The sequence below is a fragment of the Leopardus geoffroyi genome, chromosome B3 (genome assembly GCF_018350155.1).
Source record: "Leopardus geoffroyi isolate Oge1 chromosome B3, O.geoffroyi_Oge1_pat1.0, whole genome shotgun sequence".
Classification (NCBI taxonomy): Eukaryota; Metazoa; Chordata; class Mammalia; order Carnivora; family Felidae; genus Leopardus; species Leopardus geoffroyi.
This window is the reverse complement of record NC_059337.1, coordinates 35,610,926-35,751,038: the sequence shown is the minus strand read 5'-3', so window position 1 is coordinate 35,751,038 and position 140,113 is coordinate 35,610,926. Positions and strand designations below refer to the sequence as shown.

Sequence of the window (140,113 nt, the reverse complement as noted above, 5' to 3'; positions counted from 1 at the left end):
TAGAGAAGGAGGACGCCGGGGCTCTGTGACTGACTCCGGGCATGGGAGGGGCATGACTCTGCATTCAGCTGGAGCCTGTTTTGCATCCTAAGCACAAGGGTGGTCCTCCCCTGCCACGACAGAGCCACCACGAACTGCCCCCCTTCACCCCTCTCCTAGGAGGTGTCCGTGGCCTCAGCCCCATGTGTGTCCCCGAGGAGCAGCCTCCCCCCCTCCCCTCCCCCTCCGGCCAACCCCCCCCCCCCCCCCCCAGTCTACCGCTCGAGCTTCTGACTCGCCACCGGGAAAACACGACATGAACACGCAAAGCCACAGTGAGTCAGTGGATGTGTGGTTCTGACGGCGAGGTGGCGAAGAGTCAGAGAAGGGAAAACCCCGAACGGTCCAGCTTGCAGGAGCCGTGGGGCTCTGTCTCTCGCCAAGAGCCTGGCCCCGGCGCCACAGGCCAGGGGCCGGCCTGATTTTGAGTTCCCACGTTGGGTCTTTATTTTTTTTATTTTTTTTTTTTTAACGTTTATTTATTTTTGAGACAGAGAGAGACAGAGCATGAACGGGGGAGGGGCAGAGAGAGAGGGAGACACAGAATCGGAAGCAGGTTCCAGGCTCTGAGCCATTAGCCCAGAGCCTGATGCGGGACTCGAACTCCCGGACCGCGAGATTGTGACCTGAGCTGAAGTCTGACGCTTAACCGACTGAGCCACCCAGGCGCCCCCCCGCCCACGTTGGGTCTTTAAATGAAGGCACGAAGGGCGCGGCCGCGAGGAGAGGCACAGCGGTAGGCCCGCCGAGGCTCTAGGCCGAGACAACAGAAGCTCTCGGCGCATCAAGCAAAGGTAAAGGACACGTGTATTCAGGAGGAAAAAAAAAAGAAATAGCGATTCTCTGGCACTTTCTTCTTCTAGCAAGCCTTCGCTTCTAAGTCGGGATGTGGGTCTCTGCATTTTACTTCCAGCGTCTGCAAGAGGCTTTGCTGCTTTGTTTCTGTTGGCGTGCTGCCTCCCCACCACCACCCCCCCCCCCCGGAAGGTAAGGGCTGGGAAGCTGCAGGGACCCTTCGTAGTCAAAGTGGGGGGGGGGGGGGGGTCCGGGCCAGCCGCACCGGCGTCTCCTGGGAGCTCGTTAGCAATGCAGTCTCAGACCCCACCCCAGACCCACGGCATCAGACTCGGCCTTTTTCGCTTGTTCCGCAGGTGTTTCCGGTACACGTTGGATAAGTCACGCCCCGAGGCGGGTGCGCTCCGGCCACCGGCAGGCACCGACACTGATCGCAGGTAACGCGGGGTGTGGGGGGGGGGGTGGTCACTTACGATTTTTATAGCTAACTGGAATGTCCATTTATAGCGAGTGATGCATGGCTTACCGAAATGGCCGAGTGACATCCACTGCTGTGTCTCAACAGTGAGTCGACTTCCGGGAAACGTCCATTGTACGTGGATAGTAAGGCGTGCTCGGATACGATGATGCCTCCCAGGAGGGAATGAGGTGACTGTTCCCAGGAGGGCCGATCCGGCCCGGCCCTCAAGGTGGGTGGTGGCGAGGACACAGCTGCACACAGAAAGAGGGGACTTTGCCAAGGTCACGCGGGGGAACTGTGGCGGAGGCAGGACTGGAGCCCAGGGCTGTAGCCACAGGTCACTGGGGTGCCCCTTCCCCCTTTAAGCCAACTGCCCAGCTGCAGACCTGAGCCCAAAGCGGGAGCTCTGGCCGCAGTAGCCTCGGGAACTGGGGCATTTGCAGGTGACATTAGGCAAATCAGCGGCGTAAATGGCTGTTACTGAAAATGAAGGTATCATGTGGCCTGGGGAGGCCAAGGGTGAGTCATTTCAAGATGAGCTGTCTCCCTCCACCCAGGGACCACGGGGCACCCAGTTCTTCCCTCATGAATAAACACTTTAAGCTGTTCTGCGTAGGCTGAGAAGCCCAAATGTGTTCTCAGTGTCCTCTGGTGAAGTTTTGCAAGTAGGAAACCCGAGCAAGTGGGGAAGGAGTTGGTCACTGATCTTCAGCCTGGCTTGCGGAAGTCTGCTCAGATTTCTGGGATAAGGGCATTCAGCTGTGTCACCAAATAAAAACAAAACAAAACAAAACAAAACAAAACAAAACACCCCTGCATAATATTTTAAGGTTTTCTCAGCCCTTTCTGACCGACTTGTGATTCAGGATCGTCAGTATCTGTCCAATTTTGCACTTTTCCTACAGTACGGAATAAAGTGGCAAAATTTGCCATCAAGTCTCCTGTCCCCTCTCCATTACCTTGTTCCCAGCTCCTTATCCTGACATGCAGTCGTGTCATCAATATGGCCTTAGTCTAGCTTTCTGTCCCACACCGCGTTTTAGCCCAAATATACCATGAATCACACGTGGCCCAACCACAGCCGCCTTCTGCAATTTCCCCCACCCTGCATTCTACAAAAGCCCGGCCCCTCTGTCTAGAACTTCCTCTAGCCTCATTGAAATCCTTCTTCTGCCAGTTGCAGTTTTTAAGCGCCCTTTCCTCCAGGAAGCCTCTTTGGATTGTCCCCGAGCCCTATTGGGAACTCTCGCAGCCCTCTGTTGTGACCTTGTTATGGCGTTTAGAACAAGCCTCGAATCTCCGGGGTTGTGGTTGAGTTTCCCTTACCTCTGCGTTCCTGGCTTCCTTGCCTGACTCCCAGAGATCCTTCCCGAATTAAAGGACCCGGACAAGTCCTAGGTTTGATTCCCAGCTCACTGGCAGGACTAGTTAGGGTATGACACCGGGCCAGTTACCTAACCTGATGACTCAGCTGTAAAATGGGAAAATGAATCACTTCTTCGCAGGGAAAGCATAAAAATTAGATGAGGTGGCAGGTACCGTGTGCGTAACTTACAGCTTGGCACCTGCTGGTACCGTGGGTAATAATAAAATGTAACGCTATTTGGAGCGAAAGGCAGATTCTGGGCCCCCGGCACATCCTGCCCACTTCCCACTGGCCCTTCTGCCTGGCTGTGCCTCCCTCACATTCCGGCCCCCAGGCCTGCTCCAAACCCTCCCCCTCTCCTTCACCCCTGTGTCTTCAGTAAAGACCACAGGCACGTAAGGGGTCTGCAGTCTTAGCTGCGCTAGGAGACAATGATCCGGTCCCCCCACCCCCACCCCCCTGTGAAGGAACCAAGGCCCCAAGGCTGCAGCTCTCAGACCCGGAAGGTTCTGCGGTTTCCAGAGTGTCGTTTCCTCCCCCAGATCTGGCACAGATTTGGACGCCGAAACGCCGCTGAACTTCTCCTTCTCTGTTTTCGCAAAACAATGGCCCTTTCTGAGTCTGCATCGTCCCTAATGAATGTACTCCTACGAGAGAAGTATAACTTCCGGGGCTCTCCTCTCTGAGCTGGGAGGAGACCACGGGGCAAGAAAACATTCATTCCCAGGACACACGGAGGGATCCATCCCTGGGACAGAACATGGAGCAGGCCGGCCAAGCCTGCCCGGGAGCAGCCGGGGAGGAGCTAGAGGGCAGCTCAGGGGACCGCCACAGGAATAAAATAGGAAGTAGGATTTTGCAAGGGCTCGCGACGAACGCTGAGAGCGCCCCTATGAGGGAGGCTCTCTTTTCATCCCTACATCACTGTGGGGATCAAGGCAACAGACACTGGCTCCATTTTCTCTTAAGTTATTTATTTTGAGAGAGAGAGGGAGAGAGAGAGTATGTGCATGAGCAGGGGAGAGGCAGGGAGAGGGCGAGAGAGATCCCCAAGCAGGGCTCGATCCCACGAACCACGGGATCACGACCTGAGCCGAAATCAAGGGTCAGACGCTCAACTGACTGAGCCACCCAGGTGCCCCGATACTGGCTCCATTAAAAAAAAAATTTTTTTAATGTTTCCTTATTTTGAGAGGTGGGGAGGGGCAGAGAGAGAGGGAGAGAGAGAATCCCAAGCAGGCTCAACGCTCAGCGCGGAGCCCAAAGCGGGGCTTGTGAGATCAAGACCCGTGCCGAAATCAAGAGCCAGATGCCCCACCGAATGATCCACCCAGGTGCCCCTGTTTCCATTTTAAACATCACACAGCTCCATTTGGTCTAAAAGAAAAAAAAAACCTACTCAGATGCTCAGGAGAAGGCGGGACAGGGGTGTCGGGCTTGGAGTACAGGGATGTCTGCCCAAGCCCAGCTTGCAGTGCTCACTCCTTTGAGTTAAAGCACTGAGTGAGAATTCAAGGAGTTAAGAGGAAGAGGGAGAACACGCTGTTCTAGCTCCTTCCCAGGACGGGCGATGGTCAGATACATGGCCCGCCCTTCCCTAGCAGAGCTCCGGGGCCCCCGGGTTAAGTCCAGCTGAGAAAAGGCAGGATCTGGCTCAGAGGTGTGGACACCACACAAGAAAAACCTGAGAGGCTCTCTGATGGAGAGAGGACCTGGGTGGTTTTTCTTGTAGCCCAGTCAACAAGCTGGATTTTTTAAAAAATTCCCGGGTATCCACTTTACGAGATCAGGGTTAGAAGACAGGGTGAAGGTCAGAGCTGTCAGCGCCCTCTGTCCGAGCAGGCTTTTACCACGGATTGTACTGTGTCTCTTGTGCCACACACAGGCAAGAGTCCGTAAAGATTGAACGGGCAAGCAACCTATACGTGATGATGGCAGACTTCATCTGGAGAGTTCCTGAGTTTAGTTGGGATAGTGGATTGACGGCTTTAAAGAATGGCCCCAACACACACACACACACACACACACACACACACACACACCCCACATCCACAGCCATTGCTACATGACTTTCACCGAAAAGCTGGAGATGATTTCCCTACCCTTGAGTCTAGGCTAGCTCTTTGACTTCCCTTGGCCCGTAGCATACGCCCGAAGTCACATGCTATCATTTTCAAGTCTGAGACTCGCTGGCCCGGGGAAAAGCCCAGACTGCCTGCCGGAGGCTGAGGGAGCCAGGAGCAGGGCCCGACCTCCCCAGTCACCCAGGATGAGGCCATCCTCGATCGGCCAGCCGCCAGCCGACCCCACACACACGAGAACCCAGGCAAGAACAGCGGGGTCTCCCTGTGGCTGACCCCGTACCTGAACGTAGTTATTGCGTGCCTCCGAGGTTTTCTGGTTGTTTCTAGCACAGCATTCCTGGGGCAATAGACAACCGATGTGGCGTATTCGTTCTCATCTGATACTTGGCTGAGAAGAACTAAGTGCCGTCCCCTGACAGCTCCCCCACCCCAAGTGTGGATCTCTAAGAAAGCTCAGGCGGAAAGTACTTGGAAGAAACAAGCGATTTGTTGGCTTCTCGCTTCTGAACCGAGGCTAAGACGTTTTGTCTCCGTTCAGAGACAGCACATGACCGAAATCGTCAATTCCTGCACTCGTTAAACATTCTTTTATTTTTATTTTAATGCTTATTTATTACTGAGAAACAGAGAGAGACAGAGCATAAGCACGGCAGGGGCAGAGAGAAGGGGAGACAGAATCTGAAGCAGCCTCCGGCTCCGAGCTGTCCGCATAGAGCCCGACGCGGGGCTCGAACTCATCAACGGCGAGATCATGACCCGAGCCGAAGTGGGACGCTCAACCGACCGAGCCACCCAGGCGCCCCTAAACATTCTTAAAACAAACCAGTTGGACATCCTGAGCCTCTCTGCCTCCTTTCAGAAACCTCACTAAAATGACAGACAGGGGTGTAACAGGATAAACACCGAAAAGAGGGTTGGGGTGGATGAAAGAGAAGACAGCAAATCGGGTTTCGAGACAATTTTAGAAGGTAAGAGACAGATACACCCCTGATAAAGAGCTCCAGAAAGTAGGTCTCCTTGGGAAAAATAAAATAAAACTGAACTTCTGTCTGACTTTTTACCCATATTTGGAGGAGTTTTGCAATTCTTTTGGAGAATGCAGAGGTAAATTCGTAATAGGGATATAGAACACCAAACGAACAGCCGAGAAGGAGAAATTATTACCTGCAGAAAAAGATAAAGCAAAAGAAAGGAAATGTATTCATAATTCATGATGTCCGTGGTGCAGCTGTGAGCAATATTCAAATTGTCGTAATAGTGTAAACACTGAGTATGGATACATCACCAACATTTGTGATAGAGCTATACTTGGAGGGTAGAGGGGGGAGAAATTGTGTGTGTGCGTGTGTAAGGAAGCTAAATGCTATCCCGCGAAGCCAGGAGATGATGTTTACAATGGGGAAAAAAATCAGAAAATAGATGTATAATCACAGTATTCAAAAATATGAAAACCGTGGAGAAAACGATCGTCTCAAGAATGCAGGACTGGGGTCGGGGTGAAGTAGGACAGGGGACTGCTTTCTTCGGCCAGCAGCCTTGTCATTCCCGTCAGCCTTTTGAACGCTAGACATGGGTATGGCCGCGATAAAAATTTAAATTCAGTGTTAAAAAATCACTTGAGGGGCGCCTGGGTGGCGCAGTCGGTTAAGCGTCCGACTTCGCTCAGGTCACGATCTCGCGGTCCGTGAGTTCGAGCCCCGCGTCCGGCTCTGGGCTGATGGCTCAGAGCCTGGAGCCTGTTTCCGATTCTGTGTCTCCCCCTCTCTCTGCCCCTCCCCCGTTCATGCTCTGTCTCTCTCTGTCCCAAAAATAAATAAACGTTAAGAAAAAAAATTTAAAAAAAAAAAAAAAATCACTTGAGGGCCACTTGGAGTAGAATTACAGAACGTACTAAATATTCAGTGATCACACATTTTTAGTCACCTACCAAAACAATAAACCTGGTGCATCCCCGGCCTCCCCAGCACCCTGCCTGGCTGCTGAGGAAAACAGGTCTACTAACTGTCTGTGACCTTGCAAAACACGTAGGCACAGAACGTCAAAGGGGCGCGGAGGGAGAAAGTGTGGCAGATGAGACGATGCTAACTCTGGGGTTCTTCTTTTGCTCCGCTGCTCCTTTAGCAACAGAGAACTGAAAATCTTTCTAGCTGCGTCCTTAACCTGTGTCGTACAGGCGTCACGGCTGGCTGTGACTACTGTATCAGCATCGACAGGCCAACCAGCTCTTTGTCTCAAAGAACCATTCAAAAGTGGGGCGCGAGTGTGCCCCGGGTACCGAGGCATCCAGGCTGGGCCTCCAAGCTTAGGGGATATTTAGCAAGAAGCCCAGGAAAAGATAGGTAGGCACCCTGCTTGGTGACAGGCTGGACTCACGGACCCCAGGGGCGCCCTCCCTGTGGACGGGAAGGATGCCACACAGCACACAGAGCAGCCCCAACCTCTACCATCCCCGGCAGCCTCGGCAAGACCCCCGGGGTGAGGCAGCAGCTTCTGACCATCGGCCCTGACCCGGAACCGTGGTGGGTCAGGTTCAACATCCCAAAGCAGTCCTTCAGTTCCGTTTCAAAATCAGACATCGTCCGATCGATCCCTGCTGGGGAGCTATCAGGCCGGCTGCTTCCTGATGTCAGCCAAGAGGAGGGAAGAAATTCATTGGCTGGGTCTGATTGTGGCTAACTGAAATCAAAGACAGAGGGGGCACTTTCTTCCAAGGAGAGAAACTGTTCGCTGGGGACGGCTGCCGAGGGCAGGCAGAAGGTAACCGGAAGGAGGCCGAGACGTGGAAATCCTCAAAGCTATCCTTCCGCACCGCACAGATGGGGAAACCAAGGCACAGAGGGCGGAAATGATTTGCTCAAGGTCACTTCGTAGTTGAGGGAAGGCTCTGACGTATAGTGACAACACCTAGCATTTATGGAGTGCTTATGGTCATACAAAGACTTTAATATATATATATTTATAATATATAATATATTTATATTTATAATATATAAATATATATAAATTTATATTTATTTATATTATATATATTTATATATATACATACAAAAGTCATACAAAGACTTTAATATATATATATTTATAATATATAATATATTTATATTTATAATATATAAATATATATAAATTTATATTTATTTATATTATATATATTTATATATATATTTATAGATTATATTTATATATACATATACACACATATATGTATATATATATTCCCCCAAAACTGTGAGGCAAGTATCCTTGTACATTATGCGAGGGTCTCCATTTTACAGATGAAGAAACTGAGGCTCAGAGGCTTAATTAAGTAGTGCAATATCCTAAACACCTAGACTGCGGGGCAACTGAGACTCCAACACCGTCTGCCCATTGCAATCCAATTCCTAAGCCGCGGATCTTGGCCCTGGACTTCACTACCTCTTGGAGCTAGAGTCAAGTGTCCCTTGTTTCAAAGCCACAGCCTAGCCTGTTGCCTCGCAAGGCACATTTGTGCGTGTTCGTGCCAGTGCCCTCCCTCTGGGGGCATATCTGTTTCTCCCTTCACCTCCGTCTCTCTGTCCCTGTCTGTATTTCCCTAACTCCACGAGTGTCTGTTTCCATCACTGCCTCTCCCTGTGTCTCTTTCTCACTGTTTCTCTGTGTGCCTGACACTGTCCAGCTTTGTTCTGTGTATGTGTATCTCTGGGTGGTTGTGTGTATCTGCCTGTCTCTATCTCCCTCCGAATAACTGAGAAACAGAATTCTGCTGTGGAAGGATGGGTGGAAGAATGGACAGATGGACGGATGGACGGAAGGAAGGGCGTCCCACAGACAGCAGACGTGGTAACAAGCAAGCACATCCCGGCCCAGGCATCCCGGGCAGCCAAGTCTCCCTGGGCCATTGATCTGTCTCACCCTCTAATGCCCTCCCTCCCCAAGGCCTGTGCATCCCATTTCCGTCTTAACCCGAAGCTGCTTCCCCAGGGCTTGGTGGCTTCCATCCAGTTTTATTGTTGATACAGATCTTTATCTGCCTTGGGCTTATAACTGACATTTAAATTACTCTGCAAACAATGAATCAATATTTATGGATTCTTGGACCGGCGCCTTTGCCAACCCTGGCGTCCTGCGTTTCTCCCAGGCCAAAAGGGGACGTGAGTCAAGGTCAAGGCTTTATCTCATTAGAAATGGGGGAACTGGGTCTGCCTCTAAGCAAAGGTCTCGAATGAGAGTGGAGCTGGGTGCTCCGAGACTATCTAACTAGACCAAGGCAGCTCCCCGTGGGAAATTCAATTCACTTCACAAGCGGTGGGCATTTCCCGTGTGTGCAGAGCACCGCCTTAAGCCTGCATGAGAGACAAGGATAATGAAATCAAGCCCCCACCCTTTAGGGGTTCCTACACCGGGAGGGGAACAGAGGCACACACAGGTAACGACAAACAGATCGCATCAAGGGTTGCAAGAGAGGTCCGAACCCAGTCCGTGGGGAGACAAAGAAAGGAAACCATTATTCTAGTAAGTAGGGCTTCTTGGAGGGCTCCCTGGAGGAGGCAGAGCATTCCAGGAGAGGAAAACAGCCGGGGTCAGGCAGACCCAGAGGTACAGGACAGGTTTCAGGGCTTCTGGAAGAGCTCTGTGCGAAAGTGCCATGGGAAGGTAAACTGAGGCCCGACCCTGGAGAACTCTGGACGCGAAACTGAGGCTTGAGGCTTCCCTCCTGCGGGCCAGAACCATGCGGGGGGTGGGGGGGTCTTTGAGACCCCTTTGAACCCCAAAAGGCCTGCGCTCTTTCTCTGGAAGCCCCTGAGGCACTCTATGGTGAACCCCACCAGCCCTGAGCCTCTCTCCCCAGGGCGCGGCAGGATGGCTGGGCCGAGTGTTTCTCCGTCTGTAAGCATGCGGCCCTCACCCGCCTTGAGGAAAACAGCGAACATGAGACGGACGCTTCTGGGCCCTCTTTGGCGCCCTGAGTTATGGGCCTGGCCTTAATCGCAGAGGCCAGACCGTTTATCACCCTGGCGAATTTAAGCTCTGGTTCCGGGAAAAAGGACAAGCAATCTCTTGTCCCTGCAGCAGCACAGACATACGTTCCCAGGCAACGATTTATTTGCCCAGCTGCCCTTGCCGGCTGCGCTGCAGAGACCCTCAAAGCTGAAATTTCCCCTGTGGCATCTATCCCAGCGCAGGGCATGGTCTGGGCATCTCCGGGGACGGGGGGCTGCTGAGCTCCGGGAGTCTGGGGAGGTGGCCGTGGGATCTGAAGGAGCCGCGAGGCACTTGTCGGGGTCAGCAGGGCTGCTCTCCGTTAGGCCCAGCGGGCACCGTTCCCCAGGCCCGAGAAGCATTGGGAGATCCGTGAGAATGTTGAAAATCCATTTATTTATTTACTTATTTATTTATTTATATGTTTATTTATTTTTGAGAGACAGAGCGTGAGCAGGGGAGGGACAGAGAGAGAGAGGGAGACACAGAATCCGAAGCAGGCCCCAGGCTCCGAGCTGTCAGCACGGAGCCCGACGCGGGGCTCGAACCCACGAAGTGCGGGATCGTGACCTGGGCCGAAGTCGGACGCCCAACCGACTGAGCCACCCAGGCGCCCAATTAAGTTTTTTTGATGAAGAAATGGGCCCCAGGAGGGCAAAAGGCCCGCGGCCCACGGAAGTCCTAATATGACCCCGCTGCCCACGCCTAGGCACCTAGTTTCAGTTTTCTGTCAGTGGGAATGGAAAGAGCTGGAAGGAGCTGAGCTGGCCTCAGATCCCACGTCCCTCAGTGGCTCTACTCCCCCGTCTGTGCCTCGCTCTCCTCCTCTGTGAAATGGGCTGGTGATCCGTACCTCACAGGTGGGCCGAGAAGGTTAGAGATGGGTAGAGGGTCTAGCGGGGAAACCCCCGTGCCTGCAATTCGTGCCTACTTGCTCAAGTTCGGTTTATGTCTCATCCTCTCTGGGAAGTTGTCCTGACCACGCTAAGCCTCCGTGTGGCCTCCTCCTGCATGTCTGGGGCTGTTGGTGGCCAGGAGGTGCCAGGAGCCTCAGCGAGGCTGGATCCGGGCCACAGTCAGCAGGTGCTAGGTCTGGGGAGGCTGTCCATGTCAGCAGCAGCTGTCACTGCCTTGAAGGCAGGAACCACGTCTTACACAGTCCATTTCTGCAGCGTTAGGCACAGAGCCGTACCCAGGAGGCATTCTGTGGCCATTAGTTGGTTGGGGATCTCTAAAATTGAGGGTTGAGGGTCCTTGTAGTTCTCTCTCACGCTTTAAACTCCTCATGGCTGCACCCCTGGGCTTGTCCGACTTGCTAAACCCGCCTTACCCCAGTCTCCCTCCTCCTCCTGGCTCTGGCCACATGCAAGCCTCAGGACCCTTGCACCTGCTGTCTGCTCCTCTGGAAATGCCCTTCGGCCCACAGTCTGCAAGGCACCCCGTTCTTCAGGTGTCACTGAGGCCTCACTGCCACAGAGACGCCTCCCCAGAGTGGATCTTTCCATCATTTCTTTTAGCTCTGAACCTGACCGATTTCTTCACGGTCCTCAACACAAGTTTATCGCCCCTCTGTCACTGCTGCGCCCCCAGACCCGACCACCGGAGGACTGAAGGGCAGGGGTGGGAGAGGGGAGGCGCCCAGGCAGGGGTTAGGGGCCGGTGGGAGGAGCCGCGTGCCCCACGGAAGGAGGACGGCTCTCTGCGCAGGGGTTACCACCTCAGAAGGGAGGGTCCTCCCACCTGGCCAAGTGCCCTGTGGCCATGGGTGCTTGATATCCGCGCCCCAGCGCCCCTGACCTCGGGCCCGCGTCGACCGGGCAGAGCACTGCGACAGGTGCCTTGCGGCCTCGTCTGGGCCCCTCGGCCACCCGCACCTCCCGCCCCGACGGGCTGCAGGCTGGTGTGTGTGTGTGTGTGTGTGAACGCGTGTGGGCGTGGGTGCAGGTGCATACGTCCACGTGCGAACGTGTGTGAGTAGAAGCGTGAGTGCGTGTGAATAAACGCGGATGGCTGTGTCTGCGCGCGACCGTGTGCGGATGCGTGTGCGCGTGGGCCGGCCGAGTGTGAGTGCGTGCAGCTGGGCCCCTCCCGCCCTCTCCCTCCTCTCTGGAAGGAAGCTGCAGGGAAGGGGCCAGATGGTCTCCTCTGACCTGCTATTTATCATCCCGGCAAAAGCTTATTCAGTTTAATGCTCTTCGGCAATTCATTTAAGGGCTCTGTTTGTTTCTGCTGATGAGGACTGTTAATTTGCACAGCGGTCTCATTAGGCCTAAACCACCAATTAATTCCTTTTGTTCTCATTAAATGGCTGATTCCTAAACATTTCTCGGACAACAATGGGCCTCCCGAGCAGAGCCGCCACCGCGGGGGGGGGGGGCCCGGAGCAGGTACCGACGGGGGGCTTTCCTGGTCCCCATCCCTGGCACAGCCAGGGAGCTCTGTAAACCTTTGGGGCCTGCCAGCCACGGCCAGGCCCTGGACCGCAGCCTGGGAGGGTCAGGTGCCCAGCGGGGACCGTCCCCTGGCTCCCCGGGAGCCCCTTGAGTAGGCTAGTAGGAGTTGGACAGGTCGCCCCCCCCCCGGGGAGCCATGACCGCCTGGCAGGGGCTCTGAGCCAGGAGCTTTTGTCTCTTGGAGACGCCCGGCTTATGCCCTGGAGTCTGGGGGCACAGAAGCAGGTGGGGTAGGAGGGTGGTCCTGAGGCAGCGCGGAGCCATCCGCCAGAGACCCCGCGGGCTGAGCAAGCTCACCCCCCATCCTCTCCGGGGGTCCGTTTCCCCCTCGGAGCAGAGGGCATTGCCCCACGAGCAGGATGTTTATTTCCAAACCACAGAGCCATTTTTTTGTTCAAGTGCAGGCTCGCGCAGGTGCCCAATGTATACGGTGGGTAAAAGTGGGGGTGCTCTCGTTGGAGCCCCGGCCCTTTGCAAGGCTCCCCCCCCCCCACCCCCCATCCTCTCCCTGCCAAAGACGGGCGCTCAGAGCTTCTCCCTGAATACCCTGAAGGGTTGCTAGTGTGGAAGCTTCTGGACCAGCCGCCGTTCCCTGTGAGTCCAAGGGCTGCGTTTTTTTGTTTTTTTTTTTTTAATTTTTTTTTTTTTTACATTTATTTATTTTTGGGACAGAGAGAGACACAGCATGAACGGGGGAGGGGCAGAGAGAGAGGGAGACACAGAATGGGAAACAGGCTCCAGGCTCTGAGCCATCAGCCCAGAGCCTGACGCGGGGCTCGAACTCACGGACCACGAGATCGTGACCTGGCTGAAGTCGGACGCTTAACCGACTGTGCCACCCAGGCGCCCCCCAAGGGCTGCGTTTTTAACGGGCTTCCACCGCCTGGTCCCCACTCAGTTTCTGCTCAGTGGTTGCCCACGCCGCCCTGCTAAGAGGAAGGCAGGATAATAGGAAGTGGGAGTGAATGACATCATGCACGGCCAGAGCCGTGGAAAATTCCAGGGAGGGACAGACAGCTGGATCTACAGCGGAGTCGGAATCCGCACCCCACCGCTTCCCAGCTATCGCTCGACCTCCAGGTTTGCTCATCTGTAAAATGGGGACAACAGAAGTACCTCCCTCCGAGCAACGAGTGGCGGGATGAGGATGAAATCAGTCCATAGGCAAGTGCTTGGCAGACTTCCTGGTATGTCGTCATTGGTCTAATAGATGTTAGAGAACAGATACTCCCAACTCCTATTAACTGGACGCTGACCTGCCTCGCTTCCTTTTCCAGCCTTACACCACCCCCCACCCACCCCCGACACACACACACACACACACACACACCTCCTCCCGCCCTCGGATCCGGATCCCCATCCCCTGGGCTTTTCCATGTCAGCTCGTGGGGCCTGAACCGCCCTCCCCCCCACATGCAGTTACCAGATTTAGCAGATACAGAGATGAGATAGTGAGAGTTGAACTTCAGATACACAGCGAAGGGATGTGCCAAACACAAGATGGGTTACGTTAAGCCTAAAATTATTTGTGACTTAGCCAAAATTAAAATTCAACGGGGCGGCTCTATTTTTAGGCTGGCGGCCCTACCCCCAACCCATGTCCAGTGAACTACTACTCATCCACACTCAAATCAAGCATCGCCTCCTCCGGGAAGACTTCCCTGATGGTCTGTTAGGGCAGCTATCCGTTGCTCATGCTCTGTCGGTTCTGGTTCCTTGTGCCGGGATGACCCCTACCCGGCTCGGATCACCACTTTTTACGGGGCTTTGTAATGGGTAATGCACATGCCCGTCCCTCCCACTGGGTGTTGAGCCCCTTGGGGTGGTGAGGAAGGTGGTAAGTACACCCTTGTCCAAACCTGTTCACCGCTGTCGCCCGTATTCGGCGTGCTCTGTACGTGGACAGGGCACTTCTTCCTGTCCCCACCACAAGTCCAGGGGTGGCAACCAGGGCCCGGGACAGAGATTACTAGTTGCCAGCCAACATGTTCATTCTCATTCTTCCTTAGCAGCAAAGCTCTGTCTGGGGCAGCCGTGCGCCCGCCCAGCTTAAAGACACTTCCCAGACTCCCTTGCGGCTAGGCAAGGCTCTGTGATTAAGTGACGGCCAAAATGAGTGTGGCGTGGGAATTCCAGGAGGGCTGGGGGGAGTGGGGAGGTGGCTCTGTCCTTCCCCTCCCCTCCTTCCTGCTGCTTGGAATGCAGATGTGCTGACTGGAGCTCCAGCAGCCATCTTGGGCTATGAAGTAAACTTAAAGAGGGTGGAACAAAAAGATAAAAGGCGCCTGGCCTGGATTCCTTTATGGAGTCCCCATTCCAGCCCTTTACGGTACACCATCAAGGCCTGTGAAGTTTTGCCCCCCTTGTAAGCTGACGAGGTAGCCCGTCCCAGTTTCATGGATGCCAGCAGAAGACACTAGACTCCCAGGCCGGATAAAAGGGACCGTATCACCCACGACACAGCGGGCAGCGCGAGCTGCGTGTCCAGGCCTGTTTGCGTTAGGTCCGCTCATCCCCGAGTCCCAGGGGGCCCCGTGGAGCCGTCCGCATAGACGCTGCAGATGCAGTGGGTTTGTGTCCCAGCTGCGGAACCTCAAGCTTTCAAACGGGGCTGCCGGTGGACGGGCCCAACCTTTGGCACGTTGTCTTTACTACCCCGGAGAGCAAAGAGATCTCCCCTTTGACACGCAGAAGAGTGCCGTGTCTGTCTTCCAAGCCCATTCGCTATAAAACCCGCTTGAAAACGTGGTCTGGAACCAAAGCCGCCCGCGGCCCTGCGTGTAGGAGCGTAAAGCCGCAGGAGGCCTGCGGGACAGTGTCCCGCCTATGCCCGCAAAGGTCTCTTGGGTGAGCGATGACTCCCGTGCGTTGAAGCCACCACTAGTCAGCTGCTCGGTGCAGCCAGAGCAGATTTTAAACGATGCAACGAGAAGGCTTGTTCTGTGTTCCTCGAATCTAAGTGTGCGTCCTCCGCCCAAGGGAGCCCTGAGAGGAAAAGCCCCAGCGCCAAGCCTTGGCCTCGAAACCAGAGCGTCTGTCTTGAACAAGTCGACAACAACAAAAAAGACGGCGTTCCTTACGTAAAGATTAATCTCTTCCTTTGCATTTAATCCTCAAAGACCTAGAACCACCACAGCGGATCTCAGAGCGGCAACCCAGATAGGACTGTGGTCCAGCGACGTTTCTGTCAGCGTGGATAACCTCCCCCTGGGTGAATCCGCGCCTGGCGGGGAGAAATGGTAGAAACTTGGCCTGAGCCGCCACAGCCCTTCCCAGGCGCCGCTGGATGTGAGACAAGGACGGAAAGGACGGGTGGGAGTTATGGCAGTCAGGACGCTCAGTCTTGTGCCGAGAAAACCAGTTCGGGAGAGGAACGCTGACACGGGATGGAAGAACACGAGGGTTGCGTCGGTGACCGTGGTCAGGGGTCTGGGAGCCAGTGCCCTCGGGGGCTCTCCCAAGGTCAGTCCCGTAAGTCCGCGAAGCCCCTCTGCGGCCAGACTGGTTTGGAGTGGGTTACTGCCGGGAACCGTAAGTGAGGATTCGAAGGACGACCTTCCCGGTGGGGTCTGGGGACTTCAGACTTCGGTGGGGGGGAGGCGAAGATGCACACAACCAGCCCACCTGTGTGGGTGATCTGTGCACGACTCCGTGGAGATCACAGCAATAGAGATTGTGCCTCGGGACACTCGGTCGAGAGGGGACCAGAAGGCTCCCGGCCCGTCTCCACGCCACCGTGTAGACTTGCACCCGGGAAGTGAACCGGGAAGGGAGGCCCCGGCTGACCCCTGTCACCGGCTGGCGGGGAGCCCCATCGAAGCCCGCCCCAGGAAAGCAGGTGCTGCCGGCTGTCTCCGCACGATCCGAATTCATTTCCATATGTTCCTTTCGTCTTCTCTGCAGGATAATCGTTCTTCTGGGGCTCAGGGCGTGGGAGGGCAGGAGACGTGCACTCCTGTTTATTAACTCGCTAAACGCCCGCTTTAAATGAAAACCCACCACACGCTCGCTCGCACAGGGATAATATTCAGCACGACTGTTTGCCTGCCTTCTGCCATCAATGCCAGTCTGATTTAAACCTGCTTTTCTTTCTCGTCTGGGGACGCCCGTTCTGGAAGCGTCTAGCAATAACCTAGTTCCTACAGCTCCCAATCCTTTTTTTTTTTTTTCTTTCTTCCTTCCTTTTTCCTTCCTTCCTTTCTTTCTTTCTTTCTTTCTTTCTTTTTCTTCCTTCCTTCCTTCCTTTTCTTTCTTTCTTCCTTCCTTTTCTTTTTTCTTGCTTCCTTCCTTCCTTTTTTCTTCCTTCCTTCCTTCCTTTTCTTTCTTTCTTCCTTCCTTTTCTTTTTTTCTTGCTTCCTTCCTTTCTTTTCGTTCTTTCTTCTTTCCTTCCTCTTCTTTCTTTCTTTCTTTCTTTTTCTTTCTTTCTCCTTCCTTCCTTCCTTCCTTCCTTCCTTCCTTTTCTTTCTTTCTTTCTTCCTTCCTTTCCTTCCTTCCTTCTTTCCTTCTCTTTCTTTCTTGCTTTCTTTCTTCCTTCCTTCCTTTTCTTTCTTTCTTTCTTGCCTGCTTTCTTTCTTCCTTCCTTTTCTTTCTTTCTTGCTTCCTTCCTTTCTTTTCTTTCTTTCTTCTTTCTTTCTTCCTTCCTTCCTCTTCTTTCTTTCTTTCTTTCTTTCTTTCTTTTTCTTTCTTTCTTTCTCCTTCCTTCCTTCCTTCCTTTTCTTTCTTTCTTTCTTGCTTCCTTCCTTTCCTTCCTTCCTTCCTTCCTTCTCTTTCTTTCTTTCTTGCTTTCTTTCTTCCTTCCTTCCTTCCTTTTCTTTCTTTCTTTCTTGCCTGCTTTCTTTCTTCCTTCCTTTTCTTCCTTCCTTCCTTCCTCTTCTTTCTTTCTTTCTTTCTTTCTTTCTTCCTTTCTTTCTTTCTTCCCTCTTTCTGTCTCTCTTTCAGTTTGGGAGCTCCCCCCCCCCCAGCATAAAAGGACACATAGGATGGTCCCTTTGTACCCTTTACTCTTCAACCAACGCCATCCCAACAGTGTGTCTGCTTTATCATCATCCAGCCATTATCGTGGCATCTCTGGGCCGGGCTCAGTGCTAAATCCTTCACGTACATCACCTCCTCTCATCTGACCCCATCCTCCCAATAAACCTGAGAGAGGTACGATCAGCCCTTTCCAGAGGGGAAAGTGGAGGTTCGGGCAGGGACGTAGAGTGCCCGGCTCAAGGTGGCGCAGCTGGCGTCCCTGCCTCACCGTTAATGCCACCCGCGCTTCCCAGCGGTTTGCCGTCCACCTACTTTCCATTATTCAGCTGCTCCCCCCGCTGACTGCGGCTCGTGGGGCAGGAGCACGGCTGTTCTGTATCGCAGGATCCAGCCTTCCACGAGGACCCTGCCGGTGGCCACTCCCCTCCAAGGATTCGATCCACAGGAAGACGGATTCTGTTCCTGCCCCACATCTGAGCTTCGGCTGCTCCCATGGGCGGAGATGCGTCCATCGGTCCTCCGGGCTGAGGCATACGGTCCCGAAACACCCCCTCTCGATCGTACGTACGCTCCATGTCTCAGCTATCTCTTGCTGCCAGACAAACAGCCCCAAAGCTTGGTGGAGCCAAACCACCCCCGTTCTGTGGGTCAGCGAATTTGGGCTGGGCTTTTCTGGGGGTGCTTCTGCCACTTTCCCCTGGGGTCACTCACCCTGCTGTACTCCCCTGGCGGCTGTCTGGGGCGGTATGATTTAAGATGACCTTGACGTGGGGGCTGGTTCTTATCGGTGCCTGGGGCTCCAAACCAGTGACGGTGGAAGCTGCAGGACCTCCGGGCGCCTAAGCTCAGAAACCCCACAATCTCTCTTCCATCGGGTTGGAAATTTGGTTGGTCAGAGCAAGCCCCGGGGCTGGAGAAACAGACGCCACTCCTCTGTGTGTGAAAGGGCCTACCCACCGAGATGGGAGCACTGTGTGACCATTGGTCTTTGCAGCCGGCCACCTGAGAAGATCTAGGCCCCCTAAAGGAGGTTTTCTCAGCCTCGGTACTCCCGACGTGTCGGGGAAGGTAATTCGGAGGATTCTTTGCTACGGGGACCGTCCTGTGCATCGTGCAGAATTTAGCACCATCTCTGGCCTTGCCCACTAGGTGCCAAGAGCACCCCCTCCACCCGGCACCCGGCAGCGAGAACCAAAAATGCCTTCAGGCCTTGCCTGATGTCTCCTTGGGGGCGATGTCCCTGTGCGAGGACTGCCACTCTACGCCGAAGGTGCCACAGAAGCAATTCCCTTAGCCCCTCTCAGTGGGTCCCCGTGGGTCCTGTGATGTGCGCTCCTCGGAGCTGACCAGTCAGGAGAGATGGGGCTTAATGGTGGGAAGCCACAAGGTGCAACGTGGAAACGCACCCCCTTTCTTTGTCAGTGCCGCTTGGCCGGGGCGCTCACACCCCGGTCAGGACCGGCAGGACACCGTCTCAGTCCCACCGGCCTGTGGCAAGGGAGGGAGCCCCGTGCAGGGGGTGTGCCTCTGGCTGTGTTCTTGGCCCCCCCCCCTTCCGCGTGCTCCTCAAGAGCTGTGGCCTTTCACCGGACGCCCCCTGCCCCACCAGCTCGTTTGGCAAGGCCCGGGGAGTCCAGCTGCATGGACTGGCCGTCACCGTGACCGAGCTCCTGCTGGCCCTCCCCCCAGCTGGGCTGGGCCCATCCTAAGTAGGCGGAGCCCTGGAACCAGAGACCTGCTGCCAGCCTAGCCGTGAGCGACACCGGTCCCGCAAGCTGATCACCCGGCCGATGCGGCCAACTCCGCCTTCCAAGGGTCCGCTCGCCCCCCTCCGCCTGCTACCGGCCAGCGCATGCCTCGCCTACGCGGTCCTCCCTCTGGGCCCCCCGTTCCACCCTCGCTTCTGCCGTCTGGGCTCCACTCAGCAGCTGCGTGGTCTTGCTAAAGCACAAGTGTGATCATGGCACGTTCCCGTTCCAACCTTTCGTGGGTCTTGTGTTCCCAAAGGCAACACCCAGGTGTTCACAGTGCACGGCCTGTAAGGCCTTGGAGGATCTGACCCCTGTGGCTCCTTGACCTTAACGCTTACGTCCTCCCCCTTGCTCACTCTTCTCTGGCCATATTTTCCCTCGCCGTCCTTCAGACACGCTCCTGCCCCAGGCCCTTTGCACCTGCTCCCTTGTCTACAATTCTCTTCTTCTACATATCCACAGGCTCCCTCGCCACAGCGTCAGGTCTTTTCTCAAAGTCAGCCTTTCAAAGGAGCTTTCTCTGATCATCCTTTCAAAAGAGTCAGTGACACCCCATCACTCGTAGTTCCTTCCTCTGCCCTATTTTCTCCGTAGCGCTCACCACCGTCTCGCATGTGATCCGCCCTTTATCTGGTTGTTGTCTGTCTCCCACATTAGAACGGAGCTCCACCGGGGCGGGGATTTTGTTTCTTTACTCACTGCTGTAACCCCAGTGCCTAGAACAGTGCTGAGCACACAGAAGGGGCTCAATATGAATTTGCTGAGTAAGTGATTGATTGAATGATTCAATGTATAAATAAATCCCCGTAGGACAGGAAGCCTGCAGGATCTGGAACCAGCCTGAGTTTTTCAAGCCCCCTGTGCATGCTGTTTGGGTGACCTAGAGGACCCCCTTTCAGCCTCAGCTATCTTGCCCCAGCCCCAGCCAGGTAGATTCTTCCAGAATCCAGCTTCCTTCTCCTTCCCTGCCTCCCCATGTCCCCCAGCCTCACCCCTGCCCTCTGCTAGGAGCCCAGCAGAGAAGGCTGTGAGGCTGTGTGGCTGTGAGATCTGTTCAGTTCTACCTGCCCTGAGACAGCCGGCCCCCCTGGGGTTCCGTCTTGGCCAAAGGGGAGGCTGGTCCTGACCCCAACACCCCGAGCGACGTGTTACACCTGCAAACACACGCGCGTGCACACACATCCAGCATCCGTCCCTCCTCCCTCTCCGGGGTCTCCGGCTCCTTTCGTGGCATGAGCAGCTGCTCAGGGCACCAGCCACCGGATCCTGGGCGCAAGGACGCAGCACAGGACGCCTCCCTCTCTCAGCCCTTTCTGGAGCGTGACTCTCCCCCATTTTCTAGGCCAGGAAACACCCAGAAGCCCTCTTTTGCTTTTTGACCTTAAGCTCCTCTGCCCTATTTGCAAATGTCCACACAAGCATTTATTTGCTTTTATAATTAAAAAGAAAACCAGTTAAATATTACAGATAAAACAAACGACGGTGGGATAAAAGAGGCAGCCTGGTTTTTTTTAAGTGGAAGAAGAAGAGACAGACAGACAGACAGACAGAGAAAGGAAAGAAGGGAGGGAAGGGGGGGCAGTCTCTTGAGAGAGAAGGGTGCCCCACCTTGAACACTGACCCCACGTGAATACCAGAAAGGGGTTCCTTCTGCTGAAGCCTCTCTGGTGGCCCGAACTGATGTCACAGACCCCAGAATATGTATTAAGGTCACGTGTTCTCCAAGCTCCCTCCACGCCACCAGACCCCCAAAGACAAACCCCCCAATCTCCACTCAGCTACCCCTTCTCCGTCCTCCTGGATAGGGTTGGCTTCTTGTAGGGGAGAAGGGGGGGAGGGGTTCCCTTAATGCATCAGCAAAACCCCTGAAGGGGGAGGGCCAGGTAAGAGGCGAAAAGAAGGCTGGGGGGAGAGGCAGGCTCGGGGACTCCAGGGACAGCTAAGGCTGAAGCCAAGGCAGTGGGCAGGAGAGAAGACAGGGTTTAATAAGTGTTGCTGCGGACTCTGTATTTGAATCTCTTTTAATGTCCTTCGAGATACTTGAGTAAAGAATGGCTTTCTTTTTTTTCATTACTGAGAATTGTTGAACTTCTCCTCCTAAAGGTCACACTCACCGAGGCTCCTAAGGACCACCCAGGTATTTAAATAGCACCTTCCGCTTGACGGAGGCTTGGCACGCATCCTCTCACAGCCACAACAAACCTGGGAAGCAGGCAATGTCCTCACGTCCAATTTTCAGGTCCGGAAACTCAGCCTCAGAGCAGGGCACCCAGAATCCGAAAGAGCGAGGCAAGGAGAGGTGACGCCGGGCTGTGACCCCCGGTCCTGTGTGCCTCCCGTGACCCGCACCGCCTCCCTCTCCCCGGCAGCGGTCCTTGGTCGTGGGCACAGCAGAGAGTCGGCAGAAAGGCACTTGCCCTGGTTTCTCTCCCCAGAGATTCAGATCCGGTAGGTCTGGGGCAGGGCCCCGGGCAACAGGATTTTTATCAGGCGCAAATCTGCTGTTGGGTTCAAGCAATCTCGAACAAAAAGAACCAAGTTGGAGGCATTGTGCTTCCTGATGCACAATTATACTCTGAAGTTCTGGTAGTCAAAGCAACGTGGTACCTGCATGTACACATAGAGCTCAGGGGAACTGAACAGAGAGCCCGGAAGTAAAATGACACGTACGCGATCAAGTTTTCAGCAAAGGCACCAAGAATACTCAATGAAGAAAGAAAAGTCTCTCTGGTCAGTGGCGTTGGGCACCCTGGATAGGCGTATGCAAAAGAGTGAAGTTGGCCCCTTATGTTACATCCTGCACAAAAATCAAATCAGCGTAGATTAAAGGCTTAAACGTCAGATCCGAAAGCATAACATTTCTAGAAGGAAACACAGGGAAAAGCTCCCCGACGCTGGTCCTGCTGATGATTCTTTGTTTTTTTTTGTTTTGTTTTTTAATTTTTTTTTTCAACGTTTATTTATTTTTGGGACAGAGAGAGACAGAGCATGAACGGGGGAGGGGCAGAGAGAGAGGGAGACACAGAATCAGAAACAGGCTCCAGGCTCTGAGCCATCAGCCCAGAGCCCGACGCGGGGCTCGAACTCACGGACCGCGAGATCGTGACCTGGCTGAAGTCGGACGCTTAACCGACTGCGCCACCCAGGCGCCCCAAGGGGGGGGGGCATGCAAATTGATGCAACCATACGGAAAATAGTATGGGGGTCCCTCAAACTACCAAAAAGAGAACTGTCATATGACCCAGCAATGCCGTTCCGGGGTATACATCCAGGGGAAACAAAATCACTGTCGACAAGAGGTATCTGCACCCCCTGAGTTCACTACAGCATTATTCAGTCGCCAAGAGATGGAAACGGTCTAAGTGTCCATCGACAGATGACTGGATAAAGACCAATGGGCTATCATTCAGCCTGACCCAAGAAGGAAATCTGACCATTTGTAACAACACGGATGGATCTGGGGGGGACGTTCTGCTAAGTGAAATAAACCAGACACCAGAAAGACAAATGTCAAGTGACCTCACTTCCATTTGGAATCTTTAAAAAAAAAAAAAAAAAGAACAAGAGAGAAAGAAAAGGAAAGTTGAGCTCATCCGAAGGGAGAAGAGAAAGTCAATAATAGCGTATACTCGAAATTTGCTAGGAGAGTAGATCTCAAGAGTTTTCAACACACAGATGATAACCGTGTGAGGTGAGGGCTATGTCAATTAGCTTGATTGTGGCAATAAGTTCACAACGGGCGCACATATCAAAACAGCACATCGAACACCCCAAATAGATATCATTTTTATTTGTCAGTCATACGGCAGTCAAGGTCGGGGGCGGGGCGGGGGCGGGGATTGAATGTTGGTTGGCCCCTAGACCAAACTTTAAGAACTACTGAGACAGGTGGTGAAGGTAATGCGACTCTATAGCAGGCTGGGTCGCTCCCCTGAGCAGGGGGGTGGCTTCACCCCGAGAAGGGGCAGTAAGGACCCCTCCAGAGGCAGGCAGTTGTGATCTGAGGATCTGTGCCCACCACACTGCCCATCCGTGGAGCTCAGGGTAATGGGTGGCTCCCAGGACACTTGGACCATCTGAACAAGGGGCCTGGATCTGTGGTCCGAGGGGAGATACAGACCTCCGGGGTCTCAGTCGTGTTGGGAACAAGCAGGGACCGCCTTATGGGCCTGGGGACCGGCCCCTCCTTCCCCTAAAGGAACAGCCAAGTTCTAGTGGACGTAGTGTCTGTGCTTGTGTCTCTAGAGGCCATTAGCAACCATCAGAGGGTCCGTGCATGGTCCCACCGTCCGCTTTTAGAGTCATGGCTTCCTCTCGGCTCTTGCCAAGCGTGTAACAAAATTCCTCTCGCCAATCCCCTCTGCTGCATCTTCAAAGCACTTGCCGCAAATGTGTGTAACTTGCACGCTCAGTCCCTGTGTTGAAAGTACGGATTTGCTCACTCACAGTTTATTCCCACCTCCTCCCCCGAGGGGTGCTCCTGGAGAGCTAGAGCCCGCATGCACAGACTCCTTTGCCACCAGGGTCCCACGCCGATTGAGGTCCTGCCAGTCGATGGACTCATCTGAAACTCGAATTCAGAACTGAGCCAAGAGGGGAGAGAGACGAGCCTGAGGCTTCCGTCTTGTCGTAGAGGCCCCCGTGTTCTAGAACACGCAGCCGGGGTGGCAGCTGCCATGGGAGCCAAATGGGACGTTCTCAGGGGCCTGGCTCTTGGGAGACACTCCGGAGAGCTCAGCCCAATGCCCGTTTCTGCAGACCTCCTGGAAGTCCTGAAGGCCACCCTTGAATGGAGTTTGAAACAGTGCTTGATTTCATCTCCTTCCCAGGGCGTCCTTCAGGGCCCCAGTCACCTCCCAACAAAGCAAACCCAGCCAGGGTGCCGATTAGTTCTATTGATTTGCAATTGCAGGAATCAATTAAGAAAAAATATTACCACCCTTGCTAATCCCTGCCATCAAATCATCGCTCCGCTTGCAAGGTTCTGAGTGGTCCGGCTCTTCCCTGGGCTTCAGAACTACGCTGTCTCCCTCTGCAGCCATTGGACTCCGAGACCTCCGAGGCTGGAGGGAGGAGACAGGGCTGGGGGAGGCGCGGGGGTCCTCTCCGGAGTACCCCACTGGGTCCCGGGGAGTGATGGTTCAAGCCCAACTCACTAGCTCATCCTCTCACCTGCCAAGACAAGGTCTCAGCCCTCGACGAAGTCCCCAAGTGTTTCTGGGCATCCTCAGGGGGCCCATCACATGTGCCATGAGCAAGGCACTGAGCACCATAACAACCACCCGCCACGCACACATCAGATCCACTCGGGGCCCCTGACGTAAGGTGTTCTCCCCGTGGGCAGGGCCAGGGGGCAAATAGCACACACAGCCCGGAAGTGTGGCAAGAGATGGGAGCTAAGGACTCCGGGGTGACCCCCTTCGAATGGAGGTGGGACCCAGCAGATGAACGCTCCAGCCCTCTACGTCCAGGGCAGAATATTCTGAGAGCCTCCTTGACGGTGCTCGGACCCCTCACTGAGTCCCTCCATAACCCCGCCCTGAACACGGCTCCTTCCTGTCTGTCTCCTCCCACTCTTGATTCTGGGGTCACCTCGCAAGTAAGCCACCTGCATTCAACTCTGGGTGCCGGGCTCTGCTCCCTAGGGCACCAGAACTAAGACCACCGCCCTGGCCCTGGGCCCTGGAGCAGCGCCATCGGACTGCGTATTCAGAGGGAGGAGGTCTGCTCCGACAGAGGGCTCCCCACACAGAATAGCTGGGGCACCTGGGATGCTCAGGCTTTAGCCCAAGGGGCCCCAGACTTGAGTCCACGGAAACTGGAAAACATTTGGAATACCTACTTCCTTCCAAAAACGAAGACTTGGCCGTTGACTGGGTCAGGCTCCTATGTCTTCAGGGTGAGGCTCTTCCAGGAGGCCCGACCCACCTAGAAACGCATTTCTCATTCGCCCATCACCGGCAGGGCTGGACTGTAATGGTTGACACAAGTGAGGTTTAAATTGGGCTCCTTGAAAGGATGCCACCAAAGCTTAGACCTGGTCAGACCTTTCCCGCGTTCAAAGAAGTCCTGCCCGCGGAGGGGCCACGGGGATACTTTTGGCTGCACGTAACAGAAGTCCCCACGCAGACTGACTAGAGCAGCAATGACAATGTGAGCAGGTCGGGGCAGGGCGGGGCTGAGCAGCCCCAGGTTTGGTTAACTGGGCTACTCCGTGATGCCATCCGGGACGAGGTCCCCGCGGTTCTCCTCTCCACCGTCCCCGGGGGGGGGGGGCCTCTGGTCCCCAGGCATGTCCCTTCGCGCTTTCAAGAGGACCGCCACAGCTCCGGGCTCTAAGCGGCATCGTGTGCATGGCTCAGAGGCCCCAGAGCATTCTCGGGGCGTCCAGAGAGGCAGGAAGCAAGAAGTTCCGTCTTCGTGTGGCTTCCTATGAGCTAGGGATGGCTTTTCCAGAAGCCGGAACCGCCCCACGTGGCCTCCCCTTCCCCACCGCTGGCAGGTTGGCTTGGAGAAAGTACTCTTTACTCCCCGGCCTGGAGGGGGACCACGCTGCCCTGTACGATTCGATGCCCCAGTTTGGGCTCTGCCAGGAAGGAAGGAACAGAAAGGACAGGTGACAGATAGGCAAACAGCGGGATCAGCCTCTGTCTTCAAAGTGCCCAGGGAGGCAAGATGTGTGGCCTGCTGAGCCAAAAGTTGCTCGGAGAAGCCAGGGGCAGCTCCTATCTCTGACTGGATCTCCTGCTCTCTCTCTCTCTCTCTCTCTCCCTCCTGAAGGCATCCAGCCCTTCTGTTGATATAAAGGGCAGGGGCTGGGCAGGAAGCATGGACCCCCAGGGACAAGGACCCTCAAGGACTCCACCACCCAGGGACAGGACTCCCACAGCAGGGCTGGTTATACAAGATACGAGCATGCCCCCAGACATCGCTGGCAGGCGGGAAACGATTTCTGAGGAATCCAGGAAATGACTCCTGTTTTCACCGAACTCCTCGTGCCCACCTCGCCCCCTCCCCCCTCCCCATCCCCGACCCGGGCATCCAAGGCCCTCTCACCTTGGCTCCTTGCCCTGCCTGCCTTCCCTGGGACTCCTTCTCTGCTCTGGCTGCAGTGAGCAGGGCAGGGCAAACTGTCCCCCGGTACATTAACATCCTACCAGGCAGTCATTAACAGAGTCACCATCAATTTCTCCAGAACGATTGCAGCTGTACAAGGAACTTAATGGAATCATACGGTCATTTTTCACTGCGGGGGGGGGGGGGGGGGAAGGATGGGAGGGGGATGGGTAGTAAAAGGAAAGGGAGAACGCTCTCTACCAGCACAGGGCTGCTCTGGGCACCCTCTCCCGTGGCCGTGGCCACCAGCCGGGGATGGCGGCACATGGGACAGTAGCTGGTTAATCACTCGGCAGAACGGAGACCGAAGCTTATTAGACAAATGAAGCACGATGGGCATTTCATTTCAACAGCGGCATCGGGAGGAAGGGGGAGGCAGGGAGGGTCCTGCAGCAACCACCGGGTGAGACTCTGGACTCTGGGCGAGGGCAGGGGCCCGGGGCCGCCCGCGCTAAGAAGGGGGAGTCAGGGAGGCGTATACAGCAGGAACTGCGGGCTCAGCCCACGGCCCTTTGAATGATACCTGTGCTACCTCGGATGTGTCCCGATGATCTAAAGCAGACTGAGGACAGCACACGCCATCCCCCAGACGACCCCCCTCGAGGAGCTATTTTCCTCCCAGGAGGGAGCCCTGCCTTGCTGGGGTGCCCTTCCCTTCGGGAGACAGGCAGCTGGGGCCGCAGCCCCTCTCTGGGGCCAGCCGGGGTCCTCTACTTGCCGTCTGGTGGAAAGATCTACAGAGAGGAGCCCTCAGTGGGGGCTGAGAAGGCCTGTCCTGGGCACCGGGGGCTCCTCGTAGATGCCTGGAGGAACCCGCTTCCCAAGGGCTCAGGAGAGGCTGGCAGGAAGTCCCCCCCGGGGAGCAAAGCTGGTCAGTTCCAGCTGTCCTTGAGACCCAGAAAGGGGCCCAACCCGCTGCCAAGTTCAGTGGCTGCCTGAGGTAGAGTTATTCCCCTCATCGCGCAGATGATGAGACCAAGGCTAGACAAGTCACGGCACTTGCTTGGGGTCCCTCCGTAAGTGAGGTTGGGCAGAGCCCCAAATGCGCCCAAGTCGGCCCAACTCTACGTTGAGGACAAGATGGCAGGCCACCCTAGCAGGCTCCCAGGGGGACGGTTCTCACCGGGTTCACGTTGCCTTCCGGTCTCCTTTGGGAGCTACTTGTCCCTCTGAGAGGCGACTGCCAGGTTTTCCACTCCGCGCACTCGTTCAGTCGCCAGGCGGTGACTAGCTGAGCCCTGAGAGCCTGGCTGTGAGCACTTACAGCTGAGGCAGGCCCTCAGGGGGCTCCAGCTCCTGGCAGCCTAGGAGGGGACCAGCCGCGCCCCCGAGGGGACCGGCAATCAGAGGCCAGGACCGGAGTGTCAGCTCTGCCACTTACCAACCACGGCATCCAGGACACCTCCCCAAGCCTCAGTTTCTCTATCTGTAAAATGGGAATAAAACGCACCCACTTTTCTTTTTTTTTTTTTTAATTTTTTTTTTCAACGTTTATTTATTTTTGGGACAGAGAGAGACAGAGCATGAACGGGGGAGGGGCAGAGAGAGAGGGAGACACAGAATCCGAAGCAGGCTCCAGGCTCTGAGCCATCAGCCCAGAGCCCGACGCGGGGCTCGAACTCACGGACCGCGAGATCGTGACCTGGCTGAAGTCGGACGCTTAACCGACTGCGCCACCCAGGCGCCCCTTGCATCCACTTTTCAAGATTACTGCAAGAATGAAAAGAGAGCTGAGGTCCACGATCGCCTAGTCAAGTTCCTTGTGTTTTAGGATTCAGAAGAATTCGGGGGGCTATTCGAAACAGAAGAAGCCGAAAAGCCCATTTATTTTGTATCTAGCTCTCCAGCACGATCTGGGACAGGGCCCTGTAATCAAACGCATTAACATTTCTGCGGGAAAACTAATGAATATTCACCGTCCATAGGGTAAATAAAGACTAAAAATAGTAGCCAAATGAATTTTTAAAAAGCTTTTGATGCTCAGAGTGTTTGGGGGGTCTCAGGATTGTGGGTAGATGGTAATGATAGTTACTATTTACTGAGAACTTCCTGATTTACATGCATTAGCTCCTTGAACCCTCACAGCCACTCCGCGAGCACAGGGACCATCGTCATATCTGTTTTGAAGTCAACGCCGGGAGACCAGAGAGGCTGATTCATTTGCCCACAAGCACCCAATGGCTAAACGGACCTAGGCAGCCGGGCTTCAGCATCTGTGTCTCTGGGGAAGTTAGAAACGAGCACGGCGGTGGGGCCGCTGGCCCGGTCTCAGCACCTTAACCGATCTTGCTGATGTGACAGGCAGGCACAGAGAGGAGAAGTGACATCCAGGGTGTCCTGCCACGTTCCCGGACTCCTGATCCGGTGTGCGTCCGACACCCACTCTGTCTCTCTGATCCCACCCCTCCGGCCTCCCCCACCGCCCTAGCCCCTGCCCCAAACGTGCTCCCCCACGTTGAGGAGTTAAGGAAACATTCACATCACTTGGCCGCCTTTCTGCCTCTTTTTCCCCCTGTGTGACCTGACCCCCGCCCCCATCTCCCAAGACCCCCATCACCCGCCTGCTCTTCCCTGAGGGAGCAAAGAGGCCTTCCGGGGGCAGTGGCCGCGAGGGAATGTCCCTGGGACCCACGGACCCATGCGGCGTAACTTTCACTTGACTCTAAGTATACAGACTGAGTTACGGGAGGCCCCAGAGCGCCGGACCTGGAGTAAGACAGGTCTGGATTTCAACTCCAGCTCCTTCTCTCCAAGCCCAGCAGTGATCTCAGCCCCCTGAGGCCTAGACAGCATAGCGGGGAACTCAATTGGGGGTTGGGGTGCATTTGCAAGTTAAGGAGGTTAGCTGGAGCCCTTCTGACCAGCTTTTAGCCCCGGGAGACTTCTTGCCAGCCTCTCTCCGGAGCCCTTGGGAAGCAGGCTCCTCCGGCCACCCACGAGGACCCCCTGGTGCCCAGAACAGACCTTCTTAGCCACTGAGGGCTCCTCTCTATGGATCTTTCCACCAGACTGCGGGTAGAGGACCCCGGCTGGCCCCAGAGCAGGGCCGCGGCCCCAGCTGCCTGTCTCCCGAAGGGAAGGGCACCCCAGCAAGGCAGGGCTCCCTCCTGGGAGGAAATGGCTCCCCGAGAAGGTTTCCCTGGGGGACGGTATGTGTCACTCGGCACGCGCTGTCCCCTCTGCTTTCATTCTTACCACCCGGGACACGCACTCACCGCACAGCAGCCCTGAGAGCTGTTACCCCAAGGCCTCTTGGGCAAATCTCCAACTTCTGCTGCTCAGAAAGCTGTGAGGCTGGGCCTGGGGACCTCCCGGCACCCTCTCCAATGGGACTGGGGGAGGGGGGCTCAGGCTGCCAGCGGGACCCCTGGTCCCGGCGTTCCGTCTGAGGGGAGGGAAATAGTTCTCTCCGGCAGGACGACTTACGGCGCACAGTACCGTTGTGTGAGTCGGGAACCCGAGTGTGAATCCGGTTCCACCTCCTACGAGCCCCGCCTCATAAGCTCGCTCACCTCGCTGAACCTCTGTTTCCCGCTCTGTGAAATGGGGATGAGAATTTCTCTTGGGGCCAAGGGCTGTCGTTAAACAAGATCATCGATTCTACAGCAGAGGTTTCCTGAGCCCCTGCTCGTGTCAGTCGCGTCGCTGAGTACTTTGGGGGGAGCCCTGAGCGGACAGACTGGGGCTGGCCGCACAGAGCTTGTGGTACCGCGGGTGAGTGGACAGGCAGGGCGACTGTAAAAGAAAATCCGATTAAGAGGTTTTGGCTTAGCAAGCAATAGCTCTCAAGATCTACCTTTGGAGGTGGCTGTGCTTAGCTAACGTGAATTTGTGATAGCATTGCCATTCACCCGCGTTTCTTATTCTCCGATGGGTTAATAAGAGACTTAAGTGAGATTTTATAAATAAGTAATATAGTCATATATAGATAAATATATTTTAATTTTTTCTTAATTTATTTTTGAGAGCGCGCGCACGAGTGGGGGAGGAACAGAGGGAGAGGGAGAGAGGAAATCCCAAGAAGGCTCCGAGCTGTCAGCACAGAGCCTGATGCGGGGCTCGAACCCACGAACCGTGAGACCATGACCTGAGCCGAAGTTGGGCACTTCACCAACTGCGCCACCTCGGCGCTCCATAAATATATATGTATATTTATAGTTATATTTATATATGTATATTTATAATATGCATATATATGTATATTTATAATATGTATATATAAATATGTATGTATATTTATAATATGTATATATAAATATATATTTATAATATGTATATATAAATATACATATTATAAATATACATGTATATTTATAATACGTATATATATAAATATACACGTATATTTATAACACGTATATATATAAATATACACGTATATTTATAATACGTATAATAAATATACATGTATCTTTATAATATGTATTATAAATATAAGTATAAATATATATTTACACATATATTTATATATTTACACATATAAATATATATTTAGATAAATATATAAATATATTCATATAAATATTAAATATGAGTATTTATATAAATGTATAATATATATAATATTATAATAATATGATATATGATATATAATATATAAATTTATATTTATATATACACATCATTTCAATCAACCCTCAGAAAGATCATAGGTAGTAGGTATTTTCTCCATTTCTCAGGTAAGGTAACATGACTTGCCCAAGATCACACAGCACCGAAAGGGTGAAATGGAGACTCCAGCCGAAGTCAGTGCTCCCGAGAGCCTGTGTTCTTATCTGAAAGGACACGGCCTCCTCTTAGCTCGGAGGCCATGCGTGGTGTATGTTAAAGAGCTCTCTACAAATTACAATGCTCTGGACACATGTAAGGGGTCATTGCAGCTCTGTTTCCTGCTTTGCACCTGGTCCCTTGAACACCAGGCTCTTGAGTCGAGGGTGGGAGCCAGAGAGACAAGCCACATGGAGGTGTCAGAGGAGGAATTAGCCTCCCTTGACAAGTGGGGGACACAAAACACGTCGAGGTGTCATCCTGGCTGATGCTTTCTTGGGGTTTCTGGGATCTGCTCAGCCCCAGAAGGGAACCATCCCTGGAGAGCTCCGATGGTCCACCGCATCGCCTTTGGCTAGTCGTTGTCCCCGTCATTGGAGAGCTCGTCCCACCCCAGAGGATTCCCTAAACCCTGGATCGTCCCATCTGGGAGGAGACGTAAGCTGTAGTGACAGACACACCTGGCTCTGAATCCCCACACAGCATTTCCCTGCTGTGTGACCCCCGGCACGTCATCTAACCTCTCGGAGCCTTGGTTTCCTTGTCCGTCGAGTGGGGGCAAGCTCCTGTCTGCAAGGTTGTTGTCAGGATTAAAATAATGAAGACAATGAAGGGTGGTGCCTGATATAGAGCCCACACTCGGTAGATGGTAGGAGATGAAAAAAAAAAAAAGTGGCTCGGGTGGGTGGGTGTCACCGGATAGAAATAGCACCTGTCATTGCCTGTCTGCTGTGCATACCCGAAAGGGGCAGGGATGACACTGAATCCGGCCAATTAGGAGATCTCCTATAAAAATTTAATTCTTCCATAAAATAGCGCAAAATGAAACAGGTGAAGGATTTTTACACTGTAAATTAATGATCTATGGTTATAGCCATAATAATAATAATAATAATAGCTGCCAATTACGGACTATGGAAGGCCGAGTCTGGGCCAGGAGCTCCACGCACGTGGGGGCCAGCTTGCACCTTCTGATTAGGGACTCTATGCGTTTGCAGGCCAGGGGACCAGGGTTCGGTGAGGTCAGTGGCTCGCCCGCCCTGCCACAGACGCTGGGGAAAATGTCAAAGGGATGCGCGAAGCCACAGTTTCTCACGCCTGTGTCCTCTCTCCACGGTCTGGGCACATTCAAATGCTCCTTAGAATAAAGAATAGAGCAAAACGACCCAAGAGCGAGCGCTATCCCTCATTCCGTCTACCTATCTGGTCTTGCCCCTCTGGACCTCTGTTTCCTCACCCCGGCTCTGCTCCCGAGCCAGGAAAGCCTGGAGGGCCGAGCACTCCCTCAGGCCCCTCCCTGCAGCCCCCGGAGGTCCGTGCAAGCCCCCCCATTTCTCCTGCGTCTCTGTGTAGACAGAAACAGTTCAGTCTTCACATCTCTTCTCCTTCAGAGCTTTCCCGTCCTCAGAGAAGAGACCTGCTCTCAGGGAGCCCTGTGGAATCTTCTCCAGTCCCCTATTGTCCTCACGACTCCTCTTCAGGGTCAGAAACAGACCCGATGCTACAGTTTCGGGGGCAGCTGGAGCCAGGCTAGCAGGTTCTGTCTCTGACGTGGTACAAATTGCTGTGTGGCCTCCGGAGAGTTACTCAACCTCTCTGTGCTTCTGCTTTCTCATCTGTAGAATGAGATTGATAATAATAGCGCCTGCCCTCTAGGACATTGGCGGGATTAACAAATGCCAAGTACGTAGAACAGTGCCTGGCACCTCGTAGGTGCTCGGCCACACAACTATCTTCCGGGCCCTAACCGTTCATGGTCACCAGTAGCCGTAACGATTTCCTCCCAATAATAAAGATGAAGGGACAGAGGTCCCTGTTGCAAAGCCAGGCACGGCACTCAGCTCTTTACCCACATCAGCTCTTATATGTGCCAGGCACGGGGAACGGCCCGCTGCAAATGCTCAATAAACGTCAGGGCCTCTGTGCACCCAAGTCACTTTCTCACTCACGGCACTTTTATGACTTACGACACTTCCCCTCCCCCCCCCCCCCGCCCCAACCTTGTTTTAACCATAATTCGATTAGAAGCAAATGACACTTGGGGCGCCCGGGTGGCTCAGTCGGTTAAGCGCCTGACTCCTGATTTCCGCTCAGGTCGTGATCTCACGTTCATGAGATCGAGCCCCGAGCTGGGCTCCGCGCTGTCGGCACTGAGCCGGCTTGGGATTCTCTCACTCTCCGCCTCTCCTCTCTCTCTCTTTCTCAAAATAAATACATAAACTTATAAAAGGAAGCAAGTGACATTTTGACTGCCCACAACAATGTGTTTCTTGAAGACAACAAAACTTGCTTTTCTCCTCCATATATTTCTAACCAGACAGGATCCTTCCACAAGTCACCCAGGGATCTCCCCGGCTGGCCTCTCTCTGTGGATCCCCATTCTCCTAAACCCTGCCGCTCACAGGTCCCGTGTCCAGCCAGCCCCCGAGTCCTGTTGATTTCCCTTCCAATGTCCCTCATTCCCAGGCCTGGTTCTCGGTTCCTGCCCAGGCTTCCGCTCCCTCCCGGACTGTGCAACAAGCCCCCTAAGCCTTCCGTCTCCCAACCAACCTCACGTAAGCAGTCCCCTCTCCGGGGATCAGGTCCCTGTGCAGAAACCATGGGAGGCTTCTCTCCCTGCCCCCGTCGCCTCCCATTCTGGGCCCTCCAAAGCATTCCTTCTGACACAATCTCGCCCCGGGCGGGTTTCCTTGCTTTCCCAGCCCAGCTGAGAACTCTTGGCGGTGGGCCTGCGTTCCAGGTGCCGTGGGAACCTTCCAGCTCCCCTGACATCTACCTCAGCTCTGTTTTTAGTTTGAGAAATATTTTTGGACCTGATTTGCCAGTCTGAGTAACTAGGTGTGGTACAAAATGTCAGCAGCTAATTACTTTCAACCATTATTAATAGGTTGGCGCTAATTATCCGTTGCGCTAGGCAAGATTTTGCGAAAGACCGGCAGAGAGGGAGGAGTGAAGGGCTGTGCCCAGGCCACAGGGTGAGCAGGCTGTCGGGATGGTGCTGGGACCCCAGGAGCTGGGTACCAGCAGGGGGAACGAGGGGCAGCCTCTGGGCTGAGGGCTGGGACGGGGCCGGGGCAGGCGGGGCGGGGCGGGGTGGGGGGGGTTCCGCCTCGGTAGACGGAGCTGTTATCTGGTCTCTCTTCTCCCCCTCTCCCAGAATGCAATCTACCGAAACCTCTTATCGAAAGTATTCTGGAGGTGATAAAAGTGTCACCAAAGATTTGCTCATTTTCTAAACTGTCATTAAAAAAAATTTATGGGCAGGGGGAAATATAGGCAGGGGAGGAGGGCGGGTGGGCAGGGAGAGAGGGAGGATGATTTAAAATCAGTCCCTTCATAAATTAAAGACATTTGCTCACGAGAGGGGGCTCGGAGAGGGAAACGGCTAGAAGGTCGTCGCGTTCTCCACGCCGGGCCGCCGGTCCTCCCAGCCGGTCACACGCTCTGTGGCCTCTTCACCCCCACCTACGCTTGTTGTCAACTCCTCCTAGCTCACCTGCACAGCCAAATCCTTCGTCCACCTTCTCCAACCCCTCCTCCCCCCACACCCCTCCCCTCCGCACCCCCCGCCGGCTCCCGCAGCCCCACTGTCCGCACTTGAGCTGGAACTCAAACCTCCATGGAAGGCGAGGGGGCTGGGCTCGACCCACGGGACCGTAAGGTGCCTGAAGACAGGAGGCCTGCCTCTAACCATCGCTTGATTCTGAACCCTCATGGTGTCTCCTTGGGGTGGGGAGGGGTGGTGACACAGCACCCAAGAAGGGGAACATAACACCCGAGAAGGTCAAGCCCTCATTATACACACTGGGAGCCCGAGGCTCCGAGAGGGGAGACGACTCACCCAAGGCCACGCAGGGGAGCCACCAGAACTCACGTCTCCCGCTTCCAGCTCAGGGGTCTGGCAGACCGTTCAGGAGCTCAGACTCAGGTGATGGCCCCCCCTGCACTGGCTAGCCGCGTGATCGTGAACAAGTCGCTGAGCCCCACCCCGTGCACCAGGCACCTGAGTCCTTGTAGGTGACAAGCTGTGACAATGTCAGTGCTTTGCCCAGGGATGTCACTTATCATCGTCACTGTCGTTGTCAGCATCTTGACGGGAGGGGGCGGGGGCTGCGCAGGTCAAAGCTGCCTTTTGTGTGGGCCCCCATCACCTGCTCGGCAAGTACCCCAGCGTCCACTGCGTGCCTGACCCCGTGCGAGGAGGGGGAAGGGGGAGATACAGAGGAAAACGAGGGTAGCTCCAGTCCCTGAGATGCTTCAGCCCGGGAAGGGAGGCCACTGCCTCGAATGTGGAGCCCCCTGGGGCTGTTCACAGATGTCCCACCCCTTCCCTCGCTCCTCTGGGCGGGCGGGAGCCCTGGAAGTTAAGTGGCCACGTGTCTTGCTTTGGCCAAGCCGGACCAGCCCAGAAGGAGGCCTCTGGTGGGGGAGGGGAGGGGGAGGAAGGAAGAGGGTGTTCCTGGCAGGGGTGAGAGGGAGGGTGTGGCGTGCTCAGCAGGTGCTGACCCACTGAGAAAGAGAAGTGAGAGAGCAGGTTGGGGGCCAGGTTGCAGGCTGGGCCCTTGGGGAGGGGTTCTCAGGTCTGTGCCTAAGCCGGTTCTCACCGCGGGTCCCCGCTAACGCAGGTGCTCAGCGCTCGTCCCAAGCGAGGTTCAGGAAGAGGGGCTGGGACAGTGGCCGCCTGTGGCAAGAGGCGGGGTCCAGGTCTCAGTGCGCTGCAGATCGGCTCAGGGAGCTTGGAGAGCTGCCCGCCTCGGCCTCTGCCCCCTCTGTCCGCTTCCACGGTGGGTCACGTGTCATCAGTTGCAGGCTCTCCAGACTGAGGACCACGTGCCAGCATTCACAGGAGCGAGTCTGGCAAAAGCAGCAAGCACAACGCAGATCGAAGTAGCACAATCCAGAACCTCCTGGAACGCCTCCCTGTTCACGTGTGGGAAGCCCCCGGGTGGGGGCAGGGAGAAGAGGACCTAAATCCAGATGGAGAGGTGGGGACAGAGAATTTACGTGCCTGGCATTTAGAAGACAACTGCTGTGTCACTGAACGTGGCCCGGCATGGCAGGCAAAAGAAGTCCGGAGAAATTCTTGCGGGACCCTGGGCTCCGTGAGCTCCTTGGAGGAGGACCAGCCTGGGATGGGCTTTGAAGGCAAGGCATGCAGAGGTGGAGGGGAGAAAGGCAGGCCCAGGTGTCAGGAGGGGCAGGGAACACCGGGCCATGGCCTCTGCAGGCCTGAGCTGGCCCTGCGGTGGGGAGGGTCCTCCAGCTTCTAAGGGGACAAGGATGTGGGGGAGGTCGCTGTAGGCCTCCCAGCTCCACCAGTCCCCACCAGCCCCCTCAAGCCCCCTCCAGCCCCCTCCAGGCCCCTCCAGTCCCCTCCAGCCCTCTCTAGGCCTTCCACCCCCCACCAGCCCCCACCAGCCCCCTCCAGGCCCTTCCAGCCCCCTCCAGCCCCCTCCAGCCCTTCCAGGCCCTCCAGCCCCCTCCAGCCCCCTCCAGCCCCTTCCAGGCCCTTCCAGCCCCCTCCAGCCCTCTCCAGGCCCTCCAGCCCTCTCCAGCCCCCACCAGCCCCCTCCAGCCCCCTCCAGGCCCTTCCAGCCCCCTGCAGCCCCCTCAGCCCCCTCCAGGCCCCTCCAGGCCTTCCAGCCCCCACCAGCCCCCACCAGCCCCCTCCAGGCCCTTCCAGCCCCCTCCAGCCCCCTCAGCCCCCTAGGCCCCTCCAGGCCTTCCAGCCCCCACCAGCCCCCACCAGGCCCCTCCAGGCCCTTCCAGCCCCCACCAGCCCCCACCAGGCCCCTCCAGGCCCTTCCAGCCCCCTCCAGCCCCCTCAGCCCCCTCCAGCCCCCTCAGCCCCCTCCAGGCCCCTCCAGGCCTTCCAGCCCCCACCAGTCCCCACCAGCCCCCTCCAGCCCCCTCAAGCCCCCTCCAGCCCCCTCCAGGCCCTTCCAGCCCCCTCCAGCCCTCTCAGCCCCCTCCAGGCCCCTCCAGGCCTTCCAGCCCCCACCAGCCCCCACCAGGCCCCTCCAGGCCCTTCCAGCCCCCACCAGCCCCCACCAGGCCCCTCCAGGCCCTTCCAGCCCCCTCAGCCCCCTCCAGCCCCCTCCAGGCCCTTCCAGCCCCCTCCAGGCCCTTCCAGCCCCCTCCAGCCCCCTCAGCCCCCTCCAGCCCCCTCCAGCCCCCTCCAGGCCCTTCCAGCCCCCTCCAGCCCCCTCAGCCCCCTCCAGGCCCCTCCAGGCCTTCCAGCCCCCACCAGCCCCCACCAGGCCCTTCCAGGCCCCTCCAGCCCCCACCAGCCCCCACCAGGCCCTTCCAGCCCCCTCCAGCCCCCTCAGCCCCCTCCAGCCCCCTCCAGGTCCCTCCAGGCCTTCCAGCCCCCACCAGCCCCCACCAGGCCCTTCCAGCCCCCTCCAGCCCCCTCCAGCCCCCTCCAGGCCCTCCAGCCAGGGTTCACAGCCTCTGCAGGGGAAAGTCATTTCTGAAGACTGCATCTGCGGAAAACGGAGCAGACGGCCTGGCAGGCTCTGCCTTTCATCTAGAAAGCAGGCCAACCTCCATGTGTAGGGAAAGGAGGGCAGGCCAAGAGGCTGAGCCGCGAGGCCAAGGTGGGCCAGCTCCACAGGGGAAATTCTGCCGAGTTCCACACACCCCGCCTCAGGGTTCGCTCAGACTCTCCCCTGCCCTCACCTCTGACACCCTCTTCTTAAGCCTCACTGCCTCTTTAGGCCTGCACCTTTTTGTTTTGCTTTTGGTTGTTTTTCCTTCTCTGTTCCTCCCTGTCTCTGTCTCTCTGTCTCCCCCCACCCCTTCTCTGCCTTGCTCTCTGTGTTTTGCTTTCTCCCTCTCTCTCCATCTCCCTCCCTCTTCTCCGGCTCTCTCTTAGGTCCCCTTGTCCTGCTCTATGTATCTCTGTCCGGGTCCAGCCTGCCCTCCGTCCCATGCCAGAATTCCAGGGCAGGGAGGCCGTTGAGGGGTTAGGCAGGCCTCCCACAGACTTCAGCCTGCGGGGAGCTGGCTCCTCCTGCTTTAATCTGGGGGTGATCTGACTTTGGCTTCTTTGACCTCCTCTGCCTTTGATCTTTATCCTTCTTTGAAACCCTGGGTTGTTGGAAACCTAATGACTTCAGATGTTCTCATCCTTCCCGGACAGCCAAGGCGGCCCTGGGCCAGGGGTTCTGGCTGGGTGATCCCCGGAAGTCACAAGGGCAAAGAACCTCCAAGAGCTTGGATTGCAGCCCACACCATCACCAGGCTAAGTGGGCATCTCCTCCTGAGTCCTGCAATCAGGCACACAGGAAGGCCAAGTGGGACAAGGGGACAGCGTGGGTCCAGGAGACAGGCTTTCCTGAGCTTTAACCCCAGCTCTGCCATTGCTGCCTGAGTGCCTACGGGCTGGTTATAACTCGGAGTTTCTGTTTTCTCGTCCGGAACTTTCGTATTCTCCTCTCTTGGGGATAATAGTTTTTGAGAATTTTGTGCACTAATCTATTCTAAATGCCCAGGGGATAACTTGGTGCGCAGCAAATGCTCAGAAATGTTCAGCTTCCTCTACCTGCCTCTTCCCACACCTCCGTTTCATTAACCGCCAGGCTCACTGGGGCCACAGGACACCCCCAGAGGACACAGCACAGCGACAGAAGCCCACTCGTTACCCTGTCGAATAGATGAGCCAAAGGTGGCCCGGAGACCTTCACTGACACACAGCTGTCGTCCCCACCCCCTGCCCCCCGCACGATGACCACAGGACGGCACTCACAGCGTGTTCACGGCTCTCAAGTCTCCAGGTTTTATTCGCGGAGCCATCAGGCTGGGGCAGGACAAGCAGAATATAAAAAACAAATCCCACCCCCTCCCCCCCAGTAATAATAATGCAATCAACTCCTTCTACCGCCTTAGAGTCAGCAAAGTCTTTTCCCAGACAAAGGTTTGCGTCTCACGAACCCTGTCCCGGAGGGCAGGAGGTCACAGGTGAGAGGCCGGGCCTGCTCAGGTGACCTCCAGGTCAGGGCCAGAGCTGGGGCTAACCCTGGTCTTCCGATGCCCGGACAGCCGCTGTGTATACAGCAGGGCCTGCCGGGTCCGGCTTTTGCAATCTGGGAATCTGCATATCAGTAAGCTCTGGGGAATTCTGGTACAGGCGGTGGCCCCCAGCCTGAGAAACATCCCTCCCCAGCATCTGCACGGAAGGAGGTGAGTTTTGCTCACCTCTCCCCCGAAACGGCTGTGGGGGAGGGGGGGCTAGGTTCATGGTCACTCACCGTGCCCCTCACTCGGGGCAATTTAAGGGTGAGGGTTTTTCTCGCAAAGCTGGAGGGAGACAGCTAGGCCTGGAAATGTGGGTGCTGTATCTAATCCTGGGGTGTCCCCCCCCCCCCGAAATTCACTCTGTTGGGGTTCCTCGCTGGGTGAGGAAATGAATTGAGGGTCACGGGTTCTCAACCCTGGATGCACGTTGGAGTCACCTGGGAGGCTCTAGAAAAACACGATGCCCACGGCTGGGCCACGGAGACAGGGAAGCGATGCTTCTGGGCTGTGGCCTGGCCATCTGATGTGTTCTAAAGCTCCCCAGAGGACTCTAGTCTGAGAACTGCCGAACCAGGCCAGTTGGGGTCAGTTCCGCGATGTCCGAGTCTGTGACCCAGTGGTGTAGACACCAGATACACCCCCTGAATGCGCGTGTGAGTCTGTGTGTGTGTGTGTGTGTGTGTGTGTGTGTGTGTGCGAGTGTGTGGAGAAAGACCAGGAGGGCTTATAAGAAGGGATATACTTGCCTTCCCTTCTTCCCTTCGCCAGCAGGACCCAGAGAGAGTAAATGTCTTGTTCAGCTCACAAGGCCACAAAGCCCTCCACAGACCACACTTTTAACCCAAGACCCGAGGGAACTAGAGCCCGTTTGTCTCTCCGGGTTTTCTGGCTGAAGCAAAACTTTCGCTCTGCTTCTTCTTTTTTTTTTTTTTTTAACGTTTTTATTTATTTTTGGGACAGAGAGAGACAGAGCATGAACGGGGGAGGGGCAGAGAGAGAGGGAGACACCGAATCGGAAACAGGCTCCAGGCTCCGCGCCATCAGCCCAGAGCCCGACGCGGGGCTCGAACTCACGGACCGCGAGATCGTGACCTGGCTGAAGTCGGACGCTTAACCGACTGCGCCACCCAGGCGCCCCTGTTTTTATTTACTTTTGAGACAGAGAGAGACAATAGAGCCTGAGCAGAGGAGGGGCATAGAGAGAGGGAGACACAGAATCCAAAGCAGGCTCCAGGCTCTGAGCTGTCAGCCCAGAGCCCGACGCGGGGCTCGAACTCACGGACCGCGAGATCGTGACCTGGCTGAAGTCGGACGCTTAACCGACTGCGCCACCCAGGCGCCCCTTTCGCTCTGCTTTTTGACCTGCCGTGAGATGCTGGGTCCAACCCGAATCGGCCTGTTTTGCCAGCGCGAGAAGGCCCTCCTCCAGTCTGGGTGCTCTCTTAGCGGGAGGGCTCCAGCGCCAGGAGGGGCCACGCACAGCGCCCCCCCCCCTCACCTTGCAAGTGACCCTGCGACGGGTTGGGGGTCAAGGATTCGATCTAGAGCTTGCCTCATGGTTACCTGGAGAGGGACCCCGAGGAGCTGAAAAGTCTGGGCTGGGACCTGGGGGTCTGCCTCTTACCGGCTGCGTGATTCAGACCACGGCCAAGCCCTGGTTTCCTCGTCCGCAACTGTGCCCTACACAGGGGCTGGAGGCAAATTCCAGATGCTGGTGACAGTCCTCTGCAAACTAGGGATGGCGTCTCCACGCAGGCCCGAGGTCATTCCTGGCATGATCTCAGGAATGCCCAAACCTCCCTGTCCCCAGATGTCTTCCCCGCTTGCTTACCAAATGCCTGCTGCCCCCACCATTAGATCTAGCCTTCTGGGTTACTCGGGAGACTCTCGCTGACTTACAGCCACGGTTACCGCCAGGAGGGGACGCCGTGACGCTGATGCACCCGCAGGCCCCCTCCACACCGCTGTGACCTGCAGTCCGCTCAGTGGCGGGTGGTGGCCCAAGCCAGGAGGGAGTTGGCTCCCGCTGGGGCAGGGATCTAGAAACCTCCGGAACAAAGGCCAAGGAGGAGGCAGGTGGTTGCCCTGAGGTTTTCTGGGCGACAGGAGTTTCTGGTTTGAGTGCCCCAGGGGGGTTTGGGAGTGACCCATGGGGAAAGGGGTCTTGGGGGCCAGCAGGGACCCAGTGTGTTCCTGGCCCAGCTTGACCTACTACAGCCCTGCCCAACGGACAGGACCCAAGCCCTGGAGCCTGACAGATCAGAGCTCCGGTGAACATTTGTGTGGCACGTTTCTTATCCTCTCTGAACATCACGCTGCCATTTGTAAAATGGGGGTCAAGGGGGCGCCTGGGTGGCTCAGTCATTAAGCGTCCGACGTCGGCTCAGGTCATGATCTCACGGTTCGTGGGTTCGAGCCCCGCGTCGGGCTCTGTGCTGACCGCTCGGAGCCTGGAGCCTGTTTCGGATTCTGTGTCTCCCTCTCTCTCTGCTCCCCCGCTCCCCCCCCCCCAAACTAAACATTTAAAATTAAAATAAAATAAAATAAAATAAAATAAAATGGATATAAAGAACCATTCTCTTTTGCGTCATTTAACGATTAAAATAATATACGTAGAAGCAGATCAGCTGTTATTATTTATAGTTGGGTTGAGGCCTTCGCGTGGGCAGACTATCTACGTTTCTCCCCCCACGTTTAGGTGTTCGCTCTCCCCCTTGTCTTACTACCCCCGTCCCGACTGGAGTGAAACACAGAGGAAAGGACCCGGGATCAGAGTCTGGGACCTACATTCTAACTCTGCCTTTGCATTTACCACCCAAAGGCCCTGGGACAAGCCCCCTCACCACTCACAGCCTCACCTATAATGGTAGGCAGTGGGGGTGGGGGGGGGGCGGGTAATAATCACTAATCCGTGGAGCTACCGTGAGAATATCATTAACAGTATGCCAACGATGGCTCCCGTGTGTCCAACACTTACCGGTGCCAGCCATTGCCAAGGGCTTCACGGGCATTATTTCCAGGGATCCCCCTCTACAACCTTATAATTCTCCCTACTTCTGGCGCTGAGCGTGCTGAGGCTCAGAGAGGTTAAGCAACACGCCCAAAGGTCACTCAGCTTGCAAGCAGCGAGGCTCTCTGTTGGAACCCAGGCGGCCACCCCCTTCCCTACTTGACCGGGCGCTGGGAGAAGCCCTAAGGCACCCCTCGTCCAATCCCCAGTTTGCTGCAGAGCCATCGCCCCTTCACCTTTAGCTGTGTCAAAACTTCCCGCCACAGGGCAGCCCCAGCCCCCTGCTGCAAGCTCTTGGCGGCAAGAGCTTTGTTCTCTGTGTTCTTTGCTGTTGTCGTTGTTTATTTATCTTGAGGGAGAGAGAAAGAGCACGGGGAGGGGCAGAGAGAAGGAGAGATTGGATCCTAAGCAGGCTCCGGGCTGTCAGCGCAGAGCCCGACGCGGGGCTGGAACCCACGAACCGTGAGGTCGTGACCTGAGTCGAAATCAAGAGTCGGATGCCTAACCGCCCAGGCGCCCCTGCACCTTGGGTGCCCGGTGGGGGTTAGGGCCTTTGATGCTGGAACGGGGCGGGGTGGCTGGGTTCCTGAGATTTTCTGCTTTTCTAAAAGCATCCAGAGATGACCCTCGACACTTTGTGGTCTAGAGACCTGGCTCTGTATCCTGCCACGACTACGTTCCTGCGGTGGTCACGCCGGGGGCAGGGACAGCCTGGGTGGCACACGCTGTTGGTTCCCCGCCCCCCCCCCCCCACATTCAGGCAGATTTGTGTTCAGATACTGACAGGCCCAGCCCAAGGGATGAAATGTGATTGGTCTAAATCAGTCATGGTAACCCCTTCCTCCTCGGCCAGTGATTGGCCAGACAGTGGCCAAATGACCCGGCTCCGACCCACACGAGGGGAGGGGGCAATTTCCCTCCTCGACTAAAGAGACATGCGACAAAAGAGCCCTTTGAGGGTCCCTCCCTCTCTCCTCCACTTTCCTTCCTGTTGATGATGCTCGTGGGTGAAACTACGACGCCTGGAACCATGGCAACTGTTTTGTGTCCGTGAGACAACATCCACTGAGGATGGCACAGCGGGAGGGTAGAGAGATTCTGGGCCGTCACGGAGGCCGTTGCACCCTTGGAACCAAATATCTCATCAAGCAACACGTGTATGTGTTAGTAATGCTATTAGCTGGCATTTTGTTACGTGCAGCTGGGATCATCACAACTGATAAAACGGGTGGTAATAATAACAGGATGGACTTTGTGAAGCAGACGTTCCGACCTCTGTTTTACACGTAAGGAAGCTGAGGTTTAGGAAGGATACGGAGGGGCGCCTGGGTGGCTCAGTCGGTTAAGCGTCGACTTCGGCTCAGGTCACGATCTCGCGAGGTTCGTGGATTTGAGCCTCACGTCGGGGCTCTGTGCCCACAGCGTGGAGCGTGCCTGGATTTTTTCTCTCTCTCTCCCTTTCCCTATGCTCCTCCCTAACTCGTGCTTTCTCTCTCTCAAAATACATAAACTTTAAAAAAAAAAAAATAGAAAGGGTACTGAATCTGCACGCCGTATATACCCGCCCCTAGGAAGCAGAAGGAACAAAATTTACACCCGGGTCCACCCGGCTCCCACATCTGTGCACCAAATCATCACACAGCCCTGCCCCCAGGGAGAGCTGGGTTCTCCTGGAAGGACATCAGAGGGAAAAAAAAAAAAAAATTATTTCGACGCCCGTCTTAGCTGTGTCTCTAAATTACCCCACTTCCACATGTTCAGGGAGCACCCGTGTTGAAATGTGTCCTGTCAGACGGATGATGTGTTTTGAAACTGAAAAGACAACAGGATCGGGCCTGTGCGGGATGGAACCAGTCCTGCCTTTCACAGTCGTGTGCTGCCGTTAAGGAGCCAGGATGGTCCCCCCGGAGGCAGCACAGAACGGCACTGGGAAAGAACCCACCTTCTGCTCCCTCTGCTCTCGGTCCTTCAAGGCCAGTTCAAGTGTCCCTTCTTCCAGGAAGCCGGCTCTGATCGTCCCGAGCAAACCTGGGCCCCCAAACTATAGGCTTTCCCACTTGCTATCAGGGACGCTTTCCGTAGCTACTTACGTGCATATGTGCCCCCTCCATCCAATTGAGTGTGAGCGCCTGGAGGGCCAGACTGTGTCTTAGACGTACGTGCCCTCCACCCCCACCCCCACCCCCCGGTGCCCTGCACTGCTCTGGGGACCAAGTAGGAGCTGAGGAAACGCTTGCTAGTTCGGCACGACATCATTCAGCTGACCACACGCTATGTAAGAGGGGCTCGCCCTTGTTGGGTTCTTCCCCGACCGCCATGCACGCACGCACGCAGCGCTCAAGACAAAAGTCCTCGTCCACCAAAGGGAGTTTCTTCCACCAAAACACGGGGTAGTCGTCACGAGACGAGCGGAGACGCAGAGAAGTCAGGTGAACCACAGGAAGAACCCAGAACGTTGGTCACGCCAGGAGGAGTGGGGACTTGAGCTAGCCTGGAGGTACAGGCAGGGGTGAGTGGGGACCCCCCACCTGAGCAAAGGCACAGAGGGGGCCCCAAGAGTGAGGGCGTAAGGGACAGTAGGGGCTGGCTGCAGACAGCCACCGGGCACCACAGAAATGGCAGCTTTCTTCCCGCGCTCCAGCAGCCGGGCGACCCCGCCTCCACCCGGGCCTAAGGAATATTCTGGAAGCTAGCGATGCCCTTTCCCTCTGGCCTGGCTCTTCCCTGGAACGTAACTGGCTCGCGCTCCAAGAGCTCCCAATGGGGCTCAGAATTCGGCCTCGGAAGCCAAGGAAGCAACGGCTTCTGGGGGCTGCCCGTAAGCAGCTCCTCTCCGCGGGTATTTTCGTCACATCGAATTTGGCAGCTCGGAGCACTTTTGATTTCACATGATTCGCTAGAGCTTGTGTGTGCGCGCTGTTTTTCTTCTTCCCCGCCCGCCTGTCTCCCCCAGGGGGACTGGGTGTTGTTTTGACTTTTATGTGCTACAATAAAAACTTTCATTGTAGCAAAATGTTTGCTCGTCAAAATTAGCTTGGTTAATTCCAAAGAATTGTTTCATCTTGGCTCCACAGGCACCGGGGATCTTTTTTACAAGCCGAATTGGCCACCCGCCAGCTATCTCCGGGACAATTCCTCTGTAGCGCTCGTCCCCCTGGAATTTACCTTTAAAGCGGCAAAGACCTGCCTTCGCGTTCCAGCCGCTCCTCCTCTGAATGCGTGGCTGGGTTCGCAGAGCGGAGCCGGGACTGTGGGCTTGGTGGTGTGGGGTTTAGAATCACAGACATGAAAGGAAGCCCCACGCGGAGGCCGACACTCAGGGGCACCATCCAGGCGGGCGAGGGCACACGCAGGCACACCCGCCCACAGAGGCACACGCCTGCCCGCGCGCATGCGCACCGACACGCACGAAAGGCAAGAGCGCGCCCAGACACGAGAGACCCGGGCCTGCACCCGGAGATGCCGCCCTGCCGGGCACGCATCGGCACCTGCTCCCAGACGTACGGACACGCCAGGGGCGGACGCCGCGGTCAGGCAAGCTGAGCCAGGGGCACGCAGGAAGGTGGGAGGGCAAAGGCGCACAAGAGACCCCACGCGGCCCGGTCCCGAGGGGGCAGCCCTGCCCGCGCACCTCCTGGCGTCAGTGGGCTGGCCCGGCCGCCGAGACCCCCCCCCCGCATCAGCCAGGGAGGTGGTCAGTGCTACCTCCACACCATGTCCGTTATCCTGGGAGCCAGGTTCAAATGCCCTCCTTGCCCGGGGCAAGACCCACCCCTCCTCCCTGCTGCTCTTAAGCCCTGAATCCGGCCCTGCAACCCTCCCATGTTGGCCTCTCTCCTCCCGGAGCTGAAATCTGTTAGCCAAGGGGGCGGGGGAAGCCCACAGATGCTGGTAAGGCCAGCGGACCATCATTAGGTGGCAGTCACTCGAATGATCGGGGAGACCCAGGAGGCATTGAGAGGGGCCAGCGTGCAGCCTGAGCCAGCGTGGGGGAGGGGAGCGGGGGAGGGGGGTTGCCGGGGAAGGAGGTTGTGCAGGGCGCCGTGCAGATGCACTGTTTTGCTTTGGCCCTGGGACAGATCCTCAGAGCTGGCTTCAGACCATCTGGGCTATTCAGTGACGGACACACTGCCCCTCCTCCCCCCCCCCACACCTTTCCAAGCAACCCCTTCCCCCTTTATCCTCTGTCTACACTGAGTGGGTTCACAGCCAGACTGTTCTGGGAAAGAGCCAAACCCGATAACCCAAGGACGTGAGGTCAATATCCTTATCCCCACTTTGCAGATAGTAAAGGCAACGATCATAGCACTCAGTGTGGCCCCGAGAATAGTTGTTCTGTTTCTCCCGCATCTGATGGATGGACACGAGGACCGGAAAGGCTCAGAAACCTGCCCAAGGCCACCCAGCTGGTACCGAGGGAGCATGGCTTTAAGCTCAAGCTCGGCTCTAGTGTGTGGGCATTTAGGAACCACCGCCCTGGAAACGAGGTGGCACGATCAGGGCATCAGACGGGCGGCAGGGTGGCGCGGCAGACCCTTTGGGCTGCGGGGCGGCCCGGGCTGAGAGGCTGACCTAGGGATCCTCCAACAGTGAGCAGAGGAGGGACAGGTAGAGTGCCGTGTGGTTGGTAAGCCGGCTGATCTGTCTACACAGCTGAGTCACCAAGGGCACCCAGATGGGGCCAGCTCCCGCTGCAGAGAGAATCCCTGATAATGTTGCTCTTTGGTTCTCCGGGCCGGACTGTGTGTTTTCCCAGCCCGGTCCCCAAACTCTCCTCCGCAAATTCTCTCCTTGGAGAAAAGGCACAGCCAACATCTTAGGGGGGAATTGGCCTTCGAGCCGGGAATTCATCTGGTACGTTTTCATCAGCTGCCCACCCCGTCCCAGGCCCCGGGGACGCAGCACGGACCCGGGCAGAGTTCCTGTCCTCTGGTGCCCTCAGGGGAGCCAGAAAACACTGACCTAACAGCGGCATCCAGCAACGACAAAGGGAAGGAGGAAGAAACACAAAGCCCGTGGGGTGACGGGAGGCGGGCGGAGGGCGGCCCTCACGCAGGGAGGGCTGGAAGGGACCCCAGGCGCAGGGACAGGAGGGCCGTGCACGGTGAGCCCAGCAGTTGTCTGGGAAGGACCAGTCCAGGCCCAGCCATGGGGGCGAACGGAAGCGTGGCGCGGGGACAGGCTCGGCGGCTTTAGGAAGTGATTGTGGCAGAGTTGAGTGAGCAACGACGCCGGGTCCCCTGCATTTCGGCCTTCGTCTGTAAGCACCCCGGGCCACTGGGCAGGAGGCTGACAGCGGCCCGCAGAGAAATAGGTCGCTCTTCAGCGGCTGGTGCTTTTCACCCTAGAGTTTCCATGGCCAGAACTTTCGGTCCCCTGGCTTAGAAACTAAGCTCCCCTTCTCCACCCCCATTAGGGAAGGGGCTTGCAGAAGCTGCCAGAAAACTCTTCCTACGGGGTCCGGCCCCAGAGCAAGACCCGGGATGGAGTCCTGTGGCTTCCCCTGCCTAGCTGTGTGGCCTTGAGTGTATCGCTTGCCCTCTCTGGGCGCCAGATTCCTCCCGGGTCACATGGAGAGATGTCCCGCCACAGAGCCACGAGGGTCAAATAGGCAACAGAAGCGAGAGTGCATCGTAAGCCGTGAGAACTGTGCACGGCTGCGGGCTTTTACTTAAAATTGTTTCTCGCGTGTTGGGGGATGGCATGCGGGGAAAGGAGAAAGTGTCTCTGGAAGGGGCTGGTGCCTCCCTGCCTGCCCCTACCTCCCCATCCTCCCCAAGCTCTGGCCAGGCCTCTCTCGGGCTCCTTTGTCTGGAACCCCGAGCTTGGAGGCCCAGCCCGCTGGCTCCTTTCCTCACCCAAGATTTCTGCTCGAGCGCGTGCATCTCATTCATTCTCTCTGGGTCGGAAGCACAGCCGAAGAGCCAACCCCTGGTGCTTTCCGAGCAGCACCCGGAAGGGACCCCGGGAACCTCACCTCCTTTGGTCAGTCTCCGCCTCTGCGTTTATTAGTTACTTTTTAAAAAGCCAAATGAGGGGCGCCTGGGTGGCGCAGTCAGTTAAGCGTCCGACTTCAGCCAGGTCACGATCTCGCGGTCCGTGAGTTCGAGCCCCGCGTCGGGCTCTGGGCTGATGGCTCAGAGCCTGGAGCCTGTTTCCGATTCTGTGTCTCCCTCTCTCTCTGCCCCTCCCCCGTTCATGCTCTGTCTCTCTCTGTCCCAAAAAAAATAAAATAAACGTTGAAAAAAAAATTTTTTTTAAAAAGCCAAATGAGGGCGCCTGGGTGGCTCAGTCGGTTAAGTGTCCGACTTTGGTTCAGGTCATGATCTCACAGTCTGTGAGTTCGAGCCCCGCGTCGGGCTCTGTGCTGACAGCTCGGGGCCTGGAGCCCACTTCCGATTCTGTGTCATCCCTCTCTCTCTGCCCCTCCCCTGCTCATGCTCAGTCTCTCTCTGTCTCAAAAATAAATAAAACATTAAACAAAAAATTTTTTAAGCCGAATGATTTTTTTTTTTAACTGATGTTGCTAATTCACCTCATTTTTCAAATCCTAAATGGGGGGGGGGGTGCGTATCTACAGGTGAATGAATAAATTGCGAGAAAACCGGGCAGGAAGTGGCTGGTGGAATAACTGATCGTCAAGGAATTCCAAGGACCTAAAACAGATGACTCTCTCCAATAAGACAAAAAAGACCGCTAGGAAGTCAGGGTGCGGGGACAGTCACATCTGGGGACCCAGGGCTGGGCCGCAGAGCAGGCCTTTGCTCCAGAAGGGGGCTGGCGGCCCTGAGGGCCCCCACTTATCCCTGGCCTCCTCCTGACCCCACCTGGGCCCACCCGACCTTGGCCGGCGCCTCTCACTTCATCCTGGGTCCCCCAGCCTTGCCTGGAGGCACTGACTGCTGAGAGATGAATTGGAGGTCATGTCCATGGGCCTCGCCCACAAAGCGAGCACAAGCCAGCCAAGTCCGCGGACTGCTGAGGCCTCACCTCCCCATCCCCGCCCTGCCCGTGTCCCGCACTGGGCACTGGGGACACAAGATGGTAACATGGCCCTTGCCATGTCTGTGGCCCACATGTCTGTGGGCACAGAGCCCCGACGTGAGGCTCAAATCCACGAACCTCGCGAGATCGTGACCTGAGCCGAAGTCGGATGCTCAACCGACTGAGCCACCCAGGCGCCCCTATATGAACTCATTTAATCCTCCCCATAACTCCGTGAGGTGAGTGTTATTGTTTATTCGATGGGTGAGGAAGGTGAAGAACAGAGAGGTTAAGTAACTCGTCCAAGGTCACATGGCTCATAGCTGAGGGAACCAGACTGGACACACGTCCAGAGACGGCACTCAACCGCCATAAGAATGGCTTCCCTAACGGGTGTGATGGACGTCACCACAGGTCACCACAAAATAAGTGTTGGCCTTAGAAATCTTCCTTCCAGGCCCATTGTCTGAGCTTACATTTGCGAAATGAAGCTGCTAAGGTAATAATAAGCAACATTCCTTGATTAACCAGTAGAAACCAGGAACTGTTCCAGGTACGTTCCATATGGTAACGACTGGCCCCTCACAAAAACTCTATGAGATGGATACTCTTACGACAAAGGAAGAAACTGAGGCACAGAGAGGCTCAGCATGTTACCCAAGGTCTCCCAGGCGATCGCCGGGAAAGCTACCGTCTGGACCCAGGCCGTTGGGCCATTGAGTCCGCGTTCGTAACCACTCGACTCTGCTGCCCAGAGTGTGGCCGTGTCCGAGCCTCCGGGGGCCCCGTGGCTCTGGGGACCACATGGCCTTCCTAATGACAGAGAGAAGTCTACCCTTTCAGCTCAAAGGCCTTGCCGGTGAGGTCCAGATGGGCAAGTCCAGCATTGAGCTGTGGGCATAAAGAGGGAGGCTGCCAACCTGCAGGGAACCGTGTGGCCGTGGCCGTGCACACACTTGTTTGCACGTGTGTGTGGCTGTATTTGCAGATGTGATGCTCAGCTGGCACTAGGAGCCCTAACGTGGGTCAAGGATCTGGGCCTGTACTGTTTCTGGAAGATAAGGGCTGGGTGCGTCTGGCCCATCCCCTGGTGCCTAATCGCAGCGCACCTCGCTGTATGGCCCTGGGCAAGTTACTTAACCTCTCTGGGCTGGAGTCGTAGAAGGATCTGACGAGACCGTGAAAGAACCTCGTATGCAATCCGGCATCCCTCGGGCCCACAGAGCGTCCAGGCACTCAAAGACTGGCACCTGGGGTCGTCCTGGCTCACCAGCCACCAGGGGAGATGGGACTTGTGATCCTAGAAACCAGAACCATCATCAAAAGAGAAGGTCAAAGGCACCGGAAAACCCGAAACCTGGGGGAGGTTGTTTACCGAGAACCCCTCACGAAAGTAATCGTTGTTTTCTGAGAAGCTGTTCCCCGAAGGGCACTTGAAATACCTTCCCAAGAAACCCTCCAAGAACAATCACCGGGACTTGGCTTTGAGGGCTGTCTCAGACAAGGGGACTCACAAACCTCGCCCCATCAAGATCTGGAGACGTGAATGTGGGTCCAGGCCAAGGACGGGGCCAACTCCTCCCAGAGAGCTCAGCTTCGACACGCAGGCTTCAAGGCACTGAACCTTCTCTTTGTGAACGGATTCTAACACGTGGGGGTAGAAAAGTACCCTCCTTCGTCACCGAAGGAAAGAAACAGCACAGAAGCCTGGTGCTTAACATATACTAAATCTCAACAGATATCAGCTATAAGAATAATAGTAACTATTATTTATGTGTTTTATACTTCTTTTTTTAAAGATTTTTAAAAAGGTTATTTATTTATTTTGAGAATGGGGGGGGTGGGGCAGAGAGAGTGGGAGAGAGAGAGAATCTCAAGCAGGCTCTGTGCTGTCAGGACAGAGCCCAACGTGGGGGCTCGAACTCACAGACTGAGAGATCGTGACCTGAGCCGAAACCGAGAGTCGAACTCTTAACTGACTGAGCCACCAGGGGCCCCTATTATAAGTATTACTGATTTATAAATATATAAATACAAGTAATACTTATTTATAATACTATTACCGTGCAATAAAAATGATGCTCCCCAGAAGAATGGAAGAAACAATCGGGTGCCGCCCAAGCTGCTCATTTTGGACGTGAGAACAGGGCCTCAGAGAATGAGAAAGAATGAAAATTCCGGGGCCAGTCTGACGTTTCTCTGGGGCATGAGGGGGCCTGTGGAAAGCGTAGGACAGAGGGGTGTTGAAAATCGGTTTTATCCGGGTCCCTAGCGGGGGGCCGACAGACTCAGACAGGACTGGGGTTGGAAGCAGGGTGGCCCACGTACTGGCCGCTTGAGCTTGGGAGGTCCTGTAAGCTCTGGGAGCCTCAGTTGTCCCTCTGGACAATGGGGTGACCCACGCCGCTCCTGTAGAGGTGAGGGGAAGCTTCGACCATGCCCTTAGCACAGACTCCCAGGCACAGTGACGGCTGCCGGGTGGCAGGTGCCGCGATGCGCCTGGTGCCTATTGGCCAGACTATTGGGCACAATGTAAGCGGGCGTGGGAGGGGGGCGGTTATCGCCGAGGGGCAGGATTTCTGCCACTCGGATCTCGGTTCTTTTCCCTTTCTTTTTGCTTATCTGCCTTTTCCACAGACACCACAATGCTCCTGAACTCATTGTCCTTTGAAAATGGTGATAAAGCCGAGAAGCACCGGGGCCGCCTCGGGAGCCGCACGCCCCCCCACCCCACCCCCACCCCCCAGGAGCCCCGGGCGCGGCGGGGGGCGATGTCCCCTCCCCGGTGGCGAGGACCCCCCACCCCCGCAGGGCGGGCCCAGCTCGCTCCGCTCACGCCGGGCTCAGACAATGCGAACACACAATCATTCATTATAACTCAATTACAGTGATTAAAGCTGGTGGCATGCAGAGGCAGGAGGGAGTGTTGCCAACAAAATTTACACTCCGTGTCATCAGCGAGAGATAACAGCAGCTGACGCGGCCGCTCGCCTCCCCTGCCATCTGCTCAGCGCGTGGCCGCCCAGGGCCGAGGGCCGCGCGCGAATGGCGGTGGCGCGCCACTGAGCGGCCACGACCCACGATGCCCGGATGCCAGGCGGCACTGGGGGTGGGGCGTGGGGGAGGGGGTCGCCTGGGCCCTCCCTGCCATCGGAAACCCCACCTCTATCCGGGAGGGGCAGGGGGAGGCAACGGTGCCCGCGGTTCTGGGGTCGTGTGGGTTGTGCCCCCGTGTTCCGGATGAGAAACTGAGGCACGGATGCGGGAGGGATCCCACACAGTAAGTAAGCCTGGCAGATGGCAGGGGCCAGGCGGAGCGCTGAGACCCTGGGGGGCCCAGAGTGAGTCGAGGATGGGGCAAGGCAGGGGACACTCAGCCCCAGGGCAGAGCTGCTGGGGGCATGCGAGGGGCAGGAGCCGGTCACTGATCAGCAGATCCAGACAAGGTCAGCTCTGGGTGAGGTGACCGAGAGGGACAAGAAGGAAGAGGGAGACAGAAGCCCATGGCTGCGGTCCGTGCCACCGTGAGGCAGAGGGGTGGCGAGGACAGAGCCTTTCAAGCGACAGCGGTGGCACCAGCCATCCCAGAACACCACGCCCCCAGCCTTGTCGGCCGGACGCACCAGGACACCTGTGCGCCCGGACCGGCACGCGGGTCACGTGCGTCGGTCCCAGATCCGGAAGAGTCTCCCTTCTGAGCCTCCGTTGACTGGCGGAGGGGGGAGGGGAACGAGGAGGGTGTGGAGGTAGGTCTCTCTTCCCCTGGTTATTCCTCACGCTCTCATCCAACGTGTTTTTCTGGCGGTGCCCACCGCTGAGGCCACAGTCACCCTGGTAGCGTCCCTGCTTGCTGCCTGCCATTCCCTCCCCGACGCCCTGTCCAGGGCTGCAATTAGCGCTCATCTCCTGAGGCGCCAATCCCACCGGAAGTGTCCTTGCTAAAGTGCCAGCGGCTCCCTGGCTTCCCCAGGACACTTCTTGACCCCTCGGGGGCTCTCCCTCGGGCCTCATCTGTCACATGCACCCCAGGGCCTTTGCACCTGCTAGTCCACAGATGTACCGCCCCTCTTCCTTTGGCCTTCCTCATCCCTCTTGTCCTTCAGAGCCCAGCTGAAACATCCCCTCCTCCACGAAGCCATCCTGACCTCGAGGCCAGGCGGACACCCCTCGTCTGGGCTCCCATACCCCCACGCGCGTGCCCTTGGCGCCCTGGCCATGGAATATCGGGGTCCTCTGGGGACAGGCCAGTGCCCTACCTTCAACCCTGGCAGCCACTTGGGGGCAAGGGTTGGGCCCTCTTCCTTTCTGAAATCTTGGGGCTGCCTTGGATAGATGCCGCATGTGGATCGTGGATGCATGGCCCCGGGCGTGAGCTACTAAAATGAGCTGCTTCGTGAGGACGGGCTCAGGAGAGCACAGAGCCCAGCCACAGGTGGGCCGGAGATCAGTGTCCTCGAAGTGGACAGCAAAGGAGGGAAGATGAGGAGACACGAGCTGTACCCCCAGCCAAGGCCCTTCCTATATCCCTTGGAGGTCCCTCCCAGAGTCCAGGCCTGACAAGCCCCCTCCCCACTCCCCGGCTCCGGCTCCCAGCCCGGTCAGATGTGGCAGGGCTGATGGCCCGGGGTCGGCCTGGGAGATGCTGACCACTGAGGCCAGGGACAGGGAGGGTGGGGCTGCTGCCTTCCGTCTCCTGCACATCAGGTACCAGGACACCTCCAGGGTGGGGGTGGGGGGTCTAGCCAACCCCAGAACACGTGGCGACACAGTACAAGAGGGTGCTCTGCCCTCGAAGCACGGTCCTTAGAATTCCCCCGTGAAGAACCAAAAGGGGAAGTTGAGGCCCGGTGGGGGAGCCTGGCCCGGTGGGGCCTCTTACTCGAGGCCCAACCCTGGGTTTTAGTTTCAATCCTGACTCAGGGCTGTGGGAGGTTATTCATTCGCTCATTCAGCGAACAGAGCTAAGGACACAGGGAGCCCAAGGTTGGCGGCGGTCCTGCCTCCACGGACTTCTATCACAAGTCGCTTGTGCCGGCCAGGTCTCAGTTTCCCCATTTGCATTGGGTGTGTTACATTAGCTCTGGATTCCCAAAGATGGGGTGGGGAGGATTTTGTAAGTAAGACAAGGAGTCATTAAAAATCATTGCCTCACAGCAGGAAAGCTGTTCTGTTTCCTGTTTTCCATCAAATACGCTGATCAGACCCGGAAGCGAGTGTCACGTGGGTGCTGAGGGGCCCTCACACCTCTCAAATACTCCCTTGTGTAACAAAGGGGAGTAAGGAGGACGGGAGACACAGCCAGCAAGATTTGTTCTCGTTGCATGCACTCATATGGAGATTTTTAATTTTTTTTTTTTAACATTTATTTATTTTTGAAAGAGACGGAGACAGAGCATGAGCAGGGGAGGGGCAGAGAGAGAGAGGGAGACACAGAATCCGAAGCAGGCTCCAGGCTCTGAGCCATCACCACGGAGCCCGACGCGGGGCTCGAACTCACGGACCGCGAGATCATGACCTGAGCCGAAGCTGGACGCTTAACCGACAGAGCCACCCAGGCGCCCCCAGAGTTCCCTTTTAAAATACTTATCTTTAGGCTTAAAACGTGAATTTATTTAAACAGAAACTACGAATTAACTCAACAGGCAGGTGGGTTTTAATAAACCAAGGCAAATAGCCCTAGGTGATGACTTACAAAGAACTGAATTCCTTTGATCCTTGGGTTCAGGGACCACTGCTTTTGGAGGGTAGTGCTGTTCGCTGTTTGTGTTAGGGGACAGGACTCAGACCTGACAGCCAAGTGACTCCTGGAACTGGGCCAGCAGGCCCAGGGGAGGGTGTCCCACCCTGATGAAAAGGTGACGATGGTGAGTCAACTGGTAGACGCTTGGGGCTTCCCAGAGACATGGGAGTAGGTCTCCAAACAAGCCTGAATGCAAATGACTGTCACTGACAAGCTGATGTATGTCCTGGGCGCACAGCAGTCGACAGCAGTTTCCAAACAGAGGGGCAGCCTCTCTGTGTTCTGAAAAGTGACTCAGGCCCTGGGGCTCGACTCCTCCCTTCCTCTCTCACTGTCCCTGCCTATTATCCTGCACACCCTTCAGGGGGTTCTCCAAGAAGCAGCCTCCAGCCCCAGCATAAAGGATTTGCAAAATCTTCAGCCATCCAGGCGCAAACTAGCTCAGCACTACAGACGTCCGCTCAGGTCATGATCTCGCGGTTCCTGGGTTCAAGCCCTGCATTCGGGCTCTGTGCTGACAGCTCGGAGCCTGGAGCCTGCTTCCGATTCTGTGTCTCCCTCTCTCTCTCTGCTCCTCCCCATTCATGCTCTGTCTCTCAAAAATTAAATAAGTATTAAAAATTTTTTTTTAAACTAAAATGCCTTTCCTTTTCTCAATCTACAACTGCGATGCATCCTTAAACACCCAGGACAAACAAGATTTCTGCAAAGCCTTCATGCATACCTCTCTTTCTTTCTTTCTTTTTTTTAAGGCTTATTTATTTTTGAGAGAGAGAGATTGGAGAGAGAGAGAGAGCGCGCACAGGAGCTGGGGAGGGCCAGAGACAGGGGAACAGAGGATCCGCAGCAGGCTCTGCAACTGCCAACACAGAGCCCGATGGGAGCTCGAACTCATGAACCGTGAGATCATGCCCTGAGCCAAAGTCAGATGCTTAACGCACCGAGACAAACAGGCGCTTCAGATACCTCTCTTTCTGCCACTTGTAAAAGTTACCGGATCCTCCCTTTTCCCAACCCCCACAACACGCTCTCCAGCACACTATTTATTAATAACATTGTTTTATAGCTGTTCTACTAATTTGAGTTTGTTTTCCCTACTTGAGTGCATTGCTTGAGGGCACGGACCATTTATCTCTATATCCCTCGTCCCTAGCCTTCAACACTGGGTCTGAGCTGTCTGTTTCTATTGAATTAATGGATGGGTGAATAGCCTTGGCTCAAATTTCAGAGCTAGTTTTCAGATTCCATTCACTCTACTCTTCTCTTTAAGGATAGTTTTCATCGAAAGCATCACTTGGGCATTCAGTAGCTATTCATTAAGCACCTAACATGGGACAGTTATTCCGTCAGGAGCCAGGAGCACGGAATGAATCAAACTTGATCTCTGCCCTCAGGAAGTTCACAGTCAGGTTGGAGAATGAAGCAAACAGCAAACGGTAACAACAAGAGACGGTTTGGAACGTCATTGTCACTTAGAGATAAACCATTCAGAATTTAATCAACTTTGTGAGAAAATTCAGATAGAAGGTCAATGAGGTTAAGTCAAAACCTGGAACCCCGAATTTGAATTAGAAATACTGCAGAGCGCCTGGATGGCTCAGTCGGTTAAGCATCCGACTCTTGGTATCAGCTCAGGTCATGACCTCATGGGTTTTGAGATCAAGCCCCGCGGTGAGCTCTGCACAGACAGTGGGGAGCCTACTTGGGATTCTCTCTCCCCCTTTCTCTCTGCCCCCCCCCATATGCTCATGCGTGTGCGCACTCTCTCTCCCTCAAAATAAATAAAGTTAAAAAAAAGTATCAGTAGATTTCATGATGTAGTTCATCTTTAACAAATACGAACACACACACACACACACACACACACACACACACACACATCTTTGTTCTGCTATTGAAGGGATCTAAAAACAATGAATGACCAATCCATTAGCACCAAGCACCCCTAGCCCACAGATTATGGTCTCTAAATACCACTTCCCACTAAAAGGAACTCCTTGGAGAAATGGCTGACTCCAGATCTAGGACAGAAAATGTACAAGATGAGTCAGGAACATGATCTTATGTCAGAAAGCAACGAAGTTATCAAAACCTACCAAAGTCATGTCAAAAAAACTTAGGAGGCATCTTGAAGAGGTTTTCTAAAACAGGATGATTTAAGAAACAGTAAGGCTAACTCCACGTGACTGAAGCATATCAAACATGTTTAAATCTACAAGTTCATAATGATATTTTTTAAAAATGTCAGCTGTTGAGGATACTAGTTTAGTACTTTAAAAACTGGCAGATAAAGCAAATGAATCAAACATTTTTCCTGCATTTAAACTCTATTTCAGGATAATCACCTGGTTGATGAGGGGCAGTTTCTCCTCATACTAGCATTCAAGCAAATAGACGAAGGAGTGAGAGGATTAAAATATCACCATTTTGTAGCCCCTAGTGAATTCATGAATCTGAACAATGATCATCAGTGGCTGCTAACATATAAAAGGGGAAACATCTAGATAGGATGTGCTTCCTAATGAAGTATTCTTGAACCCCCAAAAATCAAGCCATGGGTTAATCAAGCTCCAAGATCTAACAATTTAGCAATCAGCAAAATTCAGACTGTGAGAAGCTCTAAGGACAAATAATTTTGTTTCTAAATAAATGTGTGTGTGTGTGTGTGTGCGTGTGTGTGTGTGAGAGAGAGAGAGAGAGAGAGAGAGAATGAGACATAAAAGAGAAACCTAAAAGACCTATCAATTACAGTTGCTTTGAATGGACCTTACTTGGATTCTAATTCAAATAAACAATTTTTTTTAAAAAAAAAATTATGAAACACTTGAGGAAATTTGAGTACAGATTAGGCATTTGATGAGTTGGAAATTATTGTTCACGTTTTTGGTGGGTTAGCAGAATTGGTTATGTTTTTAAAATAGATCTTAGCCGGTGGAGATACTGAAATCGTTACTAATTAAATGATGAGATCTCTGGGATTTGCTGCATTAACACCCCATGGGTGGTGGTGGCCGGGTAGAAATGGGCACTGAAAGGTGAAACAGGATAAGCCCTGAGTTGGTAAATGCTGAAGCTTGACAATGAGCCCATGGAGATTCGCCGTACTCTTCTCTCTAGTTGGTATCTGTTTGGCATATCTCATAATGAAAAGCCAAACTAATTTAACTCCTGTTGTCTCTGCATGAGATAGTTGCCCTTGCGCCCCTACAAAATCATTAGAATCACAAACATCCAGGCTGGAGAGGGGCCAAGGATTGCTTATCCCGCCTCCAAGCATCGGTCCATAGATGAGAAGACAGAGGTCTGGAGAGGCCCAATGACATGGCTAAGATGACATGGTGAGCTTGGGACTTTGCTCCCATGCCACCGGGCATGGGTACCCCGACCTGGGCCCCGGCCCCCACTGCCCTCAATGCAAGGTGGTTTCTTTTTTTTTTTTTTTAATTTTTTAAAAATGTTTTTATTTATTTTTGAAGGAGAGAGAGAGAGAGAGAGAGACAGAGCATGAGCAGGGGAGGGGCAGAGAGAGAGGGAGACACAGAATCTGAAACAGGCTCCAGGCTCTGAGCCATCAGCACAGAGCCCGATGCGGGGCTCGAACCCACAAACTGTGAGATCACGACCTGAGCCGAAGCCTGGACGCTTAACCGACTGAGCCACCCAGGCGCCCTGCCACGCAGATTTTTAAAATGGGAACATTTTAACATTTTCTTCAGATTTCTTTAAAGGTAATAAAACGCGATAGGTGGAACTGAACTCCCACCTGACCCCCATTTCCCTTCTGTCCCCACAGGTAACCACTGTGCTGGCAGGCCCGGTGTGTGCTTTCCACTCATGCTTTTTAAAATGCCTGGATTTATCTACTCAAATTTAGAATTTTATATTGATAGTTGCCATGAGTAGTATCATATATATTTCCTCCTGCGACTTGCTCTTTTCACACGACTTTGTGTTTCTGAGATCTAGCCAAGTTGATACATAAAGATCTAGCTCATGTATTTTAATGCCCACATACAATTTCATCATAGGGAAATGCATAGATTTTTTTTTTCTTTATGCATTCCGCCCCCCCCCCCCCCACCACCCAATACAGGACAGGTTAATTTCAGCTACTCCTGCTACCTCAAATAACGGGGCAATGAAAATTTCCATGTACGTCTCTTTACGTACTTGCGTAAGAGTTTCCCTAGGGTATATACCTGGAAGTCGAATCACCAGGTCGTAGGGGCGAGTTGCTCCCATTTAACTATCGTCAAAGGCTCGGCAAAGTGGGTGACCCGACGGTGCCCCCACAAGCGGTGTTTGACGTTGCCAGTCATTCCTCATGAGTGTTATCAGACTCAAAGACTTGCTGATCCCTTGGGAATGAATTCGTCTGTGTCACTTTGCGTTTTGCATTTGCGTCGGTTGATAGCTAGAGAAGTTTTCACAGGTTTCCCGGCCATCCATTTTCTTTCTTTCCCGCAAGTTGCCTGTTGCTGTGTTTAAAGCTTTAATGTGATCAAGTTGATATTTATTTATTTATTTATTTATTTAGAGATGGAGCATATGAGGGGAGGCGGGGGGGGGGGGGAGAGAGAATCTCAAGCAGGCTCCATGCTGTCAATGTAGAGCCCAATGTGGGGCTCGAACCCACGAACCGTGAAATCACAACCTGAGCCAGAGTCAAGAGTCGGACGCTCAACAGACCGAGCCACCCAGGCGCCCCTTGTTGACCTTTCTTTTTCTTCATCATAGCCTTTACTTTCTGCGTCCTGTTCAATCATCCTTTCCCTCCTCGCCCTCCTCCCCTCTACTATTTTATCCTACAAGTTTAAAGACTTTAACCCCCCTAGAATTTAGTTTTGGGTAGTGTGTGAGGTAGACAGACATCTTCCCTCCATGAAGAAAGCCCATTCCTAGCACTACCTGCTGAATACTTTTCTCCACTGATACATAATGCCACATGGGTCATAGTTGGATCATTATTTATAGGAGGGTCTGTGTATGGACTTTATTCTGCTCCATTGGTGTGTCTATTCACGCACCGACTGCTGACTGTAGCTTTTACTTAAGTCTTGATATCTGGAGGGCAAGGTCTCCTTTCTTATTCCTTTCCAAATTTATACTTGTTACTTTTGGTCCTTAACCCTTCAGATAAATTTTAGTGTTGGTGTCTCAAACTATATAGAAAATACCCTAGTTGGATTTTGCTTAACACTGTATTACAGGTTTCTGGGAAAGACAGCATTTGAAATACAATTGGATTTTCTCACCAATGAATGTGGTATCACTTATGATCCATATAGGTCTTTTTCAAAAACATTTCCTCCAATGAAACTTTATATTTTTCTCCATAAAGGTCTCGTGTGGCTTCACTCAGATCTAGTCGTGGGTAGTCTTTGTTGTTATGGTAAGTGCATTTTTTTTTCTTCATATTACATTTTCCTGATTGGTCGCGGCTTATGAATAGGAATGCTATTGATTAATGAATGTCGATCGTGGATCCAGCCACTTGACTGAACTCTCATATTTGCTTTGTTTGTACATTTTCTAATGTATGTAGCCATGTTATCTGCACATAATTACAACTTTGCTTTTTCTCACTGCAATCATTGTACCTTGTTGATTTTTTATTTTGTCTTATTGCATTGGCCAGAGCCTCCAGGACGATGTTGAAAAGCAGCCATAATAATGATTATTCTTGGGGGTTTTGTTGGCTGACTTTAAACCAGTACTCCTAAACCTTTAAAGTTTTTAAATTTATGACATTAAAGTATTTCCCTTCCTTCCTTCTTTCCTTAAGCTTATAAAATTGTTTTAGTTTCACCTTGTCCAAGACGTCTCTGTGTCCACATGATTAAAGGGAATCAAACCCTTGCACAGGACCGCTATAATACCAAGGAGAGACAAGGTCCCAGCCCCATCTGACTTTCTTCTGGCCTCTGCAGTCCAGGAGGTCCCAGGAGCCCACTTCTGAGCCATCACCCTGCCGTGTCTCATCTGCCTGGGAGAGAGCGGAGTCAGGGTCAGGGTCAGGGTCAGGGTGAGCACACTGGAGATTTTTCTGGGCACTGACTGAGGTGCCCTAATGGACGTGAGGAAGGCCTGAGCTGGGCGGGGGAGGAGTTGGGGGGGGGGGGCTTCTTTTCCTTTCCTTTCTCTCCTGGGCTCTTCCCTTTGAGATCACGGATCTCCTCCTCTGCCCGTGGGATCCATTCCTTCCCACCTCTGGCTGGGAAAGTTCTAGGAGGACAAGCACTGTCTTATTGGTTTGAGCTTGGCACTCCGGCACTTAGAACTATGCCTGGCATATTAGATTTGCACTCCGTAAATGTTGGTTGGATGGATGGCTTGACAGATGGGTGGATTGGTGAGTTCTAGGTTCTCAAGGCAGGAGGCTGGTTTCCATGACTTTTCTTGGCCATCTCTTTCCATAAGCAATTTTTTTTTTTTCACCAGTACTGTTGAAGGGGCAGGAGCCCTCATCCTCTGGATTCGAAACGTCGTTCAGTCCTGCCCTCCTCGACAGCATGCTAGTGATTTAAGGGGGAGGGAGATGGGATTTGTAATCCGGTTCAGGCTGTGTGACTTACTTGCCCTTTCTGGGCCTTAATGGTCCCATTTAATCAAGGGCTCAGGATAGATAGCTCTTCAAATACAAAGGGTCCAATTTTTGTGTAATGTTTAAAAATGCTTCATGGGTACTGGAACAGAGCACATTTTATATTAGCATAAGAAAAATAAAGTGGCGCATAACTGTGCAAGTTTTTAAAGGGTTCATCAGGTTTGTTTGCTATACTTCACGTTAAAAATAATGTTCCTTTCCGGGGCGCCTGGGTGGCACAGTCGGTTAAGCGTCCGACTTCAGCCAGGTCACGATCTCGCGGTCCGTGAGTTCGAGCCCCGCGTCGGGCTCTGGGCTGATGGCTCAGAGCCTGGAGCCTGTTTCCGATTCTGTGTCTCCCTCTCTCTCTGACCCTCCCCTGTTCATGCTCTGTCTCTCTCTGTCCCAAAAATAAATAAACATTGAAAAAAAAAATTTAAAAATAATGTTCCTTTTCAAGTACCGTGTTCTTGGAAAAAAAAAAAAATACGCTTTGTCATCATGAAACAGTTGATGGCCAGTTTCTAATATTTAACAGTCTTGCTAAGGATCTTTCCAGCTGCAGTATCCAGAGGTCCGTATCTCTGTGCCTTCTCATGGACGCTCAAATTCAGAGACTCACTGCCCGTGCTGGGGTTGAGCGCCTTGGGGGTGAGGAACCGGGATGGGCAGTGGCTCAGAGGGACACCAGAAGGGCTGGCCTGGTCAGCTGTGGCTTGGAATGGCCTGGGCCCACGGACTAAAACCATGAAAGTGGCCTTCTGACAACCATACTCTCCCCGCTTTTAAATACGGCTCTCCTTGGGGGCGCCTGGGGGGCTTAGTCGGTTAAGCGTCCAACTTCGGCTCAGGTCATGATCTCGTGGTTCATGAGTTCGAGCCCCGCGTCGGCCTCTGTGCTGACAGCGAAGAGCCTGCAACCTGCTTCGGATTCCGTGTCTCCCTCTCTCTCTGCCCCTCCCCTACTCACACTCTCTCAAAAATAACTAAACATTAAAAAAAAAAAAAAAAATTAAATGCAGCTCCCTTGCTTCAAGCAACAGCAGAGCTTAAACAACTCCAGAAGTCAGTTCACGTCTTGGCTTCAGTTCCGAGCATCTAGATGCCCAGCTCACAGAGAACTAGGGTCCCCTCCAGCAGGTTAAGAGCTCCCCAGGGGCGCCTGGGTGGCGCAGTCGGTTAAGCGTCCGACTTCAGCCAGGTCACGATCTCGCGGTCCGTGAGTTCGAGCCCCGCGTCGGGCTCTGGGCTGATGGCTCAGAGCCTGGAGCCTGTTTCCGATTCTGTGTCTCCCTCTCTCTCTGCCCCTCCCCCGTTCATGCTCTGTCTCTCTCTCTCCCAAAAATAAATAAACGTTGAAAAAAAAAAATTAAAAAAAAAAAAAAAAAAGAGCTCCCCGTTTACTCACCGGGGATGCCCTGGGCCCCTGAGGCCCTGAGTGCTGCCCTCCAGGGAAGCTGGTCAAGCCGGACAGGTGTGGTGAGGTGTGGCCAACGCTAAGACTGCACGGGCCTGCGTCTTTGCAGGAAAAGAACAGTTCGGGTGACTTGGAAAAGGCCAGGAAAATGGCATGGAGACCTTCTGCCGCCCTGTTGGAGAGGGGGCAGGGGCAACCTGGGGGTATTGAGGAAGGGAGGTGGATTATTTGCTGCAAGCAGGCCCCTCTGCACAGACTAGAATCTGAGCACCTCACAAAGGTGCCAGACGCAGAGGGGCCCTCAAAATGCAGTTTCACGGGCCCCTGGGCGGCTCAGTCGGTCAAGCGGACTCTGGCTCAGGTCATGATCTCACGGTCCGTGAGTTCGAGCCCACAGAGCGTCGGGCTCTATGCCAACAGCCTGGAGTCTGCTTCCGACCCCGTGTCTCCCTCTCTCTGCGCCCCTCCCCCACTCGCACTCCGTCTCTTTCTCTCAAAAATAAAAATAAAAATAAAAAAATGCAGATTCAGCTGCTGCTGGCCTGAGATGCTGGGTTTCCAACAAGCTGGGTGGAAAGCAGAGGGGAGCGGCCGGTGAGGCAGCACGCAGTGTGACAGTCGTCAGGGAAAAGCTTGGAGAGCTGGTAGAAGGGACAGCGGCGGGGACCACAGGCAGGTAACAAGGCGCCAGCGGCTGGTGCCCAGGGATGTGTCGCCAGCCGGGCTCACACAAATGAAGGGCTGTGCTGTCCCCCGACCTCAACTGTGAGCGTCCGTGGCTGAGACTAAATCTTGGTCGGCTGTCCATTCTTGACTGTGCCCAGGACGTCTGGGTAGGGCAGTCTTTCAGTCTTGTTCCCCTTTTCAGAAAGGGTAGTAACCACCTCTGCCAGGGCAAGACGGGAGGCGAGGATTCTCCGACAGGCGTTGTCTCATGGGGCCTGCAGTCCCCAGGCGGGTCCGGGGCACACGCAGAATGTTCTGGCCAGATAGCCCTTGGCTTCAATGCACAGACCTGGACGAACAAGGTGGGTGAGCTTTTACTAAAGTCCATGCAGCTCCGATGAACATTCCTCCTACCTGCTGGAAGTTTCTCCTCTAGAAGCCCGAGGGCATCCCTCTCCAGCTGGCCCACCCCTCTGTGCCTGCGGTCCGGCTGTCCTTCCTAGGCTAATAAAGACTGTGCTGTATTCTAATTGTAAACTCCTTTTAAAAACCGTTAAGTTATTCCTCCTTTTTTTGTGTGCAGTGACAGCGGGCCGTTGTGATTTATTTGGGACAACAGTGATGGGACGATTGTGACCAAGTACGGGGTTGGAAACCATGCTAGTCCCCCCCAGCTTGAGGAGGAAATCCCAGAGCCCAGGAAGCACCCTCGCCCAGCCCCGCCTCCCTGGGGGCACTGGCCTGCATTTCCTACCCCGGCCCTTCTGCAAACCCTTCCTCTCGAGCCTTCAAACACCGCTGTGAACCAGACTTCAAGTTCACCGCCCGTAACATCTAACTTGAAGCTTAAGAAGGACGGTGGAGGCTTTCGGCGTCCAGATGGTCCTAGAACCTTGCACGTGAAGTTCGCGTTGCATTTTTTGCCCCAAACTTTTGCACTCACCGCTAAGACTTTGGTACAGATCTGTAGTCCTCCCCTAAGGAACTCCGTCCCGCCCCTGTGTGCAGAGGAAATCCCAGCTCCCACCCACCACTCCCTGGTGCCGAGACCCGGGAGGTATGGAGCGCACGCCCCTTCACTGTCCTGCAAGATGGGACTTTCAGGGGTTGGGGACAGCATGTGAAGCGCTCAAAAATGAGAAGAGCCTATGTTCAGGGAGGACAAAGGGCATCACCCGGAACCCAGGGCATGAGGAGGGACAGTGGCCCCCAGTGGCTCTTCTTGGGGAGGACTGACAAACGGGTGGGTAGGGGGTGGGGGGAGGAGGCAATTAAAACACAACAATCAAGCCAACCTTTAAATAGCAACTTTTAAAAATATAAAAACAGCTCATTACAATGACTTTTCATTTTCTTTTTTTTTCTTCAGGAAATCAGCTTTTTCTACCCTCGCCCTCCCTTGCGGCTGGAGCCTTCACAAGACGGCAGATGAACCAGAGAAAGAGAGAGAAATTCTGTAGACGGCCCCCTCCCCCACCCTCAGAAAGGTACAGGGGGGGCCTCACCAGTCTCCATGGCCCCTGGGCCCCCCCCCCGTCAGGGGAGCTGCTCACCCAGAGCAAGATCACTGAAGACCAGAAGTTTCCACTGGAGCCCCTCCTTCCTTCTCACCAGACAGAATCACACATTATAAAATAATCCATAAAAATGCAATATCAAAATTATCTTCCATATGCTACATCCATGGAGAGCCCACCATCAGGGCTCACATCGGCCTTTACCTTTTCCTTAAGAGACGACGACGCAAAAAAAAAAAAGACCAAGGGAGGGAGGAAAAAAATCCAAACCAAAACAAACCGACAAACCCAAATCCTAATACCTCAGAACATTCGGGTACCAACATGTGGTACCTGCAGGAGACCACTTGCTACCTGTCATCTGTTGGGGCTCAAAAGAGGGAGAGACTGCAACCGCGAGAAGTCGCCACAGTGTCGGGATCAGGGTCCCCACCCGAGCCCTGGTCCCCCAGCCCTGCTGTGCTGCCCAGGGTGGGGCTGGGGGAGACGATCCCTTCGGACTCCCAACCCTGCCGGTGGATTACACTTTGCCCCTCTAGGGAGAGAGGAAGGGGTCAGAGGCAGGAAAAGGGGGAGAAGGCGTTTTATAAAGGACGTCAATTCTAATTCTTTTTATTCAAAAAAAAAAAAAAAAAAAAAAAAAAAAGCACCCACATCAGTCGCTATTTTTCTCTGGTAGCTCCCTGAGCTGAGTTGCCATATGCTTTCCGCTTTTTGTCCTTTTTAGGTCGTGTCCGAAGATCAAGGACCAGGGATGGGGCTCCTTTTGAACCTCCATTTCTCCTCACCGTAACCAAGTGTGCATCAAAGGGAGAGAGCGAGGCAAGAGGGAAAGACAGAGCAAGAGTCGGACCCCTGAGAGAGAGGGAGGCGAGCGCAGGAGGCCACAGAGAATCAGACCTTTGTCGGCCCAGGCGGCCGCCAAGCGCACGCGGCCCGGCCACCGCCGGTGGGTCCTGCCGGCCTCGGGCAGCTCCCAAGTCCACGGGGAGGCGCACTTGGCCCGGGGGTGGGGGGGGGGGGCCCCTTCCGGTCAGTCTGGTCACCGGCTGCGGCTCCCTTCCTCTACCCCCTCCACTCCCTCTCCGTTTGGCTCCCCCTCCCGGCCTCCCCTTCCCAAATGGGGATGTCCCTTTAAAAAAAAAAAAAAAAAAAAAAAAAAAAAAAAAAAAAGCCACCACCACGAGTGGGTTACAAATACAGCAGGCGAAGTACACGGCTAGCGTTTTCGGTGGGAAGGGGCCCCCTCCCCCAGGGGCCCCCTCCCCCACTGACCAGTCCAAGATAGAGGAGTCTGTTATTTACATTTTTCACAAAGGTTGTGCGCTGCACAATCGGGAACAGGAGATTCCCTCCCTCCCCCAGCATAAACACGTGGTCCGCTCCAGTGTCCCCGACCCAGGGCAGGGGGACCGAGCAAAAGAAAGGGAAAGGAAAGATGGAGATTCACGAGGGTGTCCGCGGGGGTGGGGTGGGGGGGGTGGGGCGCTGGGGCCCCGAGCCTCCAAATCAATCTACTTGTAGCGTCTGCCAGGGTCGCGGAGGGGGAGGAGGAGGGACATCCATCGGAGTCCGTGAGACACGGGAGCCCGTGCCCAGGAGTCCAGACCGTGGCGGGCGCGCCCTCTCGGCCTGCCGGAGCGCAGCCCTGAACCGCTCGGCTGCCCGCCGCCAGCCTCCGCCAGCCTCGGGGCCCCTCGCGGGGTCGCCCTGTCACCGCCGAGTCCGTTTCTCCCAGAGTCTGACAGCCCTGTTAGAGTCCTTGTTTAGTAGATGACCTCATAAACCGTGGCCTTCTTGTCACCAGAGCCCGTTACAATATATTTGTCATCCGCCGAAATGTCACAACTCAAGACAGACGAGGATTCCTTGGACTGGAGGAGGAAGGCAAGGACAGGCGGGAGGGAGGAAAAAAAAGGCAGAAATTCACTTTCTTGGTACTCAGCACGACCGCAGGGCTATCTGCGCGGCACCCCCTCTCCACGGCCCTGGAGCTCCAACCTTGGCGCACCCGCGGGCCCTCCCAGCGTAGCCTGGAGAGGCACTTCCGGGGACAGATACCCCTCCCCCCCTGCCGCCCCCCAGAAAAAGCTCATTAACAGGGTCCAGCACGATCTCGAAGTGGAATGGCTCGAAAGAGAACGCTGGAGCGTGAGCTTCTCCTCTTAGGTTACAGACAAGAAGGAGCACTTCTGAGCAGGGTGTGAGCATTCTGAGAAGTGCTCAGAAGGAGCGCTTCTGAGCGGGCCAGAGCCTCAGCCTGCTGAGCTGGGGAGGGGGTCTACACCCAACCTGAAGCGTCCACCGTGACTGGGGAGACTCTGAACGTTATGCCGGACACCAGACCTTCCCCAGCACGGATCCTGGAGGCGGCTTGACAGCTGGGAGCACGGGAGCACATTGTATGTGTGTGCTGTGTGTGTGTGTATAAGAGTGCGCATGCTGTGCGTGTGAAAGTGTGAGTGAAATGTGTGCTACGTATGAGTGTGCGTGTGTGTGTGCTGTGTGTGGGGGCAAGAGTGTGTATAATTGAGAGGGCAGTGCATTGGAACCCAGATCTTCAGAAACCAGGAAAAGTCCCTTCCCCCGCTCGTGTCTTTGCAGACCCTTCTTCCTGCCGCACCTCTCTCCTTACACCGAGGTGTCGACATAAAGGACAAAGTCACCTGAACGCCGGCTAACGCTGCTCTGGAAAGAGCTGTCCAGTTTTCTCCATTGCCCGGTGCACATCCTGTGACCGCCCAGCGCAAAGGCCAGAGCCAAGAGCGTGACGGGGCTCCCCCTGGCTCTAGAGATCCTACGAGAACCCCTGCCTAAAAGCCCTCGCCCTGCAGGGTATGTCCCGCTGCCGTGTCCAAGGCCTTGCCTCCGGGGAACCCATCCTGGACCCCCATCCGGTGGGGGCTGGAAGGGGCCAGGGCAAGTCCTGCCTTGCCTCCCACCAGCCCCATCCCCGTGGGTGGGCCCCAACTCTGGGCAGAATTCCGGGCGCTCGGATGGCGGGCAGTACCTGGAATATGCTGGCTCCGTACGGGGTCCTCCAGGCGTTGAGGAGGTTGTCCTTCCCAGTGCTCACGAACCACTTGCCTACGGGAAGGAGGCAAAGGGGGCGTCAGCTTGTGGCTTGCTGCCCCGGATGGAAGGCAGGACCCACCCCAGAGAAGGCTGGCTGCCATGGGAACGCGGCGTGAGCGGCCAACCAGCGCGTGGTTAGACCCTCGGCCGGTGGGGGGCATTCGGTCAGCGAGACCCGTCACCGGCTCACACACCCACAGAACACCTTTCTCCGCGGTCAAGGGTGGGCGGGGGAAGCAGCTGGATGGACAAAGGTAGGATTCGCAGTTAACTCCAGACATCACACTTCCCCCAAAAGATTCTTTTTAAAGCCAGTAGTCGGCTGACCCTTCTCATTTTTACTACGGGAAGGCGGCAGGAAGTACCAGAAATGGCGAGGCCCTGAGGTCTGGAGACCCAGCTGAAGCCAGTGGTCAGCGGGCACTCTTCCTCTGCAGGCCGCCCTGCCAGGGCCCTGCCCGTGCTAATGCCAAAGCCACGCAGGGGCCCCAGAGAAAGACCCACTGGGGTTCAGAGAGGATGAGAGGTGTCCAAGGCAGCAAAGCTAGTCGGGCGAGGGACAGTGGTGGCGATCAGGAGGTCCGATTCCAGGACGTGGCTCACTCCAGGGCTCTGACTTTCTATAAGCTTTAGGGGCCCTCCTCTGCGCCGGGCTCCCGGCTCCCCGAGGCTCACCGCAGTAGGCGAACTTGAGGGAGAGCACGCAGCTCTCGTGCAGGTGCAGCTGGTACTTGTCGGGCTTGGTGTGGTGCAGCACCTCTACGTTGCTACTCTCCATGCCCACGGCCAGCCACTCCCCGGTGGGGCAGTAGCCCAGCGAGAAGATCTGCGGGGGGGAGAGGCCAGACTAGGTTCAGCTCCTCTGCCCCCGGGGCCCCAGGGGGCTCCCCAGAGGCCTGCTCGGGGACCCTGAGGGCAGGAGCCCAGCACTCCTGCTCCCATCGCCTCCCCACTTGCGAGGCGGAGCCCCTCTCCCTCGGCCCTGGAGTCCCTTTATAGGTGAGGAAGTTGAGGCTCAGAGAGGCTGCTGACTCCACAAAGTGGTACAGCCAGCATTCTGGCTCTGAATTTCACTTTCAAAGTGACTCTGTCTCTGGGACTCCCGCCTTGCCTTGAGAAAAAAAGTGAATACACAGGGGCGCCTGGGTGGCGCAGTTGGTCTGGGCGTCTGACTCTTGATTTCGGCTCAGGTCATGATCCCAGGGTCATAGGATCAAGCCCCACGTGGGGCTCCACGCCCAGCTTGCGATTCTCTCTCCCCCTCTCCCTGCCCCTCCCCTGCTCGGGCGCTCTCTCTCAAAAAAAATAAAAATAAAAAAATAAACAAGCATCAACAAGTAAAATTTAAAAAGTGCAATAAAACACTAAAATAGTAAATATATATGGTTGAAATATTAAAATAAGTAATACGAGTAACAATGGGAAATTAGGATACCTGACATTTATAGAGAATTTTCTAGGAGCCAGGCTGTGGCTAGGCTTTCAGAGGGACCACTTTTGCTGCCCACATCAGACCTATGAGGTTGCTACTGCTGTGCTCATCCCGTAAGGGACAAGACCAAGGCCAAGGTGCTCAACAAAGTGTTAAGTGAGAACCAGATCTGAGCAGCTGGGTCAAGTACGTCCAACTCCGAGGCTCTGTCGATTCTATTTTATTGTTGCTTCCTCCAGGAAGCCTTCCAAGGCGGCTCAGGTTGGTCTCAGGTCCATTTGCAACGGTTGCCTGTGAGGGCTCCCTTGTCCCCTGACCCAACCATTAGGAGCCCGGGAGGGAAGGGAGCGTGCTGTCCTGGGCGAGGGGGAGGAGAGCACACACCTGGGAGGTGAAGTCGTGCTGCTGCAGCTGGCGGCCCTCCCGGAGGTCCCAGGAGCGCACAGTGTTGTCCAGGCCTCCGGTCCACAGCTTGGTGCCATCGTGGGAGATGTCTATGCAGCTGGCCCCGTCCGTGTGGCCCTGGAACTGCCTATGAAAGCCAAGCGGGGAGAAGGGGAGAGCCACTGAGTGCCAAGCGGGCAGCTATCCGAGGAGGCAGGCCGGCCCTGTCTGTGCAGAAGGGGAAACTGAGGCCCAGAAGGGGGTCTACCACGCACGCATGGTCCTTCGCTGAGCCGCCGGGCTGGGCTTCCGCCTACCCAAGAGTCTCCCCTACAGGTGGGTCCTGGAGACAGGTGCATAACGGCGGGGGGGGGGGGGGGGGGAGGGGGGGGTGGGGGGGCAGGGGGAGAGGCTCCTGCTTCGTTCTTGATCCACATCCTCCTCCCCCTGCCTGAGCGATGGGGCTGAGGCCATCAACAAGCTGCAAGCTATCAGGACCAACAGACACAGCCAGTCCTGCACTGCACTCTTATCTCCGAGGACGGGCTTCACCATGCCCGCTTCACACAGGGGAAACTGAGGCACGGGGCTGAGTGGCTTGCACAAGGTCATAGCGGGGGCAGGATTCACACCCGGCAGCGGCTCCCGAGGCCCCATAAGAACCACCAAATGACACTGCTCCGACCTTCTGGTCCCGAGGCCTCCTCCTTCCTCAGTTCTCGCCCTCTGCTCACCTCTGCCGCTCTGAATCCCACGTTCCCTGACCTGCTCCAGCTCCCCGCTCCCCGGAGCCTTCTGTGGGGGGTGGGGGGGATCCTCTATCCGCTAGCACAAGGCTGTCCCCTCACCCGCTCTGCCGTGGCCACCCCACGGAGCCTCACAGCACCTCCGACGAGCTCGGTTACGACCGGCGCAAAGCTTCCCGAGGACGAGGCTCCCCTGGTCCGTCCCGCGGCCTCACCTGACCAGGGTCTGGTTGTGCAGGTCCCACACGGCAATGTTCCCGTCGCTGCAGCAGGAGAAGCAGACTTTGGCATCGGGGCTGATGGCCAGGGCGTAGCAGGCGGGAGCCGAGGAGGTCAGCTCGGCCTTGATGCGGGGTGTGGGGGAGGCCAGGTCCCAGATGGTGAGCGTGCTGGCCTCCCCGCCCACGATGAGCGTGCGCCCGTCGGGAAGCAGCTTACAGGAGCGGATGTAGTTGTCCCTGTTCTGGGCAGAGAAGGGACAGTGTTGAGCTCCGTCCACCTCCCCTCGCCAGGGACCAGAGGGGTCCCGTTCAGCGACGCTGAGCGCCCTTCGCCACCCCTGCTCACGTCCCGCCCTCACTCATTCACCACCCTTCCATCTTTCATGCACCTCCTCACGAACCCCAGGAAGCCCGGGATCATCGGCATGTCGGGACGTTAAAACCGGGGCTCGGGGACGTCAGCCAGCTCGCTCAGTGGCCCGGCCAGTAGAGGGCCGCGCCAGGCTGCCCCTCCACCCGCTGGCGGAGAGGCCTACAGCCCAGGGTCCTCACCAGGCAGTCCAGCTGGGAGATGGGGCTCTTGCTGCCTGGCTGGCTGATGTCCCAGATCTTCACGCAGCCCTTGCCGCCTGTGTAGACGTGCCGCGTGGGGTTGCTGATGGTCACAGCGCACACCACCTCCCCGTGGCTCAGCGTGTTGATCTGCCGGGCGTGCCGTGGGATGCCGGGGCCCGCCAGGGCGTCGTGGGGGAAGGGCACAGGCTGCATCTGCCCATCGGCGCTCACATGGAACGAGTAGGCTCTGAAAGGGAGACGCGGCCCTTCCGTCAACTCCCCACCCCCCCATCCTCTCTCTGTTCCCACGAGTCCTGCCTGGGCCGGACGGCACCAGCGCACACACGCTCCCCAGCTCTCAGGGAACCCAGTAACACCCCCCAACCTCCTTGGTTTGGCTCTACCAGGGTAGGGGATTTACTCAGTATCCCAACCTTGGCTTCTGCTCCTGGTCACATACCCTCAGCTCCAAGCCAGGTCACCAGAACCCCACCCCCCCACCCCAGCCCTCCCTGTGCCTCAGAATGCCCTCTCCTACCATTTACCAGCTTGGATGTTACCTCCTCCTTTAGAAGCCCCGGGGTGATGGGGGGGGGGGTGGGGAATAGGTCTGCCCCCCTGCTGATGCAGCTACCCTCATTTGGTTATGGAGGCCCCCTGGGCTCAAGGGCTCCCGATTCAGCGGGAGCCCCAGGCTGAGCAGGAGGTGTCTCCCGGGCTGCAACCTGGTCTATGAGTGCCTCTAGAGGGGAGACCCTTCCCAAGGGGACATCTGCCAGGGCAGGAGAGAGGGGCGGGGGACGGCGTGCTTTCCCCAAGAAGCATGCGACACACATAGCCAGAGCGTACGGTTTTCCACCAGGAATGGAGGCCAGGCTTGAGGGCAGGCCCGTGGCCCGCATGGGAGGGTGAGGGTCAAAGCCAACCTGAAAGGCAAGACGAGGCCAGCTCTTAGTGAGGGGCGCCGCCACCCATCCCCCTGGCCTCTTCCTTCACCACTTCCGAGGTCCTGCCCACACAGCACCGCCCCTTCCCAACCCGGAAGCCAGCCGCGCAGAGCCTGCTCTTTCAGAGGAAACACGGGCCCAGCAGGGCCAAGTGTCTTGTCCAGGACAGTGGCAGGGACAGGGTGACAGTTCAGGCCCACCAACCCTGAGCCAGTGTTCTGGACTACCCCCCCACCCCCCCCCCCCCCCCCCGCCGCTCTCCCGGCTCCACGAGGCACAGTCCCACTCCATTCCCTCCCCTGGCGTCCGACGGGCCCGTCATGAGGACAGGAGGCCATCCCAGAGACGCACTGTCCCCTGAAAAAGCACCCCTCTCTGCTGACCCCAATCTGAACCCAGCCTCGGTACAGCAAACAGCCACATTTACCAAACCCATGCCACGCGGAAGCCACTGGCCTCCTTTGGGGATTCCCATCCCCCCAGGGCCCAGACAAAGAGGTCCTCGCCCCACTTTCCAGATGGAAAAACACGGCCCTCGGAGGCTGAGCTGCACAAGGTCACGTGATGACTAATGGGCAAAAGGAGGTGGGAACCACGTCTGCTGACCCCAAAGCGTATGTTCCTTCCTCTTTCTAAGACACAACCCCACCAGCTCCCCACTCCTGGCCCACTTCCACCCCCCAAAAGGAGCCAAAAGGTCTACGTACAGCTCCAAAGCTCACCATTGGCGATCGGCCATAGGCGGCGGCGGCCGCGGCCGCGGCCGCACTCATCTGGGGTGGGATGTTGTGGAGGCCGGCGTAGGCGCTGGGGCTGGTGAGCGAGCCGTTCATCTCGTGGTGGCTCATCATGGCAAAGGGCGCCGCGTAGGAGCTGGTGATGGAGATTGGAGTGCGCAGGGCTGAGGCTGCAAGGAGGAGGAAGTCAGCTGGGGGAGACCCTCAGGGGGAGGGGGGCCCCCCCCTCCCCCACTCCGGGTCAAAGCTCAGGCCACCAGGCCGCCTCGCTTCCTGCACTTCCTGCATTGGAACGCTGCCGGCTCCAGGCAATCCTCGGGGACTGAACCCCCCCTAACTGGGATCCTGGTCTTCACGGCCCAAGAAGGTTCAAGCTGAGAGATGCGCCCACCTCTTTTTATAAGGCAGGACTCAAGAGGCCCAGAGAAGGAAGTTTGTTGAGAGTCTCACAGAACTAACGACAGAGGTGGGGACGGGCCACAGGTAACCCGACTTGTCTGAAGCTCCTCCCACGTGCCAAGTCCAACAGGGGCCCTCCCAGTAAGCCCTGCCGTCAGTGTGGACACACCCGGCATCTGTGTCCTCCTCTGACCTGACTGCGAAGACCCCCTGGAGGCCCCGGGAGAACCCCAACTCCCACACGCTCCCTGGTGCTCTGGCTCCAGCCCCGCCCCGGGGCACACCCCCTCCCCTCAAACACGGTCGACCCAGCCTCATCGTGCCTACCCATTATACCTATCGGGTCCATGCCTGGAGGTTTGCCCGGCATCGACCGGAGCCCTGGGGTGGTGCTGGTGCCTGGAGTCGGGGCATCGTTCCTCGGAGTAGGCGTGTTGGACTTGAGCCCAGGGGTAGAGGATTTGTCATTCTGAATAGGGAAGACACGAAGATTCCTTTCTCCCCAGAGCCGGGCCCTTGGAGCTGGCCATGACACCCAGCTGCCCAACAGCCCCTCAATTCTTGCCCCACCTTGTGCGGCAGGGACTTGGGGTGACTGACTGCTCCCATCGTACAGATGCGGCAACCAAGGCTCAGAAACATTAACTGGCAGCCCGAGGCCCAGCCGGTAAGTGGTAAAGCCAGGACTGGCACCGGGGCCAAACCCCAATCCATGGTCTTCGTACTCCACCCCTCTGCCCTCCAGTGATCACCGCTCCGGCCTCTGTTCCAGAGCCTTTTGCCCCCACCCCCACCTGCCCCAGCCCCCTGCTTCTGGGGTGCCAGTGGCAGGCCCCACATACATGACCAAGGTCTTTGGTCTTGGAGGAGGGTGTGCTGCTGGACGAGGCCACTGAGGCGGGGCTGGTGGGGGCATCCTTCTTCAGGCCTCGGGCCTTGTCCAGCCCATTCTCAGGAGGGGAGTGTGCTGGGCTGACCCGCGGCGTCGCTGGGTCCTAAAAGCACAATCACAGAGATGCATGGAAATCAACAAGCAGCCGGGAGTCCTCCCTGCTCTGGGAATGGGAAGGGAGTGCGCCAGCTGTTGGGGAGAGGAGCTTGGCTGGAAGAGACTGGGGGCCTCAAAGTGGGGGCGACTCGTTCTTAACGATCTGGTCTCACCCCTTCATCTCACAGATGGGGAGACAGGGGCCTGCGCGGGGGTGGGGGGTGGTGACCGGCCCAAGATCAAACACAAGTTCAGGACTCATATTTGGGCGGTGGGGTCTCCTGGCCTCGGGTACGTCGCTCCAGTCCTCGTCCCCTGCCTAAACTGATCCCGAGGAGCTCACGACCCCCTACTCTCGAGATCCCGGGGGTGGTGGGGATAACAGATCTGACCTCGAGGACCTGGCCCTCCCCTGGGATCCTTGGGGCGCACCTGCACCGTCCAACCGAGGTTCCCATCCTAAGGAACCCCAGCCACCCGGCAGCAAAGCCCTGTCCTCCTCCTCCTGACCAGCCTGGTGCCCCAGCCCCGGAGGCCTCGGTGCCCTGCTCGGGGCATGTCAGTAATGTCTGTGCAGCAGCTGAGACACAACAGCTCCTAGGCAGGAAAAGGGCAACCTCAAACCACCCCAAGCCGAGCACGCTGCCACCTGGGCCTGTGCTCACCTCATTGGAAACATCCACCACCAGATCATCACTCTTGTCCCCGTCACTGTCCTGCAAGCAAGAGACAAGCCAGTAAGGAGGCCACCCCCGCCACACCCCAGTTGGGGCGTGAACCACCGCTGGTTTCCAGCATCCGGGATCTGAACCTGGGCCAAACCCCAAAGCCCAGGCTCTTGTCTCCCAGCCCAGCCCCCCAGCCCTGCTCCGAGTCACTCTGCTCCGTGCCCACTGGCAGCCTGACCGATACCTGCCGATACCTATTATGGTATTTCTGAGCCCCCCTCCACCTTGTCTCTCTGGAGCCACACAGCTCCTTGCAGCCGGCTTCATACCCACCATTGCGGACAAGGAAGTATGCTAGGCTCATTGTATCATTTCTGCTGTTGTGTGTGTGTGTGGGGGGGTGGTGATCAGCCTCTCGCCCGGAAATGTGGGCGACATATCCAAAGCCACAAGCAGCAAGGTGACCAAGTGGAGCCCAGCACCGCACGGCCCCCTTCTGTCGGTCCCAGCTCTCATCCCGCACAGCTTGGCCTGGAGCAGATACCATGACCACTCTGCTCGGTCAAAGTGTGGGGGTGCCAGGCAAGGCTCCCCGGAGCAGACCGAGGATTCTGGGAAGGCCGTGATGGCAGCATGGGGTCGCTGGCCCGGCTGTGGGAGGTGCCCCCTGCTCTCTTCATCCATTCCCTCCTGGCTGTGGTGGCCCATGTGCACAGCGTGTGTGTGTGTGTGTGTGTGTGTATGGTCTCCACCCCCCCCCACACACACACCAGATAACCCAGCCTGTCCCCACCTGTGCCTCTGAGTCACCCACAAGTCAGGCCTGTGTGTTCTCCCACAACCCCAGCTCCCAGCACAGACCCAGTGGTGCCCACTAGGCCCTTAGACGTACGTATCGGCTCAGACTATCTTTCTCCTCTGCTTTCCGCTTCTTGGATTCCATGCTGTAGTCTGCGGAGCCCCGGTGCTTCTCACTGGCCCGGAGGCTTTCCGAGGGCGACACCGAGTTATTCTGGGAACGAGGAGATTCAGCGTGAACGTTTCGTGCACACCAAGACATTAGCTAAGTGCAGGTGGTCCAAGAGGGCGATGTCCCGCACCAATGGCCAGGCCCTCGAGGTCAGCTCTGTTCCATCGGGGGCCTTGCCAGGGAAGCCTTCCCAGCTCTCCAGACTGGGTCCCCCCCAGGAGAGGCCCGGGGAGCACAATTCCCTTTTGGAGCCGTGACGCTGCTAGTAAGTAAACAGGCTCGCACGGAGCTGTCTGCGTTCCGGCCTTCGAGACTGTGCGTTCCATGAGGGCCGGATTACACCTCTCTCCGTCCACACCCATCCTGGGCCGGCCACGTACATTTGCTCAAAGAAGGGATAAGCCAAGTCTGCACTGAGTCTTGAAAGACGGGTCTCAGCCGACACACAGGGGCTGTGTGCAATACGTCATCAGCTGAACCCCACTGGGATGGGGGGGACTGACCCGGAAGGAGAACGTTGGGCTGCCGACAGGCCTTCTGAGGGTACGTGGGCAACCTGGCATTTTGTGTGAACACCCTACTCCTCCACTGCAGGGCCTCCAGCAACTTCTGAGTAAGAGCAGTGTTTTAAAGAAACAAAAATCGCAACATCGGGAAGCCTTTCCCTCTGAAAGGTGGGAAAAGGTAGGAGGGCAGGTGGAATCATCCTTTCTGTAACGGTGGGAACGCAGGGGCCCCAAGGGGTTGGGAAACGTGCCCGAGGTCCCCCACTGGAGGCAACATAAAGGAAACCAAGGTTTCTCAAGCTTGGAAGGGCCTGATGAGTTCTCCCTTCAAACTCCAAGGTGAGGAAGCACAGCGAGAGCTTGAACTTCCAGGCCTGGAAGAGGGCCGATCGACAAAGCGGGAACAGCACAGGCAGACAGGCCTGAGAACGGAGCTGCCTGTGGCCACGAGCAGAACCGGTTCTGTGGCTGTCAGCACCAGGCTGGGAAGCAGGGAGGGAGGAGCTAACCAGCAGGGGTGCCGGCCAGCAAACCTGTGCCCTTGCCCTCCGGGGGGGGGCCGGGACAGATTCAATGTCCCTCGAGGGGGCTGCCGAGTTCACTCCTTTCCGAGAGACCCTCCTGCACTCACCACTCACCCACGCTTTTCTGAGCACCCACCCTGGATCAGGCCTGGGGCTTGGAGGAAGGAGCAAGACTCAGTCCAGCTACAGGCCGGCCCATCCACGGCCCCACGCATCACAGACGCGCAGGCCACACAGGGCCACGCAGGGCCACGGAGGGACCCCCGCTCGGCAGGGAAGGGTATCCCAAGGCGGAGGCCGGGGTGAGCCTCTACCTCACGTCTCCCCACTTTCCTGGAGGCCAGTGCCGGCGTTTGGGTTGGGGGGGGGGGGTGGTGGCAGGGGGGGCGGGGGGCGCGGGGCACGGCGTGGGGACCAGCCACAGAACTTAATTTCCTTTTCCTAAGCCGGTTTCTGGGCAGCCCTTCCCTGCCAAGTTTCTGCCTGAAGCAAATTAAAATGGCAGAGTTATCAAGCCTTGGAAGAAAAAATGGAGGTTATAATGGGACTGCAGCTCAGCCTTCCCCACAGCCGTGCAGGAGCGGCGGCGAGGCGCACACGGCCGCAATTCAATTAGCCGCTGCGAGCGCCGGCAGGAAAATCACCGCCATTTCATTTCATTTCCTCCGACGGCGGCCACCCCGTGCTAAGCAGAATCGCTTCCAGCCCCTCTCCTCTCTCGGGGCGGGCGGGGAGCGGAGCCGAGGGGGGCGTGCGGCGGCTCGTGTTTCTCCTTGCGACCCAGTACGTGGCTCGGAGAACAGCGAGCTCTTTCTTCTCATGCAGTCAGGCTGAAAACCCTCGCTGCTACCGGAGAGAGTCATGTCAGGCATTTAGCGGCATCGATCCAGCCCGCCTCTGGCTGGCAGGCGGCCAAAAAACTAAGTATTTTTTATTGCTTCGGCGAGGCAAGGAAATATGAATGAAGCTACCTCTAATTGGACTCCAGACTAAGCCCTCTGGGACGGCTTCCAGCCCGTCCAGCCGGCCCCCTCCCACCCGGCCGCGGCCCTGTCCTTCCTGCGGGGGCCTCATCTGTTGACAACCTGGTCCGCGAGGGGCCGCACACTTCCTCCGACGCCGCGGCCACAGGCACACGGCCCTACGGCCTCGCCCGCCCTGAGCCGGGCGCCCGGGCCCCGGGCCGGATGGCGTCTCGATTCGTTCCCACCGGACTCTCCCGGGGCCGGAGCGTGCCCCCTCTGCTTGGAGTCTGCCGTGCATGCGTGTGGGTGCTGCAGGGTGAAGAGCTCAGCTCTTGGGGGTCCCCCCGGGGAGCTTCTTTGGGCAGAAAGCTTTCACAGACGGGGTCACAAAGCCAAACGCAAACAGCAATGGGGAGGAGGACAGAGGGCATCGGGCTTCAAACCCTCGGTTCATGCCGCGGCAGGTGCCTTGTTAACCGGGTCATCTCCTCGATGCCACATTCTGTGCCGAGGGGGCTTCCTAACCAAGCTGAGAGGCTGGCTGGGCGGGAATATGCCCGTGTCACAGGTATAGAAACTGGCGCCCGGAGAGGCCAAGAGAGCTCCCCGGTGTTGCGTGAAGCCAGAACCAGCCCCGAGCCCTGAGGGGTCCAGTCCTATCTAGACAGACCACCTCTGCAAAAATGGCCACCTTTTGGAGGATCAACACTAAAGCAATCGAGACGGATTTTCAGCTTTAGTTGTTCCTCTCTGAGGTAGCCAGCCGTCACTGGGCCCAAATGTGGACCCAGAGCACACGGGCCAGTCGCGGGGGGGCCGAGAGCACCGTGGCTAATTGGATGGTTTATAAAGTCCGCCGGGAGGAGGGCCGGGAGGGAAGGGGGTCGGAATGGAGGGGCTGCCCGAGGAAGCTGCCGTCTAGATGGTTAGTTAACTGCCTGACCTTCCAAGTCCTACTTAACACGAGGTAATAACCAAAGCCATCCTAACAGATTAGATGGCCCCAGATACAAGGACAGCGATGAGGAATAAAATAGCTTTGCTAATCGCTGCAGGATTTTTTTTTATCCAGACTCCACTGTGCTTATTCAGAAGGCTTATTCACTTGAAACAGAACCTCTGAGCCTCAGTGTGATCAGAAAGATTTACAGCAAATCTCAGAGCTGGCAGACACGCAGACAGCCTGGCCCTGATGCCTGCTCGCTAGCACTTTCTTAAACCGAGTTAAAGCCCAGAACAAGGAGAAACCTCAGGCGTTCGGAGGAAGCAAGGAGAATACAGGATCGGGGTGGGGGGGGGGGGGGCAGCCAACCTGGGAGGAGGGAAGCAGCCCAGCCCAGGATGCAGGACCCCCCCGCTCCGGGGTTGCCTGTGGGGGGCCCAGTAACTCCACGGGCTGGCCAGCTGACCTCTCTGGTTAATCACCTCTCATAAAAAAGAGAGTTAGAGCTCACTGAAACTATTCATCTGCCAAATGATGGACAGGAAGGCTGGAGAGATGACAGCTTCCCCAACCGAAGGTCACTCTCAACAGGTGCAACTCCTATTTCGTAACAACAACCCCCACCAGGATCCCACGTGGTCCCCTCCCCATCCCGCGTTACCCCCCCCAATCCCCCACAGCCCAGATGCCAGCGTGCTGACACTTACCGCGCTGGATTCTCTTTCTTCAGGGATGGAAGAGCCAGACGGGAGGAGGGTCAGGCCCCCCAAGGCAAAAAGACAAAAAAGAAAGGGAGAAGGGTCAGTCTCCTGCAGCTGGTTTTTAAGCTTTGCTAGTTCACAGGTTTTAAAATGGGCCGCAGGCCTGGCTCTCTGAGTCACCGTGGGTCAGCCAAGGCAGGGCCATGAGGTGACATCTCTCGCTTTGAAAATTAACCGCCCCGATTCCAATGCTCCCCACTGGCCACCGGTCCCGGGTGGGGCAGGGGCTGTGGCCCTGCTCTCCCTGATGTGCCAAGGAGGGCACCGAGATTCCTGCTCAGCATTTTTTAAAGTCACAAGGTCTGGAAGAGGATCCTGCTATGCAGGCGACCTAGCGGATCTGGGCGTTGAGACCATCATTGTTTAAAATAAACAAGCAAGTAAATAAAGGAATCGTGGGAGCGGTTTTTGTTGTGTTTCAACTAACACGGTTCTCTCTGTGTCTTTGCACGGCCAGGCGCTAGCTCCCCGATTCTCTTCTCTGCCGTGAGGAGACCCGCCTCCTCTGCCAGGTGGGGCATCGTTCTGCAGGGACACACAACCGTGCCTCCGTCCGCTTCCCACAATCTGCTACAACCCTGGCGCCCTGGCCCGGGCCGGACGGGGTGGCGCCCGGGGAGGGCTGGGAAGGCACTGGCCATACGCCCTGGTAAACAGCTAAGAGCAAACCAGACCGTGTGTATACCTTCGACTTACACGATTTTGTACGTCAATTGCATCTCAACAACACCGGGAAAAAAACATCCAAGGGCAGAGCGCACGAGGCGGCGGTTTTTGAAAAGGGTCTGCCAGGGAGCCACGACTTTTCCTTTCCCGACAAACTAAGCCCTCCTGAATGAAGCCCGGGCTGGGTGCAGCTGCCGGGGTCCTCACGGTAAGGGCCGGTGAAGGGGGGGTGGGGTTCTCCTTCCAAGTCCTTCCGGTCATCTCCCTCAGTAGTGTGACAGCTACCTCCACTTAAAGACAGTCTACTAGGGTGCCACTGTGCACCTTGCCCAAGGCACGTGCGCTGGTGAGACATACATGCTAAGTTAAAAGCTGGGGAACCTGGCCCCTGTTCTCGAAGGACTACCGATCTCGGTGAGGACCTAACATTCTCCAGGGGGAGGATACAAGAGGACAGCGACCAAAGGGCTCCTTCTTGGGACCCCAGCTCTCCAACTCTCCTGGGAACTGGAAAAAGGCCCCCAGCCCAGACTGGAAGGCACACTTTTGAAGGAATGGGACTGGGGCTGACCCTTGAAGGATGGGCAGCTTGTAGCTAGGATAACGGGAGGGAGCCTGCACGACAGGCCTCCCAGGGCAGAGCACGCCGGGGCCACGTCAGGCATTGTGGGGGGGGGGGGGTCATGCGGGGCAGGGCTCTGGTTGCCACAGACCAGGAATTCAACAGATGGCACCAAAGCTTTTGCTAACTCCTGACCCCAGGGTGACGACGTTTGCTGTGTCCACGCACAGTAGGGCCCGCGGGAACCCCCCCTCCCCCAGCCCCCAGCCCAGCCCCGCCCCCTGCCCCAGCTCTGGGCCGCACCTCTGTGGTCCAGCTCATGGTGATTCTTCTCGTCCTTCACCGTCAGGTGGGCCTGGCCACCCAGGGCCCCGAGCGCCAGCAGCCCGGAGCTGCTCCCTGTCACCGGGGGGATCCCTGGAGGCTGGAGGCCTGACGGGTGGGGTGGCAGCTGGACCGGGGGGCCGTGCGTGGCGTGGGAGAGGTGCTGGGCCTGGAGCTGCTGTTGCTGTAATGAAGCGGGTGGTGAGCGCGGGGGAGCGGGGACAGCAGGGGAGTGCCCTCCAAAACCTTTACCCCCAGCTCGGTCCACACACGCTGTCCGGATGAAGGCAGTCTGTTAATGGACCCGCAACCGAGGCACCAAGACTGGGGTCTTCAAACTCCCCACCCATCCCCCCCCTCAACCCCCCAGTTTCAGGACAGAATTTCCCCACAGTCCATTTGCGAGCCCGGGATCAATAAAAAGCGCGCATTTAAAGACCAAGCAGCCCTCGGGGCTCCCTCTCTGTTGAGAAGGATCCGTTTTCAAGCTGGCGGTCACGTTTGCTCACGCCTGCACGCCTTCAACATGAGCGGCCGGTGGCTCCCACCCCGAGCCCGTATCCTGGGAAGCCTCCCTCGTTTCTGAGGAACTCGAGGCTGGCTTACTGAGCCAGGGCAGGCCACAGCAGAAAATCCCCGAGATCAAGAGGAGGGAGCTTGGGGCCAGTGGCATGAGAGCTCATGGCACGGGGACGTCAGGGTGGAGAACGGTTAACAAGGACTTGGGGCTTTGGGACGTGACAGACCAGGTTTCCAATCCCACCTATCATTTGCCAGGGGGCTTACAAGGGGCTCCCCGCTGTTCTCAAATCTACACCTGCTTATCGTCGACAGAAGTGATAACAGTGCCCAGCCAAGGGTTCTGCTCCCTGAAACCCCAGACGTCCCCTGCCCGGACTAGCCTCAGGGTGTTCTTTTTCCAGTCTGCATCCAAGGGACCGGTGTGGGTAGCCTAGTTCCCTTCCCCAGCAGCCACTACAAAATGCCCTTTATCTTATCATTCCAAACTTTGCCCCGAGAACCACAGGAACTGTGGGGCGGGCGGGCTACACCACGGCCAAATATTTCTGGAGAGTGGCTGGGGCCTTGGACATGTGGATATCCACCTATAAACACCTCTTCTCAACTAAGCACAAGAGAAGGGAACCGACGTTTACTGAACGCCTGGCACTTTCCAAATCTGATCTCTGACCCTTCCAACCAGGTGGCAAAGGAAGGGTCAGGCCCATTTTACAGAAGGCAAACTGATACTTGGCAGGCTGGACTGGGCAGCCAGTGGCTTGCCAACTCCAGCCAATAGAGTGCCATCTGGACTCCACTCTGTCAACCGCCGGTCTTATCCAAAGAGTGTTCCTAGGGAGACCCTCAAGGCAAGAAAGGCCAGTGGGGGTGACAAAGAGCAAAAATCTGACCAGCTCGCCTATCAGTATGAACCTGGCTTTCGGGCCACAGTTGGCAGTCAACAGAACACAACGGAAAGGTCTACGGTTCTGGTTGGAGGCCTCAAGAGGCAGTAAACGTGAGCAACCGGGGCTTAGGGGCCCTGCTCTTCCCCAACGAAGCTGCAAATGGCAAACCGGGCTCGCCCCAAAGTCAATGGCAACCAGAGCCACCGCCACGCTGGTGGCCCCCGAGGGTTTGTTTCTCAGCTCTGCATGAAAGGCTGGGATCCACTGGTGGTCACATCAGCTGGATCATCTACTGGTAGGTGGCTTATGGAAGCTGCTGGTGGGCAGTGGTCCCCAGTGCAGCCTAGCCCCAGATGCCCCGAGATGCCAGGGCAGAAACAAAAGCCCAGGGGTCCCCATGCGGAGACCCAACCCGGACCAGCCCGGTGGCTCGGGCTCTTTTAAAACACGGGAGCTCACAGCTGATCTCCCCTATCTTTCATTTTTTAAAGAAATGATCATCGTTAGGCCTTATCACGAGGAAAAAAATGATACATGGTCAGAAAATATTAAAAATGAGTACGGACTTACAAGTTTTTCTTAAAAGATTACCCTTCAATCCCACTCTCTAGAAGATGCCGCCCTGAGTCGCTTTAGACTTTCCTTTATGGAGATCTACAAATTGTGACTCTGTTCCTAAACAAATAGGCTCTCGCGAACCTCACTACTAGACAACTGGGTTTTTAAGACTGTTAGGCACAAATCAACACATCCCTTCCAATGGCTACCCACCGTTCCCCGGTGTGGGCCAACGATCCAACTGTATCTACACGCCCAGTTTTAAGAGGAGTCTGAGCCAGCAGCCCTGTGGTTTTAGACCAGTTGCTGGCAGGCCCTTTAATTCTGCCAGCGTTAACTATTTAGTAAAATCCCAGAAAGCAAGGCGTGAGGTATTTAATCCACTTTTTACAGTGCCTGGCCAGTAAGATCGCCGGAGGGAGCGGAGAGGAGAGAAAACGGCTTCAGAGAAGGAGCTGCGTGGGTACAAGGCTGGCTCCTGCCATGAGCAATTCGGTTTCTGGAGAAAGAGCTTACGAAGGATCTGTGCTCGGGAGAAGACGTCGTTGAAGAGCTCCAAACACCCTGATTCGTACCTTACCAGGTAAGCTCGGCCCTCTTACCGAACCTTCTAGGCTGCCCGGCCAGTTCAAATACCACCTCCTCTGGAAGTTTCCCCCAGCCTCCTGGTCAGGACGCATGTCTCCCTTCTGAGTTCTAACAGCTCAGACACCAGGCCAGCGTGGACGTCCCGAAGGGCAGAAGCTGGACGTCCACCTTATCAGCCATGAGACCTTGGTTGAGTCAGTGGACCTCTCTGGGCCTCTGTTCGTGGTCTCATCGTGCAAGGACCCCATGCATTACACTACGGGTCAAGGCAAAGTCAGTCCTCGAGACACGTGAGGAATGGATCACGAATGGATCACAAATACAACCATTTCTTTCGTCTTTACGTGATGCCTGGCAGCTTGGGAGCTCCAGGAAGACAGGGACCTGGTGTTATCCGTCCCCGCACCGCTAAAGGCGTCCGGCAGGTTGGCTCAGCGCACAGTTGCTGGGTAAATAAGTGATAATGTTGGGTAGACATGCAGAGGAAGTCAACCGAGGGGCTCTGTCCGAACGTGACCACCTCCCAGATCCGCGCCTCCTCTCCAAGGCCCAGTGAGAGGCAGCTGGAATGGTTTGTGGGGACCAGGAGCACCAGTGGGGTGCCCTGCTTCCTGGAAGCGTAAACCAGTGCGCCAGCATCAGAAACAAAAGGCTATGGTGGCTGCCTGGCGATCTGCCATAGCACGTCAGGCGTCAGTGTCTTCTCTGCAACAGAGGAAAGGAGATTTCCATAATACTTCTCATCTTCGAGTACAAAAGCCCTCCCTGCACAGCCAGAAAGTCGCGCCAGGTCTCCTCTGCATGGTTTGAAGGCACGGTCAGGAGTGGTCCAGAAGGTTCCGGAAGCAGGGACTTAAGGACCCGACCTCCAAGGCTTCTCTCGTGGGGCGAGGGCAGATGTCAGCGCTTGCTGGGCGTAGCATCTGCTGATGGCAGTCTCGGTTGCAACAGAGAGCGAAACGAAGTTCTCTCCCCAACACGGCAGGGGAAGCTGGCTGGCGGTGAGCCACCTGCCTCGCCGTCCCGTGTCGCAGCCCCAGACCCTCTGCAGGCGGGACGGCAGGCAACACTTCTGTCCCCTGTGGCATGTCCCTGACTTCAGAGGACGATGTGCTGAAATACAGTGCCCTGTGAGTGGGAGGGTGGCAGCTGGGGAGAGAAGGGAATCAAGTCCACCGTCCAAGAAGGGACTGCGCTCACCGCTTTGCTGCAGCCTGTCTCCAGTGTCTACCATTCCTTCCCATGCCGAGACTTCTCCATCTGGGATGTGAAAGGAAGTTAGCAATCCCCCCTCCACCCCCAGCCCCAAAGAGGGGCTCAGCGTCTGGAACCAAGCCCACTCAGGAGTGCTCGTTCACGCACAGAACACGAGCCCGTCACAGAACGCGTCCCGCGGGCTGTAAGCGAATCCCTTGTTCCACACGTGTGTCACGTGCCCGTGCCCTGGGCTCAGAAGGTATGGCCACTTACAGGACAGGCTGACAGGGAAGCTCGTCCTTGTAGAGGATATGTAATTGGATTATGCACACCACGCTTTAATGCCTCTGCTGGCTGATTTAATGCTTCGCTTCTCAGGTTCACGGTTTGGGTTGAACTTAGTGAAGTTGTCTAAGTACCTGCTGAGCCAAGGCCCACGGAGGACGCCCACCAGAGGAAGCACAGAGGCCGAACTGCATTCAATGAACACTTGGCACCCTCCCAGGGTTGCTGGGAGAGCAGCCCTGGGCCTTCCCCCTTCCTTCTAATCGCACACGGCCGGTGGGCCCCAGGGCTCCACGCCGAATCGAGCTTCCGTGCTCCGTGATAGCTTTCAGAGCCCCCAACAACCCTTGTTATCCTATTTCAGAGATGGGGAGGCAAGCAGAGCCAGGACTCCGAGCCAGCGTGCCCTCTCCCCACCGCGCCGCCGGGCCGAAAGAAGCTGATGTATTCTAAAGCACGATCTCTGCACCTTCTTCCTCGTGGAAAATTCAGTCAACTGAATCTGCACATCTACATCCTGGAGTGAATGCAAAAAACCTCAGGTATGGCTTCCAAATGCCATGTCGTTTGTGACAGGCTACAATCTCCCTCTTCGTCCTCCCCACCGCCCACCCAACCCCCCCAGCCCTCCCCCGCCCCGCCCCGCTGAAAACAATAAAAAAAGTCAATGCTTTATCACATGCCTCCCACGAATACATTTCCAAAGGAATCTAGACCACGCTGTCAGCGTGCAGATGAACCCCCTCTGCTCGTCAGGTTCCGTTACCATGGGCCAGCGCAGAACGTAAAAACAAAACAGAACCACCAACAAAAAAAGGAGTCTGGGAACGGTTGCTAGGTCAGCTCACAGGGTCTTTAATCTGCCTAGGGATGCCTTCTGCAGGATACTGCTCAAGGGACAAAATCCGCTCCCCACCCCCCACCCCCCCCCCCAGCCCCATGCTTAGGAATCTTGACCCTTTCAGCAATTTGGATCCAAGAAAAAACGGGCCTGTAACAGAATGGGGTCTACGATAACTGGGTCCTGCCAGGCCCCGGCTGGCACAGAGACATCTTCCGGCCCGTCTTCCCTCGAGGATATCTGAGTTCCCTGGAGAGGGGGGTGTGCTGAGCCAGCAAGCCTGGGCTCCCTCCTCCGCCCCTCTGTCCCTCTGTCCCCTTCTCCCTTTACAGCAGCCCGATGTTGGATCCGAGTCTCTCTCGCCAGGAGACCTAGAAATACTCTACTCCGTGCAATAAATCTGCCACGACGGACACCCACCCACGCCAGACACATTGAACTGTCAAGCCAAGAAACGGACTCAGAATCCTTCAACTCCATGCCCAAGAGAGCCTCTCACACCGCACTGAAGCAGGCACCTCACAGCACACTTACCTAGCCCGCCTCCGTCTTTTCACAAATGGAGAAACTGAGGCCCAAAGCCCCCCTAATTCCCAGACCAGGGGGCCGGGCTACTTCTCCCTCCAGATGGGCAAATCGGATGGCCCCACGGGGGTAGAGCCACCAGTTGCCCTTCACTGCTGGGCCCAGGACCCCTGGCGGCCCAGGGCCCCCACCCTCCCCCTCTACCTCGCCTTCCCCAGTGTGCTCGGCGACCAGCCCGCTCTGCCCTCTCCTCCCTGGCGAGACGAGCCGCCCCTTCGCCGGAGTGCAGTCAAGCCCGGCTCCCCAGTGCGAGCATGCCGCGGCCGTCCTCAGCCGTCCGTAATTCCTGCCTTGTGACGCTCTGTCAGGCGCAGCGATTAGACGGCCGCCTGCTTAATGACAGGGCGACGGCTGCATTCACTGAGAGCCGGAGAAGCAATTACCTTGAAAATGGGGGTCACAGGCCCCACTCGTTGGCTTTAATTGAATTCCAATATCTGCCTCGAGCTGCCTTGACCTAACTTGTAGCTTCCTAAATACTACTTAAAGGAAGTGGAGCTAATCCAAGCAGCGTTTCTTCCCCAATTTCGCTCTTTTCTTAGAATTTAGAAAAAAAAAAAAAAAAAAGTTATTTTCATAAGAGGATTTGATGCCAAAGAGGGAGGCGGAAGCGGGGGAGGGGACCCACTGTGGCCCCGGTGCGGGCCGGGAAGGCTCGGCCTGGAGAGGGGACAGGCCGCGAGGGGCTGGAAGAGGAGAAATTTCGGAGGGCAGAGCTCAAGGTGCACTTCCCGCCCCCGCGTCCCCCTTCTACCACTATCGGCCACCGAGCCGTGAACGGGTCACTGAGATGGAGGCCCCAGGCCCCAGATGGGCTGAGCGGGGGGAGGGGTGACACTCCCGGACACTATGTGACCATCCATGAATCACTTCCCTTCTCTGTAAACCAAGGCCGTTGGTTACGCCGGTGGCTCCCCACCGGAGGCCATCCCACCGCCCCCAGGGACATCTAGCAGTGTCTGGAGACAGTTTTGGGGGTCACAACTGTGTGTGGGGGCTGCTATGGGCATCCAGTGGGTTTGAAGCCAGGCGTACTGCTCAACGCCTACAGTGCCCAGGGCAGGCCCCCCAACAAAGTGTCTGGCCCCAAACTTCACAGGTGTCAGGGCTGAAAAACCCCCTGCCGGCTGATCTCAGAGAAGACAGCCACTTTACGGTGCTAGGATTTCACCCTCAGGAGCACTGCCTCCCAGCTCCACGGCTGAAGGCACTGACCACTTCCCCACAGTCCCTTTTCCGGACCCTGCTCTGCCCCTCCCTGGCACTGCCAGGGTTTAGACCACGCTCAGGCCTCCGCCGGTGCCCTCCCGCAACAGCACTGCGTGACTGCCCCGGACTGACCCCAGGACACAACCGACACAGGTCCCAGAGGCGGGATGGGAGTGTCGGGAGCTACCAGCATCCTTCTGCCCCTCTGACCCCAGCCTCCCAGCGCTTTCTGGCCCAGGGAGATGGGCTGGTCCACTCCCTCCTTTAACGGATGCAGAAACTGAGGCCTGGGCAGAGGCAGGACCTGCCGAGGTCACACAGGGAAGAACTATGGCTAGAACGCATGTCTCGGGGTTTCTGCCCCAGGCTGAAAACCCAGGAGTTCTCGTTTATTCCACCAGGCGGACCACCCTGGGGCCTTCGGGTCGGGTGCACCTTGAAATAACGGCCTCACGTAAGAACAAAAGAGAAATGAGGACCGAGCAGAGTCCCAGAACGTCAGGGCCAACGGGACCTCAGCCCTTTGGGCCACTGCTTCCCAAGCCTGACTACCTTTCAGAATGAGCTAAAAAAAAACTTCAGAAACACAGATTCCCAGTCCCACCCCCCAGACCTATGGAAAAGAACTGCCGGGAGAGTGCCTTGAAATCTACATTGTTCAGAAGCTGCCCTTGGGGACCATGAGCCAGCTGTCCGTGGAGGGGAAGCATTGATCTCCCCCACCCCCTTCATTTTAGGGACCAGAGGTGGACAGGTACGCCTGAGGCTAAGAGCCTTGCCCAAAGTCACGGGGAAAAAGCTGTTTTTCCTCAGCTGCTTATCTTAAATGTCCTCAGCCTCACTCAAAGCAGCAGAAAGATGCCTCGTGAATCCAAGATGCGAGTTAGGGACGCAAAAGGGGAGGGATCTGGCTTCCTCCCTCCACTGAGGGGTCCCACCAGAAGCAGACCTCCCAAAGCATTCTTGGATGCTTTCCCTGCTCCTGGGGAGACAGGACTTCCAGAACACCCCCCACTAGAATTCTTAAGGGTGCGTGACCAACGCCCCCCAGGCGGCTCAGTGCCTGGCACGACAAAGCCCAAACCCAAATTCCACAGCACGTTTCACATCAACAGTACAGCAGAGACAGTTCTGATCCCAGGTGGCCAAAGAAGGGCAGACCTTTGCCAGGGAGGGGACACAGGGCGGACAGGCCCCCCCCCAGGGAGGCTTGAGGAGGAGGCTGGGTGTGAGGGTGACCTCGGAGCCCCACCCCCTGGGGAGGCTGGGGGCTGATGAATTTAGAGGTGGAGGCATGTGGGGCACTCCCTCAACGTGGGGAGTAGGGGGCCACTGGGGAGCTGATGGGGAGAGAGCCCCCAAACGGGGCCAAGCCCATGGGAAGCCGGAGCCCTGGGGCCGCCATTCTTTGAGGCCAGCTAAGGTCAGGGTCCATCTCTGGTTACGGTTAAATGAGAGGAATTAAAGGGCTATACACACGGTGAGAGGCAGATTGGGGAGTCCACGTACCCCGATGATGGCGTTTAGCTCCGTCATGGTGACCTGCTTGGCACGCTCCACGGCCTGTGCCACCTGCTGCTGGTGCTGCGGGGAACAGGGGGTGCGTGAGATGTGGCTGCCTTCCCGACACAAAGGGCACAGGGAGGGCCGCTCGGGACAGGTGGGGACGCGCCCCCCCTCCCCCTTCACAAAGCAGAAGAGGCCCACTAAACAGGCGGGGCAGGGCATTTTCGCCTTCTTTCACCCCTTTCCAGCGAGCGTGCATTACTCGTGCAAACGTCCCATGAATTGTTTCAAGTTAAAATAGGGATGCGCCCAAAGACGGCCATCGGTCAACCGCCTTCCTCAACCACACATACAGAAAAACTCCCTTCCACGCATTTGAACGGGAGCTAGACAGGAGATGATATTCCTCGATGATTAGTTTTTCTCAGTGTGGGTAATGGCTGTCGTGCAGGAGAACCTTCCCGCTCGTAGGCGACGCAGCTAGGGCACTGAGGGGTTGTCAGGGTCTGCAACTTGTGTTCAAGGAGCTCAGAAACAAGTATGTGAGGGGCGCCTGGGTGGCTCAGTCGGTTGGGCGTCCGACTTCAGCTCAGGTCATGATCTCGCGGTTTGCGAGTTCAAGCTCCGCGTCGGGCTCTGTGCTGACAGCTCGGAGCCTGGAGCCTGCTGCGGATTCTGGGTCTCCCTTTCTCTGCTCCTCCCCCACTCATGCTCTCTCTCTCTCTCTCAAAAAGAAATAAAGCTTTAAAAAAATTAAAAAAAAAAAAAAAAAAAGAGCCTTAGAGAATCCCGAACAAAAAATACTTAAAAAAAAAAAAAAAAGAAAAAGAAAAAAGTATGTGACTCTATATACGCTCAATCCCTCTCCAAGTAGAGGGAGGAACAAAAACGTGTCTAGAGAGAAAGGGAACGTGAGAGCAGTGTGCGGGCTTACCGGCTGTGACCCAACACCCCACTCTGGTGCGGGATGCTGAAAACAGGCAACCTACGGGACATCTCTGTGCCTTCCACACGTACAGGTCGCCATGAACCTAAAGCCGCTCTATAAAATCGGGCCTAGTTTTAAAAAGGGTTTTCTTGGTACGTTCGTTCCCTTTCCACCTTGGGGTAGTACCTGCTTCCTACGCAGCTGTCTACCTCACTGGGCTGCAAACTCTGAGGACGTCACCCTATCCTGTTTTCACATAGATTCAATCATTTACCGGTGGCTACTTTGATTCAGAGACCTAGGAGTCCGGGGGGGAGCGGAGGTGGTCCCAGCCCCTCGGGGGGGGGGTGGGGGGAAACTGAAGGCAGGGCCTGCCCCAGCTGGAGGGAGCTCTGCTGGACGGAAACAGGCCCCTCTCAGGCAGCTCTCCTGTCAGCTCTGCACCAAGGGGTCTCCTTGGAGACATTGCCCTCGTGTCACCCACTAGCCCCGTCCAGGCCTCAGGGGGTGGTCCCTTGCAAAGTGTGCTTGGCGGGTAATAGACTGACTGGTCATGCCTCTAAGGAGGACACTCTGTCCTAGGGGCTGGGGTCCCCCTTGGGAACTCATTCCCTTTATAGGATCTGCCCCTTAGCACTATCTGGCCAGGCTTCTTGCTTCTAGATGTTTCCAGGAGTGGGAGGTGGGGCACAGAGAAGCAGTGTCTGGGAATGTCTGTTTGGATGGGAGGTGGGGGGGGCGCGGTGAGAGGCACCCACTGCTAGCCCCATCACAGGCCAGGACCCTCCTCTTTGGTCTCAGGCAGCAGCAAAGAACCCGTTCCGCTACAAGAACGAGCAAACGCTCTCCCTGATGTGCTGGAGAAGTTTCCATAAAGCCCCAGGTTGCCAACTACAGACACTATGAACGGACAGGGGCAGGGGTCCCTGGACTGCCCTGGAAACACAAGGAGGACACAGTTAAAGGAGGTCTTACCTCTTGTGACAGAAAAGGCATGATCTGTGCTAAAATCGTGTTCAATCTCTTCGCGATCTCTGTCTGCAAAAGAAGAGAGACCGCGTGAAGCCCAGGCGGGTCGATCAAGTCGCTGAAATGTCACACGGGGGGAAGCACAAACTCCCCCTCCACCGCTCCCCGAAACCACAGACCCTCCATGCTTTCTCCTCGCCCCCCCACCCCCCCGCCAAGCTGGCCTCCCGCCAGGAGGCCTTGCTAAAAGTCCACAGCACACAACATGAAGAAACTTCTTCCAACGGCCCCCCCCCCTCCCCAAAGGCCAGGCTGCCTACATTTTGCAGAGCTCCGATTTCCTATCAGAGGTGGTCTACGTGTTTGGGTCAGAAGGCAGTCTGCCTGCTCTGGATAGAAGCCCTAATTAAAGCAGAACGAAATAAGGATCTCCCCTTCCCCCATCGCACTAAAACCTAGAGCAAGACAGGTTCTCTGGCTCTCAGCGCGGGAGGTGACAGGGAGCCCCCAGGGCCACATGTGCCAAAGGGATATGTGGATAAGGGGACCCGCTTCACCACCCCTCCGCTTTTCACTTTGCAGCTCCCCAACCAGAACGATCCCTCCCCCCCCCCCCCCCCCCCCCCCCCCCCGCCCAGTTGTGTTGCCCGGCCCGAAATCCCACCATTAAGGCTTCACTTTTTAGGGTAAGGCACTGCCTTCTGGAAGAACTGCTCAGGAGGTAACTGGTTGGGACCCTGATCCTGCACATGGGCCACTGGTAGGAAGGCTTGACCAGTTCTCTGCTCCACCGCCAACATTCCAGAAAAGCTCCCATTTAGATGAATATCAACCGCTTCTGCCACCCTGCCCTATGTCAGCCCCGGATGAAGAGTGGTTTACAAAAAAAAAAAAAAAACCAAAAAAACCAAAAACTTGTGTCACATGGTTAACGGTGACCAGGCAGGAAGGCCGAGCGAGGCCCACGGATAGACACACACGTCTCGCGATCGCTTTTCTCCGCTCGCAACGAATCCCGAGGCCGCCAGGACTGAGGGGGCCCAGGGCGGGCGGCGAAGCTCTCATCAGCACACTGCCGTCTTCCAGAGACAAAACTATGACAACAGCCTTTAAAAATCTGTGATCATCTGCATGTCAAACGATTCTCCACGAGAAATTCTTGTGCACTTAAAATAAAAACAACGCTGTCTGAAGGCTGGCAAACAGACCCTTATTCCCGGAGCTCGCACCCCCACCACTAATGAGGATGTCTCTGATTGGCGAATCCGGACACAGGCCACACCCCCGGGAGACCCGTGGGGGGGCCGTGCGGCCCTACATCCTGGGGCACCCGCCACAGACACAGACAGCCTGTCTTCTACACCAGGGATTGCTACACTCTGCCGATCAATCACTCGGATCCTCAGGAACCGCGGCCAGGGTTTCCCACTGTGGGCATTTGGGCGCAACAGTTCTTTGCTGCAGAGGACCGTCCCCGTATGTGAGACCCACTGAATGTCAATAGTGGTCCCCGCTTCCAAACTGCAGGGTAGAGAGGCAGTATCCAGTATTCCCCTGGCTGAGACCTATGGGCCTCACCGCTGCATCTGCACATTTGAGTATACACTCCAGTGAAGGTCACTGGACGTCAGACTTTCTCAGCCCCCGTGCCATTGACATTTGACATCTGTTCCGTGCACTGCAGGGGTTTTAGCAGCCACCCTGGGCTTCACCCGCGAAATGTCCGTCATTTATAACATAAGGAATCTGGGAAGATTGCGAAGTAATTGCTGTATAAATTATTAACCTAAGGAAGTGGGAAGAGTTCTACCCCAAACCAGGACCCTTTCTCATTTCTGTTCCTTTTTTTCCTCGGTTGATCGTGGGGAAGGGGAAGGAAACAGGAATCGGGGCTGTATGGGGCGGGAGCTCTAGAACAATCAGTCTGCATCTCAGTCCAAACCTGCACAGAGCAACATGGTCACTCAACTGTCACACGCTGATGTGACAAATCAGAATAGAAGGATACATTAAAAACATAAAAGAAACAGAAATAAACTAAACAGGGCGCCCGGGTGACTCAGTTGGTTGAGCGTCTGACTTCGGCTCAGGTCATGATCTCACGGCTTGTGAGTTCAAGCCTCGTGTCAGGATCTGTGCCGACAGTTAAGAGCCTGGAGCCTCCTTCAGATTCTGTGTCCCTCTCTCACTCTGACCCTTGCTCGCTCACACTCTGTCTCTCTCTCTCAAGAATAAAATAAAACATTAAAAATTTTTTTTATGTTTTATTTTATTCTTGAGAGAGAGAAAGAGTGCAAGTGAGGGAGGTGTAGAGAGAGAAGGGGGGAGACACAGAATCCAAAGCAGGCTCCAGGTTCTGAGCTGTCAGCACAGAGCCCAATGTGGGGCTCGAACTCACAGACGGTGAGATCATGGCCTGAGCCAAAGTCAAACGCTTAACCAACTGAGCCACCCACGTGCCCCAAAATATTTGGGGGGGGTGAAAGAGAGAAACTAAACAAACCAGGCTCAATGCTTAGGAATCTCATTGGTCCAAAGCCTCTTACCTGAAATGAGTAGCACAGCAGTGCCTGGCACGTAGTAAGTGCTCAATGAACACTCAACCAGAAGAATCTCAAATAGCCTCCCTGCATTTATTTTTCAAGGCTTCCTATTGCAGGGTCCCCGTGGCCGCAGATCAACACGGGCAGGAAGGGCCCGGTGGATGAAATGTTGGCATACAGCTGGGAGGGGAGGTGGGTAAGCCCTCCGCCAACAGGATGAGGCAGTGCGGTCGAGCCCGACCAACTGCAAGCCTTCTCGGTGGGTCTCTGGCCGCTGCCCCCACCCCTGAGCCAGGAAGGCAGGTGGCGGGCAGGCTCTGAACCCCCACAGTTACTGTGGTCTATGTGTAGCTACAGCTCTCGGGGGTGGGTGGTTATAAAAGGTTTCCCATCTGCCTACTTCCTCTAGCAAATAGGTCAAGTGTCAGGGTCTTGCGAGTTCAAGGCAAAAAATGAAAAGAAGCTGTCCTTCCCCTTCCCGATGCCCTTTAGCAAACATGCGGCCACAGCCTCCCCACAGGTGAGCTCTTCCTTCCTGCAGGGCTCGGTCCGGAGCCCAGCATCCTCTGGTTTTGAGGAAAAGGGACCTGCAAGGTTTGGCATCCGGGCCACCAGGTGACCACGGCTCAGAACAAGTTCCCAGTCTCACCCTTCCACCCTACTGGAAGCAGTTCGTGCCTCCTTCACCCACGTCCCAACACCGCAGGTATCCACCAGGGGCCATCGGAACAACTCCACACAGACAAGGAACCTTCTGGAGGCCTGGGGCATCGGCATTCAGGCCCTGTCCTGCGACCGAACCCAATGAAGGTCTGGCAGGGCGAGATAGGATTACGTAGGAATGGGAGCAGGGCAGAGAGGGGAGGGGTGGCCGTATACTTGGAGAGCATTTATAGTAAAACAAGGCTTCCCCGTGGCTGGGTCTGGGGGGGGAGGAGAGCACGCTCCTTCCAGCCCCCCTGGTCTCCACCAACAGCAGAAGCAGGACTGAGCCACACCCATCTCTACGCTGGCCGCCCAACCCCGGGAGTGGGCTCACCACACTGGTGAGTTCACTCAAAGACTGTTTTCAACATTTTTTTTTTTTTTTTTTTGAGGGCAGGGATCGCAAGGGGGAAGCTCCTGGAAATAAAAGCTGGCCGGCCAGAGCCACTCGTAACAACAAGAGTAACAGCTAACACCCACCACCCCAGCTGTTCCCAAGCACCGCAGGAACCCCGTAGGGAAGGCACTTAGAATCACAGTCTCCATGTTTCAGATGGGGACACTGACGCTCGCTCCGCAGTGAAGCAACTTCACTAAACGCCTTCCTACCAAGAAGCCAAATTGTGACATTTTGAGAGAGCCTGGAGAGGTCTCTTTGAAAGAAAAACTACCGTCGGGGTTAATAATTGACAGCATTTCCGATTCGAACAGCTGTTAAAACAGCATTTGGTCCAATTCAAACAAGCCCTAAACATCAGTTCCAAGAAAGGGGGGGGGGGGGGGGAAGAAAAAATCCAGACATGTGGCTTCAACAATTGGGACAGGTCACAAATCACCAACTGGAACTAGATCACACGTCGGAAAACTCCTCTCGGCGATCCAGGGAATTGTTATCAATAAGGCAGCCGTGGTCCGCGCGAGGCTGGCCTCGGTCCTTCCCTCCGCGCGGGTCCCGCAAAGTCACCGCCTTCTTTGAGCCAGATCCTCAGATACAAACCCGAGAGCAGGTAGGTGCCGGCGGCGGGAAGAAGGCCGCCTTTGGAAAAAGGTGTTTGGGGAGGCTGGTGCGGCCTTTGAACATTGCTTTTCAAGTGCGGTTCAAAGCAGGCAGCTTTGCTGGTGGAAAAACACTCTTCCTCAGAAGGCACTAATCTACCAGACACAGACAGAAGCAGTTCAGAGACAGGTGCACAGAGACCCCGCGAGATGAGGAATCTGTGCTCCCGACTGGGCGCGGGGAGTAACGTCTGCCCCGCGTCTCCGTCGAGACTGTTAGGCTAATAGACGTCGAGACTGTTAGGCTAATAGACGACGGAAAACAAGATAGTGGGGGGCAAGGGTAATTTCCCAAGGAGCAAGCTGCTCAGCGTGCCTTAGTGGCTCCCGTCTGCGCGATGATCATCCCCTCATTAAAAGCAGGACCTCCGAACATCTTGCTGTAAACCGAGGGTACCTGAGCATTCTAGAAGGCTGCGTCTCGAACTGCGCTCCTGTATGCACGGCCCTGCTGCTTAACCAGCCTCGGCCCCAGCCCCCATGGCACGCTGAACGAGGGGGGCCCCCACCTGGTCTTGCTCCCCGCCCCACCCACCGCCTTCCTGCTCCTGGCCTGCAGCATCCAGCCAGCGTTTGGCCCTTTTTCTTTTTTGAAAATGTGGCTGACTGCTCAACACAGCCCACAGCTACGTCCACCTGACCCTCTCCCTGCCATTTATTTTCAAACCGCCTGGTCGTCTGTACCCGTGGGTTTTCAGGTGCTTCATTTTCATCTCAGCCAAATGGGAAACGGGGAGAAGGAGAAATCTGCCACTTTACTTTTTTGTTTTAATTTTTTTTTTTTAGCATTTGTTTATTGTTGAGAGACAGAGAGAAGACAGAGTGCGAGCAGGGGAGGGGCAGAGAGAGAGGGAGACACAGAATCTGAAACAAGTTCCAGGCTCTGAACTGTCAGCGCAGAGCCCGATGGGGGGCTCGAACTCACGAACCGCGAGATCATGACCTGAGCCGAAGTCGGACGCTTAACCGACGGAGCCACCCAGGCGCCCCGAAATCTGCCACTTTAAAGAACATGTTATGGGGGCGCCATAACATGGTGGCTCGGTCAGTTAAGCGTCCGACTTCGGCTCAGGTCATGATCTCCCGGGTTGTGCGTTCAAGCCCCGCAACTCTGTGCTGGCTGCTTGGAGCCTGGAGCCTGCTTCCGGTTCTACGTCTCCCTCTCTCTCTGCTCCTCCCTGCTTGCTCTCTCTCTCTTAAAAATAAATAAACATTAAAAAAGGTAAAATAAAGAGCACGTTGTGACCCAAAGCCACCCCACCCCCACCCCCCAGCTCTTCTGCGTCCATCTATCTAGCCGTGTGGCTTTGGGCAAATCACTTCTCTCCCCCAGGTTTCAATTTGGTTGTCTACACAACAGTGGCCAAGTGGTACCTTGTAAGATCTAGGCGAGGTCACTTAGTTTTAGCCTGCTAACCATTCCTGAGTTGCTCTGTGGCATAGCGCTCCTCAGTAAATTGGAGCAGGGCAAGAGTTTAAAGGATGATGAGAGAAGGGACAAGCCACCTCCAGCCACTTGGAGGCGTGGCTGGGCTTTGGGGGGGGGGGGGGGGGCGGGGGCTGGGCTGCCGCTGGCTGACTCAGTCCCCAGGAGCAGTCCTCACAGCACAAACCATTCAAGAGCAGTGACATCCCATCTGTCAGTGTCAAGCAGCTACTGTCCGAAGGGCTCATCCTGGTGGCCGGGCCACAGATTTCTCGAGAAACGTGTGTGTTTGGGGTGGGGACCCGGTCCACCCTGGGGTTCTTGAATTTTAGCCGGGTTTGACCTGGTTCTCGGACTCAAGTCCCGGGGTGTTCAAAGTGAATCTGCTTCATCTTGAATTAAAATCAGAGGGGCACAAGGGGAAGTTGGGGGCTGTGCAGCAGAGGGAGGGTGCAGCAGCCGGGCACCACAACCACTAAGCAACCAAATGCTGGAAGGTTCTGGAACAATGCGCTGGAGTAATTTTAACTCAAAATATCCCATTGCTTTTCCCAGGCAATTCTAAATTGATAGGCCCTCAATTATTGGACTGTACCAAGAAATTCCTTGCCAGGCAGTTTCTGCTCAGATCGAGCTTGGAGAGAACTCAGATAAAGCAAGTGGGTGTTTTATCACCAGCGGGAAGGAAGTCCAGGCACGAAGCGGGGTGAGACCTCCAGCAAGAGCCGGCATGGGGAGTCCTGGCCCCACAGGCTCTAGGGGAAAACAGCACCACCACCACCACCCCCCCCCCTTTAAGAAGGGGGGCAAATAAATGATCCACTTAGCAGCTGAGGGAGATAATGACCTCTGCTTCTGGAGGGGCTGGCAGGGTTTACATCACAGATCACTCAATGATAGGTGAGCCTCCTTAAAGGCCCTTTTAGCACTGACATATTGATCAAATTATATATAACTACAATGCCATTAAATATTTATGCCTTCCGAGGAAGCCTGCTGAATTCTTTATGCCGGGAGGGCTTGGTACAAGAAAAGGCCCAGCCTGGTGTGACCCTGACGATCTGTCCCCCGAGGGAGGGAACAGGACGCTGGCTGGGGCCGGCTTATGTCAGACACTGTGTGTGCTAGTCCCCGTGTCCTTCACACAGAGAAGGACGGCAGCGAAGATCCAGTATTCTCGCCTTCATCCAGCTAAGCCCTACGGAAGGGAAGAGTCTGGGGTGCCCGGGGTTGTGACAGGACCCTCCCCGTGCTCCCCGAGAAGGAAACCCGCCTTCCTTTTCTCTGCCTGCTAGAAATCTCCGGCATTTCCTTCGGGAGTCTAGGGAGTGAGTGGATCAGGAACAGTGAGCTGAGGAAGGGGAAAGTGTGTGTGGGGACTGGGGGAGAGGATGCACCTAGGCTACTGGCCCTGGAAAGAGTTGGCAAGGCGAAGTCTAGGGACTTGCACTCCAGCCCCAGGCCTGTCCTGCACTCGGGCTTCAGTTTCCATTGCATGAAGGAGGCAGATTTGGGCCCGGTATAAGAACGAGAGCTCTCAAAAATGAATCAGGCGCTGCGTGTGGGTGAGCGCCCCGTCCTGAGGAGCATTCAATGGCGACTCAACAGGGACACAGGGTTAGACGCCACTCCATGGGAGTAACCTGGGCCTAGGTGACAGCCAAGTCCCTCCCCGGCTCTAAGACTCTATGACTTTCATTTCTCAGATTCTCAATCTCCATCCACCGGGCTTCCTGTTAACAAGATCCAATAATCTTTAAATATTTGTTCACTTTAATTTCTTGGTTCCCAAACACATTAAACTCTGCTTGCCTCCCACCCCCACTCCAGGGGATGGCCCTCAAAGAGCTTGCTTGTGTAGACAGAACAGGGAAAGCCTTTTCAGATTAGACCTTCCCCCAACACTGCCCATTCATCCCAGGCGCCACTACCCACCCCCCCCCCCCCCATCCCTTGGGCCCTCCATCCCCTCCCTCCCCTCAGATAACCCTCTGCCTCCCTCCCCCACCTTCCCAGACTCCATTGGCCAACTCCCGCCAGGAGGAAAAATTCTCAATTCAGCCCTGTGGGGTTGCCATGGCAACCCCCAGCCACCTAATCCCCCTTAGAACATTATGCAAATCTCCCCTTGCCCCTCAACAGGCTGTAAAAGTCACATTACCCTTGCAGAGGCAGCTCGTTAAATTTTGGGGGTCTCCCCATAAGGTCAGCACTACAAATGAAACACTGGCTAGGACTTTTTAAGGACAGAGGCTGGCTGGCAAATCTGGGTGGCAGGAAAGGAAAATGAGGTGTGGGGGGTGGGGGGGGGGACAGGCTGACTGTGGGCAGACACAGAGCCCCATTCTATCCACCCACCACTGAGTTCACCACCAACAAGCGGGTGCCTTCTTAGATTAAAGGGGTCAGAGGGTCCTCTCTCCCTAGACAAGGATGGCAGGAGGGGCGGCATTTCATAGGCCATAAAAATCACGATCGGTTATTTAGCAACTTGTTTATGGATCAGTTCCCTCTCAAACAGACCTCCTCCCAAATCACCACCACGTTCAACATCTCATTTTACAGATAAGGAAAATGAGGCCCAGAGAGGGCAAAGAGCCGCCCTGGGTCACAAAGCGAGACGGTGGCGACCAACTCTCCCTGCTCTGCAATCGAGAATCCTTCCCCCTACACCAAGGGTTCACAACCAGGGGCAACTGTGCTCCCCGGGGCGGAGGGGGGGGGGGGGGGGCTTTGGCAATGTCTGGGGACAGGGGTGTCACAACTGGAGAGGCGCTACTGACAGCTAGTGGGTAGGGGCCAGGGAGGCTGCTGATCTTGGGAAACACAGGAGACAGCCTCACCCCAAAGAATTATCCAGCCTCAAATGTCAAGAATGCCCAGACCGAGCCACCCTGATCTACACGTGGCTGCACACGTTTCCCTGGATTCTTCAGAGGCGTTGTCTGGGGCCCTCCCAGCCCCGGAATCAAAGTCTGGAAGTACATACAAGTGGGTCTTAGGGGGGGGCTGTACCGAGCAATCAAGAGGCATCATCTTATGTGATCCTTGTAACGCTCCCTATGGCCGCACGCTCCACCAGATGAAGCCACGAGCCACGGGGGGCTAGTGAACGTTAATGAAAACTCAACGTAAAACTCAGATTCTCACAGCAGCCACATTTCAAGGGCTCCATAAACACGTGCGGCTGCTGGCTACCATACTGGACGGTGAGCTAGACCTTTCCGCCGTGGCAGAAAGTTCTACCGGACGGCACTGCTCTAAGCAGGTAGGTGTTGTTATTCTCCCCCGCATCAACTGAAGTTCACAGGAGGTCTACCTAGTCAGCCCCAGGTCGCAGAGCCAGTTAAGTCCCGACACGGGACTCAAACCCAAGGTTCTCTGGCCTCCAAGCCTGTCCCTCGGCCACCAGGACTTAGCCCTCCCAGCTCCTGATGCTCTGCACCTGACTGGCCAGGATGCCCCTCTGAAAACCAGTGGCTTCTGACGGAGCAACTCTGAGCCCTCTGGCACGGAGGGGCCAGTAAAAAGTCTCATCAGGGACCTACCCCGCTCCCCACCGGTGGGGCTGGGCAGGGGGGCAGTGAGGGAGAGCCGCGTGGAGGCCCCTTGAGAAGGGAGGTCAGACCCAGGTGGGAGAATAGAGAAACTCCAACAGGCCACGAAGAGAGAATTATCTAGACCGCACCCCCCCACCCGCCCCCTTTATAAGTTCCTACAGGCTGGATACCGCACGCATGTATCGGGGGACACGGAGGCCAGCATCGAGCCGACGGTGAGAGGACTCTGGCAGGGGCGGGGCTGCTCTCTGGGGGCGCTGCTGCTTCTCTCCCCACTTCAGGCTGGCTTCGCGAAGATTCCTTGTTCCTCTGGGATGAAGTGTGAGGGCCTCAGGACTCCAACTGCCAACCTCAACCCCTGCAGAGCCTTCCCCCCCAGGATGTCTGCCCTGAGGCAAAGCCAGGTAAGATCGCAAGATCGCGCCCTCTCCTGGGGTGGGGGAGCTCAGAGGAAGGGGCCCCTTCCAGGAAAAGCAATGGGGAAGGGTGGAAGGAGAAGGGAGAGCTCTCCTGGACCCATCAGTCCTGGCCGACTCACGGCTCCACCTACTGGACCTCAGGCTTGCTCTGTTTCTACGGGGGCCACTGAGCCTCTCAGTCTAGACCGTCTGGGATCACCTGTGGCTTCTCCACCGCCCCCTGCGTCTGCCCTACCTCTTCCTGGGTTGGAAGTCTGATAGTTCCTGTCCCCCACCCTGGCCTCACCCACTAGTCCCCCCCCCCAACCCCCACCCCACCAGACTGCTCCGCTTTTCCCAGCACCGATCGCCACTGATTCACAAAGCACGCCCCCGACAGGACAACCGGTTTCAGACTCCAGACTCCGGGCTCTCCCGAGACGCGTATCTGGGGACCGAGTAGCAGGCCCCCTCCTCCAACCTTTGGGTCACAGACTGGCTGGGTGGTGGTGGAGGAGTCTAGAACCAAAGCCTTCTCGACCAGTTTAGGAAGAGTCCCCCTCCCATGCCCCCAAGGTGCTCTTGGCATTCCCAGTGCTACAGGACTGGGAGAAGGATTCCTGCTCCTTGGAGTCTCCCGGATGAAGGAACAGGTAGCTTTCCTGGGCACACTAAGAAGGAACCTCCCCTGTCGGGCTAGTCTAGTTTTCAATCGGAATTACAACGGCCACCACAACCGCAACAAACAGCTGAAAAGCTGCGCACGATGGTTACCAAGGATTTAAAAGGACAGCAGGACAAAGTCCTGGCACCTGGAACATTCCATGCCCAAAGAGACAGCCAGGGCATGCCGAACTTGCCAATCTACCCCCAAGCCACCGACCCTCGCTTCCTTCTCATAATCCCAATGCCGCCTGGTTTCCCTTCTCTTCCCCCTTCCTACCCACCCTCCCCCCGTATCTCTGCTCCATCATCTCCCCTCCCAGCTATCTCTTTCCTCACCACCTCCTTTCTTCCCTTTTCACGTTTAAACTGTCCACCGTACAAGGTGAAAAACAAACAAAACAAAAAACTTGAGCTAGATTAAAGACGCTTTAAGATAAAAAAAAAACTCAGGACGCTTCTCCGTTCCTTCCTCCAATCACAACTTTGCAGCCAAAAGACGTCTTTCTCAGAAGCTGGAGAAAACCTGTATCCTTCCCAGAAAGTCCATAATGCTCTCAGGGTCAGGGACAACCCCCAACTGGAAGGTTACCCTCTGTGAGTCTCCCCTCCCCCAAAACGTGGCCCAGCACCACGCAGGGCTCAGGGGGCCTCAGCGAATACAAAATGGTCCTATCCCTTGGGGAACTCCTGGCATCATCCTTCCACACACACAGCCAGCCCCTGCCCCTGCCGCCCCGTCCAGTTTATGAACACAGCCCTCTAGTGCCCTGGATGTATACAGGTCATTTTCACACCCCGCACTCTGAGGCTTCTGTCCTGCCGTTTGTTTGTCTGACGCCCAAATGCCTGTCATTTTAGGTTCCTAAGATGAAAATGTCTTCGCTGCTTTGTAAACAATCAAGTGCTACGGAAACACCAGAAGTCGATGTTATCATAATTATGATTATGTGGAAGAACAAAATTTTCAAAGTCTGTCCTCCATAAAGGTCTTCTCCTGAGGTTACTTAGTGGTGGTGGCGGCAGCTGCCCCAGGCCCCCAGACCCCGGTCTGTGTCCCTCACTCGGTGGGTGGAAAGGAAGAGGCCCCCTTTCGACACAAAAGCCAAGTCTGTCCATGCTCCCAGCCCTGGTCGTTCCCAAGCTCTCTTTTCACCCTTCAAAGGATGCCATTGGTGAAGGGGAGCTTTGGTGACAGCGGGGACAGGGGAACCTCTTCCCCAAGGGGTTGTGCTGCTACTTCAGAGTCGGCTGGGGTGAAGGGGAGGGAGGTGTTTGTTCTCAGGCAAATCTCCAGGGCTGAATTAAAGGGTCTCCTGGCTCATAAGCCCCTAAACCCCGCATGAACCTCCACTTGAGAATAAGACCCTCCCCTCCCCACCCTCATGCTTTCCAGAGCCCCCCCACCCCCCCCCCCCCCCCCCCCCCCCCCCCCCCCCCCCCCCCCCCCCGCACAGTGAACAGCCTCCGGAACCTGAGCTGAAAGGGCCTTCGAGGTCCCAGGTCCGGGATCTGCCTCTCCAGTAAGTGGAGCCCTCCCCCTCAGTCCCCACAAAGGTGGCCTTAGCCTAAACATTCAGCTAAACATTCAGTGACAGCTGGGCCCCACCCTCAGGCTGACTACAAACAAAAGAACTCCACAACAACACCGGGTGAGAACAGCCCTCCCATCCATTCCTCCAGAAACTCCAGAAAGGCCAAGTCCTAAGAAGCTCCCCCCCCCTCCACCCCCGCCGGGGGCGGGGTGGGGGGGGTGGGGGGGTGGCGCTCCTGTCTGCAGTGGATGCGGGCTTACATCAACCAGCCCACCCTACAGTCCTTTCTTAGGCTCAGGCAGGAAATCCCCCCCTGCCCTAAGTTTCTCCCCGGCCCCCACCGGAGGGGGAACACTTTACCGTGTTAAGGCGAGAGCCAGAAAAGAAAAAGCCTGGAAAGAAAAGCAAGAGAGTGAGAGAGAGCGAGAAAGCAAGCATCTTGGCCCGGGAGTCGCAGGGAGCATTTGTTGAAAACAAGATATTGTCCCTTTAAGCATATAAAAACAAGGCCCTTGAGCACGCAGTTCTCACTCTGGTACACAATTATGGGTGCTTTCAGCTGTCTAGCACTACTTCAAGTGCTCTCTTAAACCAGACTGTCAATGGCATGTTGAAAGCTATTTTGCTGGCTGCTATCATTAATAGCAAAGTGGAGAGAGCTGGCTGATGAGAATTAAATATGGGGGAGGGGCGGGTCAGAACCAGTCATTACAGAATTACCAACACGAGCAAGGAGGCAATGCCACTTTGGGGAAGAAAGTTCAAACCGGCCTGTGGGGGTGGAGAAGGAGGCACCGGGAGGCCCTCCCGCTCCCTCCGCCAGCGCGGGGGCGTCCCCATCCCCCACCCCTCCCCCCACCGCCGCCCGGGGTGGGGCCCGGATGGCCGCGGGCCAGCCCCGCAGAGCCATATGGGGACAGAGGGAGCCACGGAGTCGGGAGTGTGAGAGCAGAGAGGCCTTGGAGATCACTTTGCTGCAAAATGTCACCACCTCGCCTGGCTCCCCAAGTGGAGCCCCGCCCCCCCCCCCCCCCCACCATTCCAGCTTGTGGATGGTGCTTCCGATTGCCTTTCCAAGAGCGGTTGCCACCCAGATTGAGGAGCAGCGTCCTCCCCCTCCTCCCCCCAGGCTGGCTTTCTGCTGGCTTCTGCCTCATAAACCCCTGCCCTCCCTCTAAGTCTCGGCTCAGGTAACAGCCCTTCGGTGTAGTCTTCTGTGCCCCCCCCCATCCCCCTTCCCCTCCCCCTTTCCGGGGAAGCATAAGCTGTTCTGTCCTGGGTACTCCTCCTGTGACACTGGGGCCGTATTAGCACTTACCTCACTGCACTGCCATGACTTATTTAGATGCCAACTCCCCAGCGGAGGGAATGGTGTCTGATTCGGCTGTGTAACCAGCCCCGGCCCACACCCAGCACATCCCAGGCCCCTAATAACCGTTTTGGAACGGCTCCAACCCCCTCATTTTACTGATGAAGAAACTGGATGCCGAGAGCCGTAGGAGGAAGCCTGCAGAGCCGGTAGCCAACCCACAATTAAAACCCTCACTTCCTACTCCCAGAGCTCAGGGAACCAGAATCCCACCCTCTGATGACCCCAGTAATTCTGAGTAAAGGTAAACCAGCGTGTTTGCTGAGCACCTGTTACGTGCCAAGCGCCCGTAAGAGACCCCAGCAGAGGGGCTTCCTCCGTGGCCACCAAAAAAGGAGATGACGAAGTGTGAGAAAGGGCGCCATGCAGGCCAGATCGCAGGCGGGAAACCCCACGGAGGTTTGGCCTTGACTACCTTTTGGTCCCAAGTGTCCCCGGATTTTGTGCAAACGGATAGGGATAGGAAAGCAGTTTCCCACGCAGGAGGGAAAAGGGAGCTCACTCCTACAGCGGAACGGAAACCGAGGGCCTCTGACACAGACCAGACCCTCTCTATACTAAGTGGAGGAGGAGGAACCCAAGGAGAAAAAGAGCTCCGTGCCCTCGGGGGGCCCCTGGTCCAGAAGAGTTCATGGAAAGAAGGAAGAGTCAGGCTCACTTTCCTCGGATGAGCCGAGGCCATCCCAATGATCAAGCGTATGAGAAGCAAAAGAGCACACGAATCTCATTGCATATAGCAACAGCAGCAGTGAAGAACGGGGGTCCAGAGAAGGCTAGGGTGGAAGGCAGTCTGGGGCGGGAGCTCCTCGCAGGTACACAGGACAGGGGGCAGGGGGCTTTGAGCTCGGCAGACCCCCAAAGCTGACCATGGCAGGCCCTCGGCGCAGTGAGAGGAGCTAAGTGACTGGAGAAAGACTCTCCTCAGCAAGAGTAACCAGCCGAGAAAGGTGAGGTGGAAACCAGGGCCTAGGAGGAGTGCTTGGATGCCAGCAACCACCCCTCCTCCCCCCCCCCCCCCACTCCGGAACTCTTCTTAGCTCAACCCAGAAGCACCCCAGGAACAGGCACTCCTGGGCAGGGTCTTTGTAACCTCGCCACCTGCTGGCTCCCTCTGGCCACCCGGCCTTCAACACTGATGGTCCCCAAACTTCAACTTGTACCTGGACATCTTCCAGCCAAGCCCCTAATTACTTAGGTGATGAGAGGGGAGGGGACAAACGGAGATCTCCCATCTCCTTCTTCAGCCCCGCGTTCCCGGCCATGGCCGTGGCTTTCTGTATCCTTGGGTAAAAAGGTCACAGGCCTTACCACTTTACCTCACCCATGAACCTGACCTCTGGGGTCGCTAGTTCCGCACTGTGTTTATTATTACGCACATCAAATCATTAGATGTGCAAATAGCTGGCAATTCAGAAGAGGACGGTGGGCAAAAAGCATCCAGCTGATATGGTTATACAACCCGAAATGGGGTACTTTGTACTTTGGTATAGCCAGGTTCGCAGGCGTCGCCTTAGCCTCTTGACATAATGCAGAAAACGGCAATGACAATTAAAGCCACAGAGTGCTATCGGTTAGTAAACAAATACACCTCACCTCTGGAGTCTTGCTAAACAGAGACCTGGGCTCGGGACAAAAGGTTGCATTAGCAGCCCCAGCACTAATGCGGGACTGGGTAACTGGGCATCTCAGCTCCCCTCCCTGGCCTCAGTTTCCTCCTCTGCAACCTGGAATGGTTTGCATAAGAAGCCAGAGGGCTCTCCCCCCCCCCCCCCCCCCCCCCCCGTTCCAGGATGCCAAGAGAAACTTGGAGGAAGGGTTGCTCCCCTGGGTTTATAGAAAAAGGGTGACCGTAAAAAGGGTTGGCATAGTGCTGCCCCAAAGTCCAAATGTCTCAAGTTCTCTTTTGAAACCTCAGTGCTGACCGGGGGAGGGTGAAGACGGCCTGACCCAGCTTCTCGTGCCTCAAACCCCACAGCCAACAGGTGCTCTGGGGCGCTCCTTTCAAAGCTGGCTTTGTTGGCACTGGAGAGCCTCGGCAGGGACAGGACAGGAATCAATGAGCTGGCCAGCCATCATCGCCTCCCTGGCCTCCCTGAATCACCCTTGACATTCTGCCTGGAAGCAGGGGCTTAGAGGAGGTGGGTGACCCCTTGAAAGCTCAGGCCAGGCCCGTGATTCTGTAATCTTTGCTTTGCCATAATTAGGGAGGTAGGCAGAGGCGTAGGAGGAGAAACCATTTATTACTTCTGTGGGATTTGACAGCTTGAAAGAAGAACGAGAAGGATACAGGGAAACAGCCAGCAGGAGCCAGCCACAGTGAGCTTAACCTCTCGGTAAAATAAAAAACGGGCTGGACGCACCTCGTCAGCTGCCCTCTGTCAATACCCAGGGCCTATCGGGCAGACCCGGAGGTTCCCAACTAATAGGCATTTACCCAGCGACAGCAAAGAAGACCTTTTTTTTTTAAAAAAAAAAGCGGTGGCAGTGGTGGTGGCGGTGAAGGGGGGGCGGGGTGCATGTGAGCGAGCAGGCGGAGGACCCCCACGCTTTCCAAAGTGCCAGCTCTGGAGATCACCTATTACATAAAGGTACAGACAGGCCCCACCCCCACCCCTGAGCTTAAAGACGAAGAATCCAGCCTGTTTGTTCCAGGCAGATGTAATCACACGTACAGTCAAGTCTAGAGGGCAGGACACTGCATGAATAATTCAAGCGCTCCAGTCACTTGATGGTGTGTGCAGATAAAACACCAGTCAACCGCTAAACAGGTCAGCTGATAAACTTGTTTGCTCAGGCCTAACCACCATCCGCCAAATGCACCCGAGACCCACACTACAATTAGTGGCTGGGTTTTCTTCTGCAGAACCCCGGCAAGCCTAGGGAGTGGCCAGCCCCATTAGGTCAGGGTTGCAGGTTAGTTTCTTCACCTCCCTGCCTCTTTGTTCCTCCACAGCCTCCAGGCAATTTCACCCAACTCCAGAGATTGCCATAAACCCAGCGAAGGCACAAGAAGGCACCACTCATTCGTGCTGGGAAAGCAGAGGGGAGCTGCTGTAGGGCAGAGGTGACTGGCAGGCAGGGTAAAGCACCCATTTCGAGAATCCAGAGGCCTGGACTGGAGTCCCAGCCCTGCGCTACGGGCCTCCCTGAAGCCTCAGTTTCCCTGCCTGTACAAAGGGTGCAAACGCTCCGTCTGCCTGCCTCTTCTAGCAGCTGAGAGGATTAAATGGGACCGTGTTGCCAAACCTCAGGCATTCTCCCCCTGAGAACCCTGTCTGGGGAATAGCCAGAAGCCCCAGATGCACACAGCTGCTCTTTGTGCAAACCCCACCACCACATGCGTTAAGGCGGTTAACTCTTCCTGAGTTCAGAGTCTCCCCAGGACTCCGGGAACACCTTTGCTCCACCAGCCAGGGTGGACTCGTGCCAAAGAACCAACCACTCACAGACACGGGGAACACCACCCATGCAGACCTCAACATGCAACGACATATTACGCCTTAATTATGAAGCTCTTAGAATAACTGCTGCTATAAATTTTAAACCTGGGTGCAATTACCCTCTTTAAACACACCCAAGATACTAAGCACCGAGGGAAAAAAAAAAAAAAAAAAGAAAAAAGAGGAGGTGGAGAAAGGGAGAAGGTGGCACCTTGCCTAACACCCCAAGGGTCCCTGAACACCCGAGGTCCACTCCATGCGTTCAGTCCCACCTAAAGTTGGGCAGCACCTGCCTCCAGTCCATTCTGCCGAAGAGAAACATCTCAACATACAAAGCCGTGGCTGCTTGTGATTTCTGTGGGTTAAGAAGTGAAAACTTGGTAGCCTTCCTATGCTAATCCCTCAGGAAGCCACAAACTGGCTTCCCACATCGCCCAGTAAACTCAGGCCCCTTTCCGGCTGCCCTTCACCCAACACTGGGGCTCCTCCAGGACAGAAAGGAAACCACAGATTCAAAAGGCTTTATAGGAAGCCACCGGAGCAGGCCGCAAGGGACAGGCATTTCAGGGTCACCTGCCCTTCTCACCTGCCCCAGACCCTGCCCCCTTCAAGAGCAGATTTTAAACCCCCGTCAACGACTGTTCATTTAGGGCAGCAAATCCATTCAAGTCACGGTCACCAAAGGCTAGAATGAGTCAACAGTCTTCTGAGATTTCAAGAACACCAATTGTTAAAAAGAACAACCGGCCTGCGCCATTTATTCGTGCCAAGTCACTTCTAATCGCTGGCCAAGCCAAATTACAGACAGCCTCTCCTTGGAACACAAATACACAAACAGGCCTCTCCCACAGCCCAGCCTAGCACCCGGGACTAGTTGCTGATATGCACTGAGATAAAGGCTGTTTGTATTTGCTCGGTTTGAGGTATACTGTTATTAGGAGAGTGACAATACGAGGTAGTTTACATATCCATTAAACAACACCACACTAGCTAAACTGGTTTGACTTCAGGATTTCAAAGCTGAGCTCAACTACCAGCCACCTCCGAGGTCCTGGCGAGGCAGCCCTGGGCAAGTTACTTCACCTCTCTGCTTCAGCTTCCTTCTCTGTAAAATGGGGACCCGGGCTGCCTTCAAACGAAGATTGAGAGGAGAAAGCTGCCTCGCAAACGTAAGACACGAGGGCTATATTTCATCCTGGCTTCGTATTTTTAAGCAGTTAGTGGCTTGTTCCCTTAAATTTTGACAGCTCAGCCTGGCTTTAAAGACTCTTGAAATTTAATCTTATCAAGGCAGAACATCAAATTGTTACGCGCAGGCACACACGCACGCGCGCAAGGGCGCGCGCGCGCGCGCACACACACACACACACACACCCCTCCTGCATTTCCCCTTGAGAATTTTATATTAAAACACTTAAAAGCAGCCAGCTAGCCCCCTCTGGGTTTCAGGAGTTTGTAAAGCAGATCCTGAAGGCACAACGTTTCCTCTGCTCCTTTATACCAAGATCCAAGACCAGGACTAATTTCACAAGCTCAGGTGCCAAAAACTCATGCCCAAGAAATCAGCAACGCCTCAGACCCTGCATTTCAGAGACCGGATCCACTGTTCTTCAAGGAGAAGGAAAGGGAACAGAAGACGAGGCTCCTTTTCAAAGGGCAGGGGCCATAAGAAACCCATTTATTGGGTTTTTAACCGCTAGGTAGATTTCGAGAAGAAAAGCACTTACCTGCTTGTGCATTTCGATGTTCAAGCCATAGGACATCTCATAGTACTAAAAGCAAAAAGAATTGCCATTAACAGGCAACCCCCAGTCATCTGTTCACTTTCCAAAATCAGCTTTGGGGCCAGGTTTCTGGCCAAATCACACTTTTAGGATACATCTGCTAACGAAGTTCAAATCAAACCCCAAAGCCCGCTATAGGGGAGTTGAAGGGCTGACCAGGGGTGAATGTGGCTCTCGTCTCTACAGAACATTATAGATGCAGCAGTAAGAGAAGCTGGGCCCTCCCTCCCTTCCACAAGCACCTCGTGGGCCATATATCCTGTTTATACAAGGTTCGGGTTCAACAGGGAATCGTGTGTACGCTGGGCCCCTCTTGTCCTCTGAGAGTTATTTAGCAATGTGTCAAAGGCCTCTTATGTGGAAAGCAGTGCAGGGAGGGCGCTTAAGTGCCTCCCATGTCCTCTCAACAAACAGAAGATGGAAACTCAGGGCAACAGACACTGGGAGAGGGAAGAGAGTCTACCCTACTGCGCCAAGGCTGACGAGGCTGGGGTATCCCTGCTAAGGGAGGGGAGTGGAGGCAGAGAGCTTTGAAAGGCTCCTCTGCTCTCAAAAAACCCTGGGGAACGAAGGGGGGGGGGGGGGGCGCGTGCAGGGGATAGGCGGAGAGGGCTCCTGTCCCACTCTGGCTAGATCCCAGGGCTGCAAAGCAGCAAAGTTTCCCAACACTCCCCGGAGGTCCCTAACAGAGATGTTATCCCACCCAGATGTGAGCTGATCCAGTCCTATCTTACTAGCCAAGACAAGGGCCACCAGTCCCTCTGGGAAACCTTCAGGCCACAAACTAAAGGGGCACGAAGGTAGCACAGAAGCGCCCCGCCTGGATTTGGGTTTCCCTTTCGGCCCCTCCTCTCACCCACCCTCCTCCAAGTGGCCCGGGCTAAGGGGGCGGGGGGGGGGGGGGGGGGGGGCAGTGGCGGGTCGGGGGCACACTCGTATAACCCCGGCTCCCAGGGCTGCCCGGCGGCTGGCCGGGGACTCGGCTGCAGGGTCCCCCAGACCCCCCGCCCCGGGCCCGCCCTGGCCCCGGCCCGCGGCCGCCTCTCACCATCACGTAATGGCGCTGCATCTCGGTCTTCTCGTTCGCCAGCTTGTCGTACTCCACTTTGAGGCTGCGAGGGCAGGAGGAGCCGGCTCAGGCCCGGGGCCCGCACTGCCTCCTCCGAGGCCCCAACGTCAGGGCCTCTGAGAACCGCTTTGCCACTTCCTGAACGCCCCCCCCCTCCGCCCCTTGGGGGACCCCCTGTCACCCCGCAGACCCGGGGCGGAGGGGGTTCGGGTCCTCGCCGCGGGGGAGGGAGAGACACAACTTGAAACTTCCGCGGCCGAGCGCGTGGACTGCTCAGGGCCGCGGGGGCCGGGGCGGGGGGAGGGAGGGGGGTGGAGAACCCGGCTCGCGACCCCCGGAGCGGGCCCGCCGCGACCCCGACCCTCACCCCGCCGGCGGCCCAGGGTGCCGGGAGGCTGCGGGCAGCCAAGGGTTAAGGCGCCGCGCTCGGAAAGGGGAAACAAAAGGCGGAGGCCCCGGCTGCCCCGCCGCCCCGGGTCGGGAGCCCCCTCCGTCCCCGCGGGGGGTGGCAGGAGCCGCGGCGGGGACGCCCCTTCCCGCCGGCCCCGGGGAGGCCCCCACCGGCCTTACCTGTGATATTGAGCTTGCAAGAACTGGAATTCGTCTTTGATCCTGTCACAAGACTCAGCCACCGTGAATTTAAATCCCGGCTGCCCGGGTTGATGGGGAGCCTGGAGCCCGCGAGGACAAGACAGGGGAGGGGGCGGGGGCGTCAGACTGGGCTCCGGGCGGCCCCAGCCCCTCCGCGGCTTCCCCCGGCTCCCCCCGCCCAACCAGGGAGGCCACCCTCACAGCCCAGAACCTTCCCAGCAAGTTTCTCAGCCGCCCGACGGGGTGGGGTGAGGGGGCGCCCCAATCCTTCTCCACTGGCGGCGGGGCTCATCCCTTGCACGAAGGGGCTCCCTTCCCAAGTAAGACCGGCACTGGAACATAGCCGGGTGAGTTGGGAGATTGGGGAGAGGGAGCGGGGGAGGAGGGGGGCAGCGTGAAAACAAACAGTTCCGCTGGAACACAGGCAACCCCCCAACGCCACTCGGGCGGAATTAACCTCCTCTCTCCACGGCGCCCCCCCATCCCCATCCCCTTTGTGTGAGCGCGCGCGCGCGCACTCTCACACACACACACACACACACACACACACACACGCACGCACGCACACACCATAAAGGTAGCAACAAGCAAAATGGAGGTGCCAGATAAACTGCCTCGTTTACCCTGCCATGATAGATGCTTAAATAAACCGAGTTGCAATTACTCACCGGATGTCTGCCTTGCGGATACATGGCAGGGAGGGGTCGTGATTCCGAGAGCGTGGAAGCGCCGAGAGCTCGGGCCGGGGAGGTGCGGGGGAGGGGGGAGCCAAGCCCGAGCGGGGGGCGGCCGGGAAACCGAGTGCTCGCCCCCGGCCCCCCCAGCCCGCTCTCGCAGCGAAATCCCAGAGTCGGGCGCCCGCCCCAAGTGGAGACAAAGAGCTGCGGAGCAGGCGGCAAAGTCGTCGGCGGGCGCCGAGGCCGGGCGGCGGACGCGGGCTTTGTGCGCCTAGGGCTCGGCGGTCTGCGGCCGGCCGCCTTCCCCCCGCTGCGTGGAGCGCGTCAGGGCCGGGGACAGCGCGGACATCGTCGTCTCCCCGGTGGCTCCGGCGCGGGGTCCCGAGGCCGGGGTCTCCTCCTGGGGCGACTGCGGACCCCCTCCGGATCACTCGACTAGTCGCGCCGTGAGGGGGGCGCGCCGAGGCAGCCCCAGCATCCGGGGCGCGCGGGTCCGATCCCAGAGGCGGCGCTCGGGGAGAAGAGGAAGGAGGCTAGCACCCAGGTGGCGGCTGGGGGCCGCAGGAGCGCCGGAGGGTGAGGGCGGGAGCCCGGCGCGGGCGCTTAGACGCCCCCCCTCGGAGAGGAGAGCCTGCTGTTCCGTCTGCTACTGCCGCCGCCGCCGCCGCCGCCGCTGCAAGCCCTTCCCAGGGCCGAGGAGGAAACTCCAGGCTCAGTAGGTGCAAATCAGCTGCCCTGGCATCCTAACTCCAGCGGGCACAGGAAGCCTCCGCAAAGGGGTCCTCGCTGCTCCCAGCTTGAGCGCCGCGTCCCCAGCGAGGAGCGCTCGGCGCCGCCACCGCCGCCTCGGAGCGCACAGGCAGGAGAGAGCGCAGCCCGAGACCGGGGAGCTCTGCGGCTTCCTTCCTTCCCCTCGGCCTGGCTCTTCTCTCCGCGCCCGAAAAACCCCCCAACACACACCCCCCAAACACACACACACACACGCACACACACACACACGCACACACACCCAAAAAAGTGCCCGGGACCTGCGGATACCACACACAGACAGGCGAGGGGGACGAGCACGAGGTCTGAACTGCCGCGAGAGCAGTTCCAAATAGGGACTGAAAAGTAACAAAATAATGTGGCAGCTTCGCCCGGTGCTGGCCAATGGGAGTGCGGGGCCCCCACGTGGGGCTACCGGACTCGGCCTGCGACTGGGCGCCGCCGGGCGCGACGTCACAATGCCCTCTTGTGTCTAAAACTATGCATGAAAAGTAGCAATCAGGCCCTACCCGCTGGTGACTTTCGCATGGGAGTGAAAAACAGCGCTCCTCAGATCAGGAATTAACCGAAAGACATATAATAAATAGATATATATTATAGTGCTGGGCTGCTAGACTTTTTTTCTCCCGCCTCTCTTTTTTTTTTCCCACGATCTACTAGCAAATAATTATTTGGCGGGAGGGGGAAACAGGGGAACCCGAGGAATAACAACAAAAGAAAAAAAGACAAGCCGTACGGTCCTCGAAACCTGTGGCTGGTAGTAATGTATCAGTTTATTCTGCAGTGGCGGCGAACGATTCCTCCCTGGAATCTCATTAGGTCTGCAAAGCAGCCCAATTAGATACTATAAAACAAACAGAATCACTTTGTCACTTTAATGTTTTCACTTCGCAGGATTTAGGACGGAGAAAATGGTGGGTCCCAAAGTTGCCTCCCACCTTAAAAAATTTGCTGGGAACTGAGGGTGTCCCTCTCTTTACCCCTTCTCTTGCCCTCCCTCCCCCTTCCACTGGCCCCCAGCTTTTTTTTTTTTTTTTTTCTTCTTTGTTCATTCGTCCTTCTTTTCAGAAAGCCAAATAAACAGTGTCTTTGATGTGCGGCGGCTGCCGGCTAGAAGTCTGAGGAACTCTGGCTTGGCGGGCAGCGCAGATGGAAGGGCCGGCTGCCGGCGGACAAACGGCCCAGTTCCCGAGGTTCCTCACCGCGCGCTGGGGCCAGGGGAGCGAAGGAGGGGATGGGGAGGCGGCCCTGCCCTGCCGCGGCCGGGGAGCTCCCCGTTCCGACCCGGTTTGCCCGGCCTGCTCGAGGCAGTGTTGCGGCATCGGCGGAAGCCTGCGGAGGGGCTCGCGTGCGGGCCCGTGGGTGTCTCGGCAGCCAGCCTCGACGCCTCGGGAGGCGCAGACGCTCGCCTGCCCCCGCGCGCTCCTCGCGCACCCCCAACCGCCGCGCCTCCGGGACTCCCCGCGCGGTCGCACAGGCCACTCGACTCCGGGGCCGGTCCGCCCGCAAACGGATAGCCTCGATCTGCTGCTCGGGGTTACGTCAGGGCAGACGGGCAGTGGGGGAGCGGCCGCGCCCCGGACCCCCGCGGGCCCCGCCGGGTGGACCGGCCCAACGGGCGCCCGGAGGTCCCTCCCCGGCATCTCCGCGAAAGCGCACGCACCCCGGGGCCGGTGGCGGGCGCGCGCGAGCCGGCCGCGCGCCCCCGGATCTATATTTTCCCCTCATTAGGATCTGGAGTTCGCTCTTTGCATCTTAATGAGGAGCTGAGAGCGAGCGGGCGCTCGGAGGCCGGTGCGCAGGGAGTTACACGTGAGCGCCCGCCTCGGAGTTGAACCTCCCCGCGCCCGCTCCGGCCGCCAGCCCTGAACCGCGCTCCTCTCTTCATTTATTTATTTTCCTAAATAAAAACATAAATCGTGTGCGGCGCGCACCGAAGAGGGGGGTAGAGAGAAGCCCGGGTCGACAGATGCGAGCATCTGGCCGCAGCATTCATTAGACACAAAATGGCTCCTCTTTGGAGCTTCCTTTTCCCCTCCCCCTTCTCTGCCCTCCCCCTTACGTCACGGGTGGGCGCACCCGCTTCCAGCCCGCCCCGCCCCTTTCTCGCTCCTGCCCCCCACGTGGGAACCGTCGGCCACGCCCCCTAGCAAGGCCCGGGGAACCAATCAGAGGCCGCCGAGGAGGCCCTCCACCACTGATTGGTGAAACGGTCGGGAGCTGTCAGTCCGCGGCCAGAGCTGTCAGTCAAAACCACGAGGGGTGGGGGAGCGCTGACAAATGCCGAGGCTTCTGAGCCTCCCGCTTGCAAATAGTGCTTGGAATGGCTGCTTAATTAGCTTTGAATGGCTTTTCCTTCCAGCTCAAACAATCTGTCACTACCATGTGGTATAAAGGAGCCATGCATAAAAAAGTAAGCAGAGGCTAAATATCAATTTGATTTTGTGTATCAAAGGAATATTTTATTTTTCTCCCTAGTAATGAAACGTATCAATTTAAATAATAAAAGGTAAAACACACACACACACACACACACACACACACACACCCCAAAAAGGGGGGAAAAGAAAGAAAAAAAGGAAAAAGAAAGAAAAAAAAAAAAAGCCCAAACTCCACGGTTCTCTGACTCCTGCGCACGCCTGAAACAGGTAATTTCTACGGCCCACGTTTAGAAGGAAACCTGAAGATTCCCTCCACCCCCACCCCGCCCCCAAACTGCATCTTGTTTTGTTGTTGTCGTCCAGAAGTCTAGGAGTGACGGGGGAGGGGTGGCCTGTAAAAGGGAAGGTGGGGGCGGGGGGGGGGGGCAAACTTTAAAGGAGCTCTTTGAAGCTGCTAATCAAAGTGAAGGGGGTTTTAAGACCCCGTAAACTGGGGATCCCACAGCAGGTCTCGATTTGGGAGCCGAGAGGAGGGGTGGGGGAGTAGCGGGTGTGCGTCTCGCCCGGATTTATTAAACACAATGCCTTCAAGATGCGCCTTGTCCGGCCTCCCTTTCCCGATCTCATTCCGGACAGGCTCCAACGGCGCCCGCCCGCAGTCGACCTACTAGCCTGGGCCCCCAGGTCAGGTCTATGCAGATTGCGACCGTAGAGCACTGCAGCTCCGTCCCCGTCCTAGGCATCGCTCTTCGCTCTTGCCCCACCGTCCGCGATCCCGGGGACCCCGCGAGCCTGGACGCTCCTACAGGGCCGACTCCCGTGGGGTTCACCTGTGAGCCCCAGCGCCCGCGCGGGGCCGGACACGCTGGAGAAGCGCGCGGCTGCATTGATGGACTGGGTTTTGCAGAGCGCCGCCTCCTCTGCAGGGCCCAGCTGGAGGGCCCGCCAAGCAGTCTAGAATGATTAGGGCGCTGGAGCGCTTACTATGCACGAGGCAGAACACGGCTACCCAAGCGAGAATTCTCTTCTTCACCTCACGCCCTAGGGAAGCGGCCTGGCCGGTAGTCCCCATTTTATAGAGTAAATACAAAAAAGAGAGGCTTCGAAAACTCGGTAATTTGCCCCAAACTGGGCAGAAGCGTCGACATTCGAATCCAGGACAGCCAGCTCAACAGCCAACCTCAGCTCCTCCTTTGCTTGCGGGAGCAGGATCCGCGCAAGCAGTTGCTGAAGGAGAGGCATTGATTCATTCCTTATTCATTCACTCTTTCATTCATTACCAGCTCTTTCTGCGGGTCAGGCTGTAAGGTCACTGGCCCAGCTCGCCCGCCTCCGGCTCCTACGCGCTGAGCACCCAGCGTCACGCCCAGCTCTCCGGAGCCCAGAACTGGGAGAGGGGCGGGAGGTAACTAACCAGGCCAGCACCCCTTTAAGCAAACCCCCGCTCGACCCCCACCCGCGTGACACCCCCAAATTAGAAAAAAAAGGAGAAAAATACATTTCTTTGATGCTCCAGAAAGAGAAAAGAAAATAAAAAACACGTATACAACACCACGTCCAAAGCTCTTGACAATTATTTTTAAAGAAGGAGGGGAGTGGAGAGAAAGAGTTCAAACGTCTCTGTCTCCAGTTCTAATTGGAAACGTTTCAACTGTTTATGTTACAAGAAGTGTCAGGGTCATTTGCTACCGAAGAGCTGACTTTTCATTGGCTGCTTAATTGAGTACCTCGGAGTCCACCCCACGTGGGAGAGGAATTCCTGGCACATTAAAAAAAAAAAAAAAAAAAAAAAAAAAAAAAAAAAGTCACCCGGGTAAGATAGAAAGCCCGGCCTGGATTTGCAGAACCTAGTCTTCTCAACCCCTCATTTGGGGTGCAGGGTGGTTGGTGGGCAGCTGGATGCCAGCTCCAAGAGCCGCCGCTCTGGTTCTTTCAAAATGATTGTCAAATACTTCAGGGAGAGTTTTAATATATGTTTTCTCCCTTTCTCAGAAATTAAAGGGTCTGGCTCAGGTCCGCCACCAAGCTGCGGCCTCCCATTTGAGGAACTGATCCCAGTGCCTTGGGTGGAGTTTTGAACCTCTCCCTGTCAATCCCTTCCCCTACAGCCTCCGTGGGCTTTGATTTTTTTTTTTTTTTTTTTTTTTTTTTTTTGAGACCTTTCCTTGGGACTGCCCAAAGAGAAAAGAAATCTCCCTCACCCATCTCTTTGGTTGATTCTGTAAGGTCCTTCTGATTATTGGCTTGTGGTTCCACGGCTAAGGCAATTCTGCCCGCCCCCCCATAGCCTCCCACCACTCACCCCCAGGCCTCTTCCACAAGCAAGCACCTTGCCATAGAGCAAGAGGAAAGAGAATTTTTATTTATTTAACAAACTCTTACATAGTGCTTAGGCTGGGCCAGACACCATTCTAAGCACTTGACAAATATTAACACGCTTAATCCTTTCACAATGAATGAAGTGGGTGCTCTCAGCCTTCCTCCTATTTTCCAGGGTGGGGGGGGGGGGCAACTGACACACCGTAGTACCGTGACTTGTCCAAGGTCACTTCAGTGGCTGCCAGACTTGAGCCTGGGCAATGTACCACCACACCCTACTGGCGTGGCTTTCCTGGGAATGCGGATCAGGCTTCAGGACACAACACAGGAAACTAGAGGGCCCCAGGAAGTCCCAGAGGGAGGCCCTATGGAGCTCATCGGGGAGCCGTTTTATTTCAGGGAGCTCGAGGGGACTTCCCAGGCTCTCCCAACCCCTCTTCCGATTCTCTGGCCGGTCCTGGTTATGTGACCTTGGGGACTTGTTTAATCTTGCTAAGCCTCCATTTCCTCATCTGTAAAGTGGAGATAACCATCCTGTCTGCCTCAGAGGATTATTTTGAGGATCGATGGGGCTAATGCGTGCGATGTACTTAGTACCGAACCTGGCACATTAAGTGATCGATAACAGTTAGCCATGGTGGCCGTGATGGTGATGTAGGACCTTTGAGTGATTCCACTCATTTCTGGGAGGCTGCAGAGACAGGAAGGGCTAACATCCCAGCCCTTTGGGGGGAGTAAGCCAGGCAGTAACCACGCCCAGGTGGCAACACCCAGCTCCCTTCCCCTGAGCTCCCCCAGTACCCTCCTGAGGTCATCGGGTGGTTCCCTCCCTCTCTAGAAATCCCATTCTTTACCTTAGCCCGCAAGTGACTTTGGATCTCCCTATTACCCAAGGACCCCTGAAGTGTGTGTATGTGGAGGAAGGAGGAGGGGCAGTGGGGGGGGGGGAGGCGCGGGATGGAGGGGGGGGGCGTGCAGTGCAGGGGGCTGGGGCGGGAGGCAGGGAATGCAGGCAGAGAAATCTGACTATAACAGCCAGGGAGTCTGTAGCATTTCTGAGAAGACAAACCACAGCAATGAAGTATATATATAATGCAGTCTGGTTCTGAGGGAGAACAGGAGTTGTGAAGAGGTTGCTTCTCAGAGGACTTCCTGGAAGGGTGGAACCTGACCTCAGTCCAGAAGGATGGACAGAAGTTCCAGTGGGTAGAGGGGGTCCGGAGGAGCAAACGGTTCTAACAGAAACCCTCCCCTCCCCCTCAGCCTGCACGGGGGTGCTTTCTGCTTCCTTGGATCTTTTCTGTGTTTTGCCACCTGATGAGGTGGTTTTGGTCCCTAAAGAAGGGAGCTAAGAACTTGCTTCCCTAATACCTCTGCTTTCAGGCTCCAGTGCAATCTGTCTCTGAAAGGCTCCCCGTGTGGCAGCCCCAGCCAACGCAACGGGAGGCCTGAGGATGTGCAAGGTCTTGGGCAAGACCCTGAAACTCACAGGGTCTCAGTTATCACATCTGTAAAATGGGAACAGTGGCACCCGATGGTGGCGAGAATTTACAGAAAGCCTACCCTATGCAAGACCCCTTTGGAGATACCAAAATCTAAGGGAAGCCCTTGCTTTGGGGACATAGACAAGACCAGAGAGTTCCTACTTACTTTCAAGGCTGTGCGCAGGCCCCAGGAGCCAAATAGAGTCTACACAGGGAGATACTATTGGCTGGAAGGATGGAGTTGACCATCAGAGAAGCTGCGTGTAGAGCATGGCCCTTAGCGTGGCTAAATGGAGAAGAAGGGGGACAAATTCCAGATAGGGACAAAGGTGTTCAGCCAGGACACTCTCGAGAATGCGGGGGGATGGTTTGATTTGCTTGCTGGCCCAAGGGGCAGGGGAGGCCACCACCCCTCTCCAGAAAGCTGAGGAAGCCAGGCAATGATTTATAATGAGCCCCCCCCCCACCCCCACCCCATGTCCACCTGGGACTTTGTTGGGGGCAGGTGTGCAGAGCAGGCTTGAAATATTTGTTCACCTGTCTCTAAAAGAAGCATAAGACGGGAAACATCCTCCAACACTCCATCCAAAGCCAGTCTGAGCCGCATCCTGCTGCTCCCAAGGTGCACTTTGCTGACCTCTATTGACTAATGGCCCAGGGTTTCCATGCCTCATGCAGGAAGCGGGTAAATATTTATCGAAGTGATTGGGCGTCCTAATTAAGAGATTTGTGCCGTTTCTTTCTTTCCTTTTTAAGGATTCAAAGCCGAAGCTTAGGAGATTAAGAAATATTTTGCTGGTATTAATGCATCCAACTTCACAAGGGTGAGGCCCACGCTGGAAGAATTATCCAGGCCGGTGGAGGGGAGTGCTCCGGGTCAGCCAAGGTGATTAAGGTAGGACTCTCACCAAGCACATCCGGTCTTTGCTGGGGGTGAGTGGGGGGGGGGGGGTGATGCGGGGGGAGGGGGGAGGAGAGAAGAGAAAGATTCTGCCTGACAGCTTTGATTTTCACTTCCAAATCTGCTCTCAGCTTTACGTCCTTCCGGTGGCTGATTTTATAAATGTGTGTTGGTCACATACACCCAATGATAGTGAAGTATGTTTACCCGATATGGTCACACCTACTAGTGGTCGTTAACTAGGAGCATTTTTGCTCCGAAGGGGACATGGGACAATATCTGGAGACATCTTTGGCTGTCACCACTCAGGGTTAAGGGTGCTATCGGCATCTCGCGGGCACAGGCCAGGGATGCCTCTAAACATCCGACAGTGTGCAGAACAGCTCCCACAGCAACGGGTTATCTGGTTCCAAATGTCAATAGTGCTGAGGCTGAGGGACGCGGACAACCTTGTCCCACGTAGTCTTAACAAGTAAGGTAGGTCTCTATGTCCCTATTTGTAGATGAGCAGACGGAGGTACAAGAAGGAAAATACCGCGTGTGCAAGAAGGGAGGGAATGTTTGTGGAGCTCTGCCCCTCTAAAAGGGCATATGTTTTGGCTCCTTTGCGAGTGCCCTTTCTGGAATGGGGTTTCTGCAGGAGGGACGCTGGGGCAACCAAAGAAGGCTGGGGCAGGAAAGGGGGGCGGGGAGAAGAGGGAGTTGGAGACTGTGAAGGTCCAGGTTGCAGGCGGACCCTGGAATTCTGGGAACATGGAGAGCTGGGGGCAGGGGGAGGGTGAGGGGGGGCTTCAGTTGTAAGAAAGGAGGAAATAAAGCAGATAAACCAGTTCGCATTTTGATGTTCAGATTCTGAAAGTCTGGAAATCCGACTTATTATTTCATTACTAACCCACTGTAAAAAATCTGCAGAACGGAGGAAAACACAAACAAAAGCAACACCAACTTCTGTGTTTGCATCTTAAAGTACCGTCATATCTATGGAGTCATCGACAACACACAGAGCAGGGAAATTATCCCCGTGTGATAGATGAAGAGACTGAGGGCCAGAGAGCGTTAAGTGGTTTGTCCCCCACCTCACAAGCCGATAACGGGGAGCCTTGAACGAATTAGGCCTTGTGGAATCAGAATTAACTATTTCCCTAGGGCCGCAGGGATCCCCTCCACCATTTTCGTTGGACCGGCTTCAATTTGTGATCTAGTTTGTAGGTCAGGCTCTACAAAATGTTTTGTTTGGGGGAAAGACAGGGGAGGTTCCGGGGCCAAAAGAGAAGCCTTAGAATTGCTGAACTATGTAATGTCCTCCCAGACATTCTCAGCTGTGACACAAAAATTTCCTCCTGCTCATTGGGAGGGCTGCAGGGGTTCCATTGTGCTGGGGAAGGGGGGGGTCCTGATGGTGCCATAGAGCAGAAGCCCCTGGGCTGTCTTCATACTCAGGGAGCCCCGTCGCTCTGAGCCAGCATCCCCTTTGCTCCTGTGAGATGTCCTAGGAGGAAGACTTAAACTCAGGTCTTGCTGACCTGAGTGAGAAATGGCCTGGCAGCCCAGGAGAGAGCTGCAAATTATTCTGGGCCACCTCCTTCCCACCCCTTTGACAGAGGAGGGGAAAAAAAAGGAGACCCGGAAAGAATCAAGTCACACAACTCTGGGTGGCAGAAGTGGGATTCCACAGCAGCCGCGTCCTGCCTGCTGCAGTCGGTGCCCACAGCCACCGCACCACCCTAGCCAACACCACCCTGCCCCGTCAACCCCCTGTGCCTTCATGGCTGGCGGGGCGCAGCGTATAATAACGCTCCACTCTCTGCTAAGCGGGAAGTTGGCACTTTCTGATACATGGTCTAATTTATTACTTGTTCCCCCTCCTCCCCCCAAGTCGTCATCATCCATTCCAACCTCCTTCCTGGGCGCCTTCCTTTGCTGCACAGGCTGAGGGCTCACCTCGTGCTTCTAGACTCCTTCACCGAACAAAAATATGGTTCCACAATCAGCTGCAAGACCGGCAAGCAGATGTATGGCAGGGACCATCTCTGGCTCCCCCAGTTATTTCTGACCTGTGACGGGTTTGTGGAGACTGTGAGTTTCTCCGCACCCGCGGTCCAGTGTCTAGTCACTAGCTCCATGAATGTCAAGGGTACGTTGTGGTGGGCGGGGCGGGGAGGGGAGGGGCGGTGGCCCAGCTTTCTAAGCTCTGGATCTTGACGACAGCAGGGATTCTTGAAGCTAGAGGTTCTAGAGGTGACCATCTGTTTCGCCATCTTCTTTTTATTTTTTTTTTTATTACGTTTGTTTATTTTTGAGTGAGACAGAGCGTGAGCAGGGGAGGGGCAGAGAGAGAAGGAGACACAGAATCTGAAGCGGGCTCCAGGCTCCGAGCTGTCAGCACAGAGCCCAACGCGGGCTCGAACCCACGAACCGTGAGATCATGACCTGAGCCCAAGTCAGACGCTCAACCGACTGAGCCACCCAGGCGCCCCTGTTTCGCCATCTTAACTGTGCTGGAAGAGGAAGCCCTCTTCCTAAGACTCCTAGAAGCAAACATAGGGGAAAAGCTTCACGACATTGGATTTGGCCATGACTTATGGGATGTGACACCAAAAGCACAGGCAACGAAAACAAAAATGGACAAATGGGATCACGTCAAACTTAAAAACTTCTGCGCTTTGAAGGCCACAATCAACAGGGTGAAAGGGCAAACTATGGAATGGCAGAAAAGATTTGCGAATCGTGTCTCTGATGCGTGGATAACATCCAGGCTGTATCAAGAACTCCTACAAAGCAATGGCATAAAAGCAAATAAGGGGACTTAAACGTGGGCCAAGGACTTGAATAGATATTTCTCCAAAGAAGATATACCAGCGGCCAACGAGCGTTTAACAAGATGCTTGACGCTTTTTATCATTAAAGAAATGGAAATCAAAACCACAGTCAGACAGTACCTCAACCCCGTGAGGATGGCCATTATAAAAAAAATAAAAAATAGAAGGAAGGTGATGTTGTTGTGATCACAGTTGTGATCACCGTTGGTGATGATGTGGGAAAATTTGAACCCTCGCGCGCTGTTGGTGGGAGTGCCAAAGGACGGAGCCACTATGGAAAAAAGTATAGTGGTTGCTCAAGAAATTAAAAATAGAATCAGGGACGCCTGGGTGGCTCAGTCGGTCAAGCGTCTGGCTTCAGCTCAGGTCGTGTTCACGTGGTTCGTGAGTTCGAGCCCCGCTGACAGCACTGAGCCCACTTTGGATCCTCTGTCCCCGGCTCTTTCTGCCCCCTCTCCGCTCATGCGTGTGCGCGTGCGCGCTCTCTCTCTCTCTCTCTCTCTTTCTCAACAATCAATTACACATTTTAAGAAGTTAAACAAAAATGGAATCACCGTGTGACTCAGCAATGCTATTTCTGGGTATACACCAAAAAACACTGAAAGCGGGATCTCGAAGAGATCCTTGCACCCCCGTGTCCCCTGCACCCTTATTCACGATAGCCCAGAGGTGGCAGCAACCCAAATACCTATTTGTGGATGAGTCAATAAAGGAAATGGGGTCTCTACGTACAATGGAATACCACTCAGGCTTGAGAAAGAAGGAAATCCTGTCACAGGCTACAATATGGATGAAACCAGAGGACGTTATGCTAAGTGAAATAAGCCAGTCACGAAAAGGCAACTTCTGTGTGATTCCACTTACGTGAGGTGGGTAAAGTACTCAAAATCATAGACACAGAAAGGAGAATAGTGATTACCAGAGGCTGGGGGCGGGGGACGAGGGAAGGAGGAGTTGTTCAATGGGTATCGACTTTCAGTTTTGCAAGGTGAAAAAGTTCTAGAGGTCTGTTGCACAACAACGTGGATATGGTTAACACTGCTGAACTGCACGCTTGAAAATGGTGGACACGGGGCGCCTGGGTGGCGCAGTCGGTTAAGCGTCCGACTTCAGCCAGGTCACGATCTCGCGGTCCGTGAGTTCGAGCCCCGCGTCAGGCTCTGGGCTGATGGCTCAGAGCCTGGAGCCTGTTTCCGATTCTGTGTCTCCCTCTCTCTCTGCCCCTCCCCCATTCATGCTCTGTCTCTCTCTGTCCCAAAAATAAATAAACGTTGAAAAAAAAAAAAAAAGAAAAAAAAAAAAAGAAAATGGTGGACAATTTTATGTTAGGTGATTTTGGCCACAATTAAAAAAAAAAAAGGCAACCGTTCTGGCGAGGGGGTTCTGCGGAACTGCAGGCATGGGTCGTGAGGGGTGAGACCCGCAACCTTCTCCCCTGACCCTTCCAGAAGAGATGTCTTGAATGCTAATTCCTTCCCCCGAAGGTTGTCCGCTTACGTAGCTAGAAGGGTTCCTACACCAGCAATCTCGGCTGGTTTGCTCCTGCCTCTCCCTGCAAGCCTGCGTGTGGGGCCGATCTCAGGCTGCCTTGGGCTTTCGGGGTGTTTTGCCTGTTTCACAAGAGCAGTGATTGAAAGTAACAATGACTCATGACCATCGGGCCTGACCATAAACAGATGGATCGCGTAGGTGCCCTCTCCTCTCTAGGGATCAAGCTCCTCTCTAGGGATCTCCTCTCTAGGGATCAAGACAGAGGTGGGTTGACATCTTGACTCTCTTGTGTTTTAGCTATGGAACCGAAGGCCAGACCCTCGTGTTGGCCAAGACTCTGTTTCCTCATCTGTGAAATGGGGCTGTTAGTAGTAATGCCTTCCTGCAGCGTGGTGGTGAAGACTAAGCAGGTTATAACACGGGTTGGCCGCAAGCTCTCCCTGCCTGTGAGTGATTCCCCATGAACGAGGCTACACCCACCGCTTTGTCTCCATGTGCTCAGACCCCCCCTCCCCAGTCTCTTTATCGACATCCAAGCTTGGACGCTTTTCTTTTTTTTTTTTTTTAGTTTTTTTAACGTTTATTTATTTTTGAGACAGGGAGAGACAGCATGGACGGGGGAGGGGCAGAGAGAGAGGGAGACACAGAATCTGAAACAGGCTCCAGGCGCCGAGCCGTCAGCACAGAGCCTCACGCGGGGCTCGAACTCACGGACCGCGAGATCATGACCTGAGCCGAAGTCGGACGCTTAACCAACCGAGCCACCCAGGCGCCCCATTGGACGCTTTTCTACTACAGCCAGATTTTCTGCTCCCAGAACTGAAATATGTCTCGTGTTGGTGGGAGGCACGGAAAGAAGGGTAGCTGGAACCCCAGGGGCCCGAATGCTGGAGGTCCGGAGGTCCGTGGTAATCGGAAAGTTCTTGGAGTCCTTGAAAAGGGAGAAGGCAAGCCAATGCCATGGGTTGGGATCTGCAGAATTGAAGGCAGGAGCGGATTTGGCCGGGAACACATCAGGGGGACTGTGAACATGCCCCGTCCCCAGATGCTAAGGCCACAGACCTGATTTGGGAAGGGGTCCCTGAAAGGAGCAGAAGGAGATCGAGGGAGCAGGTAATTTGGACAGGAATGGTTAACAGGCTCGAAGGCCAGGCTAAGTGACCCGGCCTCTCTTTCAGAGGATGCTGAAGTCACTGACTCCTGTGTGTCGGGCTAAGCGGTTTACACAGTTGTCTCGTCAAAGTGTGTAATGACCAGGTCATGGTCGCTGTGTCGGGCTGCTGTCCGGACGCCCCTCAGGACTAAAGCTCCCAGCCCCCACTGCAGGGAGCCCTGGGTGCTGACAGTGCTTGAGCTGAGTCCCCCTTCTGGAACTGCCCTCAGCGGAGCAGAGCCACCTTGCCCCCCACCCCCAGGCACACCCCCTCCAGGAAAGCCAGAATCCAATGACGGGTGGGAAATGAGAGTGTAAAGACCCAGAGACCTACCTAGCCTCAGTTTGGGGTAACTCTGAATAGACCAGGCCAGCTCCAGAGCACCCCCCGCCCCCCGCAACCCCCCTCCACCCTCCGGGGGGTCCGCTGAGACCTTTGTGTGACAGCATTACAACCAGCTTCTCTCTCTGCCCCATCCCGCTTCCCTGATAACTGAGAGGACTCCTCCATACCCACCCCCCTGAATTAAAACATTCTCCCCTCTACAGTTGTCAGATTTAGTAAGGAAACCATGTGGACTGCCCATTTAAATTTGGATTTCGGTTGAGCAACAATTACTTTTTTTTGGTATAAGTATATCCCACATTATATGGGGCATACTCGGACTAAAAAAAAAAATATCCTCTACTGTGTATCCAACCTTCAGATCTAACTGGTGTCCTGTATCTTATCTTGTAACCCTGCTCCCTCTCGGAGTCTGTTCTTTGGGGCATCTGACCTATCACCAACCCCATGAAAGGACATACTATCCTTGCCTTGTTTTAGAAATAAAACCGAGCCTCCAAGAAGGTATAGTGGCATAAGTGGCCCCGGTTGGCCAGGGAGGCTCGGACAACAAAAGCAGTGGGTTTAGGCACCGGACCAGCCGGACCAGGAAGGGGTGCAGACCCTCCCCAGCCCTTTTCAAAGCACCACCTCTCACCGGGCCTGCAGCCCTGTCCGAGAGGGCTCCTTCCCGGGTTTTCCAGCCAGCCTTCCCGGGGCAGGGCTGAGCCACCCCGGGAAGAACGTTTTCATCAGCCACCTTGTCTCGGCCTCTCCCGGCCTTTGCTTTCATTGTCAAAGTCTGTGTCAATAGCTGGAAATCCAGGCAGCGGCACAGCAGACGCTTTGCTCCTTCCCCAGCAGAAATCTCACAAAGGGCAGGGCTCCCCTCTTTACAAGGAAAACAAACAGGTCTCCGGCTCCCAGGGGGTGGGGGTGGGCTGGGAAGGAGGCCGGCTTGGGGGAGGGGTGTGGACAGCCAGCTGGCTCAGCGCGGCCGGGCTCCCCCTCACTGCTTCCCGCTCTATCTGCCTCTCCCGCCCCGGAGCCCAGAGCCCGAGCCCAGAGCCGGACTGGACGGTGGCAGGGGACGGATGTCTTCCACTCTCCTCTAGAGAGTGCAGCTGGCTCAAGCCTCCGTATTGCTCAGCCGGGCCAGAGCAATTCCACCCCCCGGGAGCCAGGGTGACCTCGAAGGCAAATCTGATTCTGCCACTGCCCTGCTCAATACCCTTCCATGGCTCCCTGCAACCCTCCGCAGTATTTTTGCACCTCTGACCTGTGCCCACCTGGTCCCTCTACCTGGAGTGCCCTTGCTTCTCTGTTTGAGCGAATGGAATCCCACCCATTCTCTAAGGTCCTTTCTTCTGGGAAGCCCTCGCTGTCCCTGGCTTGGTCAGAGTGACTCACACCCCCCCGCCGGGCCCCCATGGCATCCTCATTTGTGTCTGATGCCCTCACCCCAAGATGTCCTGCCCTGTGGTTAGCTGGACATGTGTGGGTCTGCCTTTCCGGGCCCTGGCTTTTGTGCAGTGTTTATAAAGTCATTTTCACGTTCATCCTCCCTCATAGCTCTCTTGGATGCCTTCCACTGTCCCCATTTTCGAGTGGATGCAGGGGCGCCTGGGGGGCTCAGTTGGTTAAGCGTCTGGCTCTTGATTTCAGCTCAGGTCATGATTTCACGGTCCGTGGGTTCCCTGTCATTTCACTGACAAGGGTGGAGCCTCCTTGGGATTCTCTCTCTCTCCCTCTCTCTCTGTCCCTCCCCTGCTCTCACACTTCCTTTCTCTCTCCCAAGGTAAACAAATAAACTTAAAAAAAAAAAAAAAAGTGGAGGCCTGGGAGGTTTCCTGGGGCTGATAACTGCAGAACAGGACTCAGCTACCCCGCTCCGATCCGCTTAGCCCAGTGCCGGTGCTGTTTTCTCCAAAGGCCGGCCTCATCATCATGTATGCAAACAACACGTAGCCCAGGTGATAGGCTCACGTTAGGAGCTCCTTATACGCTGGATTCGTTGCAGAGAAGCAGAGATTTTGCAAAAATTTGGAGAGGTCTAATGGGAAGAAGCCCCTTGCCCTGCTGTCTGTCCCCACCCCCGCGCCTGCCTCAGCTCCCCGTGGAATCCTGGCCGATAGGGGAGGACCTCCACTTCTGTTCTGTCAGCTTCCTCTGTAACCAACCCGAGCGCTGGGCCAGGTGACTGGGAGGTCAGCTCTGGGGAGTAGAATAGGAAGTCCCATCGTTGTGCCATCCAGGGTAATACCCAGCGGAACTGGGATGGGCCCCAAGCCGTCCGGAGAAGGAGGGGGTGCGGGGGGGTACTTTCCGCTTCTGGTGTGGCCCCAGTCTTAGCAGCCTACCTGGGAAAGCAGCAGACCTGGAATCTCCCACCTCCCGCGGGCCACTCTCACGGGGCGTCCCTGACTCCCTGGGGACATGGGGCCTGGGGCAAGGGCTCCCACCCCGGATCTTTCCAGCGAGCAATGGTTTGCTGGGGGAGGGGGGGCCCGTGGTGGCTCCGCCTTGCAGACAGATCCCCAATCCCACCTCTTGTCACCCCCTCCACTGTCCCCAGCAGGTCACAGCCTCCGTCGTGTCTCTGCTGGATGACCAGAGCCGCCCCAGCCGGCCTCTCTGTGTTTCTACGAAGTTTCCACCTGCTTTCGGCATCTCCTCTGAGCAGAGATGTCACTCTATTGCTCAGTACCCTGCCCAGCTCCCCATTTCTCCCCGGGAAAAGCCTGAGTCCTTACAGTGACCTGCCAGGCCCTTGAGGAGCATGAGCAGTCCCTAATGCCCGCTGCCGGGGCTCACTCTCCTCACCCACTCCCCTGCCAGATGCGCTCCCTCTTGCTGTTCCCTCTGCCTGGAAGGTCCTTCCCAGAAATCCACTCGGCTACCTTTCCTCCTCCTTCAAATTGCTGCTGAGAACCCCACTTTCTCAACAAGGCCCGCCCTGGCCACCCTATTCCGTACCAAAGTCAGCCCCATTCTGTGCCATCCCCTTCCCCACTCAACTTTTTGTTTCTCTGTATTTTGAGACAGAGAGAGAGAGAGAGAGAGAATGCTTACCAGCGTGGGAGGGGCAGAGAGCAAGACGGAGGCAGAGGGTCGGAAGTTGGATCTGTCTTGACAACAGAGAGCCCGACTCAGGGCTGGAACTCGCGAGCCAAAGTCGGATGCTCAACCGGCTGAGCCCCCCCCACCCCCCCCGGGCGCCCCACAAGTTCACCTTCTAACAAACCATAAAGCTTACTCGTGTTGATTGCTTACTGTCTGTCTCTCCTGTTCTGGAATGTCAGCTCCAGGAGGCCAAGGATTCTGCCAGACTTGCTTACCTCTAGAGGCCCGAAACAGTGCCTCGCCTGTGGTGGGCACTCAATACATGTTCGTGGATTGGACAGAATCTAGAAATGTGGATAGCAATCCTTCTATCATTGGGCTGAGTCAGATTTAAATGAATCTATTAAGAACACTAGCCTGCCTCCTGGCAGGTGGTAAGTGTTCAGTGAATGTTCTTAAGATTGATATGTTAAAATGGTTTCGAATGATACAAGGTGCAAAGGGGCATCCCCAGCGGTGCTCCTACCCTCCTCGCATCTGTTGCTGGGGCCTGAGGACCCTTTCTGTGACTGGGTGACAGAGAACTGGCCTCCGATAGCTCCCATAGCAGCCTTCTCAGCTCCTGTCCTGCTCAGATGTTGGGGATGGGGGGGGGGGTGTCATCTGATCAAGAATCCTTGAACAGCCAGCTTGAAGGAACCCAGAGGTCTGGTAGTTCACGCCCTCGGTTTGTTTCACAAGGGGACACCAAGGTCCGCGTGGGAAAGAGGGTGGGCAGAGGTCAGAGAGGATGCGCCTGATGACCAGAGGGGGAGGGGGGTCCCTGTCACCCAGCTTCCAGCAACTGCGGATTTGGAAGCCCAAAGTTGGAGTCCGCATGTGTAAAGGGACTTTTACTAAGACCGATGCGTGAAATATTTTAGCATGGAAAGCCTTAAACGGGCAATTTCGATCTTCGTTTGGTTGTGTTACAATAGATTACCTTTGTTGCAGAGAAGAAAATGATACGCAACGTAAAGTGTCCTGGGAAGTCTGAGATGTACGATTGTCTGCCTGCCTTTTTTGTTCCAACAGAAATTTCCCGAGGCCTTGTTAGGGGTAAGTCTTGGAGACAGAGAAGTAGCAGGTACATTCTTTGCTTCCCAAAAGTTCGTCGGTCGGGGCTGCGAGAGGGTCAGGGACCTCATGTGAAAGGTGATCCCCTAGCCACCCTCCTTGGCACTGACCCAAAGGGGTTGAAAACTGACATCCCCACCAAAACCTGCCCCCGGATGTTTATCACAGCATCATTCATAATTGCCAAAACATGCCCTTCAGTGGCCGAGTCGATGCACAAACGGATACACCCAGACAAGGGCATATCATCCAGGGGTGCAAAGACGTGAGCTATCCCACCGGGAGAAGACATGGGGGAACCTTCCATGAGTATTGCCTAGTGAAAGAAGCCAGTGTGGGACGGTCAGGTACTATATGATTCCAGCCATACGACATTCTGGAAAGGGCAAAGCTGTGCAGACAGCAGAAAGATGAGCAGGTGTCCCCCGAACTTCGGGGGGAGGGAAGGATGAGTAGCTGCTGCCCTGGGGATTTTTCGGGCAGTGACACTCCTCCGTATGACACTATACTGGGGGACACATGTCGTTAGACATTTGCCCAAACCCCCAGAAGGTACCCCACCAAGAGTGATCCTAAATGTAAATTGCAGACTTTAGTTAAAGAAGTGTCAGTATTGGGGCGCCTGGGGGGCTCAGTCGGTTGAGTGTCCAACTTCGGCTCAGGTCATGATCTCCCAGTTCATGGGTTCGAGCCCTGCCTCAGGCTCTGTGCTGACCGCTTGCTCAGAGCCTGGAGCCTGCTTCAGATTCTGTGTCTCCTTCTCTCCTTCTCTCTTTGTCTCACTGTTTCTCAAAAACAAAGAAATGTAAGAAAAGAAAAACCCAAGGAGCGCCTGGGTGGCTCAGTCGATTGAGCGTCCAACTTCGGCTCAGGTCATGATCTCGCGGTTCATGAGTTCGAGCCCCGCGTCGGGCTCTGTGCTGACAGCTCGGAGCCTGGAGCCTGCTTCGGATTCTGGATTCTGTGTCTCCCACTCTCTGCTCCCCCCCCCCCCCGCCTCCAAGGTAAGTACACACTCAAAATATTTTTTTTTAAATAAAAAAATAAAGTATCGGCATTGGCTCCTCATTTGTAACAAATGTGCCACGCTAATGCCAGATGTCAACGATAGGAGACACTGGGTGTGTTGTTGGGGGTGGATGAGGGGGTATCCACCAACTTTATGCATTTCCTGCTCAATTTTCTGCAAACCTAAGACTGCTATTAAAAAAAAAAAAAAAAGTCTACGACAAAAGAGCATCAAGAGGTATGATCGTGGAGAAATGCATGGGTGCCCTGGGAGGAATTTGGGGTAGGGGTGAGGGGGGTGGGGGTCAGTGAAGGGGTCAAGACCTTGCAGGTGAGGCTCGGTCGTGTTTCAAATCCTGCCTCTGCCATTTCCCACCGTGGGGCCTTTGCCAAGTTGTTTCACGTCTCGTAAGCCTCCGCTCCCTCCTCCGTAAAGTGGGGCTGGTGATGCCTACGAGCCCCATCAATCTGGTACGAGATTTAAGTAAAAGTTGAACCAAGCGCTTGACACTGCCCTGGCTGAGAGGCGACGTTCTGCAAAAAGCAGCTCTTCCTCATGCTGTTGGAGGAGAGGGGCCACGTCTACCTCTTCCGGGCTCAGGCGGAGTCGTGGGTGAAGGAGGCGGAGAAAGGCGTGCCGGGCAGAGGAGCAAAGCGGGCAGAGTCCTGGAGGCTCAAGAAGGAGCCGATTCAGGTGGTTTGACACAGCTGAGAAGGGCGTGTGTGGAGTCTGGAGAGGAGATGCTGCAGAAGCAGAAGAGATAGGACGCCGGTGGCCCGGGGGCGCCATGCCAGGGAGTTGGGAGTCCTCCCGAGGACAGATGGAAGCCACCGGGTGACTGTCACTGCAGAGGACCATGATTGGGTTGGCAGTTTAGAATGATCCTTCCGGATGGGAGGGGGAAGCAGGGAGGGAGCAGCGCAAGAGAGGCCCGGACAGAAACAGTCCAGTGCAGTGATTTTCCTGGGGTCCCGGGAGGTAGCAGAAACCATCGGACTATGAGGTCTTTGAGCATAGAAGCTGGATCCTTGGAAAGTGGCTGTGTGACTTTGGGCAAGTCATTTAACCTTTCTGAGTCTCAGTTTGTTCTTCTCTCAGGATACCTAATTCCTAGAGAGAGGCTGACGTTGAAGAAAGGTGATACAAATTCAGAGAGCCTGGGTGGGGTGGCGGGGGGGGGGGGGGGGAGAGATTGCACTTAAGTTTCCAACATGGGGAGGTTGAAGACAAAAACACAACAGAGTCTAAAATTGCCTGCTGTGGGGCGCCTGGGTGGCTCAGTCGGTTAAGGGTCCGACTTTGGCTCGGGTCGTGATCTCACAGTTCGTGAGTTCGAGCCCCGCATCGGGCTCTGTGCTGACAGCTCAGAGCCTGGAGCCTGCTTTGGATTCTGGGTCTCTCTCTCTCTCTCTCTCTCTCTCAAAAAGAAAAAAAATGCCTGCTGGGGAACAAGAGCTCTGAGGCTGACCTTGCTGAGTTTCATTACTGGCCCCATTACTTAAGAGTGCGCCATCTATGTCTGGCCATTTCATTTCTCTGAGCTTCTTCTTCAGCATCGTAAAAAAAAAATGGGGATAATAATATCTACCCCTCCTGGTTCTGTGGTCAGGTGACCCGGGACAGTTGCCGAGCACCCAGAACACAGCAAGGTTTCCCAAGGTGGGAATGGTTCTCACAATCATGTCACTATCAACTTATCATCGTTGGTATTATCATCCTTCGACAAATGGGATTAAGGATATTTGTCTCCTCTTTGGATCTTCATTATCCAGGTGTTGTATACACGGTAAGTAATTGCTTTAATAAAGAAAAAAAAAATTAACTCTTCAAGAGCAGGAGAGGACGAGCCGCAGACTGGAAGAAAATATTTGCAAAAGACATGCTTGATAGAGGATCGTTATCCAAAATGTACAAAGAACATCCGACAATACGAAAACGAACGACCCAATGAAAAAATGGGCAAAACATCTGAACAGGCATCTCACCAAAGAAGGTAGGTACACAGAAGGAAAGGAGGCATATAAAAAGTCGTTCCACATCATATGTCGTAAGGGACAATGACGAGATGCCACCACACACCTATTCCAATGGCCAAAATTCAGGATGTTGACAAACCAGATGCTGGCGAGGACGCGGAGCCAGGGGAATTTTCATTCACTGCCGACGGGGGTGCAAAATGATACAGTCACTTTGGAAAGCAGTTTAGTTTGGGAAACGAAACATACTCTTACCATATAATTTAGCAATTGCACTCCTTGGTATTTACCCAAAGTAGCTGGAAACTTATGTCCACACAAAACCTGCACACAGATGTTCGCAGCAGCTTTATTCAGAATTGCCCGAACTTGGCAAGATAGCCTTTGACTAAGTAGATGGATAAAGAAGCTGCGGTCCATCCAGACAATGGAATAGTTCTCAGTGCTAAAAAGAAATGAGCTATCAAGCCAGGAAAAGACATTGACAAACCTTAAATGCATGTTACTAAGTGAAGAAGCCCGATCTGAAAAGGCTACGTACGGTATGATTCCAACTCTAAGACATTCTGGAAAAGGCAGAACTATGGAGACGGTAAAAAGACCCGTGCTTGCCAGGGGGAGGGAGGGATGACAAGCAGACCCCGGAGGAATTTTAGGCCAGGTTCACACTGGCTAGATGAGGACGGTCTCGATGCAGGGTGCCAGGTACAGAATGAGAGGTGGGGAGAGAAGTGACGGTCCCCTGGCCTCTCCCCTGCTCGAGGTCCCATTGCTAATTTCTGTTCTTTCCACGTGTCTCCCTTTTTCCCGTGAGTGGCTGATCCTGCAGAGTGCCTGGGGGGTGGAGCGGCTCTCTAGCTACCTGTCATCACCTGGTCCTCCTCTGTCTCGCTCTAGCCCGCGATTCAACGGGATCAATGGGATGGGGGAGATACTCCATAGTTCAAAAGCATTTGGGTCAAGCCTTTCGGAGGGGCACAGGTAGGGTCTGTACCTTACCTTTCAACTACCCCCCATTTCCCGCCACACACACACACACACACACACACACACACACACATCCCCAGCTTGGCTGCCCGGCTGGTCCTCCTCAGGGAGAAGGGGCGTTGAACCAGCTGCTTGCATGTGATCTTGGGCTTGCCGTTGCAAGGAGACAGGCACGTCCAGGGGGCATCTCATCCATGGGCCCAGAGCACCTGCTTCCTTTCGACCCGATGGAAAGCCCAAAACTACTTCCTTGAGGATCCGGTCAATTGACTGTTTCCTCGTTACTGACACCAGGAACTCTGGGCCCAGCACGTAACGCGGCAGAGCTCTGAGGGGAGCAGGGAGACGAGATGTGGATCTGTGGTCATAATCTCCACACGCCACTTGCTGGCTAAAGCCCACACCCCCCTCCAAGGCCAGCAACCGCCTCAGGTGCCCCTGGCTGGGCTCCCGTCCCCTCCACCCACCAGCGCCAGCTGTTAGAAATTTTGCAGCCCACCGGCACACATACTGTTCCCTTCGCGAGGAACACGCTTCCCTCCCCTTCCCCTTCTCAGATCTCGGTGCCAATGGGGCTTCCTGGGCCTGGCCACACCTGCTATTATAGCCTCATTTCTCTTGTCCCTCCTCACAGCTGAGAAGAGTGTGGGGCACCCAGTGGGGTCTCTTGAAGGATGCAGGGAGGTGCATGGGGACAGCTACTCATGACAGCGGTGAGAAGGGAGGGCGTGGTGTCCTCCTTCCTGGGGGACTTACGTCCAGCGCTCTGGTTAAGAATGATGTCTCCCTGCATCCCTCCCCACAGGAACAGACGATTTTCATTTTTCTGTCTCGAGAGCCTCATATCGCCACCTGTCTCTGGGACAGAGAGGACCCAGGCACGCATCCCTCCTTCTTACCAATGGGGGTTTCTTGCCGAGCCCCCCAAGCCCGGCTTTCTGTTTTTAGCAAAGCCCTTGAAAGTTACAAGTCGCTTCCTTCCTATGCAAGTCTCCACTGCCTTTCCAAACGCTTTCTGCTAGTTCTACCCTTCCTGCCCTCCCTTAGGGCCTCCTCACTGGCCTCAGATCCCCTCTGCCCTTCTGCGTGTAAATCATGCTTTCAGGAGCGCCTGGGTGGCTTAGTCGGTTAGGCATCTAACTCTGGCTCAGGTCACGGTCTCATGGTTTGTGAATTTGAGCCCCAGTTGGGCTCTCTGCTGTCATACAGAGTCTGCTTCAGATCCTCTGTCCCCCTCTGCCTCCGCCCCTCCCCTGCTTGTTCTCTCCCCGCCTCTCCCTCTCTCTCTCTGAAAAATAAAATAAAATAAAAATTTGTAAAAAGTAATCTAATCTTGCTTCCAGGCTCGGACCTGCAGGCAGTCATTTACACGTTAGCGAGAACTGGCAGTGACACAGTCAGGAACAATGGGAAGGCACTGGCTTCTTTTCCCCTTTCGTCTCCTGGGGCTCAGCCCAGACCTCCTGAGAGAAGCCTTCTCTGAACCGCCTCCTCAAGTCACGATGGCTGTCCAAATGGCTCCTCCCCTCCACCCTGTGTCCCGTCCCTTGTGTAGTGAAGGGGTTAAAGAAATTCCAGGGAGCAGCAAAGAGGTGAAGGGGTTAAAACTACCTCACCACTGATAACTAAGGAATAATAATAAAAATAATAGTAGCCGGCTAAACACTGCACTCCAGACGCTCTTCTAGGGAATTAACTCATATAACCTTAGAACAACCTTATGAGGCAGATCCTATCACCATCTCTGTTATATGGGTGGAGAAAACTGAGGCCCAGAGAAGTTAAGTAATATGCCAAGTAATGCGCTTGGAGGCCATTACTGATGAGACTTTCCCCAAACCCCTTCAATCCAAGGTCACTGCCAGTTCAAGGGCATGACCGTTGATTGGATCGCCAGCAACGAGGGTTTATGTTTGTGTGTGACTTTGCCCCTGCGGCAGACGCTGGGGGTCCAGAGTTGAGTGGGACCGATCCCTGCCTTCGGGGAACCCACTGTCGGCGGGGGAGATGGCTGAGCACGTGGTTCTGAGGTTGGGGTGGGTGGGTGGGGGCTTCCTTCAAGGTGCCCAAGGGCTCAAGGTGCCCAGGGCAGGGCCAGAACTCCAGGAGGGTGCAGGAGGGATGTTTCTTCCCAGCCGTGGGAACCCGGGACTGACCGAGCCCTAAAGTCTGAAAACCCCACAAAGTCAGCCCTAGAAGGGCCCCGAGAATCAGCTGTTCAGTTAAACAGTAGTGACCGATCACTTGCCCTGGGCCCTCAAAGTCAAGGGGCATCCATGTGTAAGGGCGGGGTGGGGACCATGCAGGTCAATTCCGAAGGCAAACAGCCCAGAGAAGGTAGGACCCACCCGCGGTCAGTAACCAAGTCCGAATCCTCGCAAAGCCGGGACCGGAAACCGCGGGCTCCTCACTCCCAACCCGGCCCCTTTCAACACTACCGTGGGCCTCAGGGTCCTGGGATCCTGGCTCCCCCAGGCCAGGGCCCCCCCCCCTCCCCCCAGGGAAGGCCTGGTCCTCTCTTCTTCCAGAGTCTTGGGCTGCTGGAGGGGACAGCAGCTGGCAATGGAAGAGGCCTCCCAGCCTGAGGCTGACCCCGGCCACACGCACTTAGCCTCCGACTGCTGGTGTCGGCCGAGGTCGGTGCACTTGGAGGGGAGAGTGGACGCCCTTGCCCTCCATTCTGCCCCCCCCCCCCCCCCCCCCCGCCTGCCTCCCTTTATCACCTTGTTAAAGGAGTTTTACTCTCCGTTTGGAACCCGGAGTTTCATTATTCCGTGTGTGAAGCTTAGGGATAATAGGCTGCCACTTGAAGGCTTCTTTTCATCTTCAAAGCCCTCAGCAGACTGTTAATTAGTCCTCTCGCCTGCCCCCAGCCCACCCAGAGGGGGAGGTTAGTGTTCGGACCTGGGGGTGGGGGGAACCCCACCGAGGCCTGAGGCCCTGAGCTCTGTGGGGCTGAGCGAAAGTCTGAGGAGGAAAAGGAGGAGCCCTGAGTTCTGGAATCTTCTAACGGGCTCCAAGCCCGTGAGCTCCTCCTCCCCTGTCCAGACAGTAGCATAACTGAGGGCAGGAGGGGGTCTGAGCCCCCCAGTAGGAATGAGGCTCCGAGACACTCCCAGGGGCAGACAGCCGGAAGTCGGAACCCAGCCCCCACCAAGAGCATAGCCTTAGATCATCAATGCCTCTAAGCCTCTGTTTTCTTCTCTCTAAAATGGGAAGAATGATAAAGCCCTCCTCAAGCTGACCGTTAGTGAGGTATCTGGCCCAGAGTGGTCTTCGCCAAGAGTGAGCGAATCAACGAGTGAGGATGCTGGTGGGTGGGAGTCAGGGGGGGAAGATTAGAGGGACAGAGAGACAGGTTGGGGGCCTCGGTGGGAGGGAGGGGCTCCTTTTCCTTCTTGACCCCTTCTTATCCTTACTCACACGGCTGGGGGGTGGGGCGCTCTGCACAGAGGCCAAGACTCTCCATGGCAACGCGTGGCTGGCCGTAGGGTTGACTTTGCTCCTTTTCGTGAGCCCTTGACATTCACAGGCAACTCAAATTGTCAGCAGTGGAGTGCTCCCAGGGTTCCTGGGTGAGGATCCCCCCAGGTGCTCGGCCTCTGTGCCACCGTGAGGGCCAAACCCAACGACCGATGCCCCAGCGCCAGCCTCGGGGTCTCCCAGCCTGGGCTCCAAGGGCTGCGCCAACGCTGGGAAATCACCCCCACCTCTTAGGATGATTTGGTGAGGTTCTGCGGGCTGTGCGTGAGGCCCACGCGGCTCAGTGTTGGGGGAAGGGGCAGCCCCAGTGGCCAGTAACAGTGTGGGAGCCTGGGGCGCAAAGCATGAGATGTACCCGCGGGTGGTGGCCACACGGGACAGGGAGTGGGGCCGCCCCTGCCCTCTGGTCACCTGCTCTATCCTCTGCGTAGACCGGCACGGGGCTAGAGGGGAGGGCTGAGGGAGCGTGTGCAAACTCTGAAGGCAACTCTTAACAGGTTTGGTATCCCCTAAATTTCAGTCCCGGGGAGACCCCTTTCGTCGCCACTGCGTCCCCTACTCGGGGCTCCCGCGGAAGCTGCTCGATGACAGACAGCGTTATTCTTTGTGGCCTTTCTCCAAGCCTGTGAGAATCAGGGGCCTGCTGTGGTTGACAGTGTAAGGGGCGGGGGTTTGAGATGCGGGAGACCAGAAGGACCTCATCTCAGGGAGGAATCCCAAGCGGTGATCTGGCTTCCTGTCTGGGGTCAGACGGAAGAGGCGGAAAGAGAGGACCGGGAAGGATACCCGGGGTGGGGAGCTGGTGCCCGCTGAGGTTTCACCATTTGTTCAGCGCTCTTGACAGAGGGGAGGCGTGCAGAGGGGCTCCCGGACAGATTGGACTGGGCCTGGAAAAAGCGCGTCCCGCCCCGGCTCCCCATCCCGACCGGCGCCCCAGTGCCCCATGCCAGGAGTCCCTGGTCCGGTAGTGGTGACGGGGGCCGCTTGGCAACCTATAGGTTCTTTCCGGTCCTTCAGAAAGTGGGTACGAATGATGCCTCTCGTGACGTGGCTCCAAGGGTCCGCCTGAGATGACATATCACATCCACTCGCTCACTGGCTCGCTCATTGCTCAGCCTTCACTGAGCCCCACCGTAGTCCACAGCGCTGGCCACTGGGGGTTGGATATGGAGTCCCCTGCCCACCCCCCCCACCCCCCCACCTCCCCGGGTGTCCACAGCCTCCGGAGGGATCCAAGCAAGAAAGAAGAACATGCCCACACAGTGGGATCAGGGCTCGGCACCCGGGCCTGGATCTGGGGTCAGACAATTAAGGTTTCAGCCCCAGAAGCTAGGGGATAAGCACGTGGAGAAGAGTCAGCGGCTTCCACGCAGGGGAGCAGGGCGCTCAGAGGTCCAGAGAGGGAAAATACGCCAGCCTAAACAATCCCAAGTAGTTTGGCAAGGCCCAGTGGAGTGGTGAGGGGCCCAGGGGCCAATGGCCTTGCATGCTGGACTTTACCCTGAGGGCAATAGGGAGCCACTGAAGAGTCTGGAGCACCGGAGTGACTCCTCTTCCGCTTGGCTAGCATAACCTCAAATGAGCCAACCCTGGTTACACTGTGGGAAAACGCATGAATCGTGGTTTAATAGATGGGGTGCGTTCAGCTGAAAGGCGGGATCCTGAGACAGCTGGGCCGGAGGTCTTTGGTGGGGGCAACTTTGGCCTTCAGGGTCAAGTCTCACCTCATTGCACCACCCCGACTTTGCCCCCGCTGCTTCAGACTTGTGCTCCTCAAGTTGGGACACAGGTATCTGGCTGTGCCTTGAACTTGGCTCTGTGGTCACCCTGCCCGTTTGGGCCACGGGCCCTCCCTCCCTGCTCCCCACCAATCCATGTCTCTGGAGCCCCAGTCCTGCCACCCCTTGTGGGAAGCCTGCCCGGACATGTGCTCGTCCTTGGGACCATTTTGATCTTTCCAGTTGGAGGCTTGTTGTAGGGCTTTCTAAGGCAGCGTGAACCTTCCTATTGGGCCACGTGGTAGAACCTTCTGGGCCAAGCCTGAATCTCTGCTACTAGGGAAGCCACCATGCCTCGTCCCTCTTGGGTCCCTCAGTCACCTAGCTCTGTGCCTGGCAAACGGCAAGTCCGCATTAAAGCGTCAGTTCGGCGGGATCCCGTTTTCCAACATGCATCCTAGACTTGCCCAGAAATATTGTGGTGTGAGTGTAGGTCTCCCCCTAAGTTTCTGCTGGTCCCTTTTCTTCTGTGGCCGGTAGCCCCCGTTCCCCCTTCCAAGCCTTCTTGACACGCCCAGGAGCAATCGCCCATTCCTTTGCTGTGCCCTGTGGTCCCTCGTCCCTGTCTCGCTTAGGTTCCTTATCACATTTGGCCAAAGTCATTGTTTTGAAGGGTCCACTCTCCCCACCTTCCTGTCCCCGCAGCCAGCCCAGTGCCAAATGCACAGTAAAAGATCTGTGAGTGTTTGTTGAGTGAAAAAGCAAAGGCCCTGGCCAGAGTCCAAAACCACTCACTCCTTAGGCATATCAAACGGGGACACAATCGCCAATTGAATTTGTTTCCTTCAAAGGGCCGTGTACCTTGGAAGCTTCATTCCAGACGCCCAGATGGCAAGGCTTGGGAGAATTCTGAGTTATTCCTGCTGCAACTGTTTCCTCCAGAAAGTCCAGAGTTCAAAAGGGAGGCATCTGCCGCACACAATCGGGCCAGTGTGCGAGGATGTGGGTGGCACATTTCCAAGGCCTCGGTGGGACGTTGAGCAGTCCCCAGTGCAAATATCAGAGAAAGACTTCTCCCCGGGGGGGCGGGCAGACGTGGTCACCCAGAAACGGAGGCTTTGGCAACAAGAAGAAGATGAAGAAACCAGGT

At 55.8% G+C, this 140,113-nt stretch overlaps 1 protein-coding gene and 3 long non-coding RNA genes across 16 annotated transcripts in view; 1 reads left to right on the top strand and 3 right to left on the bottom strand.

The window, feature by feature from the left end:
• Nucleotides 1-2,391, bottom strand: part of LOC123582790 — a 22,173-nt gene extending 19,782 nt beyond the window's left edge. The window contains exon 1 of the long non-coding RNA XR_006704556.1: nucleotides 1,361-2,391. This is a non-coding gene — a long non-coding RNA (uncharacterized LOC123582790). The remainder of the gene's footprint in view (nucleotides 1-1,360) is intronic.
• On the top strand, nucleotides 679-1,902 carry LOC123582791. Its single transcript, XR_006704557.1, has 2 exons — nucleotides 679-833; nucleotides 1,191-1,902. It is a non-coding gene; the product is annotated as an uncharacterized LOC123582791 (long non-coding RNA).
• Nucleotides 2,392-31,541: 29,150 nt separating the features above from the next.
• On the bottom strand, nucleotides 31,542-45,119 carry LOC123582789. Of its 2 annotated transcripts, none has more exons than XR_006704555.1 (2): nucleotides 44,962-45,119; nucleotides 31,542-32,383 (listed from the first exon to the last, which is right to left on the bottom strand). It is a non-coding gene; the product is annotated as an uncharacterized LOC123582789 (long non-coding RNA). The 2 variants fall into 2 exon arrangements; XR_006704554.1 differs by lacking the exon at nucleotides 44,962-45,119 and adding an exon at nucleotides 34,609-36,105.
• A 19,362-nt stretch (nucleotides 45,120-64,481) lies between these two features.
• On the bottom strand, nucleotides 64,482-113,083 carry TLE3 (TLE family member 3, transcriptional corepressor). 12 transcript variants are annotated; one of them, XM_045449249.1, is made up of 20 exons: nucleotides 111,962-113,082; nucleotides 111,273-111,373; nucleotides 110,682-110,745; nucleotides 109,577-109,621; nucleotides 91,161-91,223; nucleotides 89,231-89,335; nucleotides 81,059-81,263; nucleotides 79,474-79,490; nucleotides 75,751-75,870; nucleotides 74,856-74,906; nucleotides 74,045-74,197; nucleotides 73,530-73,671; nucleotides 72,774-72,973; nucleotides 71,969-72,045; nucleotides 71,117-71,366; nucleotides 70,559-70,806; nucleotides 69,598-69,745; nucleotides 68,457-68,607; nucleotides 67,717-67,793; nucleotides 64,482-66,580 (listed from the first exon to the last, which is right to left on the bottom strand). In XM_045449249.1, exons 1-20 carry the CDS (start codon nucleotides 111,983-111,985, stop codon nucleotides 66,473-66,475), a joined length of 2,349 nt encoding a protein of 782 aa, XP_045305205.1. In that variant the 5' UTR covers nucleotides 111,986-113,082; the 3' UTR covers nucleotides 64,482-66,472. The 12 variants fall into 12 exon arrangements, with proteins under 12 accessions (XP_045305205.1, XP_045305207.1, XP_045305208.1 ...); XM_045449251.1 differs by having other exon boundaries at nucleotides 72,789-72,973; XM_045449252.1 differs by having other exon boundaries at nucleotides 72,789-72,973; nucleotides 73,539-73,671.
• Between the last annotated feature and the right edge of the window lie 27,030 nt (nucleotides 113,084-140,113).

Excerpts from the sequence above, each read along its gene's own strand:
- TLE3 (XM_045449245.1), bottom strand. The coding sequence starts at position 111,985 with ATGTATCCGCAAGGCAGACATCCG. Across the intron at positions 74,198-74,855 it reads TGGTGGATGTTTCCAATGAG|GACCCAGCGACGCCGCGGGT; the intron begins GTGAGCACAGGC and ends TTGTGCTTTTAG. Across the intron at positions 69,746-70,558 it reads CACAACCAGACCCTGGTCAG|GCAGTTCCAGGGCCACACGG; the intron begins GTGAGGCCGCGG and ends TGGCTTTCATAG.